The 106,507-nt window shown below is 51.5% G+C and overlaps 30 protein-coding genes across 30 annotated transcripts; 13 read left to right on the top strand and 17 right to left on the bottom strand.

Annotated features, from left to right (window-relative positions):
- Positions 1–2,005: 2,005 nt before the first annotated feature.
- On the bottom strand, positions 2,006–7,733 carry B0H65DRAFT_97580 (pectate lyase superfamily protein-domain-containing protein). Its single transcript, XM_062831638.1, has 13 exons — positions 7,513–7,733; positions 7,329–7,442; positions 6,897–7,246; positions 6,295–6,818; positions 6,160–6,205; positions 6,045–6,095; positions 5,623–5,900; positions 5,082–5,479; positions 4,453–5,023; positions 4,052–4,384; positions 3,860–3,952; positions 3,518–3,791; positions 2,006–3,416 (listed from the first exon to the last, which is right to left on the bottom strand). Exons 1-13 carry the CDS (start codon positions 7,532–7,534, stop codon positions 2,118–2,120), a joined length of 4,353 nt encoding a protein of 1,450 aa, XP_062684029.1. The 5' UTR covers positions 7,535–7,733; the 3' UTR covers positions 2,006–2,117.
- Positions 7,734–8,488: 755 nt separating this feature from the next.
- Positions 8,489–9,415, bottom strand: B0H65DRAFT_97566 (uncharacterized protein). Its single transcript, XM_062831637.1, has 3 exons — positions 9,151–9,415; positions 8,810–9,064; positions 8,489–8,743 (listed from the first exon to the last, which is right to left on the bottom strand). Exons 1-3 carry the CDS (start codon positions 9,200–9,202, stop codon positions 8,625–8,627), a joined length of 426 nt encoding a protein of 141 aa, XP_062684028.1. The 5' UTR covers positions 9,203–9,415; the 3' UTR covers positions 8,489–8,624.
- A 652-nt stretch (positions 9,416–10,067) lies between these two features.
- B0H65DRAFT_420383 (uncharacterized protein) lies at positions 10,068–11,696 on the top strand (the record flags this gene model as incomplete). The annotated part of the gene is made up of 3 exons (XM_062824274.1): positions 10,068–10,533; positions 10,600–10,717; positions 10,790–11,696. 3 exons carry the CDS (start codon positions 10,068–10,070, stop codon positions 11,694–11,696), a joined length of 1,491 nt encoding a protein of 496 aa, XP_062684027.1.
- A 79-nt stretch (positions 11,697–11,775) lies between these two features.
- B0H65DRAFT_455740 (uncharacterized protein) lies at positions 11,776–13,537 on the bottom strand. The gene is made up of 2 exons (XM_062826252.1): positions 12,803–13,537; positions 11,776–12,392 (listed from the first exon to the last, which is right to left on the bottom strand). Exons 1-2 carry the CDS (start codon positions 13,440–13,442, stop codon positions 11,914–11,916), a joined length of 1,119 nt encoding a protein of 372 aa, XP_062684026.1. The 5' UTR covers positions 13,443–13,537; the 3' UTR covers positions 11,776–11,913.
- Positions 13,538–22,314: 8,777 nt separating this feature from the next.
- B0H65DRAFT_455734 (S-adenosyl-L-methionine-dependent methyltransferase) lies at positions 22,315–24,378 on the bottom strand. The gene is made up of 5 exons (XM_062826251.1): positions 23,813–24,378; positions 23,556–23,740; positions 23,375–23,485; positions 22,759–23,276; positions 22,315–22,676 (listed from the first exon to the last, which is right to left on the bottom strand). Exons 1-5 carry the CDS (start codon positions 23,960–23,962, stop codon positions 22,528–22,530), a joined length of 1,113 nt encoding a protein of 370 aa, XP_062684025.1. The 5' UTR covers positions 23,963–24,378; the 3' UTR covers positions 22,315–22,527.
- Positions 24,379–30,213: 5,835 nt separating this feature from the next.
- Positions 30,214–31,144, bottom strand: B0H65DRAFT_455719 (uncharacterized protein). The gene has a single exon (XM_062826250.1). It carries the CDS (start codon positions 31,015–31,017, stop codon positions 30,427–30,429), a length of 591 nt encoding a protein of 196 aa, XP_062684024.1. The 5' UTR covers positions 31,018–31,144; the 3' UTR covers positions 30,214–30,426.
- Positions 31,145–32,156: 1,012 nt separating this feature from the next.
- B0H65DRAFT_555727 (uncharacterized protein) lies at positions 32,157–34,293 on the bottom strand (the record flags this gene model as incomplete). The annotated part of the gene is made up of 6 exons (XM_062830034.1): positions 34,028–34,293; positions 33,322–33,816; positions 33,051–33,219; positions 32,921–32,969; positions 32,611–32,848; positions 32,157–32,586 (listed from the first exon to the last, which is right to left on the bottom strand). Exons 1-6 carry the CDS (start codon positions 34,069–34,071, stop codon positions 32,157–32,159), a joined length of 1,425 nt encoding a protein of 474 aa, XP_062684023.1. The 5' UTR covers positions 34,072–34,293.
- On the top strand, positions 34,261–34,833 carry B0H65DRAFT_455716 (uncharacterized protein). Its single transcript, XM_062826249.1, has 2 exons — positions 34,261–34,684; positions 34,753–34,833. The coding sequence occupies exons 1-2, from the start codon at positions 34,532–34,534 to the stop codon at positions 34,795–34,797; spliced, it is 198 nt and encodes a 65-aa protein (XP_062684022.1). The 5' UTR covers positions 34,261–34,531; the 3' UTR covers positions 34,798–34,833.
- A 964-nt stretch (positions 34,834–35,797) lies between these two features.
- B0H65DRAFT_545828 (pyridoxal phosphate-dependent transferase) lies at positions 35,798–37,274 on the top strand (the record flags this gene model as incomplete). Its single annotated transcript, XM_062829408.1, has 3 exons — positions 35,798–35,933; positions 35,997–36,143; positions 36,199–37,274. 3 exons carry the CDS (start codon positions 35,798–35,800, stop codon positions 37,272–37,274), a joined length of 1,359 nt encoding a protein of 452 aa, XP_062684021.1.
- Positions 37,275–37,338: 64 nt separating this feature from the next.
- B0H65DRAFT_97357 (uncharacterized protein) lies at positions 37,339–38,740 on the bottom strand. The gene is made up of 2 exons (XM_062831635.1): positions 38,397–38,740; positions 37,339–38,320 (listed from the first exon to the last, which is right to left on the bottom strand). Exons 1-2 carry the CDS (start codon positions 38,652–38,654, stop codon positions 37,403–37,405), a joined length of 1,176 nt encoding a protein of 391 aa, XP_062684020.1. The 5' UTR covers positions 38,655–38,740; the 3' UTR covers positions 37,339–37,402.
- A 1,301-nt stretch (positions 38,741–40,041) lies between these two features.
- Positions 40,042–40,559, top strand: B0H65DRAFT_97345 (uncharacterized protein). The gene has a single exon (XM_062831632.1). The coding sequence runs from the start codon at positions 40,187–40,189 to the stop codon at positions 40,463–40,465; it is 279 nt and encodes a 92-aa protein (XP_062684019.1). The 5' UTR covers positions 40,042–40,186; the 3' UTR covers positions 40,466–40,559.
- On the bottom strand, positions 40,560–41,690 carry B0H65DRAFT_97351 (uncharacterized protein). The gene has a single exon (XM_062831634.1). It carries the CDS (start codon positions 41,540–41,542, stop codon positions 40,655–40,657), a length of 888 nt encoding a protein of 295 aa, XP_062684018.1. The 5' UTR covers positions 41,543–41,690; the 3' UTR covers positions 40,560–40,654.
- A 549-nt stretch (positions 41,691–42,239) lies between these two features.
- On the bottom strand, positions 42,240–44,463 carry B0H65DRAFT_97349 (FAD binding domain-containing protein). The gene has a single exon (XM_062831633.1). The coding sequence runs from the start codon at positions 44,273–44,275 to the stop codon at positions 42,368–42,370; it is 1,908 nt and encodes a 635-aa protein (XP_062684017.1). The 5' UTR covers positions 44,276–44,463; the 3' UTR covers positions 42,240–42,367.
- Positions 44,464–45,994: 1,531 nt separating this feature from the next.
- Positions 45,995–47,887, top strand: B0H65DRAFT_97335 (uncharacterized protein). The gene is made up of 2 exons (XM_062831631.1): positions 45,995–46,239; positions 46,455–47,887. The coding sequence occupies exons 1-2, from the start codon at positions 46,152–46,154 to the stop codon at positions 47,669–47,671; spliced, it is 1,305 nt and encodes a 434-aa protein (XP_062684016.1). The 5' UTR covers positions 45,995–46,151; the 3' UTR covers positions 47,672–47,887.
- A 1-nt stretch (position 47,888) lies between these two features.
- On the top strand, positions 47,889–50,531 carry B0H65DRAFT_567520 (heterokaryon incompatibility protein-domain-containing protein). Its single transcript, XM_062830369.1, has 3 exons — positions 47,889–48,524; positions 48,590–49,873; positions 49,899–50,531. Exons 1-3 carry the CDS (start codon positions 48,222–48,224, stop codon positions 50,430–50,432), a joined length of 2,121 nt encoding a protein of 706 aa, XP_062684015.1. The 5' UTR covers positions 47,889–48,221; the 3' UTR covers positions 50,433–50,531.
- A 354-nt stretch (positions 50,532–50,885) lies between these two features.
- Positions 50,886–54,645, bottom strand: B0H65DRAFT_97324 (uncharacterized protein). The gene is made up of 2 exons (XM_062831630.1): positions 54,026–54,645; positions 50,886–53,967 (listed from the first exon to the last, which is right to left on the bottom strand). Exons 1-2 carry the CDS (start codon positions 54,467–54,469, stop codon positions 50,986–50,988), a joined length of 3,426 nt encoding a protein of 1,141 aa, XP_062684014.1. The 5' UTR covers positions 54,470–54,645; the 3' UTR covers positions 50,886–50,985.
- Positions 54,646–55,910: 1,265 nt separating this feature from the next.
- On the bottom strand, positions 55,911–57,811 carry B0H65DRAFT_97122 (Maf1 regulator-domain-containing protein). Its single transcript, XM_062831625.1, has 2 exons — positions 57,408–57,811; positions 55,911–57,314 (listed from the first exon to the last, which is right to left on the bottom strand). The coding sequence occupies exons 1-2, from the start codon at positions 57,411–57,413 to the stop codon at positions 56,151–56,153; spliced, it is 1,170 nt and encodes a 389-aa protein (XP_062684012.1). The 5' UTR covers positions 57,414–57,811; the 3' UTR covers positions 55,911–56,150.
- B0H65DRAFT_419132 (uncharacterized protein) lies at positions 57,548–57,703 on the top strand (the record flags this gene model as incomplete). Its single annotated transcript, XM_062824187.1, has 1 exon — positions 57,548–57,703. A coding segment is annotated over one exon (156 nt), but the record flags the coding sequence as incomplete, so codon positions are not given.
- Positions 57,812–59,249: 1,438 nt separating the features above from the next.
- Positions 59,250–61,098, bottom strand: B0H65DRAFT_97177 (clathrin adaptor complex small chain-domain-containing protein). Its single transcript, XM_062831627.1, has 6 exons — positions 60,616–61,098; positions 60,348–60,546; positions 60,248–60,300; positions 60,045–60,162; positions 59,709–59,983; positions 59,250–59,556 (listed from the first exon to the last, which is right to left on the bottom strand). Exons 1-6 carry the CDS (start codon positions 60,775–60,777, stop codon positions 59,527–59,529), a joined length of 837 nt encoding a protein of 278 aa, XP_062684011.1. The 5' UTR covers positions 60,778–61,098; the 3' UTR covers positions 59,250–59,526.
- On the top strand, positions 60,952–62,662 carry B0H65DRAFT_97051 (uncharacterized protein). Its single transcript, XM_062831624.1, has 3 exons — positions 60,952–61,092; positions 61,165–61,332; positions 61,498–62,662. Exons 2-3 carry the CDS (start codon positions 61,307–61,309, stop codon positions 62,483–62,485), a joined length of 1,014 nt encoding a protein of 337 aa, XP_062684010.1. The 5' UTR covers positions 60,952–61,092; positions 61,165–61,306; the 3' UTR covers positions 62,486–62,662.
- An 83-nt stretch (positions 62,663–62,745) lies between these two features.
- B0H65DRAFT_97202 (kinase-like domain-containing protein) lies at positions 62,746–64,127 on the bottom strand. Its single transcript, XM_062831629.1, has one exon. It carries the CDS (start codon positions 63,934–63,936, stop codon positions 62,839–62,841), a length of 1,098 nt encoding a protein of 365 aa, XP_062684009.1. The 5' UTR covers positions 63,937–64,127; the 3' UTR covers positions 62,746–62,838.
- A 1,025-nt stretch (positions 64,128–65,152) lies between these two features.
- On the top strand, positions 65,153–66,167 carry B0H65DRAFT_506264 (AhpD-like protein; the record flags this gene model as incomplete). Its single annotated transcript, XM_062828054.1, has 3 exons — positions 65,153–65,794; positions 66,023–66,068; positions 66,124–66,167. 3 exons carry the CDS (start codon positions 65,153–65,155, stop codon positions 66,165–66,167), a joined length of 732 nt encoding a protein of 243 aa, XP_062684008.1.
- A 4,185-nt stretch (positions 66,168–70,352) lies between these two features.
- B0H65DRAFT_506262 (PP2C-domain-containing protein) lies at positions 70,353–79,093 on the bottom strand (the record flags this gene model as incomplete). Its single annotated transcript, XM_062828053.1, is given in 16 exon segments — positions 70,353–70,729; positions 70,920–71,180; positions 71,242–71,448; positions 71,527–71,611; positions 71,687–71,760; positions 71,883–72,192; positions 72,642–72,914; positions 74,765–74,789; positions 76,035–76,768; positions 76,784–78,131; positions 78,144–78,370; positions 78,386–78,653; positions 78,666–78,787; positions 78,803–78,952; positions 78,965–79,040; positions 79,065–79,093. 16 exon segments carry the CDS (start codon positions 79,091–79,093, stop codon positions 70,353–70,355), a joined length of 4,566 nt encoding a protein of 1,521 aa, XP_062684007.1.
- Positions 79,094–79,806: 713 nt separating this feature from the next.
- Positions 79,807–81,148, top strand: B0H65DRAFT_96702 (putative methyltransferase-domain-containing protein). Its single transcript, XM_062831622.1, has 3 exons — positions 79,807–80,307; positions 80,369–80,536; positions 80,690–81,148. The coding sequence occupies exons 1-3, from the start codon at positions 80,060–80,062 to the stop codon at positions 80,976–80,978; spliced, it is 705 nt and encodes a 234-aa protein (XP_062684006.1). The 5' UTR covers positions 79,807–80,059; the 3' UTR covers positions 80,979–81,148.
- Positions 81,149–83,137: 1,989 nt separating this feature from the next.
- B0H65DRAFT_96874 (RlpA-like double-psi beta-barrel-protein domain-containing protein-containing protein) lies at positions 83,138–84,392 on the top strand. Its single transcript, XM_062831623.1, has one exon. The coding sequence runs from the start codon at positions 83,315–83,317 to the stop codon at positions 84,122–84,124; it is 810 nt and encodes a 269-aa protein (XP_062684005.1). The 5' UTR covers positions 83,138–83,314; the 3' UTR covers positions 84,125–84,392.
- A 3,008-nt stretch (positions 84,393–87,400) lies between these two features.
- B0H65DRAFT_96675 (uncharacterized protein) lies at positions 87,401–89,251 on the bottom strand. The gene is made up of 2 exons (XM_062831621.1): positions 88,784–89,251; positions 87,401–88,725 (listed from the first exon to the last, which is right to left on the bottom strand). The coding sequence occupies exons 1-2, from the start codon at positions 89,097–89,099 to the stop codon at positions 87,413–87,415; spliced, it is 1,629 nt and encodes a 542-aa protein (XP_062684004.1). The 5' UTR covers positions 89,100–89,251; the 3' UTR covers positions 87,401–87,412.
- Positions 89,252–89,695: 444 nt separating this feature from the next.
- On the top strand, positions 89,696–90,905 carry B0H65DRAFT_455652 (uncharacterized protein). The gene is made up of 3 exons (XM_062826248.1): positions 89,696–90,099; positions 90,167–90,285; positions 90,444–90,905. Exons 1-3 carry the CDS (start codon positions 89,985–89,987, stop codon positions 90,606–90,608), a joined length of 399 nt encoding a protein of 132 aa, XP_062684003.1. The 5' UTR covers positions 89,696–89,984; the 3' UTR covers positions 90,609–90,905.
- Positions 90,906–90,910: 5 nt separating this feature from the next.
- B0H65DRAFT_455650 (uncharacterized protein) lies at positions 90,911–94,039 on the bottom strand. Its single transcript, XM_062826247.1, has one exon. The coding sequence runs from the start codon at positions 93,958–93,960 to the stop codon at positions 91,051–91,053; it is 2,910 nt and encodes a 969-aa protein (XP_062684002.1). The 5' UTR covers positions 93,961–94,039; the 3' UTR covers positions 90,911–91,050.
- Positions 94,040–94,831: 792 nt separating this feature from the next.
- Positions 94,832–97,450, top strand: B0H65DRAFT_96643 (uncharacterized protein). The gene is made up of 6 exons (XM_062831620.1): positions 94,832–95,102; positions 95,179–95,363; positions 95,425–95,518; positions 95,598–95,872; positions 95,970–96,331; positions 96,409–97,450. Exons 1-6 carry the CDS (start codon positions 94,961–94,963, stop codon positions 97,349–97,351), a joined length of 2,001 nt encoding a protein of 666 aa, XP_062684001.1. The 5' UTR covers positions 94,832–94,960; the 3' UTR covers positions 97,352–97,450.
- Positions 97,451–98,760: 1,310 nt separating this feature from the next.
- On the bottom strand, positions 98,761–105,866 carry B0H65DRAFT_439704 (Oxysterol-binding protein-domain-containing protein; the record flags this gene model as incomplete). Its single annotated transcript, XM_062825436.1, has 5 exons — positions 98,761–102,057; positions 102,522–102,561; positions 102,783–105,563; positions 105,666–105,742; positions 105,831–105,866. 5 exons carry the CDS (start codon positions 105,864–105,866, stop codon positions 98,761–98,763), a joined length of 6,231 nt encoding a protein of 2,076 aa, XP_062684000.1.
- Positions 105,867–106,507: the final 641 nt, after the last annotated feature.

The following is a 106,507-nucleotide window of genomic DNA, read 5'->3' as shown; positions in this document are numbered from 1 at the left end:
TAGATAATCCAGAGAGCCATGGCTATGGCTTGGGACAGGATAGGTCTTGGATTACTTGCAACGGCCAGAACGTACTCTGGCTGCCACCGAATTACCGACCGTCTAGTTGTGACCTCCAGGGACGGATGATATCCATCGGCAGCGTATCGGGACTGGTTTGGTTTATTGGCTTCTCGCAAGACATATAATGTATTCCATGTCGTTCTCAATTCCTTTCTCTTTATTTCTTTTTTCTAGCGTGCCACCAGAAGGGTCTGGGAGGACAAGCAAATTTATAGGAATTTTGTAAATTTTGGTACCTTCTACTGTTGTCAAGATGACGTATTCCTATCACGGGGCGAGAGGGCACCGTTGGGGGTAGGGTAAGATATGCGTTGTTGTACGAAGGAGAGGAAAGGAAGTGTGCGTGGAGGACTGGCTATATGGGCGAGAGCCCAGCAGGCCAGTCCGTGCGCGCGCACGTGAGTCTGCACGTGACTGCATAATGTGCAGTCAGTGCAGTGCAACCACATCACAGGCTAGCCCTGTGATAATTCCATTATGAAGAAGCAAGACTATTCCATCCCTTGACTCTCCTTTTAATAGAAATTTAAAAGAGGGGGGGTTATATTAAGCCTTAAAGGTCTTAATACGAATAAAAGCATATAACGGGAGGCGCTAATTACCAATAGTCTTCCGGAAAACGCTGACGAAATATAGTAAAATGCTATAATATAACGTTGGAATATATCGGTCCTATCCTAAATTTAATTACTACTAAATATAAATAAAAATATTATAAATAGCGGTCGGCGAAGGGGCGGAAGATTATTAGGTTTAACTATTAATATATTTCTCGTTTCCCCCCTACGTTTACCTTCTTACTATACCCGCTCTTATTATAATTACTTTAGCCAATTACCTCTACTATCCTAATAATAACTCCATTTCTAAAGTAATTTAATAATTACGAACTTAGGCTATGTTTATTCTCGTACGATTTTACGTAAAAAGGTGTTTTCACGCCATTTTTTTCATGTAAATCGTATAAAAATGCTCGCGTTTAGCACCCTTCCGTATAAAAAGAAAATAACCGACCCCCCGACGGCAGCCTTGCCCGGGTTAGGGTTATATAAGGAATGTAAATCGTATAAATTTAAAAATGGCGTACAAAACGGTCGATTTGTATATATGTTCGATAGCGGCGTATACGCGTATTCCAACCTCCTACGCGCTATAACTTTAGGGAGTTTAGCGTAGTCGTCGGGCGTTCAAAGGCCTATAACCCCCTATAAAAAGAATCGGCTTTCAAATTTTAATAAATAGAACGACAAAACAATCGTAATAGCCCGCCCAAGTAAAAGGGGGTGTAAAAGGCTGTACGCAAGAAATTAGGCTGTGGCCCGTACACTTAAGTAAAGGTTTATACTCCAAATCGTTTTCACGTAAAAGCGTACGAGAACAAACACAGCCTTAACTCTTTATAATTCGTAGTATAATCCTTCTATTTTTACTATCTTTAATTAAATATCTTAATAACTTTTATTAGTAAGTTTATTTTCCTCCCGCTTATAAGGAACAATGGAATAGAAAAAACAAGAGAGAAAAGAAGAAAAAAAAGCAAATAGAAAAGAAGAGAGAAAAAGGAAAGAGAAAAGAAGAAGGAAAAGAAATAATAAAATTATTAAATGAGAACGGCCATACTATTTAATGAAAGAATATAACAAAGGATTAAAATATAACTTGCTTTACCCTACTAATAGTCTATAGCTTAATACGGAATGCAGTATTGTACCAAGGGCCGAAGACTCTCTTTACCAGCCTCCAAGTTTTACTCCGCTTCCAATGTTTACTAGCTTTAACTTTCAACCTCTGGAACTTTCGTAGCCGGGCTCTCGATCAGGACTTAAGTTGATAGCGCTGCTTGTTGATTCTGCCCGCGACTGACGAACGGATGAGCAAGAGAGAGAGGGAGCGAGCAAGAAAGGAAAGAAGACAAAAGTAAACATTGTTGAGAAAAAGTGTAAGGAAGCTTGTTCGTGGAGGACAAGCGGTCAATATATGTACAAGCGGTGGCTAACATAAACCCAATCTGTGAGAGTTATGTAGTGAAATCCTCAACACTACTACCTAACCCTCTACTGGCATACAACACTCTTGTCCCCTTTCCAACAGAACCGACGGTTAGGGTCAACCCTCCACTTATAGCAATTATTCTCCACTGAACCTCCTTGCTTCCCATTAACTCCATTACAATCACAACTATCCGTTGGCACGGACAAGTACCTTTGGCATAGGCTTTTGGAGTAGTTGAAGCTGCACTTGGGCTTTATCTCAAGCGACACGGTGATAGCAACGTAACCAACGCCACCGTTATACTCAAACGGATACTCTTTCTCGTACTCGAATCCCGCTATAAGGTCCATGCGCGCGATATCGTCGCAGAATCTGGTCGTAGCGTTGCGCATCCGAACCCCCTCGGTCTGTTCGCCCTTGAAGCATTTTTTCGTGTTCAACCGCGCGTCGCCTTGCTGGTAGACAGGGGCAGGAATGGGCACGGCTACCGTGGGACTGATCTTGGTTGGTGTTGGCTTTGAAGGAGTGGAAGATGTGGACGTTTCTTCAGGACAGATTGTCCGCAGTTCCGCGGCATTCTCGTCATCATAGAAGTCATCACCGCCTGGATCTCCTACAGTACCCCCGAACCATGGCTTGGGGACACAGCCGAAGTCGTAGAAATCGCATTCATCCACCAATGGGTTCTCGGGCCAACCCCAAACTGCTCGGACAGCTTTTTTGGGCCAGCTTCCGGAAAGTGGCGTTGCCGCAGGCTTGGGAAAGGTACCAGTGGCAGATGTTGTTGATATCTGCCCGTCGTCACCCCTGTAAAGAATAGCAGGCCAGAAAGGTGTTGTTGCCGGAACGGGCCATATCTCCACGCCAGCATCACGTTTGTTCTTGTTCACGGCGGCGGCATCCCGAGTTATCGTTACCGGCTCAAGCACCCATTCTGTAATGGTCAAGGGCGCCTGGGTGATGGTGCTTGTCCAGGTTCCTTGGCTGACGGTAATCAGCGGATACTGGACAGTACTGGTTGCACCTTTCCATGGTGGCAACTTGACATTGCACGGAGGAGAGCAAGTGAATTTCGGCTCATCCATGTCCCAGATCGCGGGGTCGATCCAAATAGCCTCATCAAATCTGGTGGTGCCGTTACTGCCAACGTCGAGAATGCTAACTTGAGACCAACTGGGGTGCGTGTCAACGTTGAGGTTGTCGATGGCCGGAATGCCTTTGCCGTCCATGACAGCCATGTACTTGGCACCGATGGTAACAAGATTCTGGAAGCGAACGTTGGCCAAGTTGTCTTTGAGAAGCATAAGCGCCTTTTGACATAGCTGCAGATCGATGCAGGTCTGCGCATATGTCGAGAACCACTGTTGTTGAGACGGTCGTTAGCAAAAAATGTAGAAGCAAGGAGCAACCGTGCAAACGAAGATGGTTGTCACTGTCCCTGGGTTATGACCACGGCACTTACAGTGTAGATGCCTGCACCAGCAACAAAGATGTTTGCCGAACCTGTCATGACCACGGACCAGGATTGATCACAGCCATTGAACTCATTTCCGGCAGCACATGTATAATCCGGGTCCCCCGGCAAAAGGCCAACAACAGCAGCGAAAGGAGCTGGTGGTGGCGGGGTCGGTTGGAAGTACGGCGATTCGGTCTGCAGCATACCAGCGAATATGTTCGCTGCCGAGTGGAAATTGTACTGGTAGAACACTGCGTGCTCAGACGCAGTACTATAAAGCCTAAAGTCCAGTAATGAGGTCAGTTTTGCTGGCTGTGATGGAAGGAGAAGATGGGAAAGCTTCCATACCAAGTGGGCTTTGTACTCTCAATCAAAAAGCCACGGGCAACATAGATGGACGTTTGCACCATGCTATTGTTTCCGCTGACAAGATCAGGGTCACTAGAAGCAGATAGGCAGTTGTTAGTCCAATCAGTTACAAGAGGTGGTACCAGACCTTTACTCTTCTTCCTGCCCGGGGAACATTGGAGTACAACTTACTCAATCATGTGGTCGGCTCCCCAAAGCCACATGTTTTCGAAGTAACCGGACGCCGAGGACGTAAGGTGCATCATCAGACTAGCAGCAGAGCAGCCTGCATTGACACCGCTAGTGATGGGAGGACACTCTGCGGGTGTCAACTTCGTCCCGGTCGCACCTCCGATGCGGACGTGGCAGTCCCAGAGCCCGGCGGAACCCTGTGTAGCAGCTTGGATGTTCCATTGGATGACAATCAGACCGGCTGTTGCACCGCGTGTCGTAAATAGGAGGTCTTGCATTTCCACGTTGCCAATGTCTCCAACATTTCCAACCTTGATCATGACCTTGGGATTGCTACAGTTGAGACAGACATGGATCAGCGTTGGGATTAACGAAAGATGAGAGAAGGAGCTCTAACGTACCTGGCATCGGAGAAATATGAGCCCGACGCAACTAACTGCGACCATGCTTCACCCATGATCTTGGCTCCAGGAGGGATAGTGACGGTCGAGGTGAGAATGTATGATCCGGCGTCGACGAAGAGGATCTTGCCCAAACTTGCGTAGAGCGCCGCCTGGAACGCCGCTGTGTCGTCGGTAGAGCCATCACCTTTACATCCGAGGTCCTTTGTATGCAGAAACATGGAAGTTGCTTGATCCTCGTACTGAGGCTTGGGGCGTTCAAAGTAGTTGCCTTGGGAATCCAAAAGTGTCGAGTGCCTTCGATAGTTTCCAACTTTCCCACCCATGGAGAAAGAACGAGCAGTCGTCGATCCTTCATAGACAGGTCCAACGACCCATTGGTCAATCACAGGCGAAGGAGCCAGGAGCGTGGCCCCAGTCGTGTCGGCAACAGCAACGGAGACACCTGAGAGGACAATGTTGTCAAGTGCGATCCCAGTGCTTCCCTTGCCCGGAGTTGCTGTTATGGGATTGACGATGACAACAGTCTCGACATTGGTAAACGACGAGTCCATGATTGAGACAGAGCCGACTACAGGCAAAATGGGAATTAGTATGATGGGGCCAGGTAATAAGAGGGGGACACTCACTGTTGCCAACGCCACCATCTCCGACGAGCTTAAATCCCGTCTTCACATTGTTCATGGTAATGGACTTCCATACCCATCCCCAGTCCCAGATGACTTGGATTCCCACTGTGCATCCATTGAACTTGAGGCGTTGCGCCGTGAACTGCTGCTCGCCGCCTTTGAGACCGATTCCACCTCCGGTAAAAGTGACATCGGAAATGCCTCCACCGCTGCCATTCTCCGCGTAAAGCCCTATCTGGGACGAGCCAGGTGCTGCTCTCAACTCGACGTTCTGAAGGCTTGTGGCTTGAGCGACTTGGTAGTGGAGACAGGTAACCAAGGTTCCTGAAGTGACCTTTTGGATGTCTATCACGATGTTTCGAATTTGACGGTAGAAATTGGCGGTGTTGACATAGTATCTGAAAGGTGCAGCTGGAGTCAGTCACGCATGTTCTCGAATAGGAAACATGGAAAACAGATAGGGGGTAGTTATGAGGACTGAGACAGCAGGAAGCATGGACTGTTCTGCAAGTGTAAGAAAGGAAAAAGGGTATCAACATACTCAGGGTCACCGCCATCAATGCCTTTCCCTTCGTCCCCAGTATACTCATCCGTGGACAAGACACCTAGACCAACAAAGCTCGGAGCAGCGACAATGGTCGGCCGGTTGTTAGCATCACCGATAACCTGTGTTCCGAAGGGCAGGGGTATGGTCGAGGATACAAGGTAGGTGCCAGGGGGGAAATATACGATGGCGTTCTTGGTGGTGGACCCATTGCATCCTTTGCCACATCGGGTGCTGTTTGTCCCCATGGCCCTGTTTATGGCTTTTGTGTCATCCTGCGTACCGACGAGGGAGTTATAAGTCAGTATGATCACAGGCACACGAACCAGCGGACAGTCAATACAACAAGGCGGGGTGAGGGGTGGCGGATGTGTGTATGTGGGATGGGTTGGGCTGCTCTTTCAGCGCATCGAACCTACCGTAATACCATCTCCCACAGCTCCATAGTCGAGCACATTTCTGAAGATAGCCTGCGCATTTTGGTTAGCGGATGAACTATCTTGAAAATCCGGACGGGCAATCTGGACAACTCACGTAGTTGGGTTCATCTCCCCAAGGCACTGTGCCTTTGCGATCAAGACTGCGACGTTGCGACGGATGTAAGCAAATCCGTTCTTTGCATTGTTGAATGGAGTTGATAGTAGTGTTCCATCAAACAGGAAGACATACCTTTGCATCCAATATGTCCCGGTGCTTGCCGTAGCCGCACGCTTCGTGACATTCTTCCATCCACCCACCGAATCGGCCTCAGCCACAAGCGCTGCCGCTGCCGCGATCTCATCCGTGATATCCAAAAGCGGCGGTACATCCTGCTTGATGGATGCAATCCTTTGCTTACCTGGACTGTCACCTCCACCCACAACAGTCCCGGGCTTCAAGCCATAGTTGTTGCGGAGGGGCTGAGCCACACGTGCCTTGTTCAGTCTCGCCGAGTCGGCAAGTGCCTTTTTCACGATATTTCGCGCGACTTGAAGCTCTTTGGCTGTCGATCTTTTGAGCAGCGGTGTAACGTGATGCTCAGGAACATTCCGTCGCCGAGGAGCGATTTTCTCTGGTAGCGTCCTGGGAAGCGTCACGTTTTGGTTCCGTCTTGCTTGCTCTTTGGCCACTGCATTCTCCTGGTCCCAGCGTGTGAAGCTTTCCACACTCAACATGCCAGGCATCGTTTGACCTAACAGATCAGACTCGGCGACCTAGAGGTGTTAACAGTCAGTTGACCCGTGCTGCCGGTTGAATGAAGTGGACATGGATCGTGTGGCCGGTCAACTTACCTCTACATGACTCAGATTGGCGTGCACCACATATTCGTACGCTCTGCCCGCCTTGATGTGCGCCTCACGCTCGGCAGGCGTGAAGGATCGGCGAAAAAGAGAGGTATCATTGCCTCCTAGTGAGCGTTTCGCCTGCTTCGTTTCCCTGTCGTTGTCCTTAATCTGAGTAGGCGTGTTATAATCCTTGTAAGTAAAGATGCGAGCAGCTACGCCATCGTTCCCTCTGTTCTCGGGTTGAAATTTGAAAAGGAAAATCGCTCTCTTCTTGTTGTCCTTATAGTCGGCAAGGTCCTCGGCTAAGGCTAAGCGTATGAACTCAGATCGAAGTTGCCCGTGAATCAGTCCTTGCCCTATCAATAAGAGAGGTTAGCAACAGGTTGAACCATTCTAGATCAAAAGTTGAAGAATGGAAAGGATCGTAATGGGTCTCACAATTTTGTTCCGCTTTAATCTTTTGTTTCGGTCCGTTGCTCTTCGAACAAGAAAGCGCGGCACACCGGGTTTTGGGCAGGGTTGTTGTACGAGGCGCCGCTTCCACCCTCAACCCTACAGGCAGGTATCAGAATCGTCATTAGGTGGAACGAATCATCATTTATCGAAACGGGTTTGTACATACCATGAAGCCGGTGGGAACTCATCACAAGTGTATCGGATTTTGCTGTAAGCGATCACCTTTCCGTTTGCATCTTTCTTGTTTGCCAGTTCGTTGATGTCTGTGTTTGGCTCTTTTGCGGTTGTGAACCACTCGCCATCACTTCGCCAAGGCTTCTTTTGATCAGTTTCCGGACAGGGGTGGGTATCTTTCCAAGAGGTGGGACATGATTGGTCGCGACGAGCATCCTGGTGAGATGACGGCTGTCCAGGCCCCTTCTCCCATTCACCTGTATCCAAATCATAGCCGTACACATCGTTTGGAAGACCGCTGACGGGGTGGAGGTTTTGCCCTCGTGGTGTGGCCGCAAAGTTTTCGGCATTCTTGCATATCTCCACCATGTAGTGACAGTTGTAAATCAGGACCACCGTGTAGGGCTGAATGTTAACAACCTTCCAAAATGCGACGGTTGAATAAGGCCGACTTTGTAAGTAACCATGAGATTAGCAATGGTAAACATCCAACACATGGATTGGACGCCAGGGCCGCCAGGGCGTGGAGAGTTCCGGGGAGCCTTGCTTGTTCCAAGTTGGCAACATGGAGAAGTCTGAAGAGAAGAGGGAAATGGGTTAACTGACTAGAGGTAATGTCCAGGTTTGGTGGTATCCGCGGTGTAGTCTTGGAGGTACTGAGCCACTGCCACTTGGGGGGAGAATAGACAGAAAATCTGCGCAAAAAGCGCGAGAAGCTGCAAGACGGCCATCTCATGAGTGTGACCCAGTCTGCAACAACAAGGTAAAAGAACTGGCATACACAAAGCTTGAGTTTCTGGGGGAACAGTACCAAGTCATGGTTTATACTTGAGCAACTCTGCATGTATCAAGACTCCCTGTGTGTGTCTTTACCAATCACCAGATCCACCAATGCTCTTGAGCTTGGCTAGGTAGAAACGGGCAGACCAGACATCTCGTATCGGAGAGAGAACAGCTTGGGCTGTATGAGGAAGGTGTGTTTAGCATCACTCGGTGAGGTATGACTCGGGGAACACTCGCGGAGTTCGCGACCCTTGGAAAGGAGATTGGTTTCCGTCTTCCGCTTCTCATGTTAATCACACCCAAGAACACGGAAAAGCGGCATTAGCCTGAGGACAGACGAGAGTCTGGATCGTTTTTGGTGCACATGACTGAAACATCCGCCGGACTCAACCACATATCAAGCACTGGTCGAGAACAAGACATAGAGGTAGGTAGGTATCCTAGATGCTTGTCAACCATGGGAACTCTGCCAGAGGTAGGTAGCTACTCGCCACCGCTTTACTTACCAGGGGTAAGATTAAACAATACCACGTTTCCCCATCTAAAGCATTTTTTTCCTCCGAGCAGCCGCGGCCTGTCAACGTCCCACATGGGTCGTCTCTGAAAGAGAAGCGCTCGGAAACATATGGGAGTAGGAGTACAGTGTATATTGGCGAAGTTCATCACCACTGTAGCTCTAAGGCTGTTGTTTGTAAAAAAAATCGTGTTGCCGTCTTTGTCTTGGACTCGTGGTTCGCCGTCCATGTTGTTATTCGATTCGCCTACAACGTGTAGGATGGAGAGTGTTACATAGCCTAGAGGTAACTGAAGCTCTAAAGATGAGGGGATGTGGTACTTTGGTACCTACCTTGGGAGATGGCCATGCAAATATTCATGATGGCAAGGATGCAAATGTTCATGTTGGTGGTGACAGGGACTGGATGCAACTTGAAGATTGAGTTTACGCGGAAAGGACCCCTACGTAATTTTTTAGCATTGTGTACTGTGTACACTGCAGAAGAAGAGGGAGGTCCAGGGTGAAAATGTGGTGCAGCGGCGGGTGCTTGTAATGAAAAAAAAATGGAAGCGATGGTGTTGATCGGATTGCTGCCTAGAACGTGAGGTAAAAGAAATGAATCCCTGAAGGTTACAAGCCAAGAAAGAGGAACCGACCGACCTTTTATCCCCCTGCACCTGTCAAGAGCATCCACCATCCTGATAGGTTGCAGTCCATTCAAGTCCCCACTTGCCCCACTACACGATGCCGGCACGGGAATGCGGACCGTCCGGGAAAGATGCATGTGTCAGAAGCTTAACGGCAAAATCCGCCCGACAGGGCTAACGCTTCATAGCTCCTGCCTACTTGAGCTTGTAAGCCGCATGTTTGCCCCTCTGTTGGTTGGAAGTCGCACTCGCGAAGCTAGCGGGGAAGTTTTCGAGTATCACACAAAAATTTGCAGTAGGATGTCACATTGCCCGGAAATGGTGGAAGGGACGGACGGGATGAACGCTCGCTTCCACTTCTGAATGGAATTGCCCGAGAAAACTAAGGTAGGTACGCATTCCGTTCCATTGGGAAAACATCCTCAACATGGAAGGCACGGCACCGGAGAGGAAGTCCTCTCGCTCTATGTCGCCTCAGTTGTTCCATGGATGGCATTGCCAGTGAATATCGTTTCAAACAATAACTGCCTTGTCGTGGCCGCCCATTCTCGGAGTTGGTTGTCGCCCTCGCTCAAACCTTCCCGCATCTCATCCCCCCAAAGACTCTTGCCTACCTCTAACATGCAGCTACCCCACAGAACAGCATGGCCTCAGCGCCTTGCATTCTATGTCGTTGCGCTCTTCTACCTTACAAGCACAGTTTGTGCAAAGGAAAGCGAGTGCCAACCTATATACTGGCAACCGGGTCAATTTGAGAAACGAGACCTGTCCGACACCACTTCTGCTCTCAATTCCACAATCACCGGAAGTGCCAGTGTTTCCAGCTCCCTACCCGCGACGGCTACTTCTACCTCCGCCGTGCTGGTGCCGGTCACCATCAGCCCGCTCATCAACGAAGACCCTCAGCCGGGTGAAATTAACTGTCGGTATACCGCCAGCACGGAGGGTATGGAGATCAACTACTACACATGCACCGCACTTGCTACGAAATATAGGATCAGTGTCGATACATTGTTCGGGTTGAATCCAGGGCTGGATCGTGACTGCGGCAACATTGAAGCCGATACCGAGTATTGCGTTCGAGGCTGTAAGTGAAAGACACAAACTTGGGATTTCCGTCTTATCAACAGACTAATGACCTCCGCTTACATAGTTATCGAACCCCTCAGAGCTTATGACGGTCTCTGCGGTCCTCCTCACAACAATGCTACTTGTCTCGGCACCCAGTTTCAGTGTTGTAATGCACTAACTTGGAGATGCGGCGACTCTGCGTGAGTCCCTGCCCGTTGTAAGCAGTACCTACATGTGATTAAGTATAAACTAACGCTATGTTCCAAATTCAGAGAAGACTGTGCAGAGGGAACATGCTACGAAGGTGCATGTGTAGGAGATTCTGTCTATAGCACAGACGGCACATGTGGCCGAGACCACGGCTATAGGACGTGTACTGGCATATGGGGAGATTGTTGCAATGCAGCCGGAAGATGCGGAACTGGCCCTGACTTTTGCGCATACGGCAAGTGCCAGTTGGGAAACTGTGACCGCCAACCAACCTCTTCCATAACCTCATCTTCCACAACCACCGTTAAAACGAGCAATCCCGTAACCGCCTCTACTTCAAAAGCTTCAACATTAATCGCCACGACTAGTACCACGACCAAGTCAACATCCACAAGCAGCTCCAAGACCACAACCTCGAGTTCCGCTACCAAAACAAGCTCAACCACAACATCCAAATCAAGCACCGCGGCAACTACAACTACCACAAAACCTCCCAGCACTACAATCCCCGGTCTGGCCGCTTTGCCCTCATGTGGCCAGACGTGCTTCAACAACATGCTTGCCCAACATTCCGCGCTGGGATGTGCCGCTCTAGACAGCTACTGTCTCTGCAACAACGTCGACTTCCAGAACGGCATTCGCGATTGCTCAAACGGGGCCTGTGGAACTGCTGTTGGCAGCACAGTAATCTCTTTCGGAAGCGCATATTGCTCTACAGCTTTTGCTACCCACACCGCCACCACCACCGGCTTGGCTGCTCTGCCCTCTTGCGGTCAGACATGCTTCAACAACATGGTGGCTCAGTATTCGGCTCTTGGTTGCGCTAGTCCCGCGCCGTCTTGTTTGTGTAAGAATGCTAACTTTGGATACGGTTTGAGAGATTGTTCAAATGGCGCCTGTGGGACGGCTGTTGCTTCGAGTGTAATTGCTTACGGAAGTTTATATTGTGCGTCTGCAACGGCTGTTTAAAAAGTTACCGTGTTAGTTGGATAGCGGAAATGTAATTGTGTGGAGAATCATGAACTTTTTGGAATATTCTATCTCTGGACATCGTGAATGCATATCTCATGTACTCTGCGAACCAAAGACCAAGCTACTGTGTATTAAGAGATCTCAATACCCGCCCCATGGGTTTTACCTCCCTATCTTGCCACTAGCTGCATCGATATTGCACGCCTCCTCCTACTCACTCCTCAATGCCCTTTTCCTCCTCGGTCGACACCTTTCTCCTTTTTCCTTTTTCCTTCTCCTCATCCTCCACTTCCTCTTGTCCTTCGCGTTTCTTCCCCTTTCCCTCTCCCTCAGTTTCCTGTTCCTCCTGACCCTCGGCTCTTTCCTCCTGTCCCTCAGTTTCTTGTTCCTCCTGTCCCTCCGTTCTCTCCTCCTGTCCCTCGCCTCCAGAGTCAATATGAATAACAGACACGTCCACCACATTACCTCTACCCCCCAATGAACGCATCATCGCGTTAGCCGCGTCAATGCTAGCTTGACTAGGCGGGCAATGGCTGCGAACCCATTCCCTCTTCTCTTCCAACCTATGTTTCGGCTCCCCGTCGTAAAAAGTCACCATCCATTCGAATGCCGATGCGTCGCATCGATCATACTGTCTGACGCCCCTAGCTTTCAAAACCTCATCGCGCATGCTCATAAGCCAAGTATGAACAGCTGAGGTGACGCATCGTTAGCAAAGATCCAGGAAATGAGAGGGAGGTAATTGAACGACCAGACAACAGGGTTGGGAGTTGTTCCTCATTGCAGGCATCCTTGCCCAAACGCTATCTGGCAGATCATTGCGAAGCGGGCCATGATTTCCAGCCCAGTCCCTCTTTTCTTCTATCCCATGTTTCGGCCTCCGACCAGCACCGGTGAACACCACCATCCATTCGAGTGAGCCTTCCACTTGAGAGCCATATGCCTGAGGACGTGCGACCACCCTGGCCTTGAAGATCTCACCGCGCAAGCTCATAAGCCAAGGGTGGACAGCTTCGGTCATTCTCACAATCACAGTTGCCAAAGCCGAAGCCAAACACTTAACAAAAAAAAAAAAAGAAAAAGAAAAAAGAAAAAAAACTCACCACAAACATAATCCCCAACCGTAACAAACCCCTCTCCACCCCTTGGCGTGACCTTCAACCTCCTTCCCGCCGTGCGCAGCGGCCTATCCTCCCCGCAGCACTTAATCAGAAACTCCGTGTCGGAATCCTCCTCCCAGTTTTCAGGATCCTCCTCATTCTGTTCCTTTGCCCACGGCCGGACGTCGTCGTCCAGATCGCCGTAGGTCACAAACTCGCCCTTTTCCTCGCTGTGCCATTCGTGCCACTCCACCCAGTTGGATTCCCATGTGTCGAGGTCCGTGCAGGATACGGAGATAGAGGACGCCGGTGGTTCGGTCATGGGGAGGAGGGCGATGGGGTGGTATGTGCCGGTGCTGGTGGTGGTGCTGGTGCTGGTGGTGGTGTTTTCGGGGTCGTTATTTTCGGGGTTCTGGTCGTCGGCTGCATCTGCCGGTTGGAAGAACGGTTCCAGGTGTCCTTTGGCACCGCGGCGGTTGGCCATGACGGAAATTGCCGAGGGAAAGGCGCCTTTGAACTCCCAAAACAGTCGATCGATTTCTCGAGAGAGGCGGGCACCGCCCGGCAAGCGTTCAAGCTCTTCGTACGAGCGGTAGGGAGGCTCTTCTGACTGGCCTGGTTGGGAAGTTGTGGAAGTTTCCATTGTTGTCCCTGTGTTGGATGTGTTGAGGTCTGGTTGGGAGGAGGTGGATTTGGAACCCGAGGGCCGGGAAGTTGTGAGCTGGGGGAAGATTGGAAATGGGAAACCAGGGAAAGGGAGCAGGTGCATGGGATATAAGTAGGTAGTAATAAGCTCAACAGGGGTGTCTCAAGTAGGCAGGAGCTTAGCGTAGCCCTGTCAGTATGATTTACCGCTAAGCTTCCGCTACTACACAGTACCCGCCTACACATGCATCGTTCCTGGGCGGTCCGAGTCCCCGTGCCGGGTTGCCGGAGATTATGCCGTGTTATCTGTCATGTTTAATCGGGTAGCCGGGGTAGGTCATCAGGATTCGTTATTCTTTTTCCCCTAATGTTAACGTTTGCTCAGTGAGACTCAACTCTCGCAAGGATGGTGGAAACTTACCTTCCTTTGGACAGTACCTACCTAGGTAGAGGTAACTTGTGGATGCTGATATCGAACATCACCACATCAGGCACGTAGCATGCCCCTGCCCCTGGCGACTGACATCAAACACCTCAGAGAACCAACAAAAACATGCACGCAAAACAACAGAACATCAAGCTTGTTCGTTCCTACCAACCTTAGTCATCAACATATCCATAGTCCATACTCATAATCATAACGTGTATCGCGTGTGCAGGCTCCCGCTCCGCACACTTCTCCCATGTCCATGCCGTCTGCGTAACATGGAACCTATCTCAATCTCCCCCAAAGGCTAACCGCTAAACACCAACCCCTTCATTCCCCATATTCATAACCAAAACCTCCCGCTCCAGTCATCAAGAGTAAATCATCGCCCGCAGAGCTCACAACATTCGCCAGCTCACAACATTCCACGCACACCTCTACGCTAGTCCTTCCAGTCCCCCCTCCCCTTCTAGTCCCCCCCCGCCCCAGCACCTACGCTACCCCTCCTCCTCCTCCCTCGCCGCCTTGCACACTACACACCCGCCTACAATCCTATCCCTCAACAACCTTGCATGCGTAACCTTCGCTCCAACCAAATGTGCACTTCTTTCCTCCGCTCCCTCTATACCTCCTAGCAACACGTCGGCGTCTACTGATTTCCCGGGGTTCAAAGCTTCTAGGAGATGAGGTAAGTGAAAGACGTGTCCGCAGGCGAACCCAACTAGGGTATCTGTTTCGTAGGTGGTGAATGGCGAGAGATATGAGGCGTAGTGGCCGGCTTGTGCTTGGTACTTTTTCGCGGCGGCGGGTTTCGGGAAGCGGCGGTGGGTTCCACTTGGTGTTGAGGGGGTTGGTGGTTGTTGTTGCTGTTGCTGCTGTGGTAGCCTAGAAGTAGCGGCAGTTTGCGGGACGGTCTTGGGGGAGGTGAGCCCAGAGGGAGATTTTTCGGTAAGGGGTTGTTGAGTCGGGATATCGGTCGGCTGGACGTCGACGTGCTCGCCGGCTGCTTTGACGCCTACTTGGAATTTGACGCCCTTGCGTTGTCCGTTGCGTATGGTATTTATAGCCTGGGTAATTTCGTTGCGGAGTACTTGACCGATACCCTCCGCGATTGAGTACTAGATTTCGTACTCTTTTATAATATATTTTATTCCTTCTCTTAGACCGGGGATCTGTAAGCCCTCTAGTATCCTCCTTACTAGCGTAATAGGGTTGATAGCCGTCCCGACTTCCTTTAATAAGGCGCGGATGAACTTGGGTTTGTTTATGGAGTACTTGAATAAATCTTTCTAGAGGTCGGGGTTATCCTATTCCTTAGCGAAGGCGATGGCGCGCGAGACGTTACCGAGACGCTCGATAATAAGGTACAGGACGCGTTTCATCTGGCCCGTTTTAGAGTAGAGGTAAACGAGTTCGGGGATATAATTGCGGGTTTCGCATTCTTGGGCAGCCTAGGATACGAGGTGGTTAGTAAATAACGGGTATAAATGATAGAAGACAAGGGGAACTGACCTTCTCAAAAGTATAAGCCGTTAACGTCCTTAAGAACTAGTTCAATAGTAGTTGATCGTAAATGGCAAAGAGGTGGACGGCCAAGTCGGCGAACTGGTCCACTATGGTGCGGCTATCGAGGACCACGTAAAAGGTTAACGGCCACTAAAAAATTATCGCTTTTCACTTACGGAAATTAATTTTAATAAAATACAATTACCCTATTTATAATAAAGAAATATTAATAATTATTAATTATTTTAACGAATAGTAAATTAAATTGTGTAATAACAGATCGTTTATAATTTTAATCGACTATTAGAATTTAGAATATTTTATAATTAGGTAATACCTTTTTAAACGATAAATTTATTAGGTTAAATTCTTTTCCAAATTCAATTTTAATTTATAATACCGACTCAATAAAAAAGTAGTAATACTTAATACTTTATTCCGGCGGGATTAAAACCGGCTTACTAAGGAAGATTAGAATATTCAAAACTTCTAATTTATTTTAGATTCGGCTCTCCGTAATTACGTCCGTATTTCCGTTATAAGTATTCGGCTGGGGTAAAGGAAGGGGAAGGGTATAAAAGTATTCGAAAATCCGGATTTATAATAGTTCTAGAATATTACCGTAGTAAAAAATACCCTCTATTAATAAATTCTCTAAGTAGTAAAAAATAACGATAAGGACCTCTTCTTAATTAAATTCCGACTCTAAATTATAAATTATTCTATAGACGATAAAGGTCAGCTTCGGTATAAAAGTAGGTTCTAAATACTTAGGAGTCCCGTAGCTACCGAATTTAAAATTATAAAATTCTCTAATACTAATTAGGAATTTAATACCCTCCGTATAAAAATTATCCAAATTACTTATAATTGTCAAACTCTCAATTACCCCGGTAGGAAAGGTATTATCGCAACCTTTTCTTATTACTTTTATTAATTATTAATAAACGTTAACGTTCGTTAATTCCTCTATAACTATTATATTTACGGCTCTATAAAGTATTAAAAAAATTAATAGAAGGGTTTCCTATAACCTTTACCAATCCTTAAATAATTTTTCTATAAAATCTAAATAGATTTTATTATTAATTTCTTTAAATTTAGAGGTAACATTTATTTATTAATTATAAAAGACCGCATTAGTAAAAACGTTATCTTCGAATTAATACTTTCTATAAATATTAAAATTTGTATAGAGCGCTTTTTAAATTATTTCGTCTGGTATTACGGCTAATTACAGTCTGTAATTAATAATTAGGGCTCTAATTAGACCGGGAGGTTCTAAAGAAAATTCTATAAATTTTTAAGTATTAAATAATTCTTTAATACGATTTACTACCTGTCACAGCACGTAGATTTCGAGAGATAAGACACGAATAATTTAGCGTTATTAATAAATAATTAAAGATAAAGAAGGGAAGCTAAATCTACATAGGATAAAAGGAGTAACGTCCTTCTTATATAGGATAGTACGACTAAACGTGTATATAATCCAGCATATCTAACAGCGCCATAATATCACCCCCCCCCTCGCAAATAAAACTTAGCCCCAGAGTCTAAAGAGATAAAAAGAAAAATAAAATAGGGTTTTAATATTATTAAAACGTTTGAAACGAAAGCAACGCAATCTAACGCATATAAAAACAATAACAGACCCAATAGTAATAATCTAAATAGGCGAAAGAAAAAATAAAACATAACATAACCCAACAATCTAAATAGGCATTAACATATAAAAAGGTTAATCAACATCTTATTCTACTCCCGTAAACCATCCTCTCAAATTTACACTCGAAATTAGGCTCAAAATCCGTTAAATAATCATATCCAAACTCATAACTAGAATCCTCGTCATCATCATTATTATCTAAATCCTCCTCATCGGACGAAAGACCTTAAATGAAATTGAACTATACTCGTAAATAAAAAGACCCTACATACTTGGCTAAACCTACTTTGGCAATATTAGAACCCGATAACGTTTTTTACACTTCCAAAGTTTGGATGGCAACTTGAATCGCGTTAATATCCATAGCATTGGGGTCCTTAGTACCCTTATAAAAACTAGTAAAGTAGATAGAATTGAGCATTTCTTTAAGCTTGGCAACGAAATCCACGTAAATTATTAGCATCAGCCGGAATCGCAACGCCCTTTTTCTAATCTCCTTATTAAGTGCCTGGCGCAAGATAGATATTTTCGAATCTTCTACCCAAATATTCGCTCTAGACTTATAAAGTAACCGTTCGAATTTAACAATAAAAATAGCGAATAAATCCTCGTACTATTTAAGAGCCAGGAAAGCATTCTAGGCTTACTAAACTTTATTAGGATTATCGAAAATCCAATTCAACTAGTCAATAAGCTCTTCCGGGTCAAAGGAATCTACTTCGGAAGCTTACTAAAGTTATAGTATCACTAAGGCTTAAATCTTATTATCGAACCAGTTATAAACGTAGAAGAATTAAGCTTCTACATTACCAATAACTTCGCTATCAATCCGGAATTTGGCACGAAAACTAAGAAGCCAGGTCTTAAAAGAATAATTTGCTCCGGTAAACTTATCAATATCTAGAAGGGCTAGTTTAGGCCTCAGCTTATCTTTTTCCTTCTTACCAATAGTCTTAAATAGTGCAGCGGCTTAGCCAATCAGATTTGCAACGCTAACTTTGAATTCGTTAATCTCGTTATTCAAATTCGTAATTTACTCTTTCTACTTCTTAACTTAGCTCACAGTCTTAATAAAAACCCCTTGGACTTCCTTCAAGTCTTCCTTAGTAGCTATAGTAACGAAGGAAGCACTAGTAAAAAAAGCCGATAATTAGTAATAAGAACGGAAATATAAAAAATAAGGTTATCTCAATTGAATAGGTTAGTAAGAGGGCTAGATCTGGTAGGATGTTACGGGTCTACTAGGTTTGCATAGTAGTGGAGTGATAACTGGAATTGAGATTGTTTAATAAGGAGGAAAAGGTATGTAGGCTGGGAAAGGCTTGCGTAGCGGAAGATTAAATATAAGGTTTGGATAGGTGGCCTGATTGGGTATGCCTTATAGCGGGGAAAGCCGGGTTGTAAGCGGGTTCGCTCGACTGAGGAATGTTTGGTTGTAGGTTAGGTTTAACTTCTGGGCTTTAACCCCTTATATTACTCTCCTATTCCCCCTTATAACGTTCGGCGCCTATATACATAGTAAAAATGAAAATTAATGTACAAAAATCTTAAACCTTGCAAAGCGATAAGTAAAACTATATTGTAAAGTATACTACGAGTATATCCAAACTAAATATTCGAATAAATAATTAAATAAATAAATGGAAAATGAATTATTTGTAGCCCTATTATAAATATTAAGCCCTTGGGAATTATATTATTTTATTACCTTATATAAATGTGTAACCGGTATTAGAATTGGCCGATTCTATAGTATTTTTAGCTACCTTATAGTTATCGTATTGTAATTAGTTTATTTAGCCGTTTAAATCCCTATTTTATATTATAATCGCGTAAAGCGTTATAAATTTCGAATAAATTTCTATTATCCAGCTAAAAGGTATTTACTACCTTATTATATTCCTTCGTAGGTATGGGAGAGTAATGGAGCTTTAATATATTTCGACGTGGTTATTAATGGTCTAGATATTTAATAGAATAGTCTAATACTACTTCCCCTTATGCTAACCCAACTTAAATAATTATAGCCTATTATAATTTAATATCGTTGTAAATAGAAGTTATTGTATAGATTAAAATTATTAGGGGAGTATAAGACGGTATTAACCCCCTCCGATTCTATACGTAATATTTTTAAGCTAATTTTCCCGTTTCGAGGCTTATAAAAGAAGCTAATTTATTTAATTGTCGTTATCGTATTCGTTATTATCTAAATCCTTAATCGGTTTAATAATAATATTCTATAGCTGTATAGTAAGTTTACCCTTTTTTTATTCTTAGAGTATGCCTTCTATTAATAGGATTTAAATTTATAATTTATATAGCGTTTTTATTTTTCTAACGCTACTGTTATTCTTTAATAATTTTCCTAAAGTATTTAGAGGAACTTAGGGAAGTTATATTAATTAAATGTTTTATCCTTATAATACCGATAATTATAGAGTCCATAGTATTATTCCTACCCCTAAAAAAGTAATTATTATTATTTAAACGATGTAGGTATTTTTGTAGAGCGTTAAAATTCTTTAGAATATCCGTTTTCTCTTTTAACTATGTACGCTATTCTTTATTTAAATTACTTATAAAGAATATTTATTTAGAATTATTTATTTAATTATTCTGGGCTTTATTGAGTACTTTATTAAACTGTAAAAGGTAGGGTTTAATAGATTCGTTCCGGCTCTATAGAGTATTAAGAAGTTTTTAGGCTACGTATTTATTAAAGTTCGCTTTTCCGTAAAATTGTTAAAGTTTCTATAGTAATTTAATAGGTGTATAGTTCGCTTACTATTTAGTAAAAAAGAGGAAGGGTTTTTGGATAGGCGGTAAAAGGTTGGAATAGAAGTAATAAAATTAAACTTCTAGATTACTAATAGCGAGATTATCGGTATGTAGTTTCGCTTCAGCTGTATATAGTTAGGTGTTTAAATTAGCGCCGGTTTCCCCAAAGTATTTAACGAGATGGGGGAGGATTGGTTTGGGCTAGGGAATCGCGGGTATAGGAGTAATAGATTGGGCGGTTTTGAATTTAGTAATTTAGTTAATTAGGGTTTAGATAGAGATTGCGAATTATTATTAGCGTTCTTAGGCGCTCTAAAATTAAGGGACGGATATAGCGAAATAGGTTTTATAGCGATAAAAAAGGGCTTTGTAGCGAAGGGGGAAAAAAGGCGTGCAGAGACGAAAAAAGGCGTATAGAAACGGTCGGTAGGGCTTTCCCGGGCAAATATTAAATTAGCGATCTAAGAAAAAAGGTATTAAAGAAGAGGGTCGAATAATATATTACGGGTTTATTAAGTTTATATAGTAGTAGGGTAATAATTGGGATTAAGATTGTTCGATAAGGAGGAAAAGGTATATAGGCCGGGAAAGGCTTGCGTAGCGGAAGACTAAATATAAGGTCTGGATAGGTGGCCTAATTGGGTATGCCTTGTAGCGGGGAAAGCTGGGCTGCAAGCGGGTTCGCCCGACCGAGGAATGCTTAGCTGTAGGCCAGGTTTGACCTCTGGGCTTCAGCCCCTTACATAGGATAAGATAATCTGGTGGCTAATATTGAAGAGAGAAGATAACACCAATTGAGTGGGATAATCGACCGCTAAGATAGATTTGGAAAAGTATAGTATAGGGAAAGTAGGGTTTAATATAGGAGAATAGAGAAAAGTAGGGTTTGGATACGGGGGAAGGGACCCGAGTTTAAGGCACCGGCGGTCGTACAAATATATAAGCACCCGTATAAACTCCGTCAAAATCCATTAGAACGCGGTACCCGCGCTAGAGTCAATAAAATAAAAGACCCGAAATAGTAATAGAATAACCAAGTGGCTTAATAGGGGCCTCGGCATTCAATTACGACTACGAGCGGTCCCTACGATCGGGTAAGGAGGTAGGATAGTTTAATATTATACGACGTTCACCTATCCAGACGAAACGAATCCCGCCGGATTAAATAAAAGAAGGATCTTTAATTAAGTATCACAGTACGTAGATCTCGAGGGATAAGACACGAATAATCTAACGTTATTAATAAATAACTAAAGATGAAAAAGAAAAACTAAATCTACATGGGATAAAAGAAGTAACGTCCTTCTTATATAGGATAGCACGACTGAACGTGCATGTAATCCAGCATGTCTAACAGCGCCATAACACTACCCCTAAACGGACGGTAGCCTAAAATATATAAATTAAGAGGTTTAAACCTTCTTGAAAGTATATATTAATTAGGTTTAGAATAATTAGTATAAATAATACCCTACAGTATAATTAGCGATTAATAGCCGTATTAATATATTTATTAGTATATTACCTTTTTTTATTACTTACGGATTTAACTCCGAACTAATAATTCCGGTAGTCCCCGAGACCCTAGAGAGTTCTAGCACCCCAACTAGCATTCGGGCCTAATAATTTATTAAAAAATTATCGTAAATTATAAATATTTATTAAATTATTATAGCCGTAGCGGCCTAAGAATAAAAAAAAATATATTAATTATAACCGTCGCCTAATAAAGAGATTCTAAGTCGGTAATAAAATTTAATTCAATTTTAAAAATTACGCCTCTCCCAAACCCAAAAAAAAATTCGATTAATTATATATTAAGTATACGGTTTCGAAGGTCCTCTCCCCTCCAATCGTTGAATTTACTAAATTACCGAATAATATTTACAACGTTTTTTATATAAACCTCCTTTAGTAAATTATAAAAGACTTATTACCGGGATAAAAAATTACCGATTATTAGCCACCCCTTATTTTAATAAATAGAGAAGAAGAATACTTTATAAAGAAGATTCTACGAATAGGAGGCTCCCTTATTAACCGGCTGGTCTTCGTAAAATAGAAGAGTTATAATAAATTATTGTAGTACCTACTAAATAATTTCTTAGAAACCGAAGCGCTAAAAGAATTCGAAAAGTAGTATAAAGATATTCGAAAGAACGACGACCTATTAGAATTTTATTTATATTATGCGGAATAATAAAAAAAGAAAAATAAAAAGAAGAATAATAATCTAATGTTAAAAACGTTAAAAAGGCGTAAAGGTCGGATAAAAGTAATTAATTAAAGGGCTTCCCCTAAAATAAACGAACCGAAAGGTTCGGGTTTGGATTCCGAAGAGCTATTAATACCGAAGTATTCTAATACCCCGGATACCGTAACCGAAGGTTTTTTAAATTTACAACTAATATTCTTCTTTTTTTTAATAGGGCCTTCGGCCCCGGCCACCTCTTCCTCTACTTTAATAAAATAAACCCTTTTTTTAATCTTCTAAGGCCTTCGAGACCAAAGTAGTTTATTAGCAGAATTGGACTATTTATTCCAAGCCCAGAAACCTGCCCTTGTCACACCCAAATAGAAGGCGGCGATCTGTGTACTCCAAACTGCAACGCATCTCGCCAGCCTTGTCCCAAAAATCTCAAACATATCTACTTTACCGGTCAATGTGGCTCCAGCTAGCTGCTGTAACTGTGACGATGTTTATTCAGGCTTCCGGCCCCATGCAACACGCCCCATGAAGTATCCGTGGATTTTGGGGTTATTCAAATCCCTTTTCAGGTGACGGGCAAAGGCCTTCGCTTCATCCGGACTCCAACCAAGGACAGCATTCCACATGTAGTTGATCCATCCTAGAGCGTATTGTTAGGACCAACTGAATGAATGTTCATTAATGCTGGGAATGGAGGGGAGCTCGTTCACGAGCAAGCTTACCTTCAAGGTCCGCCTCAACGGCTAGCTTCCACCAAAGACCCCTTTCTGCCTCTTCCTTTTCGGGGTGCCAGACACCAATCGGGACTTGGATATCCTTGAACTCGATATCAACAAACCCAGCCGCCTCCATACATTTCCGCTGGAGATCCTCTTCATATACTGAAAACGTTCTTCCAAGTTTTTTACCACCCTCCCGAAAGACTCTACCCCATTGGTCTAGAGAACTACCTTCTTTAACTGACCCGTCATCAGACAAGAATCGAGATGATGTAGTATAACACTCCACATAACCACCGGGCTTAGCGACTCGATAGGCGTTACGATAGAGAGCATTCCAATCATCAACAACGCCCATTAGACTACGCAAATTAATGAAATCGAACGTATTAGCGGGCCAGGTCCATTGCTGATTGCAATCCTCAATCTCAAACTGAACGTTCGGGGGGACCCAAGAAGGTTGGATGGGGGTGACATCTGTGCCTATAACTTCCGCATTAGGGAACTCGTCGGCAAAGTCACTGTATACAAGGTTAACAGGTAAGCAATCCGAACACAGCATGAATATACGGTTAGGTGGACCATCCGAGCGGAAGACAACGCAAAGGACAAGACTTACACCGCCCACAGGCCAGCCCCCGTCGCAATGTCAAGTACCTTCTGAACCTTTTTTTGCTCAAGAGGAGAGAAATATAGCTTTCCTCCCATATGTACTAGAATAGCGTGATGCCTTCCCCGATGGTCAGCCTTCTGCCCTCGAAGGTAGGGCTACGTTGCCAGAGGATTGTGCAGACGCTTACACGATTTCCATCGCATCAACGTGGCGTTGATCATTGGGCTCCCATGACTCGGCGTTACCAATTTCGGCGTGGTAGGTTCTCCCGTGGACTTCGCGGTACCGGTAAATGCTCGTGCTTAGGGAAGCTGTGGTGGAATTGAATGAGCCAAGGCTAGACGCCCCATCGTCAACATCCTCTTCGGGAAGCTGCAAACATGGGTGGACGTATCAGCAAGTGCAAGCCAACTTTGTGAATAGGAATGCGCTTGAGGTAGTTACCGGTTGCTCCGTCCAATAGGTTGCAGGAAGAATACCAGCTGCGTCTTGCGCCTCAGCGCTGAGCGGAGTCGGGGCAACTGCGGGTGCTGGCGAGGTCACTTTGCCCTTAGGGCTCTTGGGGCTTTGAGGACTTTGCGTGCTGGAACTCATGGTTGTGACTGCGGCAAGGACAGCCGAGTCGGTTTAGTGTTGGGGGAGCGAGAGTGAAGAAGCCAGAAGCACTGGGGGAAATTGTGTGGCGTCGTGAGTTGAGGACTTGGGACTTGAGAGAGTCGTTCCATGGGCAGGACTTTAAACCAATTTGGTTGAGAGGTATTGTACGGCTAACGGCAAGAGTATACAGTCTCTTTCATGGTCACGCTACTGTGAAGCACGCACGAGACACCACAAATTGCTGGAGTTCCTTCCTGATGCGGTCTTAGGATCATGCACTTGGTGAGACCGTGATCGTACCGTGGAAGACTGGGTTCTGGATTTCCAGGGATGTGTCTGTCCGACCAATTGACAGGTGCCAAACATCGCTTCAGCAAACTGCGGGATTCAAATAGCTCCTGTTTGCTATGCCTGTGGTATGCTGCAGTCCCCTGCCACCGAACGTTGCAACGTCGGTTGGTCGCCGGGCCGACGAGTTCAGTCTACCAAAGAGCGTTACATTGTTCAATGGCCGTCAGGACGTTCGCCCCATTCGACTGTGCAAGCCAAGAGTAACCGCCAAGGCGTGGATAAACCGTCAGTCGAATTGGAATCCGCACTTTTTGACCCCGACGAGTTCTACATCAACTTGTAGGGGCTCTTTTTCCCCTGCAGTGGCCTGCAGCAGTAGAGGGCGGAGGATGCAGTTGCGTCTCAATCTGGTTATGCTGCGTAGTGACAGGTCTCGAAAAGGTAGTGTACATGTCGTTTCCATCGTTGGACTGGCAGTGAACAGCATGTTGAAGGAAAGTTGTGATTCGATAAAGCTGACGGGCGTTCACCCCACCCGGCAAGTTGATATGGAGACATTTGGGCACATGAGAATGTGACAAGTCATGTGGATTGAATGGCGGGCCTCGTACCATTTGAACATCAAGTGGTTCTTACGATCGGAGCGAGGAAGACTCTAATCTGTTTTCGTATTGAACTCAAATCGTCGACGAGCATGAAGCGTTGGGCTGGGCTGGAAGAAGAGCTTTCCCTTGCGCTGAGGTCTCTCCTACAGTGCAAATATGCCAAGGATCAGTATGAGAGAAGTGGGAAAAAAACGAAAGGGAGTGAAAAGGAAAACGACAAGAAGACAAAAATGGGGTTTCTATTCTTCTTTCCCCTTTTTTTCCGTAGATGTAAAAAGGTTGATTTGTTGTTGTTGTTGTTGTTGTTGTTGTTGTTGTTGTTGTTGTTGTTATTTTTAACGTCTACTTCCGCCTCCCGTAGGCCATGAGACGTGCCACATCGGAGAATCTAGCGTACAAACATAGGAGCAGTGCCCTAACAGTCTACCAAGACCATTAACCCGAGGGCAGACCGAGGCCTATTGCCAGTGTAAATCGCGTGTTGCCCATAGCATAAACGCGGCCCAACACTTCCAGTCTAATCGCCCAATGGGCGAGGCGCCAGTCTATGGCGGGACCCGTAGAACAAAAGAAAAGACATAAGAAAGGGCAAAATCACTCCTCTCCGCTCTCGCTCTCACTCTCCTCCTCCCGTAAGGCCTCCTCCCGTCTCCTTACGCAGTGAACTAGCCTGTCCAAGTCCATCGTAACCCTCTCAATGTCGTGGCCGTGGCCAACCTTCACCCCTTCACCCCGTAAAAACCCCGTAAGGTTATCAGCGGTGCCCCCGTCGTCGATGTGCTGTTGCCAGAGTGACCGGCGCCATGCCTTTCTCGTGCAAGTCCACGAAAAGAAGTGCGAGGTCTGGATCCGAGCGATGAAGCGCTGCCAGTAAATCCCAATGGCAAGAGAGAGATTCTTCCGCGTAGCCGCTTCGCCTGTGACCGGGGAAATCGCATATGCCTTCCTGCAGTGGAAGGGGTGGAAAGGGGTCTTCCAGCTGCCACAATAGCATGCTAGTAGCGCGTCCTCGTGCCCGAACCTTTCGTGATAGTTTTTGAAATCGCCGTGGCCAGACCTGGCCGCGAGGAGGTGGTGTAAAGAGCGTCTGTCCAACTCTATTAGTTCGTCATTAGGCTTGATAGAGACCCCCAACCGGTAGTCTGCATAAGACTCTGGCTTGTTCGCGGCCCACCATGCCTTGAAATCCGTACGCGCCTCCCTCTTAGCAAGCCGTCTTGAATGCGCAAGGGTAGCCAAGCCTTTATTGACTATCTCCCCCCTTTCAGCGCCCGCCTTAGCGAGCTCGTGAGCAATCTCGTTGCCCGTGATGCCCTTGTGGCCAGGAACCCAGCGGATGTCCACCAGGCTGGGGCCATAGCCCTTGCAGGTGGCGCGGAAATCAAGGAAAGCCGCTTGTGACGACGCAGCTGGGGTTCCCTGGAGTCCTCTAATGACGGACGTGTTGTCGAGGCATACCGTAATGCGTGGCCGGGCCTGTGCCTCCGGAAAGAGCGCCACAGCGGCCTTAAGACCATGCCGCGCCCCTTCCGCCTCCGCATCGAAAACCTCCGCATATTCTAGTTGACCGCATCCGCGGCCAAGTTCTGTCTGATCTTGGAAGATTACGTAGCCAAAGCCTACGCACTCGCCCTCTGGTCTTTCTTCTTCAGCGTCCGGGTCCTCCGCGTGCGCTGAGAGGCCCATCTGCTTAGCTATCATAGAGCCGTCGGTGTAAACGACGATCTCCGAGGAGTCTAGCTGGAGAAGCCATTCTTTAAAATCCTTGGCAGCCCTGTCCTTAGACGTGGGCGCTGGTTCTTTGTGAGTGTCTCCGTTATAGACGGGCGGCTGTAGAACCGGCCGCGGGAAAGGCAAGGCGAGCTGGGCAGCCGTCTGTAGCGTTGTAGGGCTGCAAGGCAGGCCGTGCGGCGTCGCTCGGGATTCCGAAAGACGCGGGACAAGCGGGTGGGCGGGATCTAAGGTGAGGAGGCGCACAGCGTGCCGCCGACGGGCCGCTTCCAGAAGAAGGGGGACGGGGGGCAGGCTGGCTTCGCGGTAGAGAATGGCAAGGCGCGTCGTTCTCCACACCGGTAAGCTGGCGCGGATGGCCATGTTCACCGCCGTCTGGACTTTATGGACGAGGTCCGCCAGTCCGTTGTTAATAAGCGGAAACTCCCCTTGTTTACGGTGTAGGGCGTGCTTCTTATGGCCTGGCCACCAGATTTCAGAGCCAAATAGGGCCTTTGGCAGGACTTCATAGCTTTCACCATGGAGCCTGGAGGGGCGCCGTGGTAGACTCTATTGAGACCGCGTATGTGGCGGACCACCTGCTTGGCGGAGGCGAGCCTGTGCTCAATGTGATGCTTCCAGTTCAGCTTGCTGTGGAGCCAAATCCCCAGCCAACGCATTGCCGGCTGTGCAGCCACCTCGACTCCTCCGTGCGTAATGGTCGGAAAAGGCGCAGTGAGTCTTTTCCTGGAGAAAAACTGGATTTCGGTCTTGTCCGGGGAGAAATCGACAGCGTTGTCTACTCCCCATCGGACCATGGCATTCAACTCTCGTTGGGCCTTCTCTGCAACCTCTTCGTTCGAAGAGCCAGTGACAAGGACTGCACAGTCGTCTGCATATCCAAAATGCTGCGCTTCACTCTCCCCGAGGCGATGGACTGGCTCTGTGTAGAGCAGGTAGATGATGGGCGAGGCTGGTGAGCCCTGGGGGAGCCCGCATCTAAGACGGCGCATAGGAGTAGTCACCCCCGAGTATCGAACGCAGGCCATACGGTCTGTCATAAAAGACTCAACCCAGCGGACCGCGCAGTCTGGCCACCCTTGCTCTCGCAAACGTAAAACTAGCCTATTCACTAGGACGGCATCAAAGGCACCTTTGACATCCATAGCTACTAGTGCAGCAACGAGTCCCTTGTCGAGTGCAGCTTCGATATCGTGAACCAGAGCTTCCACAATGTCAATAGCCGAACGCCTTGGGAGGGCGCCAGCCTGCTGGGGATTTAAGACCCCGTTAGAAATAGCCGTCCAAGCGATCCGTCTGCCGATTAGACGCTCAATACCTTTTCCAAGGCAGGATAGGAGCGAAATAGGCCGCCATCCCTTGGCCGTCGTCTGGTCTTTCCCAGGTTTCGGTATCATAACCACTTCCGCCTGTCGGAAGACTTGGGGGTGATAGCCGGTAGCGACGCAGCCCTGATAGAGTTGCTGGACAGAGTCTTTGATAGACTCCCAAGACGCTTTCAGCATACGGACTGTAATGCCGTCGGCACCGGGGGACGTATTGCCGGTGCCGCACAGGGTTTTGTAGACTTCGTCCGCGTGGACGAGGGATGACCAGGGAAGGCGACGGCGTGGTACCGTAGGTACCCAGCCAGTTTCAAGATCTTCCTCTTCGCTGTTCCTTTCTAGAAGGGCCGTGCGGAGGGCCTCCGCCTTGGCTTCTGGCTCAATAACCGTCTGCCCATTGATAACTAGCGGTGGAGCCTCCATTTGGTCACGGGGCTTGTGCCACGCCACGATCCGAAAGATGTCCTGGTCATTTCGCGCCTTTGTGATAAAGTCGTCGAAAAACAGCTGCTTTGCTTCTCTGACTACCCTTTTAAACTCCTGCCGAAGAGCTTCTACCCGTTGGGGGATGGGATTCGGGTTGTTGTGCCGATAGTTGCGGAACATTCTAGAGGCCTGCGCACACGTCTTGTTCCACCACTTAGCGTTCTTCTCAGGTCTCGAGGGTCTGCAAGAGATTTGGAGGGCCTCTGTAAGGACGTTGCAGAGGGCCTCGGCGAGCTCGTCGAGCCTTTCCGGGGAGTCTTCGCCTGTAGGGAGGAGCGGGACCAAACCTATGAGAAACGAGACGTTTTCGGCATATAGTCTGATAGCCTCTGGGTCTTCACGAAGAACTAGTCGACGGCGAGGAGGCTCTACCGGTTGGATTGGAATGTCCGTAATGCAAACTTGGTGATCCGAACCGCAGTCCGCCTCTGGGGCAGTCCTTGTTGAGCAAAGCGGAATGTTCGAAAAGGTAAGGTCAATAGTATTGCCGCAGTTGTGGGTAGGAATGCCAGGAGCCGTCAGCAGATCCAGGCTGTGTTCTGTAACGTAGTCTACAATTCGTGTGGCACCTTCTGATGTTTCCGCGCCAGGTTGCCAAGAGTGGTGTTTGGCATTGAAGTCGCCAGCGAGGAGTGTCCTTGTCGTTGGTTGCCAATTTTGTAGTAGCTCGAGGGCCGAGATGTCGTTTGACCGGCGGTAAATATTCACAAAAGTGACACCCTGCGTCTTTACCCATAGTAGATCTCTGGTATGGCCGAGTGTGAACCCTCCTGCTGCCGTTTCCTTACGAACGTACGTAGCGACACGTGGGTGGGTAGCCGTCTCCTTTGTCCATGTGCGGACAGGAGTGTAAAGAGCGTAAAGGGGTGTCCGGGAATACCAAAGCGACCCTCGTAGAACCACACTCGTGGCTCTTGGATCATAATCACGTCCGCTCCAGCCTCACTAGCAGCTTGGAGGGCAATCTCGTGCGTGTCGCGTGCTCGTGCTACATTAGCCTGAAAGACGCGTAGTCTAGAATTGTTCGGGCTATCACGAGAGGGGGTCGAATGTCTACTCATAGGCCAGCGGCCCTCTTGGAAGGCGTTTTGTGGCGGCTAGAGCGGCGGACTGCGTCGTCAGAGGACGTGTGTTCGCTCAATTGGACCACTATCATATCCTCATCAGCTGGAGACTGGCTCCGGTTAGAGCTGTCGGAGTATTCGGGCCCGGAGGGGGCGGAACTATGGCTGGGCAGCTCGTCGGAAGACGTGGTGGTATCTTCCTGGCTGTCGGGGGGGGGCGGCGCGGTCGTATTTTCTAGATAATAGAATACCGCCTTCACGGCGAATCTTCGCCCGTTGTTGGGGGGTCGGGCGGGTGACGGTATCTCCTTGGTGCTTTGGACGCATAGGACACTCGGCATGGGTGGACTCAAAAGGGCCACGGCAGTTGGCACATTGAATGTGACGGTCACACTCACCGTGGGCAGTATGTCCGCATTGTGGGCATTTAGCAGCGCGAGCGCACCCTCTACGGCCATGCCACTCAAAGCATTTTGTACACTGGTTTAGTGGGCGGCGTTTCTGGACGAGGCGGCTGATGTTGCTAAGGTCAAAAAGACGGAAGGGAGGGACAGGCTTATCAAAGGAGATCAGCCAGGTTGCATAGGCCTCGCCAGGATGGAAGTACTGGGAGGGACGGAGGGCGACAGGCTCTTGGCCGGTTTGGACGAGGACCTCGTCCTTGATGGTAGTGGTAGTGTCGACAGGGACCATGCCAATCCGCATCGTCATGGGCACATTCTGGACGGCGTAAGTGACCCATTTCTTGGGCACTTCGACTTGGACGCAGCCGAAGCGGGCACCAATCTCGTCTTTATGGGCCAGGAGGGTCTGGCGGACAGTGTCATTCTTGGGCACGAGGGCAAAACCAGAGGGGACCTTGTGGCAACCAGGGATGTCGGTGGGGGCGAGGCGGAGAAGAGACTGAACCTCTTTGCGAATAGCAAAGGCGTCGGTATTGGCAAAAGGGGAGTCTTTATCTAGTCGAAGAAAGACACGGCCGTCACTTTGGGGTAGGGCAGCCTTATGGGTGAGGCTGGAGTGGGACGTGGAAGCAGAGCGGGAGGCGGGGGTGGAATCCGCACCGCGGGCGGCAGCTTCGGCGAAGGAAATGGGCCCCTTTCCCTTTCTGGTAGGGGAAGTGGAGACCTTTTTGCTTGTTGGGGCAGTAGAATCCGGAGGAGGCGAGGGAGGTGAAGCAGAACTTTTCTGCAGGGCGGCGGTGATGGTCCGTGCGAGGCTGTCAGCTTCACGTGCGTGAGCGGGCGAGACGGCGGAGAAACGGGGGAGTTCGGTGTCGAGGAAGGCGGCGAAGGAGCGGTAGACCTCCGCTTTGGCGAGGGCTTCAGAGATGAGGGTCCAGCGAAGGACTTAATGGGGCCGGAAGCAGCAGGGATGGCGGTGGTTGCGTGGGCGGGACGGACTTCCTCGTCCGCAGTCCGGGCTCTCTTGGCCGACTGCGCCGTCGTGGAGGGCGGGGGCGGGACGCAAAGGGTGTCCGGCAGGGGAATAACCGGTATCATGGCCGGCGGCGGTGGTTTGGGGGCCCCAGAGGGCGAAGGCGTAGTCATTTCGTCGCTGCGGTTGTTGGGATATCGACCGTGAAAACGGCGATTTTGGTAGTGTTAAGGGTTTTGCAGGCAGCCTAGCGTCAACACTAACACTTGGCGCCAAGACTTTTTGATGTAGGAGGAAGATGGTCTCATGCCCTACGGGAGGCGGAAGTAGACGTTAAAAACAAACAACAACAACAACAACAACAACAACAACAACAACAACAACAACAACAACAACAACAACAACAACAACAACAACAACAACAACAACAACAACAACAACAACAACAACAACAAGATGGCCAGATCATCTCGCCTATTTCAGCTACTTTTGTTTTCAGAGACGAGGAAGGGAAAGCCGGCCAGACCACCCATGCTCAGCTGTGTCTCCGTTCCAACGCTCACGCCGAATCCGCTCCCATACCATTCAGCAGGATCGAGGTCAGATTAGGGGAAGGTTATCTATGGGGGGAGTTTTTAACATAGGTTTGGATGACAGCCAAAAACGCCGCCGCCGTTTCTGGAACCGTTTTTATTGCCTTCGCCATCGAGTGCACCGTTCCACCTACACCAAGCCCAGCTGAGTGGACTTGCTCTTCCTCTAATTTGCTTTTTCCTCTCTCTATCTTCCCTCATATCACCCGACTCTATACAGCGAAGGACCACCCTCCAGGAGCCACAGAACGCAGCACAGCAAAGGTGCACATCGACTCCGCTCCCAGGGGTCCCATTGCTTATTTGGCAGGAGATGCAGCAGCAGGCACGAGAAGAGCAAGAACAACAACAGGAGCAAAATGAGCAACGGCAAGGACAGGTGCAACAACAACGACAACAAGACCAAAAACAGACGCCTATCCCCAGGCGCAGGCTAATGTGTGAGGAACTTGGGAGGAGCCTTGGTCCAGCAGCAGCGGTCGGTAAAGGACTGAAATCCCTCACCCCCCCCCCCCCCCCCCCCCGGCTCCAGACGCCGCTTGGATTACGTAAACGGAGTGACGGGACATTGCACCATACAACACGACAGGGTCAGGTCATCAATCTTGAGGAGAAGAGGGAAAGGTCGTTATTTATGAGGTGTGTAGAGGGTCGTTCAGTCGTTCAGTCATTATTGGCTGGCGCTTGGCACCTTGCCAGGCTCCCCGGTTTCCAGGCTACTACCTCGGCCCTCCCCTCCATCCCCTTGCTCTCGTATCAGCTTTCCACTGCCTAACAAAATACCTCCTCATCGTCTCTTCACAGGCGTTGTACGTGACCGCGCTCAAGGGGTTTTCTTCTAAGTGACCCATTACCCTAGCCATCTCCTCCTCACTCATCTCCGCAGCGTGGGTCTTTTGTACATCTGCGACGGCGGCGTAGAGGGCCGATTCGCTTGGGTGGTTGGAGGTAGAGATAGCACGTCCAACAGCGCCAGCGCTTCCAGGGCCAAGCCACCCGCTCCTCTCTATAGCCTCCACTACAACCCCCGCCACCCTCCTCAATACGTCCTTCGTTGTCTCTTCCTCGACTTCTTCCTTGAGTTCCTCCAGCTTTGAACAGGCCGTGGCCAATCCGGTGTCAATGCCGTCATCGATTTGTTTCCGGATACTGGAGGCTTCCGAGGTGTTGTACCGGCAGTTTTGATGGCATGTTTGGCTGTTGTGGTCAGGATTGAGACGGGCGACTTCGAGATGTTCGACGCGCTTTGCAAGGGAGGCTAGGTTGCTGGTGAGAAGCTGTTGGAAAAGAAATAATAATTTTCGTGTGTCGGTTGAGGCTTCTTTGACGTCGAGGGCAGGGAGGGGTGGGAGGGATGGCGGCGATGCGAGGTCAGAGGGGGTTGCGAGTCGTGGGCGCTTTCCTTTTCGATCTGTGGAAAAGGAAGTTTGTTAGCGGGTAACTAAATATTATAAAGGCGGTACTTTAGGTTAGGGGGACGTACCCGATGGAGGGAAGAATTGCGTTGGTTCTTGACCCTGGGGGGCGTTTTGCTTTGTCGATTCGAATAATCGGTGGTTGGTTGGACTTGTGATAACGCATTTATCTTCGTAGGGAGGTTAAAGCCCGCTTACGCTTGCCGATCGTTTATGCGTTTGAGTTAATATTCGCGTAGTATTTTGAAGTACGCTAGAGGTAGCATGGGCGAGATTGCTTGGTTGCGCCTCTTGGACCTCGTAGTGTACTGATTCGTATATTGCAGTCCTCGGGTTAACAACTTGCCCGCCAGCACCACCGTACAATCTTAGAAGAGATTCATAATCTATGTAAGTTTTTGGTCGATTGCGAGAAATAATTGATAGTAGCAAGGCCAATTATGCTCGAGTTTCGATCGGGAGGTAGAACAGATCTTGGTAGAAGGAAATATCTTTAACTGTAGCGAGGGAATGTAGGGCATCCAACAGGGCTTCGGAGCCGTGTTTTGGTTGTAGAGGCCGATGCTTGGGCGCTACCAACCTGGGCGGCTGTGTCATGATGAAGCGCAGACGGATGAACCTATCCATATGAGATACTGCTTCCTGCTCCTCTGTATGAGGAAGCACGCTTGAAGTGTATGATATCTCAAGAGACTGAATATTCTCCGGGTAGATGAACAGAAACAATGAAACACTTGCGGGAGTGCCGGTCTTGAGGATGCATTGGCCGCGAAGTAAAAAGAAAGCAGTCCGGTCGGTCGTGTCAACGTAAAAATCCATCTTCAAGTCAGGCGTGTATCGAGCGAGACCTTTATCCTCCCAAACAGCTTGACCCGGGCGCGCAACCAAGTCTATCATGCAACCTTCGTCATGGTCTTGTGCCTCGGACGCAGTCGATATATTGTCGCCGTGGAACTCATGGGCACTATCAAGCAAGTCGTCAGTAAGAAGTATCAGGCAAGCTTGGGCACTGCACGTTGAAAACGAGCGACCTGCCGCTCTCACGTGTCAATCTATAACTCTCGGCAGGAATTCTATGAACGGGAGGCAAGACAGTAGACAGGCCACTGCCCCTGGAAGCAGCCTCTCTACCCGCGGCCCTGCCAAAGAAGCCCCAATCCATTCAACAGGCGTACCTGGTGAGTAGGAGCTGGCATATTTTTACGGCTTCCCGGCCCATAGAACGCGTGTTTCAAGCCACAGTCGTCAGTGAAGAGACTGGATCGGCCATGCATTCGGGGAAATGCACAGCACCCAGGACCGCACCAATCGGGGAGGGCAAGAGGGTAAGAGGCAAAGGGGAGGGAGGGAGAATGGGGTTGATATGAACAAAACCTTGGATGGGCTATTGCCTCCGTCCGAACGATATGGATATGGGAGCTGGTGGTTCAGTTTTTTGACCCTACCACGTGATTAAAAGACCCGTTTCATGTCCTTCCCGCTCCCATAGATAAGCCGACATATCGAAATCGCACCGGGTTGAGGCTCTCCATGATCCCCCGGCTCTACTGAAACTGAGGCATGAAAAGCACGAGAACAAGGGATGGCTTAACCCTCTAATCCTGACAAAGATAGGAAGAGTCGAGCATTCCGAATTCAACTGGTGTCTGCAACTTGTGAGGGACTACTGTTCTCGGAACATGAGCTTCAAGGAAGATACCCTGAATGCCTTCTCGGGGGTGTTGCAACATCTACAATCTTTGAAGCCGCCGATACTCAGCCTGTGGGGCATCTTGATCATTCCAAACTCTACCACGTCTTGGGAACCGATCAGCTATAATATTGTACGCGAACTAGCCTGGTCAAATAGGCGTGAGAAGCTGTTCTTTCAGAACGGTTTTGGGAAGCTGGAACAACCAACCATACTACCAAGAAAAGGGATGTTTCCAAGCTGGACATGGGCTGATTGGAGGCCAAGGACAGCGACAGTGGTGATGTTTTGTTACGTTACGACGACGACGACGACGAATTGTACCGAGGTAAGTTTCGTTGTTACCTCAACAACCGCGGCTTGGCGATGACGCTGTTACCCGCTGTAACATTGCTTAGTCAGATACCGTGGCCGCTGTAACTTGCACTGTTCTGGGAAGCCCGGTCGCTGGACATTGTCGCAGAACAATTCGAGAACAAACGAACATTTCTGGAACACCAATTTGCGAAAAACACCAAACTTTGTGCGACATCATCGCCATGTCAACAAACCCTACAAGGAGTCACCAAAACAACCACAAGACTCACGGCGGCCCTTGATCCGCTTCAAACCGCATGCGTCACACCCGCTGCATTCCGTCATTTTCCGACTCACATTTGACACATTCCCCGCGTTCAACGACAGTCCACAGTCCGATAGCATGCATTTTCCTACCTTATCTTGCGTCAAAGGTCCAGACTCTCTTCAGCCGCTCATGGTACAACGGATCAAAATCCTTCGCGCCCTTTGAATGACAAGATGCCACACCCGATCACACATCAAATCTCAAGAACAGGAGCGGTCAAAGACGGTTTATCACGGTTCTGGAAGGTCCTCATGATCCTATCAAACCAAGACTCGATAGCGTACCACAGCAAAATAAACACGAGCCCGCCAGTGATTCACCGGTGATTCTAGGGCTGACAGTTGAAAAAGAAAGAAGCAATAGAATGTCAATGTGGGGTTCTATGCCGCATCTGGACGCAACATGCCCCTGTCCTTGTCTGATGCGCCGACAGACAGGACCCCGCAAATGACAACATCCGACGATCCGGTTCGGCAAAGAATCCGATGCGGAACGGCTGAGAGCGGGCCTGCTGGAGTCACGACGTCTCATTTTGATATTTGAAGTCGAGATATCTCACTCACTCACTTACGAATCGCAAACACCATCATCAACTGTCTTTGCTCATCCTCAGCAGCAGCAACAGTCACAATGGTAGCCACAGCCGTCGAGCTGCCTTTGCAGCAAAAGACCGATGCCAACGCTCAACAAACCGGGCCCGTGCCATTCGGCAACTCCCTCCTCAAAGAATTCCTCCACGACCCTGCCTACCGGAACCTCAACCACGGTCCGCACCCCCTCTCTCCCTCCCTTTTATTTCCATAACCACAGTGTACTAACAAATTCGAAGGCTCCTTCGGCTCCATCCCCCGCTCCATCCAATCCCGGCTCCGGCACTACCAAGACCAAGCCGAGTCCCGCCCGGACTCATTCATCCGCTACCAAACCCCTCTCCTCCTCGATGAATCGCGCGCCGCGCGTCTCTTCCCTTTTGGGAGTACCCATCGAAACCGTCGTTTTTGTTTCGAATGCGACACTAGGCGTCAACACAGTCCTGCGCAACATCGTCTGGAACACCGATGGCCTCGATGAGATTTTGTATTTCGACACCATCTACGGCGCGTGCGGGAAGACGATCGATTATGTGATTGAAGACAAGCTTGGCGTCGTTAGCAGTCGTTGCGTGCAACTCACATACCCGGCCGAAGACGAGGATGTCATCTCCGCATTCCGCGCCGCTATCCAAGCCAGTCGCGCCGAAGGAAAACGACCACGGTTAGCAGTTATCGACGCAGTGAGCAGCATGCCAGGCGTGCGCTTCCCCTTCGAGTCTATCGTCCAAGTCTGCAAGACCGAGTCCATAATCTCCTGCGTGGACGCAGCGCAGGGTATCGGAATGGCTGATTTGAAGATCAGCGAAACCGACCCCGATTTTCTGGTGACAAACTGCCACAAATGGTTGTTTACCCCACGCGGATGCGCCGTTTTCTACGTACCGCTACGAAACCAACATCTTATTCGGTCTACCCTCCCTACATCGCACGGGTTTGTCCCTAAACAGGGGGATAGATTCAACCCGTTGCCACCGACAGAAAAATCAGAGTTTGTTAATAACTTTGAGTTTGTCGGTACCGTCGATAACTCACCATTTTTCTGCGTCAAGGATGCGATTAAGTGGAGGCATGAAGTGTTGGGGGGGGAGGAGAGGATCATGGCTTACACCACCTCCTTAGCCAGAAAGGGGGGAGAAAAAGTGGCCGAGATATTGGGCACCAGGGTCCTCGAAAATCGGAGCAAAACCTTGGTCAGGTGCGCGATGGTTAATGTTGCGCTGCCACTTGTTACTGGGCAGAACCCGAAGAATGAGGTGAAGCTCACGGAGGCGGAAGAGGAGGAAACAAAGGGGATGTATGAGATCCCGCAGGAGGAGGCGGCAAAAGCGTTCAATTGGATGTATAAAGTCCTGCAGGAGGATTATCATACGTTTGTGCCGATGACGTTTTATAGGCGCAGGTTTTGGGCGAGGTTGAGCGCGCAGGTGTATTTGGAGGAGGGAGACTTTGAGTGGGCGGGCAAGACGCTGAAGGAGGTTTGTGAGAGGGTGGCGAGGGGGGAGTATAAGCTGTGATTGGCATTTGGATTGGGATTGGACTTTGGAAAGGCTTTTTGGATACCAGAGCGGTTCGTTCAATCTACCTTAATACCCTAACTTGGTCCTCGACGCGATGATATTACACAGACAGATGAAAGACAGCTCTAGTTCGGCAACGTCTTATCCGCCGGCGCACGATGTCCAGCAATCACCGGATACTTCTCCCCGACGATTCCCATCTTCCTTAAGCTCAGAACTGTATCAGCCACGCTCTGATTGATGTCTCTATACTCCATTCCCAGCACTCTCTTGCTTCTCCAGTTGTCAAACCGCCAATGCCTGTTCGGGTAATCATCCAACGTCAAACAACGCTTACAGTACCCCGAATACTTGTAGGGCCTGCCTTGTAACTCCGGGCTTAAAGACGCCGAATGCACGATGGCCGCAATAAGCGGGTTACTAAAGGTCCCTCCAACGACATAGAACCGCTTCCCTCCTGCCTCCGGCCTGACCATCGCTCGCACATGCGCAACCGCCACGTCGCGAACGTCCACGAACGTGAACACCGGTGCTGTTGGCGGGATTTTCTCGGCCCATTTACCCTGCAAGCAATCCAAGATTCGCTTGTTAGACGTATTGACCTTTTGTCCATTGCTAACATCAAGACTCCTCGGCAACGGCCCGAATGTGTACGTATTACAAATCGTCGCCAGATCCCAGGATAGCTCATTTTCCTCCATGAACTCCCACGCCGCCATCTCCGCATACTTTTTCGAGGCGCGGTAGGTGGTGTCGCCTGGCGCGTTAGGGTCCGTGGCCATTTCCCAGTTCAGCGTCTCATCGTCGGGCCAGGAGGATTCGTCGTATGACTCGCGGTGGTTGGGCGGGTTCAAGATGGCGGCGCTGCTGGAGGTGTAAATGACGCGGAGCAGGGAAGAGGAGGCGTATTTCTGGAGAGAAAAGAGAAGTTCGATGGTGCCGTTGATGGCGGGGAGGAGACAGTCGTTGAGAGGGTCGGAGAAGGAGAGTTGGTAGGGCGAAGCGGTGTGGATGCAGTAGGTGAAAGAGTTGGATTTGATGACCTGCGAAAGATGGTTAGTACTGACGGTACTTTGGAATTGGAAATTGGGGTGGGAGGGAAGGAGGAAAAGGACAGACCTCGTCAAAGGCACCCGGCTCAGCAACGTTGGCGACCACGGCGTAGGTGACTTTGCAGCCGACAGCATTGACGATATTGGGGGCGTTGGCGATGGAGGCGAGGATGCGTTCGCCTTTGGCTTGCGAGCGGGCAGTCACAACGACGTCGAAGCCGCATTCGAGCAGGTGGTCGAGGATGTGTGAGGCGATGAAGCCGGTGCCGCCTGTCAAGAGCACTTTGCTCTTGGGGTGGCCGGGGATTCCTCCTAGCATCGGCATGTCGACAGTGTCCCGGGAGGTTGCGTGTTGTGGTGACGTCTCTTTTTTTCAGAGGGAAGAAGACGACTCGTTTAAATTCAGTTGCTTGGGGGAGGTTGCGGGAGTCGGGTTGGGCCGATGGCATAGATGATTGAGAGGCCCAGGGCGCCAAGCCCGGAAAGGAAAGGCGTTGGTCAGCCTTTACTGTAATGGAGAGCTGCTCTGAGTGGGATGGGTAAAGAGGAGAAGGCAATGCATTGGGAAGATGGTCTTGATTGGATGCTTGCTCGCTCTGATGCCCTCCACATCACGTGGTTGAAAGTCACGGTGAGCTTCAGGGAAGAAGGTACATTCAGGAACGGTGAGGTGAGGAAAGAAAGGTGTGAGCGTAGACGAACTTTCCGAATGTGAAGCCTCAAAACAAAATCCCAAGATTACCACAGCGGGTTAGGGTTACCGCCGAGCACCGAGAGGAAGTTTTGCCCAGGAACGTAGAACGGCCGGGCGGCGCGTCATTCCGTTGAGATAGTATCGATTATAGCCGTGGCTAGAATTCCCGAAAGAGGCTCTCCATAGCATTTGGTCCTCGCCATCCATTGCTAAAAGATTGAGCGTCCCCAAGTATCTCGGAGACCGACTGGAACAACAGAGGAAGGCCAACACCATGGAACTTGTACTTAGTATTCGGAGGGGAGGTTGGCCATGGCTTCAGACTAGGCAGTCTATGGGTGTGTTGCAAGCCAACCGCATGGTTATGACGTGCCAGGATGGAAGGGAAGAGGTAGGCTGATGCAGGCAGATGAAGGTAGGTTAAGGTAGGTACATGAAGGAGGTCCATCGTGATCCAACAAGACAACAGCGAGAGACTCCCTTGCCACGCTCTCATCTGCATACACGTAACTGGGCCGAGGAGTACAAAGAACCAATCAGGGATGGTCTTCTGACCGAGTGCAATCTTGGTGTTACCCGTGTAAAAGATCTAGCCGCAGTGTCAGGACGGTCAACTTTTCTTGTAATCCACCCAATTATAGTCATCTTTTTAGCGCCGGCTCCCCACTTACCGTAATGCCTCCGTAACGAACGATTTAATACGGGAGGTGATTGTTCAGTTTTTTGACCCTGCCACGTGATTGAAAGACCCGTTTCATGTCCTTCCCACTCCTATAGATAATCTTAGTGAGGGCCAGACTAGTAGTTGGGTCGGTGACGACCAGCGAATCCCTGGTGTTGTATGTTCTTTTGGTTGTTTTTACACCTTATTAATCTACCTTTTTGTTCCTGGAACTTTCTGTTTATCTTTCTCCACTTTTCTTCTCTTTCCTTTTTTTTTCTTGTTTCTTTCTTTCCGGCTTCCCCTTCTTTGCCTTCCCGCGTGGAACCTCCACCTACACGAGACAGATCAGTAAACGTTCAATGATAATATCGTACATACATACCCCTTCACAGCTTTTCAAGAAAGGTTGTGTGATGCAAGTTTAAAGGGCAACCATTAACCGTTGAAACCCCAATTCCGTCGTCTCGGGTTGGTTACTTACTACCAGCATATCAACAAGATGGCACATCTCCCAATCAAAGTTTTGATATTGACGGTCTTGAACAGTGCCCATGGACTTCAACCAAGCCTCGAGATATACGCCTTCCCGTTCCTAAGTAAGAGCGTAAAAAGTAGTGACACAATAAATGAACCGCTCGCCTATCGTACAGTAGCGGCATCTCGTTGTGCTTACTTCATGTGTTTCGTCACCATCATCGTCTTAATTCCCCCCTTCCGCTTACGTTATGCCCCTCCTCGAAGATCCGTGAGCTGCCAGCAGCGAACAACACCCATCTGAATCCCCCTTTATCTACCATCACCACCACCAGACGTCCTCTAAGCCGTATAAGCCCCATTTGAAAAGATTCTAAGGTATTAATCATTCATTACAATCATTATTACCCTAACCCAATGATTTTCCTTCATCCCCCCAATCCCCATCCCCATCCCCCATTCACTCAGAAAAACCTCTCAGAGTCTCCCCCCTTTACTCAGTGAAATCCGTGCCCGTGCACTCCTCCCTCCACTCCTCCATCTGCTTCCTCTGCTTCTCCTGCACCAGCGCCCAAAGCCCATACGCGTCCTTTCCAATGATCAACCTCGCGGGCAACTCTCTATCCGCATACTTGCCGTTCCCACTGAGCGCATCCACCACCACGTCCGCCAACTTGGCCGGGTCACCAGGCTGCTTGTTATTCTTCTCCTCCCACTGTGCCAGCGTGCCCATCATCTCCTGGCTTCCGTTCTCGCCCCTAAGCTCGTCGATCGTCTTGGCCGGGTTCAGCAGATGGCCCTGGTCGAGGACCGGCGTGCGGAAATAGCCCGGCTCGATAACGGTAACCTTGACGCCGAGGTGCTTGACCTCGCCGGTCAAGGCCTCGGAAAGAATCGAGCACGCGGCCTTGGTCGCCGAGTAGAGACCGGCGCCCGCGGGGCCCAGATACGAAAGAATAGACCCGACGTTGGCAAGAACACCGCCACGCTGACGGCGCAAGACGGGAAGCACGGCGCGGCCGACAGCCAGCTGGCCCAACACGTTGGTGTTGAAGGTCGCGAGAGCCTCCTCGGCGGAAGCCTCCTCGCAGCCGCCGGCCAGGACGTAGCCGGCCGAGTTGACGACGATGTCGATGCGGCCGGAAACGTTCTTGGGGTGGGAGACGATGCGCGCGACGGTCTCGGCGAGGACGGCGTCAGGGGAGGTGACGTCGAAAGTCTCGGCGATGCAGGATTCTTGCGAGGTCAAGGAGGAGGGGATCTTGGCCGGGTTGCGGGCGGTGGCGAAGACGATGTCGCCTTGGGCGAGGGCGCGGAGGGCGATCTCGCGGCCGAGGCCGGAGGAGGCGCCGGTGATGAGCCAGACTTTGGGGGCGGACATTTTTGTTTTGTTTGAGTGGGTGAGAGTGGTGAAGGGTTTGGGTTGTGATTATTTGATGGAGAAGAGAGTGAAACACAGGTTCGGGGAGGTGGCTTTTTATAATCTGGGTATCAAGCAAAGTCTTGAATCCATGAGTTGCTTATAAAATCTACCCGCAATTCGGCCGCTGTCGTTCCGGGTCGGGGATCCGAAAGGGCCCTGTGGGACTTCTTCGGGAACCAATTGGTGGGCAAGAGCCCCTATTCGCTATAAGGGCTGTCAACACCTCAACGCCCCCACGGCGATCTAGGGACTAGCTAGGAGGCTCCTTGTTGTGAGGTGTTTAATGATTTCCACTCACCGTCATCCACGTGGTGGAGCGGCGACCGTTTGATCATGATTGATGTGCTGGATTTCGGACAATTCAGATGTGATGATGCAGTTTCCTGTGATGCCAATGTCTTTACTGCTTTTGCTGCATGTAGGCTGTCGGAAATATGAGGTGGACACGGCTGATGGGAACAGATGGGGCTTTTCGCTTCTTCCGGTAAAAATTGCGAGTCTTTTTTTCCCAATCTCCAAAAGTTCATGATCGATTCGATTTCGGGCTTCTCTGGTCTAAACACGTCAAGGGACTGGTGGAGAAAGATGGGGTAATCAGGGGGATGGTCCCAAACACTAAACCTGGGCGTCCCTCTTTTGCATTGTAGGCGGTATAGAAGTTTAGTAGGTTGAGCGGAAAGGATGGGAGAGTGGGAGAGTATACAAACAAGAAAAAAGAAGAAAAGAAAAAGAGCAATGAAAAAGAGCAATAAAAATGCAAGTCAGAGAACACCTACAACCTTTTCAAATACCAACTTTCGTCTCCCACTCCTTCACAAACTCCTGCAGTGACGACAGATATCCAATGTGAGAAACATAACCGTCAGGCCTCACCATTACAAATCCAGCGCTCCCATTGTCCAATCCAAGCAGACCATGGACCCGACCACCCGGGTCCGCATATGAAGCAACGGCGTTCTCCCCTGTAGCCGGCTGCTGTACCTGCTGCAGCTCACCATCGCCCGCGCTACCAATCCGATCCTCTGCAACGTGGTAGAAAATGCAGTGAAGTGAGCACTCACTTTTGACGACCGCCAATACCCTCTCGCCCGCCAGTGTTAATCCCTCAACCGTCACCGCATCACGATCTCTTGTTCCTGTTCCGGAGAACAGCAACAAATGCCAAGACGCACCTCGACACAGTCGGTGCAAGCTCGTTTCTTTCCTCTCATCCTCCTCCAACAGGTCCGGAGCTCTTGTCCCGCCACCTCGCCCACCTGTTCGTCCTAAACGGGGTACTAGCTCGATCACCTTCCCATCCGGCAATCGATCACCACCCCTCACCTTCTTCAGCAGCGATGACGATGACGAAGACGTGTTCGTCCCAACCACGACGCTTGCCCCCCTGTTCCCCGAATATGTCGTCCCAAACCCCGAAATAAACGCATAAAACCTCTTCCTAATCCATTTCACCCCAACCAACCACGGCACCACCCACGGCAGCACTGCATTCCGCACCTTCAACACCCACGGACTCGCCGCAGCCATGAAGCTGAACATCCTATCCGTCCCCTGAAGGAGCGCCTTCCCCACGGGGTAGCGCTCGGCATGATAGCTGTCTAGCAACGCCTCTTTTGCTTCATCCGTCAATCTGTCCCGGTACTTGAGCACCGTACCCAGCTTCCAGCCCAGATTGACGGCGTCCTGGATCCCGACGTTCATCCCCTGTCCGCCCGCGGGACTGTGGATGTGCGCGGCGTCGCCGGCGACGAAGAGCCGGCCGGAGCGGTACGCGTTGACGCCCCGGTGGTGTAAGCGGAAGCGGGCGAGCCAGACGGGGGAGTGCACGGTGCCGGAGCCGGGAGGGGCGAAGGAGTCGAGGAGGGATTGGAAGTGGGCGAGGGTGGGGGGTTCGTGGCTTTGTTCGCCGTGCTGTTGCTGTTGCTGAGGTAGGGAATCGGAATCAGCGGGTCGAGATGGTTGCTGAGTGGCCGAATGTCCTCCTGATGCGATGAGGCGGATCAGACCGTCGTCGTTGTCGTCGGCGTGGGGTGAGATGGGGAAGAATGCGAGGAGGCCGGTGTCGCCGAGGCAAATGGTGAATCGGTCCCGCGCAATATTGGAGTTGCGTAGGCGGGCGTCGCAGAGGATGAAGTCCTGTGGGTAGGCGTCTCCGTCAAAGGTAAGGTTTTCGGCAGAATGTCGAACCACGCTGTGGGCGCCGTCACACCCGACGACGTATTTGGATCGGATCGTTATCTGGGTGCCGTCGGGCTTCTCCAAAGTGGTAGTGACACCATTGGCGTCCTGAACGATGCTGGTGGCAGTATAACCCCGCTCAACGGCTTTGCCATACTTGGCCAGGGTCTCTTCCATGAACTTCTCGGTCTCGGCCTGAGAAACCATCAGAGGCAGGGGATATTTGGTGTCGGTGATGTCAAGGTCATCCAGATCTACTCTGGCTACCAGTTTGCGGTTGATGTTCATCACCGCGCCACGAGCGATAGAACCTCTAGGGATGAGCTTGTCAACAGCTCCATGGCGGTCTAGCAGTTCCTGAGTACGAGGGTGGACGACTAATGCTCTGCTATTCTCTGAACGGGCTGGGCTTTTGTCGATGATGCGGAAGGATACGCCTTGTAGAGCCAGTTCGAGGGCTAGAGTAGTCCCTACTGGGCCAGCTCCGACTATTAGGACGTTGCAGTGGTCCATTGCGGAGGTAAGGTGTTGCAGTGCAATGATGTGTAAATGCGGGTGACACCAAACAGGAATGATGATATGATGCTTTCAATGCTTGGAGTTGAGGAGCTCCCTATACCGCTTGCTGGTAATAAATAAGTACGATACGCTTGGACCTTTTTATAGGAGGTTCGAGTTCGTGATATCAAGGGTTGTGGAGTCATCGCCATATGGCAGCTGACTCCTACGGACATGTTCGGAAAGAGACTCTCTTCATCGCTAGTGGTAGTTAGCTCATGACAATCAGCCGGACAGATCTCCCTCCGAGTAATATTCTCAGCAAGAAAATGTCGCATCTGACGACGTCGCTACTGGTGATCACAGAAGAGCATTGTCGTGGAGAGTAGTCATCATGGTCTTGGCGATGGCTGAGCGCGGGAAACACAGGAGGTGACCATGTCGCCGACATTTTCCGCAATGAATTTAATACAGGTAGTCCAGCAGTTAAATCCTCGTATAGATGTTACTATTCCCGGTATTTCCAACCAGTCGCCGGAAATGGCAAGTGACCAGTTGGGAGACTGGTAAAAAACGAAGCAATGGTGTGTTGATATTTCCAGCATTGGCGAAAGCAAAAATTCTCGTGGAGAAATTGATCAGTTCCTCAAGGAAGCACAACATCGAAGATTGAAAGTCGATGACAAGACAACAACAGGTGAAGGTGCTCGAGGTGTGCAAAATGCCTGCCGGGATTGAGCCGCGTTGCTGAGTTGCCGCCGGCAATCTGACTGACTGCGGCCCTTGCTCCTGCGCTTGCAGCTGACAGCGGACAGCAAGCAAAAAGATGACACTTGACGGCTGTCCCACAGCTGCAAGGGACTCCACCTTAAATTTCGCAGCTTGCACTCGTGCACAGACCATAGCCAACAAGGCACAGACCAGGACCCAATCCCTATTTAAGACCGTCCCCCCGGCCCAATTTTTACCTGGTTTTTTCCTTTTTTTTTCTTTAGCTCTCTTTGCCTTTTGGCTTAGATCAAGTGTAGTATCTGTTCTTTTCAGTTTAATCTCTGAAAGTGCTCTACGGAGTACAATCGTGATTATTCTAATTTTTGCAAATCGGTCGGTGTTCCTCTAGGCTTGCCTATGAACACCTTCCACTGTGTCCCTGGTATTACACTGCCTCCAGGCGACGCGAACTACTACTTGTTTGTGCTCACGACTTTTTCGTTGCAATCCTGGGCCATGCGCTTGGGGTGTGAGGAAGAAGGTTGTTTTTTGCTTGTCGTGAACATGTGAGGTGAAGATGTTGATTGTTTTTGAGGTTCATGCGCGCGGGACGGCCGCAGTGCTCCGCAGTTGACATTCATGTTTTGATGACAGCTGAACATGCCGTTGGTCGCGACGGGCCGCAATGTGACGCACCCTCCACGATGATTTCGGAACCAACTCAGGTCGTAGTCTCGAACCGATGTTGGCGATGCGACAAGTGTTCCTTTGTGTGTACAACGCATCTAGCATCCTTTCCCCCCTCCAGCCGCAATGGCCGAGGTATGTTTTGCGATGGAGACCTCAAATTGATGGCCCTACGCTAGGCAACTGAAGTGTGCAGGGAACAGCGGTCCATGATGCAAGTTTCATCCAAACCTCAGCTCTCACTCTCAGAAAGCGGACGGAGCAATCAAATCATTGTCAAAGTGTCCAACTTGCGTGTGGAACCATCTCACCTCCTTGAACCTCAACACCACCATCCATCATAACCTTGCGATCCACGACCATACCTCTGTTATTTCTACTGTTGAATATCTTGTACATCATTGCTGTCGTTCAGCCGCAATTCGCTTTCATTCGCCTGACCGCACCCGACCAACCAACAACGTGCGAGCATCATATCGCCACACATTTCATCATGGCAGGAGGGTTAATGAACTCGATACATGCCCCAAAGGCCCATCAACCACCGCCAGCCTCATCGCCGCCACCGTCTCATTCTCACCGTGAGTCGCCCAGCAGCTACCCCATGCATGTCCTCAGGGGTCGCAAATATGGACTGGGTGCACGGCATTGATGGCATATGTGGTATTTTGGAGCTCATATACCGCCTTAACGGGCTTGTCTCTTGAGCGTCAGGTTCCCTCAAACCACATGCCAAATGACATCCTGCATTCCCAACCATGACCTAATGACCAGTGACTGACATTGGATTCTATAGACTCCCATGACGAGGGCGGCTCTTTCCACGATGGACCAGGTCCAAAGTCCAAGAGGCACAGACCACCACGCGGCAAAAAGCAGCTTATGAAATACATCCCAAAGCCAGACCCCGAGCCTCAGCAACAGTCACCACCACCTCCTTCACCACCAGCGGCGGCAGCAGCAGCAGCAGCGCCCGTTAAGCCTCCTTCTCCGCCAAGGGCCCGGGTCTCCCCTAAACTACAGCCGCAGGCTCAACCGAAACCATCCGTCGCCATTGCCCCCAATCCTCCACCTCCCATCACCACTACTTCCATCCTCATCAGGACCACCACCACCACAACCACCAGCAACACCTCCCCCATCGCCAAATCACCCGTCCGCGTCAGCCCCTCCGCCAAACACGAACTAATCCGCTACACCAAGATCGTCCGCCGCCTCAAATGGAAGCTCCCCTTCCTCGCCTCCGGCTACGCCCTCGCGCTTAAGGGGCGCGACCCTAAGCATGGAGACGCCGTGATTAGCGGTGGCGTGCTCAACGAGGGGGAGATCATGTTCAAGCTCGATTTCTTTGAGTACTACATGCTCATTGAGCGCGCGCTGGTTCACTTGCTGGGGGTGTTTGGCATTACGGTTAGTGGGAATGGGATCCAGGGGAAGGGGTTGGCGGGGAGTCGGTTTAGTGGTCAGGGTGGAGGGAGCCGTGGGGGCAGTGGCAGCCGTGGGGGAAGTCCTAAGGAGGGTTCACCTAATCGTGCTGGGCCTGTGGCTGGGGGGGAGGGTGCTGCTGGGAATGGGGGTGGGAACAAGTTTCAGCATCGGTATCATGCCCATGTGCTGGAAGCGTTCGATTCCCCTGTTCACCCGCTACATGATATCTTGGGCAAAGGGGAGGTGCGCAAGCAACTGCAGCGGGCGAAGGACCTCCGGAACCGATGGAAGACGGCCGATTCAGAGGCGGAGGAGAAGGAGCGGGTGAAGTTGACGGCGCCGTTGGAGAGTTATGACGTGGAGAAGATGCTGGAGACGATCTTCCAGGGGTTCGATGCGGCGTTCTTGATTGCTGAGTGGCATGTCAGGGACAAGGAGGGTGGCCTGGATAAGGGCGCGCAGTCGTCGCTCAATTGGGCGGATGATGATGATGAGGATGGTGATGCGACCATGATGGATTGGGCGGCGCAGGAGGCGGATCAGTGGGAGTTTATGGTGGATGCTATGGATTGGGAAGCTGTCTGAAAAAACCTTGCCCTTGATGGCCCTTCGTGGTTGTTTTGTGATGTGGTGTTGGGAGCTAACTGGTAATATAGGACTAAGCTTTTTTAATGTATTATTATGTATGGTATCGTTATCATATGACATTTTGGGTATGGCCAGATCTCGGCCATGATGAGCTGATGATCCCACCAAGTAAGATAGGCTTTTGAAGAAAAGGAAGAGAACACCAGCTAAGCTTAAAGATTCGTTCATGGACGGAAAAAACGGACTAACCCTTCCCATCGTCCAAAGAGTGAGTGAAAGACACCTTGGCGCTTGGAATCTTCCAACAATTTCTGTCACGATAAGTCGTTTGTTCGGATGTTCCCCGCACCCAAATTGAGTCTTAAATCTGACGACGGTGGGCGACGAATGGGATGCCTCAATTGCGCGCTTATTGACGAGACTGTCTTCTTCCCGTCAACTTCACTCCAGCATCAACACCTGCTCTTCATATCTCCTGCCATTGGCATTTGGGTATCTGATCGGATGTACTTGCCCATAGCATCATCAGTGATATCCAGGAAATAAGATGGCCACAACCAACGAACGCCAATTCACCTATGACTCGATCCTTCTTCCAGATGCCACTACTCACATCCGCCTACTGGAGCTTTGCCCGGTTCCTGATAACGATGACGAGCTCTACTGCAAATTATACACTGCGCCCATCACAGACTTGCCAAGGTACAGCGCGGTGTCATACGCATGGGGCAGTAACACCAAAACCCACAGCATCCGGGTCGTTGACCACGACCGTGCACAAACCTCGACGGAAAAAGGCTTGGAATACAAACTGGAATACGTCTCTTCCCTTCCTATCACGTCGTCCTGGGTACCTGTCTGCGTCAATTTCGTACATACAAAGAACTCCGCTTGACGCCTCTCTGGATCGACCAGATCTGTATAAATCAAGACGACGACGAAGAAAAGTCATGTCAGATTCAACTCATGAAGCAGATCTACTCGTCAGCAAAGGAGGTTTATGCTTGGCTCGGCCTCGACGCCGATGGCTCCGACGAGGTTATCCAAGCCTTCTGCCAGGTTGCCGAGTGCATGTGGGACTCTGGGCTTTTCGGCAAGCACCGGGCCACGAAATGGTTTCCTGCTCCTCGCGCCATCTTTTACAACAGGATAGACACTCCCGAGGTCCAAGCCTTGCTGCGGAAGGTCATACCGATAGTTGTCCCGCTGTTGCGGGAGAAGAAGATCTTGGCTTGGTACAAGAGAAGCTGGTTTTCGCGGATATGGACCATACAGGAGTTTTGTCTCAACCAGTATACCTTCTTCGTCTGCGGCGACAGGGCGGTCCTGGATGAAATAGTGCTACTGGTCTGGGAGCTCTTTCTCATTCTCCCCGATTTTCATCACGACAGAAGATTCCGGAACGCCTTTTCAGAAAACCATTCCGAGATCCTTTCTTTGATAGATTCACTGCCAGCAAGCCTGATCCCACCTCCAATGCAACACCTGTTTGGAACAAAAGGGTCGTGGAAACGTGGGAAACTTACCTCCCTACGAGAATTACTCGAAGAGGTATCCACGCGGCTTGATCTCGGCGACAACCGCGTCGATATTCATTCAACAAAATACCGGGACAGAATCTATGGCCTGCTGGGTCTAGCGGCCGATGCCGAAGAGCTAGTAGATATTCGGCCAGATTACAGCAAGACCACCACGACGGCCGAGGTGCTCACACAGGCAGCGCGGAGTATCATCAAAAAGGAAGATAGCGTTTACATCCTTCGCTTCGCACAGTTCCCCAAATACAATGTCGAAGACCCAGACCCAGAAGATGAATCCGGCCACCGGCGGCACCCGGAACAACAACTCCCCTCATGGATCCCGGACTGGGGAAACGGAACAAAATACAGCTACCAATTCCTCGACGGCGTATTCTCAGCCTGCGGCAAGTTTTCAGACAAAGTTGACCTAATCCCCACTTCCTCCCCGTCCACTCTCGGCCTTCGGGGCCTGGTGGTCGACAAAATCGAGGCCGTGGGACGGTTGCCCTGGCGAGCAGATTGGGGGTTCAAAGAAGAAGGGTACCATCACTACATCCTCCAGTATTTCGCCATCATCAAAGACATGAGGCGTCGTTCGGCAGAGAAGAACGGTGACATATACCCCAACGCCTCAAGACGCAACCAAGCATTATGGCGCCTGCCCCTCGGCGACTGTTACGTGAATGGCGGCCCCGGCCAAAAAGAGAGGAAGGGCTAGCGCGGATGACGTTCTCCCGGTCTTTGTGGAGTTGATTGATCATTGCAACTTTTGCTGTGCAAAGGACGAGGAACTACAGCAACGACGGCAGCAACAACAGCAACAACAGCAAAGCGACAACGATAGCGGCAACGACAACGGCAGCAAGCCAGAACCAGAGCCAGTACCCGGGCTCGACCAGGAAACCTTCGATTTCATGGCCGACCGGTGGGAAGAACTTCAAGCCACAGGCTCCTATCTCCACAACATGATGCACATGGACAGGAAACGTCCGTATCTCACTGCCAAAAAGGGGTATCTGGGCATGGCGCCCGAGCATGCGCAACCTGGTGACGTGGTGGTCCTTTTGTGTGGGGATAGCATACCTTATGTGCTCAGGCCTGTCGTCGGAGATGGAGAAAGGGATGATGATAATAGGTATACATTTGTTGGCGAAGCCTATTGTGATGGGATCATGGATGGGGAGCTGGAAGAAAAGTTGGCGACAGAAACAAAAAGGGAGGATTTCTTCCTTGTGTAGGTAGTTAGTGTAGAGGTAGTAGAGTATATAAGGGTACTCTTGCTCAGTCAGTGTCAGTCTTGTAAATACGGTGGGTGGGAGACTGGGAGGGAAGTAAATAGTAACCGTAATTTATATAAAGCATGGCAGGATAAAAGAATAAAAAGAGTGGCTGGCTGTTGGTCACTTACATACCATACCGTGACTTACTCCTTCAGGTAAAAGAGGGTTTATTAGGTTCCATTCACGAGGAAGGAGGAGGAGGAATATTGGGAGTTGAACAGAAACAGTGCCGGCGGGCGGCCGGGCCAGACTTCTCAAAAAAGATACGATACGATACGATACCCATTACCCTTTTCATTGCCGTTTTGTAAAAAAAAAGAAAACCCTAAAAACATATTTACTGTAGTATGTAGTGTAGTAGTGTGTTCATCCCTTGCTCCCACCCCCCCCATCTCTGCCTTCTTGTCATTACCACCGCCAGTCCACTTACCTTGGTATCCATCCATACATCCTCCTACCCCCTCAACATGCCCTGGTTGGGTATTTCCTCCCCTGGGTTTCCCTGTCCTATCTAGCGATTCAAAGTCAACAACCCTTCAATATATCTCCTAGTATCCACACCAATCCCCTGAGCCAACTTGGTCGCTCCGTCTGTCCATCCTCCTCCTCCTCCTCCTCCTGTCCCTTCTCCTGGTGCAGCAGTAGTAGCTCCGGTCCCAGCCGCACCACTAACACCACTGCTTTCCGAACCCTTTTCATTACCAGCGCCACTTCCTCCAGCACCCGCTGCAGCAGCAGCCGCATTCACAATACTCCCAACACTGCTCACACCCCTCGTGTGCCCGAGATGTCTATCACCACCAACAGCCCCAACAGACAATCCAGTCCCGCTCTCCCCCGCTGTAGCTTTGCGGATGAGGAAAATCTCTTTGGAAACTTCAACCATGTCATTCCCCCTTCTCCTCGCTGATGAAGAAGATGAGCCGGTAGCGCTAGCGGAGGCGGGCATAGCTGTTTCACTTGATGTGTGCTCTTCTTGGTCGTATTCTTCCTCATCCCCATCTTCGCCTTGTCCTTCGTTGTCGGCGTCATCACCAGGTAGTTCATGTTGTAGTGGTAGTTGGTCTGCGGGAATGCAAGCTGTGCTTGGGAGGGAGTCGTCGGGTGCGGACGCAGCAGTGCCGGAGGGATTAGAAGAGGCAGCGGCGGGATCAGCAGCGGGGTCAGAGGAAGAAGCATCAGGATTAGGCGACGAAGAACCAGACACCCTCCGCCTCCGAAGAGTTTTATCACTTGCCGCCCTCGCACGTCGGGGTTTATTGACGTTGGCGAAAAGAACCTGGTTAGCGTCGGTGAAGGAGGCGACTGTGGGAGAGGAAGCAGCGGCCGGGGAGTGCGTTCTTGTAGTAGCAGAGGATGGAGAGGAGACGGATAGAATATGCTGGTGTTGGGACTCGGCGGCGGCGGCGGCAGTCCGTTCGAGAATGCGGTTCCAAACGATCCACCATCCTCTACTTGTCTTGCATGTTCGCTCATACCCGGTGAGGTTATCGTCGCGCGTGTTGATGAACATGTTGAGGATCTGGTTGTGGGTGTTCAGGGCTTCGATGCGGCTCCAGGGTGCTTTGGCCGCCTTGGCCGATGCTGTCTCTGAACCACCAAAAACTCCCGCCGCCACAGGAATGGGAGGCTCAGGGATGTTAGGAATCGTTGAATGAACGGTGAGTTCCTTTGGGTCCCAGACTAGATCGTAGATCTGCCCACTTCCTCCCGCTACAGAGTCAAAGGGACGCTCAGGCCTGTAAGCCGTAGCCCGCAACAGCGACTTTCGGAGAGGGGCCATTTGCTGGTGCAAGTTCCGGTAGAAACCTTCCCAAGCGAGCGAATCGGTGCGCAGCTGAAAGAGGAAGACAAAGATGAAGGGACGCATGACGTAGACCACCACCCGCAGCTTCTTGGTCTTGTTGCGGTCTTGGGAGTCAAAGCTGGTGGCGGCGGAGGTGATACCCGTAGTACCGGCGCTTCCTTTGCTACCCAACGACGACGTGTGTCCTGAGCCTGAAGGGTTCACGGAACGAGAGGCTGCCGAGCCGGTTTCGAGAGTCGGCGTGGGGCTGTTGGCTGTGGTAACGGTGGTGACGCGGCGATGGCCATCATCGTCAGTGACGGTTACTGTGCCGGTGCTGGTACCCTGGGGATCTGTCTCAGCGAGCTCGGTGTCATGGCTACCGAAATCTTGTTGGAACTGTGAAGCGTGACGGTTTTCGCCTTCGCTTTCGATTTCGACAGTGAGGGTGCGCAACAGCAGACGCGAGTTGGAGTCTTCAGCCTCGAAGGGGTCGATGGGCTCACCGTCGGGGCTGGTGGCCGGCGTACCCTCCAGATCGCCCATGAGACCGATCAAGAACTGGGAGTCCTTGGGCGGCTTCTTTGGCTTCTGATCCTCAACCTTCTCCTTTTGTTTTTCGGCGGGTTGAGAGCTGCCTCCCATACCCAAACTCCAGTGGGTTCCATAGCCCATTTTCAGGTAGCTAAACAGATGGCCCACGCCTCCTTGCTCATCCGTCGTCAGGCTAGCCGGCGTCCCCGTCCCCGTACCCGTGGGGCTCGCAGGACTTTTGCCCTTGGTCGGAGGATGGAGAGAAGTAACCGGTCTTGGTGGTCCCGACGGTCTACCATCCGAATCCGAAGTCGTCTTGCTCTGCTCCGGCTCCGACTGCGGCGTCGATGTCGGCTTCGGTTTCGGCGGCGGCAATCTCAAATCCGACACCTTCAGTCCAGGCGACATCACCTCCCCAAGCGAGGCAATCTTGGCCCTACTGCCCGTCTGTCTATGCTGCCTCCTCGGCGGTACTCTCGTGGCCGTCGGACTCTCAATAACCCCATACGCGTTCTCTCCCCACGTATACATATCCTCCATCCACCAGACGACCGAGCGTAACGACTGCCTCGACAGCGCACCTGTGCCCAAGAAAATCGCACCGTCGTCTGCGCCCGGTTCCGCTCCGGTACCAAGCCACTCCGTCGACTCCTTTCCTTCCTCCCCAGGCTCTCCAAATCTGCCCACCACCAAATCTACAAGCCCCTCGACTCTGTCCACCATCCCCTCCAACACCTCCCTCTCTCCTGAACCTCTATCCTCTTCTCCCACTCCAACGCCCAGCTCTCCACTGGCAGCGATCTTGATCCCGCCATAGATGTTGCAAGCCGGGTTACCGTGCAGCAACACGTTCCAAGTGGACAGGAACAGGTCCCAGTAGCGGCTGAGCAAGGAAACGAACTTGGGCCGCTGGGCGCGCACGAAGAGTGATGACAGGGAACTGTCGTGGTGCAGGAGGAAGCAGGCGTGGGCGCGGAGGAGGTCTCGCAGCAGGAGAGCGGCGGGCTTGAGTTCGCGGGAGGAGTATTCGGCTTTTTGGTCTTGTTCAGTTGTCGATGATGCGCCGCCTTTGCGAGGGCTGCCGGGGATGGGAGACTGGGGACGGGAGGCGGGGGTTTTGCTGTTGCTGGCACCGCCTTGGTTGGGGAGGGGAAGGCGGGTGAGGTCTATGGACTGGTTTGTGGTGTTGATTAGTTATCGTTCATGATGGGATGAAAAAATAAAGACTTACAGCCAAAATCCACCAGCCCGGCTCCAACTCATGAAGCACCACCCTGCTCTTCTCCGTATCAATCGTATTAACCGACCTCCCGCCCGAGAAACTCTTGCCGAACTCGACCATGCCCTGGGCCAGTCCTATCTGCCTGAGGCGCTCATTCTTCTCCTCTTGAGAGACAGCTTCCGTGCCGGGGGCAGCTGCTCCAGTCACAGAATTGGTTGGCGCATGACGGCGGCGTGATGATCTATCCGACCGATGTCTTCTACGCTGCTGGTCCTTCAGCGTCGTGACCGAGGCGTAGTAGACGATCTGGTCCTCGAGCGTGTCGTCGGTCGTGCCAAGACTGGGATTGTAGATGGCTAGGAAGCCAAGCTGAGCGGGGACGATGCTGTTGTTGTTGATGTTTTTTCCTCCAGCGCCTGCGCCGGATGGCCCCGTGGGTGCGCCCGACGCCATGATGCCGGCGACCTATGTTAATGTTAGGTACTGCTAATCTACCGGGCTCGGAACGGAAATAAGAATGTGGATATCGATCGGTATGCCCTGTCCGGGGCGGGGAATGTCGGCCGAAGTGCGGGCGTGCGGCGGCGGCGGAGGCGGGGGTACGGGGTACGGTAGTCGGTATGGGTATCGATGACTCGGTGGTATGGTATGGGTACCGTAACGGAGCGGAGCGGAGAGGACCCTTCGGGCAGGTGTTGTGGGTTTTGACCGGGAAGCGGTGAGTTCCTGTGTGCCGCTGATGGGTGATGCTCCACAAAGCGACACTCTTGTCGTGGTCGGTTAGAGAATGGAAAGAGTGAATGTTTCAACCCGTTGGTGTTCCGGGGCCGTACTCGTCACTACCAGATGACGAAGGGAAAGGCACCATCGAAGTGTGTTGCTTTGTCTCGACTTTGGTTTTGTGATGTCTCTTGATCGAAACCCTCTCGGGGACTTTTTTCACAATCGATAGCGATCGAGATGACCTGACTTGGACACTTTGGTGGATAAGGTCCCAGGTCCCGGCCTCGTTAGCGACGGAGCCTGGGGAGCTGAGCAATGGAGTCGAGTCTGTTGTGGTTGGAAAAGGGCGGAAAGACTGCCGGAATACCGGTACGAGTCCGATGGAGGCACTGTCGTCATCGCTCCTCTCTCTGACTGGGACAAGGGCTGTTTCTCGCTGCAGTGTGCGATAGTGGGGTAAACACAGCCATATACACAACGGGTACCTCACAAACAGGCGTCACCAGATGTCTTGATGTTTCACCACAAGCATGTTCGAAACATTTACCAGGGAAGCTTTTCATGCTTGTGTTTCCGCTGCCATGTGTTGAGAATACTTTTACAGTAATTCAATTTGTGAATAAACAATTAAAACTAATACAGTAGAGTAGTCATTCCTTCGTATACTGCCATGCCATGTTAAGGACTTTTTCCTTTTTTAGGCTTGTCCTCATCCATTCTCGTAGATGCTCCCCGTCTGTAGCAATCTGAAAGGCGAAAAACCCCAAATCAGTAGCCATTATACAGACTGATGGTGACCATTTCCGAAACAAACCTCAAAAAGCAAGACATGTTATTGCGCAATTCCCATAGTGAACCCCAAAAGAGCACACGAATCGCCGTCGAGAACTCTCTCCAATGCATTGCTGGCCAACTTTCTGCGGATATTTTGAGTCAATCCATGCCTCCCACCCATGTCTTAACCCAAAACCCATTTGAGAGAACATCTACCGTTTCCCGTGTTTGTATAAGCTAGCCAGCCAGCAAATACCCATTGTGATGTGATGTTATGCGTTGAAGCAGTGATGCAGCACCGACAGGTGCTGTTAGAAAAACAAAATCAAGCAGAAGACAGACTAAGGAGAAAAGAACCATGTACACACAAACAAAGAGACGAAAAAAAAAAGAACAGATGAAAACACCAACAGGAAAGAAATGCGAGCGCGAACCAACACCATGGTATCTCGAAAATCAGGAGCCTCTCACGCTCCCGTAGGCCCGCGCGCAATGAGGTTTGTCGTCAAAACAAAAAGAGCAAAAAACGTAGCAAGAAAGCAATAATAACATGACAGCCCCCTCGAGAACTGTCATCAGCGTCGTAGTTCTTTGAAGGACCTAACGGAATCGGATTGATATCACAAGCACAAGAGGCTTAGACATCAATCTCCATCCTCGACGCAATATCCTCACTGACCCCCCGGTACGGAACATTCTCAGAACGCCAACCCCCCTTGGCGGCCGAAGGTTGACTCCGACCACCATTAGTGTTATTGTCATTGCCATCTTCTTCCTCTTCGAGGTCTTCGTCCTCTTCGTAATCCCCCAGGATCTCAACGTCATCATAGTCGTAATCGTCATCGTGATACTGATAGTTGACATCACCATCAGCATCGCGATTCCATATTAGACCATCATCGGCCTCCAACTCGTCGTCATCTGCCATGACACGCTCGGCAAACTGGTCTCCGAGCCAGTACCTCGCGCGCTTGTTGGCTCCGCCGTCGTCGAGCTCCTCGTCGATCCCGTAGAGGGCGCGGCGTGGGCGCACGAGTCCGCCTTTTGCTGAGATGATGGCGTGGTGACCCGGTATTCTCGGACTATGGGACATAACCGGCATCCCGCGCACGTAGAGGTAGCAGACGCGCTTGAGAGTTTTGTTGAAGAAGAAGTAGTGGAGGGCCCAGATGGCGCCCTCTTCCTCGTCGAACGGGGCGTCGACGGGTTGGTAGGAGAAGATGGAGCAGTCCTTGAGGTCCATTTCTTTGTCGATGGACGCCCACATGGCGGGGCCCCAGACGGGTGACATGGCGAGGCCTGAGGAGCCAAAGCTGGAGGCGGCGGCGGGCGAGGAGCCCATGCGAGGTATTGTGACGTCCAGGAAGGAGGAGTTGGGCCGCACGCTTTGCAAGGTACTATCAATGTGGGCCATGACACGCCTCAACTCTTTCTCGCGCTTGAAGTCGTCGGGTCGCAGGACATTGGAGAAGTCGTAGTCGGGATGCGACGCATTGAGAGTGGCTATTAGGTATGCGTAGGTATTGCGGTTGGCCTTTTCGTTGAGCGAGCCGAATGGTGAAGACCGTTCGAAGTTGATGGTCTCGGCGATTGATTCGCGCTGTGGTGGTGACAGTGACTTGCCAAACTTGATGAGGTTGTCATGCTGAGTTTGGAGAGACTGTTGGATGTTCTTGTAAAGGCGCTTGTCGGAACCCGCAGCCTTGGTGGTGTAGAGATCGCAGCTGCCGGTGATGTGACAGTCTGGTGTGTCGAAGTTCAGAGCGCTCGTCACAACATCTATCGCAGGAAGAGATAGAAACTGTGAAAGGGTCAATATTGCTTTCGACGATCAACCGCTCCTGGTATTTGGAGGGTAGCGGTGCCCGGTCTGACCGGTACGACGTATACTTGCCTTCATTTTGCCGGTGGTTGCGCTGGCATGCGACTTGTGAAGGTGATGTGAGGGTTAGGTAATGGTAGAAACTGGAGGGGTTTGGCGGTTGCCGTAGTTGTTTGTATTATATTCGCGATGCTGTGCGACGAATTAAAAGAGACGGTGAGAGTGGTAACAAGGGCGATGAACAAGTGGCAGGCTCAGCTCCGCAATTGTTGTGGTCGTTGGTTGGAAGTGGGAGGGGTCGAGCGATGGCAAGATGGGAATTGTTTGAATGTGAAGTGAGTTACCGCAAGGATTATTCTTGTTTGTAGGAATTGTCAACCAGTGATTCTTGATCCCGGGTCGATCCGTGATGGCGCAACAGATTGATGCGAAACGTTGATATTGTTGTTGTTGTTGTCGTCGGAAAAGGCGGTGCGGAGGAAGTGGGAACAGGGTGGTGAACGGGGGATGATGTGACCAATCTAGGTCCGACGAGTCCGTGAGTTCGGGGGAAAGCGGTTAACGTGAGATAATGGAAATCCTGCCTAGAAGTATCGTTTCCCAGACTAAGTCCAGATGTGAAGAAAGGCAGACACGGGATGTATGATGTCTAGCGCGATGTCGAGTCCAGATAATGAAAGGGTAGAAGTAGGTAGTTAGAAGTGGGGTTGTTGTAAGTTGGTATGGGGAGGAATAGGGGTGACGCTATCGTCAGATATCTGAGGAGTCTCTTGGTGATGTCCTGCTGCTTGGTTGAAGTGAGGTTGAGATCAGTTTGGCAAACAAGAAGTGGGAAAAGTGGGAGGAGGGACAACTTGAAGAAGATGAATCCCATATGATGTTCTTTCCAATCCGAATGGGTGAAACCAAAGGGACCGCCGGCTATCGGGTCGGCATGATTGCACCGCTTCCGTGTTCAGCTTGGCTCCTCTTGTTGGTCATTGAAATCAGGGCCTCATGCTGGTGCCCGGTTGCGGTCTCGCTCCTTCCACTTCCTCCCGTCAGTCCTTCGTTATCTGACGTTCCAAGCCGTGCCATCAGGGCCAGAGCCGGTTCGCTGACGCTGACGGTAACAGGTGGGTGACCTTTCGGGTGAGTGGCCTGCTTGCGCCAGCCCACGTTGGCCTTGGCTCGCTGGGGATTGCTGGGGTGACGTTGGGGTCGACCCGCCTAAACCCCGGTCATGCGGGCGCTGCTGGCTCCTCGAGTCGGGTGGAGTCGCACCCCCTAAATGATCGGCGTTCCCTTGTCACCACAACGTCTCCATTCCCACTCCGCCGTTCCGCCTGGAAGCCTCCAGTCATCGCAACCATTTCCTGTGTGTCAATGTGTGTCAATGAAAGAGTGTGTGTCCCGGCCTGAACGCTGCTCATGTTAATCATCAACCACAAACACCTGACGAATAGAGTTTTCCTACCCCTCCACGAGCGTTGCTTCCAGCGTCGATGTGGACAAACCTTTCTTTGGTGGGCATCGAGGTAACGCCAACCCAACCTCTCCCGAACGAGTCGACCTGGTTCTGCGCATATACCCGATTGTGCGAGATTATGAACGGATGGATCGGTATTGGCAACGCGCCGTTGAACCGTTGTTGTCATTTAGCACATTGCCGAGCCCATGCCCAGTGTACCGGATACTCATCCACTTGATTTCCTCCCATCATCGTCCATGACCGGGACATCAGTGGTGTATCCGGCCTCCGAGTGGCTCAGATTTGGCAGCTCATTAATCTACAATGCCCATATCTATATGAATAAGGAAAGGGAGTTTGCTCCCTCCTAATGGGTAGCTGTAGCCCCGACTTCCTGCCACCACACCACACCCTTCTTCCCTTCTCTCGGCGCGATTAGTATTGTCCTCCCTGGTTGCATATGTTGTGCTCTCGTGCTTTGGGTCGCCCCTCTCGTCTATCCATCCGGTGCCGTCACCTAGTCGAGGGACTATGGTTGCTGCCACTGCTTCAGAGAATTCCGACCTTCTTGAGTGCGTTCTGAATCTCTTCCGCATCCTGCATCAGGGGTCAAAGTATTGCATTAGCGTATGCTGCCAGGGTAAGTAGATGTCGACCAGTGGCAATCGCGAGTGTTTGAGAGAACCTGGTCCGGTCGGTGATGATTATGGAGAAAAAGACACCACAAGGCTTGTTCAGCCTTTACATGATCTTTGTGACTTCATCCTCGACCTGAGGAAATGCAATAAACGTGTCAGTGAGCTCGGTGGTTTACGGATAGGGGTTGTAACAGGGTGGGGGAGCGTGTAGGCGTAGCAACGCGGGAAGAAGGCGAATTCTGTCCGGGCAAGCGGTCACGGCTCCAAGTAAATGGTTGTACGCACCTCCATGTCCTCTAGCGAGTCTTGTTGCGATATGCATCGTAGGACGTTCTTCTTGCTGCTTTCCTGCAACTCTCCCGCCAGCAGGAGCTCGTCGAGAATGTAGTAGGCCTTGGTAAAGGAGAAAATGATGTCGAGCTCGCAGACGTTGCCGTAGTACTTGTCCATCTGTTCGACGTAGCGATGGATGATCTCGAGGGTGATCAACTCGTTGTCCTCGGAGGAACATCCGGCGATGAAGAAAAGCGAGGCATATCGGCGGTAGACAATCTTGGTATCTGCAGACGAGCGAAGACAGTTAGCCACATGCTGCGATCCAGGAGAATTGGCGGAGCTTGCCTTTGTATTCGAGAAAGTTGCACATGCGAGTCCGCCTAGCCAGGACCAGCTGGGAGACGTCCTTGACGATCTTGGCCTTGTCCTTGGGAGACAGAGTGGTGAACCATTTGGCCAGGCGCTGGATATTTGAGGAGGTGCGGTTAGTCGGGAGAAGGACACCGTGGTTGGGGACGAGAGCAACGCCCGCGGCGGGTAAGACGCACCACTTTGCCCTGGCGCGAGAGGAGGATTAGATAGCTGCAGAGCTCCAGGTCAGCTTGGGTTGCATGTCAATAGCAAAATCGAGACTAACGGGGCGCATACTTAATAGCCATGATGACGATGATTCCATCAGGTACCCAGGATCTCGTTGAGCGGGAGTCGACAATGTGATCATGGAGGTGTTGTCACGGGCGGGAAATTTGACAAGGACACCACACGGCCGCCGCCGACAGCCTGGACTCCTGGAGCTGTCCAAAGGGGCGGGACGACGGCCGTCCAATGTGAGAAGGCAAGTGGGGCTCTGTGGTACTAGAGAACTGTTAGTGCATCTGGCACTGCTCGGTTTCAGAGGGCCCTTCAGCAGTATTACAGCGCATGATATGCTCCTGAGTCGATCCAAGCTTAACATTGGTGTTTGTTGATTGTGGAAGACATTGTCAAACCATCTGGTTGGCTGTCGCCTTCTTTTCCTTCTACGGCATCCCGCGTCTATATACACCAAAGTGTGGTTGAGGACGCAACGGACAGTCATCAGATGCCGAAGCTGGTTTAGCTGCCGGTATTCCAGCAATGTCCGCGATGTGCATCTCTGGCTTTGAATACCCGAACTTGTTTCTCCTGGCGCCTTCCCCGTGTAGCTCTGTGCGTAGAGGTTAAGGTCCGAGAGTCGGATGAAGATCCCCGATTTATATACTATGCGATATCCCACCTTACAGAAACTCTACCTTGTCTCCTGGCTTACCTTCTTAGTTGGCGGTGGTTATTCTTATCTCTCCAACATTTAGATACTCCTCCCTATCTCCGGTGATACTATACTACCATCGGCGTTTGTCACAAGCTTACAAAGGTATGTTGAACTCCCAAATCGGAGCACCAAACCCCGGACCCATGCCCATGAATCATTAATAATCGGTTCTAGGCTCCATTGAACCAAACAAGTCGAACCCCACTAGTCAAAGTTCAAGAGGTAGAGATTCGTCCTGCGCCTGGTGAATCTTGACTTTTCCTCCCCATCCCTCAAAAAAAAAAAAAAGGCTTCTTCAAAAGAACTTCCAGCAGTCATGGCCAAGTTAATACTTTCTACCGGGTATGTCCCTCTCTCACATCGTGTGGTTCCGGTCTCAAAGCAAAGACGGCGCAGCGCAGGGCATGTGTTTGTCTCTTGTCTCTACGTGTGCGACCTCGAAGAGAAACTAGGGAAAGATAATCTCTTAGACCCAAATCACTAATTGCGTGCTCAACTTTTTTTCAGAAACATCGTTTCCGGCGGCCCCTCCATCGTCCGCAAGCCCGGCGCATCCAACCTCGAACTCATAAACTCTCTGAAAGTCAGCTTCCAAGATGCGCAACTAGACTACGCCGACGAGATCGAAAACGTGAACGTGAACGGGACGACGACGACGACGACGACGACCAATGGCACCAGCAATGGCGTCCACGAAGCCACGAATGGCGACAGCAGCAGCAGTAGCAGCAGCCTTGTGACAGGCCCCCTCTACTGGACAGCGCGAGACCAGCAGAAGAAGGAAAACGACACAATCTTGGTGCCCCGCATCGACTGGGCAACCGCCGGCCTCTCGGAAGAGCGTTCCCAGTACGACATCACCGTCAAAATCTTCTTCCTGCCCACGACGACGCCCGACGTTTCCAGGCGGGCGGCCTACACACAAGAAGCGATGGAGCTGGTGCTAAAAGAGCTTGGAGGGATCTCGGACGTCGACCTGCTGGTCGTTTCCTTCCCCGGCATGTCCTTCGACGGCGACTGCGAGTGGGAAGCCGACAAGCTGAACGCCGCGCAAGGCGACGACGAGTCAGAGATCGCGACTTGGCAGGCGGCCGTCGAGGAGCTGCACCGCCAGGGCCGGGTCAAGAGGCTGGGCATCTCCGAGTTCGGCACCGAGAAGCTGGCGCGGTTTATCAAGCGCTTGGCAATCCCGCCGGCGGTGGACCAGATCAACATCAAGAACTGCTGCAACGTGCCGCCGCCGCTGGCGAAGCTGGCTAAGGAACAGAACGTGGAGTTGTTGGTGCATAGCGATTGCACGGATATCTTGCCTGAGGGGACGTTGAGGGAGCTCTTGGGCCCACAGGGGGCTGGCCTTTTGGCTGATCCAGCGACGGGTAGCGGTGGGTTGAGCGGAAACCTCACGCCACAATGGGTGATTAAGTATACGGCTGTGGTTAAGAATAGGGGCGTGATTGAGAATAAGGGATACTTTGCTGGTGCCGAGTTGAACTAAGGCACTTTATCAGGGGTAATAGAACATACAAGACCGACCTACATAGCTTGCTGCATTAGCTGGGTCGAAGGGAGTTTTTGGATGGGGCGCGCAAGGCAGGCAGGCAGGCAGGCAGGCATTCTGATTCTCTTGATATTGATACCAATTGCGTTTGTCATCGTTGTTCATGGGAATGGGATTCTGATTTGCATGTTTTCTTGCAAAGTTCACTTTCAAGCAGCTTCAGTGCGCCAGGACCTCCGGTCAGGCTTTGCGGAAGGATCATCAAGGCAAATTGTCCGTTTATATATGTGTAGAAAATCCCTGGGTATCTTTTTCTCGCCCTCCTGTGCAAAGAAGTGTATACACCATTTTTACCCAATCATGCTCCTCTTCCTACCACGCATCCTCACATCCTCCAACTTATGTAACACCGACGCCCCCTTCTTGAAGCTCTGCTTGTACGACTCCAGCAAGTGCTCAAACAGGTTCTCCGCCCTCGGATGTGTGCTCGCGAACGCCCTCTCGAGGACATACAGATCCGTCGCCCGGTCTTCGTCCGACTGGCTCTGGTTCGCCAAGCCAAAGTCGATGATGACCACATCTCCCTCCAGCAGCTTGGCCTTTTCCTGTGCTTCTTCACTGCTCACCCCATTCGTCTCCCCCTCCTCTGTCGTCGTCGTCGTCTTGACGGGGGGTGGCCTCAACATCATATTACTAGTCGTCAAATCCCCATGCACCACCCCCGTCCTATGCAACCCCGCTATCGCGCTGCCAATCCTCTTCATCAGTTCCACCAACGGTCCCTGATCCTTCTCCAGCGCCGCCTTTTCTTCTTCTTCATTCTTCGGCCTCTGACCAAGCCACTCGTTAATCTTCACCCTCACCGGCGCGCCCTCAATCCACTCCACCGCGATCCACCCGGCGGCAGCGTTCTGCGCGTACACAGCGGGGACGGGAACGCCCTCGCGCCGGCACCGCTCGAGGACTTTGGCCTCGAAGGCTAAGCGGGCTTTGGTCAAGCGGGCGTCGAGAATCGGGTGTCGGTAGGGCTTCGGGGGCCGGTACTTGAGCGCGCAGGGGATGTCGGGAGAGAAGAAGGTCGTTTTGTATAGCCGACCCTCGGCGCCTTGTGTGATGAGGGTGGGAGGGGCGGCGGAGGGGTGGGTGAGGATCGGGGGGAGAGGGAATTGGTGCTCTTGCTCTTGCTCGGAGGAGGCGGCGGCCGCGGTCGAGGTCGAGGTCGCCATTTTGCGCTTTTTGGTGGGGGGTGATTGGGGGGAGGTGTCCATCAATCTGGTAGAGTAATTCTCGAGAGGGTCGCGGGGATTGAATGTGCGATTGGTATCTGGTGAGAGGTTTGTTGCGCTTGGGTTAGGTTGTGCCGTGGTTTTGTTGATTATCGCGAACTTTTGTTTTGGACTGGCCGGGGCTTGTCTGCCATTGCGCTCTGGAGGGGCAGAGGGGCACATTCGCTGGGATAGGGAAAGCGCCAAGCTCGGTGTACAGGGGCCCCACACAGGGTGAGCACAGGGCAATATTGTTAACACTGTCCTCTGAAGTCAACACCAAGAGCGGCCGTTTGGTGAGTGATCTCGACCCTGAACAACACCTCAATATCAACTGGGCTTTGATAACCTCACAGCCTCCCAAGTCTTGGTCATCCTGCGAGTTTATTTGCCTGTCGGCCATAAATGGACGACCTTGTTGGAGCTTTCGACTACAGTTTTGTCTGTCATTGGATCAAGTCTTTCATTCCAGAGCATTGGACAACACTTCGGTCTCAAGCGACAACACGTTGTAGTCTTCCCCCGTCATATGGCTTCGGGGTGGTATTATCCATGGTGAGTTCGGATGGTGTACCTCGATGCTCGCACATCAAAGCGCATATTTCCCATCTTGCCCCGAGTATACCCAAGGCCTCGACTCCGCCCTCGACATCCTCAAACGTCCCATAAACCACCAAAAAAAAAAGGAAGGAACATACAACACCAGGTTATTCGCCGGTCGTCACCGATCCGACTACTGGCCTGGCGGTCACTGGCTTATCTGTGGGAGATCAGACGGGATCCCGAGTTTCCCGAGTGCCTATGGTCGTATGTGATTTTTGATGAGTTTGAGTTGCCGGGTTGTAATGTCTGTCAGCGAGGAAGGTCTATATATATGGCGAAGATCAAGCCGAGTATCATCGGTGTTGACTCGTTGAGTACATCGAGCAGGTTGGCTGTCTTTGCGGGATGTCACACCTCTCTCTGCCTTTCAGGATTAGGTTTACCAGGTATCTCTTGACACCAAGATATATCGACAAACGGTTTCTCATTCTCTGGAGATGAATACGTATTGAATCTCCAGGTCGGTACCTTGCACGAGTTGGCCGTTGACGTTGAAGCCCCGGGCCCACGTCCACTTGCCGACCCCTCCTTCCGGGCGGCGGACAAGCGGGCAAGAGATTCCCCGCAACCCCCGCTGCCGACCGCCGGCCCTCAGATGTGGGGAGTTGGCGGAGATCATTGTGGAGGAAAGGCGGGGTGGGATGCCGGCTATGGCCCGGATCTGTGGATGTAACGGACCTGCGTCACCGGCTTCAAGCCGATGATACGTCCTCGTGCATGCAGCTGTCAAGTCGTCAAGCTATTTCTTGTTATCCGCTGTCTTCTATCTATTCTTCCCTCTTTCATCTCACACCCAATGTCCCTTTCCCCAAGACATCACCTCCGCAGCTCACTACAACACCGGCTATCCCTGTATTTACGACTTACACGACCACAACCCTCACCACCACTACTCATCACCACCAGATCACTCACCACAACCCCAACCACCAAAATGCGTCTCCCCTACGTCCCCAACCCCCCACCCACCTCTTCGGAAGCCGAACAAGCCATCGTCGACCGCATCACCGCCCGCCGCGCACCTCGTCCCCTCCAACCTTTGGACCTGGCCCTGCTACACTCCCCTCCCGTCGCCGACGGGTGGAACTCCTTCCTGGGCGCCATCCGCACGCAAACCATCTTGCCCGCCGACGAGCGCGAGCTGGCCATTTCCCGCGTAGCCGTCTGCAACGGCGCCTGGTATGAGTGGCACCACCATGCGCCCCTTGCCGTTCAGGCGGGTGTCAGCGAGGGCGAGGATGGATTGGGTGTGGTGAAGAGGCAGGAACCGTTGCTGATCGAGGAGGGGGAGACCAAGAGGGGAGGGTTGAATGAGAGGCAGTGGGCGGCGGTGTGCTTTACGGATGAGATGACGAGGAATGTGAAGGTTAGGGATGGGACGTTTGAGAAGGTTAGGGGGCTGTTTAGCGAGAGGGAGGTGGTGGAGTTGACTGCTATTGTGAGTTTAATCCCGTCAAGTCTTTTTGGTGTTTGGGGTGGGTTGATGTGGTGGGGAGGGTTGAGAGGAAGAGGAAGAGAGGGGAAAGGGGGAGGAAGGAGAGGATGAGAGTGAAGAAAGAGAAGAGGACCGGAAGATTTGGTCCAACTCGGAGGGCCGAAAGACCTCGGGCGGGTGGCGAGCAAAAGGTCATGAACTGAGTGCTCGGGGCTAACGTTCACTCACTAGATTGCTTGCTATAACTGCGTGAGCCGTTTCCTTGTTGCGCTGGACGGTAAGTCTTATCTCGTGGCTAATTTGGAGATCCCGATACTGATAATGTCGTGCAGTTGGAGAGAGGAACGGCACTGGTCCGGACGATGCGGCTCACTGATAGGGCCCTGATCGGCTCAAACTTTTTCTGTAAAAAGTTTGGGTTTTTAGGTACTTGGTTGACAGGGGTGGTTGTTGATTCCCCAAATGTCTCTGAACTTTTCTGCCAGAAGTAGGGTGCACCCTACTTCTGGCCTCGAAAGTTTGACAACCAAAAAGTTTGGAATAAATTGATTTCATTGGTACTTGGCAATGACTTGGCGGGAGCTTGGCAGTGGTGGTTCGAGCTCATGGGAGCTCCTTGAATCGGTACATGCTCAGAAAAGTTTGAGAGCTTGAAAAGGAGGCTAGCCAAGACGCTATCGCCATGAAAGGGAAAGTCGACGCCCATCAGCGCCCGTGCCCACTCGAAGAAGGAAAGCGCCTGTGGTAAAGAAATAGTCACGGACTTTTTCGTGCATAACATCCCTGTGGCTCTCAAACTTTTTACAGAAAAGTTTGAGCCGATCAGGGCCTAGTTAGAGGCGATTTATCCTGGTGATAATGGTACTTTTAGAACAGTACGAATCGAACATTGTGTTGAACATCAACCTCAATTAGGTCCTGATCGGCTCAAACTGTTCATGGAGCAGTATGGGGGTGTTTGGTACTTGGGTGACATGGGGTGGTTTTGGCTTTCTCCAAAAGTATTCAAAAGTCCCAAACTGGAGGTCATACTGGAGGTCATACTGGAGGTCATACTGGAGGTCGGACCTCCAGTATGAAATTGTGAGTTTTTGAGCCAGAAAGTTCGGAATCAATTGATTTCATTGGCTCAGCACGGTACTTGGCAATCGCTTGGCAGTAGTGGTCTGAGCTCAGAAAATCGGTACATGAGTAGAACAGTTTGAAAAGTTGCAAATGACACCCGCCAAGACGCTATCGCTACGAAAGGGAAAGTCGGAGCCCGTGCCCGCTCAAAGAAGAAAAGCGCCTTTAGTAAAGAACTAGTCACAGCCCTGCTAGTGTAGAATATCCTTGAACAACCTCCATACTGTTCCATGAACAGTTTGAGCCGATCAGGGCCTTAACGTTACATACGGTTTTCCTTTTGCAAATAGGTGCTTAGTGCATCTGGGCCTTCTATTCTTCTTAGTCACTGCTCTTTCTGTGGCTGAAGCTATCGACTTCGAACATCTTATGTTGACGAATCGGTTAAAGAATAGGTGAGCCTCATGGCGTGCTCGTGGCTAGCCCGTTCTTCGCCGCCGTTGCACGACAAAAAGCTATGGTCGTTGACGTGCTGTGGACATAGTGAGTATATATCGACATCGGAGACATTGTCTCGAGATGGCATCTGACCCCCAAGACCACTCAAGACCACAATGAAGAAAAGATTGTGTATACACCACGCCAAAGAGGATACCGAATCCTCACTCACCTGCTAACCGGAAGCAACGATAGCTGCAAAAGTCACAAAAGATGGTGTCCAGTTGTGGACAACGCACACACGATAGTCGCGACTATGGGAGAGGGGACGACTCAAAGACAAAGCATCCATTCTGCACCAGAACGGTGTCACACTTGATATCTCGGCCCGGGTCTCCAGTCATCGACCGAGATGAACGCCCGAACCGATCACAAGAGACAGCCACTTCCACGTTTCTTCTTCCCTTCAAGCCTCTTGCCATATTGGGAAGGCGAGATATCTCTGCGGCGGAGTGTCTTCCTTCTCTGATTTTATCAAGCGCTGAGAGGAATAGCGACGCCACGAAGAGGGGTGAAGAGGAGAGATGGATCACCGACTTAGTGCTGGCAACACCATCAAGGTGAATTTCACTCCGAAATGGTGCAGCGTCAAGTGGACAAGAGGTGATAACGGCAGGGTGACAAGAGAGGGGAAGTTGTTCTTCGCGAATGAGAAGCATATCCATACTTGTGATGGTGGGAGTTGGCGGATTTCCAAGACAGTGAGCGGGCGGCACAGGTACTCGCTTACTTCTCTTAAACGAACATTAAAGGAGGCATCATGGCCAGCTTCGATGTTGATGTCTGGTCTTCAGCCCTTCAGGCTATCCCTTCTTCAAACCAGAAGCTGAAGCCTTTCCCTAGGTATCTCTCAATCCCACATCACATCAAGAACATCTCCACAACCTCACTCATATCACAAGAACATCACAGCTGGCCCTAGGTCCAGCACCCCAAGACACCATGGACTCCCTCCGTCTCCTCGCTGGCAAAACTCGAAATTGCTATCCATGTCGCAAACTTGGTCGGGCATGTTTGACTTTTCTCCCTTTGTGACAGGAAGGACAGGCACATGTCAGAAGCTCCAGAGACGACATAACAGGAGCAACCATACGTCTGTCTAGTGGACCGGATACCCCGGTCAGCAGGTTGAAGTATACGTTGAGTTGAGGGAGCAGTGGGCTTAGACTAGGGGATTGGCAACGGGATGAATATGGTAAGAGAAACATCATGGTGGTGTGTAAATGTCTGTCTGGTCTGTGCTATGGTTGGCAATGAAAGACAGATAGGTATGATTAAATCCACCATTGTCCTATACGTACATGTGGTTCTAGGAGTCATATGCAGTCATGTAGTCGAGAAGAAGTATTGCCTATCCAAAATGACAAGCAGTGAGGTAGGGGTGAGTCGGGTGAGTGACGCTGACCAAAGACCGACCGACCACCTTACCTTACTTAACTGACACTTGTAACCGCGAGAATAAATACCTTGCCGGACGGACCAGCTCCAGTCCAACTCGACCTTTAATGAGAGCACGGCAAGCAAGCAAGCAAGCATCACGTAATGAGGAGGCCAGGTAAGAAGAAGAAAACGTACAATACCCAGTAGGTAGGTAGGTATATGTAGCTTTAGCAAAGCCTGGTCTGGTCGGACACATCGTTATCTCGAATAATGATGACGCCGTACATACCCAAAGTGAGTCTACCTACGCCAGATGGTACCTACAGAGGACGTATAAGTGGCGGGATGACGTACGTACGTACCTAGCGTAGCATCTCGCCAAAAACGCATCTATATCTTCACGCCTTACCCGGGTCGGGTCCAGTAGGTTTCTGGCCCAGCAGCAAGTTTCTGACGGGGGCTGGCTGGCGTAGGTGCACATGGGTTAGGCATCAAAAGGGCTCACTCAAAGAGTCATCAGTCAAATCAAAGTAATCTTGGTGTGTAGTATTGGGTTCGGGTTCCCTTGGGCACGGGCTGACTGTGTGGCAGACGGATAGATGACGAGAGAGAATCGAAGAAAACAATGGCATCGACGACGGAATGGGCACAAGAGTCAGTCCACTTCGATATTGAGGTAGTTCAAAGTGAACTGAGTAGAGTGAAGTGAAGTGAAGAGACAGTGACGGCAAGGTCTGTTAAAAATTGAGGAAAGAGCAAACAGTAACTCAAGTGATGTATATGATCTTACACTGAGAGTCAAGAGCCCATCTCTTCACCTCGTCTGTTTTGCGTTGACCTTGCTTCACCTTGGCCTATCCTCTTCTCAATCTCTTCCCGGTTTCTTCTCACTTCTACTTCAAGGTGAGACCGATAGTCGGGATAACCAAGATCAAACAGAGTGTATAGTAACTATAATCACATTCAGTTCTTCTGGCTCTTCAATTGGGAAAGCCTGGTCTCGACAACAATGTTCATTACCCATACAAGCGTACAGTGCCTGAAATTACCCATGACATGACATGCTTTGCTCCGCGTAGACTCGCGTAGACGATACAGCCAATACAGACGGTACAGACAATACACAAGGTACAAAGCTTACAGAGAGGTAACGTAATTGTCATAAAAAGAACCATCATCTTCATCTTTGCTTAACGTGACGTGACTTGACTTGACTTGCTTGAGTTTGGTATCTCCATCATCCCCTTTGTGAAGCAACAACAACCAACCGACCCATCTTTCTTTCCCCTCTGGTACACCCCCCCTCTTGGCCGACCCCATTCACCACCACCCTTTCTGCGCGCAAAACCCATACTTCCACAAACAGTATACTACTAGCTTTCATTCATGAGAATCTCTTGACAACAAAACCTCGACAACAGCAACAGCAACATCATAAACACGTTCGTTCATCCCAAGTCCCCGATCCGATCCCGTCCCGTGCAGCGCAGTGGAGTGCGCCTGCTATATCAAACTTCATCAAAGATGCCATCAATCAACTGGGAATACACCCCCGAGCGAACGACTCCTGCAGCTGATTGATCACCCCCTCACTGCTACTGCTCGCTGTTGATCCTAACTAAGCCTTAGCCGGCGAGCTGACCTCCTCCTTCTTGGCGTTTTGTTGTGTGCTGTTATCCGCCGCCGCCGCGGCAACAGCAGCCTGCTCCTTCTGGTCCTGGTCGGCAGCCGACGTCTGGGCGACCTGGTCGTTCTGTGTTGTGCTCGAGGGGGACTTGGAGACTTGGCTGGCGAGATCCTTGTCCTCCTCCGCGTTGTCAAACATCTCGGTGTCGTCGGCGTCGGTCAGGACCTCGGTTCCGTCGCCGAGGAAGATGATGCGACCCTTGTAGCCGCCCATGCCAAAGGGCTTGCCCTTGTTTCCGTTGTCCTCGAGATCATACCCGCTGTCACTATCATCAAAGTTGTGATGCACACCGGGACCGCGGAACTCAGCTATAATGTGCGGGAAAAACAGATATGGTATTAGTGTCAAGCTCATAAGAATATGTGCCAACGAAAACGAGCTGGGTTATTTGAAGTACACGTGTGTTTTAAGAGGGATATATAGGGAAATACGGGGAAGTTATGATATGGTGAAGTTTGTGTTATGATGAAAGCGGTCAGGGGGATGGTGTTTCCCTACCATATTCGGGAGGAGCGCAAGGGCCGTCGCCGTTGGCAACGCGCTTGGCAATCTCCTCATACCACTCCTCCTTAGTCCGTCCCCTGAGGAAACCAACAATGGTCATGGTCATGTTGTCACAGCCAACGCCGCCCGTCTCCGAGTTGGAGGCCAGGCAGTTGTCCATCATGTTTTCACAGATCTTGTCCAAATCCTGCTTGGCGGCAATGCCTCGCCTGACGAACTCGACAACCGCTTGGGAAGACTGGCAGTCCCAGATACCTAGCAGAAAACATATGTTAGCTAAATGCGCGGTTATACGCAGGGTTTGGCCTTCTCTTACCGTCGCAAGCAAGTACGAGGAACTCGTCATCATCGGCCAGGTCGTGGACCATAACATCGGGGTATGCGGTAACGATCTGCTGCTCGGGCGCCAGCTCGGCGCTCTTCTTGAACTCAAAATCGCCAATAGCTCTCGAGAGAGCCAAGTTTCCGTTCACGCGACCAAAGTCGACGAAACCGCCAGCGGCAGTGATACGAGCCTTCTCGCCTAGAGAACCACAAACAAGCACCGGTTAGCACGGACCCTTTTCATCCAAAGAACCAGCAAGCGCGCGCAACTGCATACCTTCATTCTGGGGCTTGTGGTCGAAAGACAAAGGTTTCGCGCGGCCCTTTACGCCCAATACGGCTCTCGAATCGCCAGCGTTGGCCTAAGATAGACAAATAGGGTTAGGGAGAGCCGTTCGCGAGCGGGGGTTGGTTCCTTCCGAGGGAGTATAACTCACCACATAGATTTTATCATCGGTGATAAGACCGACGCATGCGGTGCACCCAGAAACCTCCTCCTCGTATTTGGGATCTGCAACATAAGGGGGGCGAATATTAGTTTCCTCGTTTCTCGTTTCGCACCGTACGCAGCACGCAGCACACAGCCCACAGCTGCCAAGGTGAAAAAAAAATCTGGGTTTTTCATAATCGTACCGTTCAAAATTGCCCGGTCAGTCGCCAAAAAGCCGTCCTTGAGAGCCTGCTCGTAGTTGCCGGTCTTAAATGTGTCCTGCTTCGCAATGATGTCGTGGATGTTGGCGCCCGCAAATAATGCCACCTTGTCGCCGCCGTGGCCGTCAAAGACGCCGAAGAAGGAGAGCTTTTGGCTGTGTTCCTTGGCCTCCTTGGGGTTGTTGGCTAGTAGGTCGAGGACTGTCGTGTGCGCGTCCTCCATGCTGATACGCCAGCCCTGCATGGCCGACACGCCGTAGATGAGCCGCTCATCCCCGCCAGTTGCCGACGCCTATAATGAGAGAACCACATCAAGTTAGCCAACTGGTTCTTGTAGGGAAGTCGTTTGTGCTTCACATGGTTGATTCCGGCTTGGTCAGCCCAGCGCGCGGGGCAAAGGCGGGGTGCGGCGTAGGTATGATTTCAGGGCAGCCGATGGCAGCCAGCGGCGCGCGAGGAGCCAGCATGGGTGCGTGAGGAGGGGGAAGAGAGCAGGACAAGGCCACGGCGTCTTTTCGCGAGGACCCGACGGTTGGGCGATCCGAGGGCGGCAATGAGCAGGACAAACAGGGAGATAGCTCAGTAGCGCGATTGCGATGTGGTAGAAGGTGGTTCGACGTGTGTTTGTGCTTTGCCAGCAGGGAGAGAGGTGATGGAGGCAGTACTCGTTAAGAGTAGGTAGACCAGGAGCGGGGACGGCGTTCACACAATGAACGAGTGGTCAGGATGATTGCCACGCACCTTTTCGACGACGGGCTCAGAAAGCGTCTGGCCCATGATGAGATCTGAGAGTGGTGGTTTGGGAGTGGGTGTGGTAATGTGGTATAGTCGGCGACGAGGCTCGTGACAAAGTGAACTGTAATCGTACTTTTGCGGAGGAGAAGCTCGAGTCGAGAAAGGGGTGGAGGTGCAAGTGGTGGTTTGCTGTTCGGGAGTGGATTGCAGCAGATTGTTGGCAAGATTGGGTTCTTTGGCTGGAGGGACGGGAAGATGGATGTGCAGCCAGGTCGGTCTCTCTCAGGCAGAGGCAGCTGGTCGTCTGGTAGTATGGCAAGGCCCTGCCCATCCGGGTTGACAGGTGTGGATTGGAGTGCTACGGGTCCAGAACAGCTCCAGATAGCAATCGATAACGGAAACTAACTGCTTTGTAGTACCTGCCGGGTTGCGAGCTGTTACTGCACGCTAGCAACGATAGCTCTTTCTGTATGATCTTGGGTCGGGTATCCGCGTAGGTGCGTAGGGTTCATGGGCAGGTCTGGATGTCTGCTTGCTGGATGGCCACACTACGTATGTAGGTAGTTCAAGTTGGCGACGACTGTTGGAAGTGGAAGGTTATGTAATCCCTTGTTCTGATGATGCCCTGCCGCTGTGGTGGTGACTCTTGACTCTTTTGGTTGGATCCGGTTTTTCCTTGGCCCGTCTTGGTGCTAGGAGTCAACAGAGTCTAGTCACTCCACAAAGTAACCAAAAATACCTTTTGACGTGACCGTCGAATCAGGGTAGTTACCTACTATAAGTTTCCGGTATGGGGTTTGGGGATGTGTCGTCAATTCAAGCAAGATGTTCAGGTCTAGAAGCGCAAGAGCTTTAGGATGAGAGAATGATAAGTTGGGTTTAGGTAGATCTTGCGCGGTTCACGGTTCGGGTTTGAACTGAAAAGGTTCAATCTCATCTGTCTTGAGGTACCGCCTGCCGACAGGACCCGCTGGTCAGCCTTGCGCCCGCGCCCCGGTGAGGCCGACCGGTGGGCAGCTAAAGACGAAACCTACCTTAAGTCGTCATCACCTGAGCCCTACAGATAAATCACCTCCGTCACCACAAGAGGGAAGAAACTGCTGCTGGTCGTGAAGCGGGGTTCCCTGGCTGTTTCATCCCGCAAAAGCTCAGGGCAGCTGCTGAGCTTGAGCTTTTAGGCGCCGCGCTTTTGATGCTCCCCTCCCTGGGGCTTCTGACAGCGAGACCCCTAACCCCGAGTCCTGCACAAAACTCACCAACCCCGAGCCGCCGACACTCGACAGACCCAATGTGGGGTAATGAACTACAGGCTGGGGATGGGTGGATTCCAGGTTGCCTCCGCGCGGGTCGGGTATTTCTTGTACAAGACCTGGAGACATTTGCAGACCTCAGCTGAAAGAGGAAAGGAAAAAAGCCATTTCACCTCAACCTCGGATGACATTTGAGGATCAACAACGAGGCAGACTTTTCACTTTGGTCACGCGATGAGTTAACCAATCTGTACTGAGCTCTTCGCCGTTGAGTTTGTTGAAAAATGCGCGCGGGTAGCTGAGGGATTGTGAGGGATTGTGTGACTGCGTCTGAGTCGAACGAGAACCTCATCGAGACTCGAAGAGGATAATACTGCTCAAGGCAGCCGGCGCTTCGTTGCCCGTCGTCGTCGTCGTCAGGTCAGAGAGTTCAGTTTCACTGCACTTTCTACCAGGGCCCTGGAGTCGAGTCGGCGGTGTCTGTCTGATCCGCGGGGTAAACATGCCATCTTAAGGCGGGGTCACAGTGCGCTTTTATATGGCTCGACAGGCTCGACTCTCAATCAACATGGGAACTTTGCCGTATTTCCATGTACTGTTCTCCGTGCAGAGAGCCAATAGATGGGCACTGTCCTGGGTGCTTGTTTCTCCAAAGAGGAAACAACATCGCCTTTCAGGAGCTGGAGCCCTTGCTAGGTACACACACTCCTTGCTACCTACAAAAGCAGAAGGAGAGCGTCACTGAGGATATGTAGCGGTGTCCTCCACTCTTTTTGTTCTTCTCAGAAAATGAAGGCGAGTAGTAGGACGAGAATAGGTGTACAGAAGGCCAGAAGGGATGAGCGAACAGGGAGGGCGACAATGCCCCTGGGGTAAAACCCCCGACTGGAGCGTCATCGAACAACTTAAAAATCAATAGTATCCGTCCAAATCCACTATCCACACTTCCGGTTTGGGATGGAATTGAAGGCCAATTTCGTCATCAATCCATTTCCCTCCAAAAAGTCACATTCTACAGTCGAACCCCCTAAAAGTGCATCCTCCAGGTACTGCATATACGCTAGTTAGTGCATAGGATTTGGCTGGCAGAATTGTTTCCCAGCTACAACTGCATAACAGCATACTGCATGTACGGTCCTAGGACAATTTTTGGTGTGTATACGCTTATTTTTCCAGTCCTAGACAGTGAGATTCTTAGCAAAGGGTCGGAATTTAGTGTCTCGGCCTCTGGATGGCTTCCTTTTCGGGCCTGGCTCAGGTCTAGGGACTGCATATATGCCATTTAGTGCATAGAATTTCCCAGTATGAATTACATGCAGTTTCAGGGGACTCTACTGTACTACAAAAAAACTTGAGTCCCGCATTCCATTCCATTCGGTTGGGAAGAATGAAACGAAACGAAACAGAACGAACCACGACTCGAACGAGTCCATAGACAAAAAGGAGGCGCGAGCGCTCTTGCGAACGGGAATACTAGACTAGGGATGAAAAATTGAAGCGAGCCCAGACAGCACCAGATAGCCGGGAATACCTACTTGAGACCGTAACGACTGTGCGGTCGAACGATGACGACACACACACACACACACACACACACCCACCCGGCATTTGGGTTCAGGCTTTTTCTTTCAGCCCTCATTTTCTTCCCCTTCCGCGGCGTGTGCGCCCCCTTTTGGTTTTTGGGTTGCAACATCGCGACGAGACATTGGCAAGCAAGATCCAATCTCTCTCGTGACCTGTCTGCTGAGGCTTGTGCTACTCTGTAAAAATATTATCAGTTTGGGTTTCGAACTGAAACTGAGGGGAAGGGAACACAGCATGAGATTGGACCTGCGGACCGCTGATATCATCATTTTTTTTTTCTGCCGCCACTGGTTCGTGATGACGGCACAATTCATTGGAACTACCCTAAAATTTGGACTATGGTATTGTAAAAAGGTAAACTAAGGTATCACATGTGGCTTGTACAATTCGAACTGAGAAGCGCCAGTGACACTTGATATCCATACCCGCACACAAAAATCAAATGTTCAGGAGGACTATTAAAAAATAAAACAGAACAAAAGGGGCTATTAAAGCTCAAATGTAAACCGCAAAATCCGAACTCGTCTTGCTTTGGGAAGTCACCAACGATATCGGCTGCGGTGACCGAAACCTTCCATTAAGAAAACCACTCGTCCCGCCTGCCCATTTGTTCTCCTTTTCCGCGTCCTCATTATGCGTATTCCCATCGCCATCAAGCCAAAACGACGAAGGCGCCTTTGGAAACCCGACAGAACCAAGAGTAGGAGCGCGGGCATGCCCGCTCGCCGAGTTTGACAAACCCTGTGAGGCGATAGAAGATGCATCACCAAGAGGTTTAGGCCGTGGGATAGGGGCAAAGGACCATTGACTCTGCGGGTACTTGGAGCTTGCGGCATCATTGATGTTGGAGAGCGAGTCTTTGTACGGTGCCCAGTTTGGCTGTGATGCCGACCTTGAGCGTCTGAGACTGGAGCTCGGTAGCATGCTGTCGGCATTCTCAAGGCTCTGTATTGTCTCGTCGTGCCACTCGTGACTGGAGGGTATTGTTGACCATGTGCTTGACTGGTGGAAGGGTGAGTTGGATACCATGTCTGCGTAGGAGATCCCAAGTGAGTTCCTGGAAGGGCGGTCGAAGCTAGACGTGGGTGAAGCTTGCTTCTCGTTCAGTGGTGGTTTGTGACTGTCTTCAGTCGGACCTCCCACTACTTCGACCTTTGTCGACACTAGCCTCTGTCGTGGGATGATGACTCGCCCTGTGCCAACTGCTCTTCGCGTCACTGGCCTTGGATGTTTGGCCATTATGGGCCGCTTCGCCCCTTGCGGCGGCGTTGGGAAGTCGGGGATGCCCGAGCTATCAGACTGCTTATTTGATACCAGCGATGTGTCTGGTGTCTTGTCGTGTAAGGACGCTTGGACACTGGACAGACTGGGCAGACCGGCCTGTGCTGCTTTCCCAAACTTCTCAGCAACACCCTTAATACTGATGACACGACCTTTGAACCAAGGCCATACGAGCTTTCTCGCAAGCATGGCTGGGTGGATCCGGGCAGTGCTTGAAGGGTCATCATGAACCGAGCCTATCGCAGGAGATCTGTTGTGGACAGATGGGCCGGAACCTAGTTTGCTCCAGTATGACTCGCCCGTGTATGCAGAGTTAGGGGTGGGTTGGATGCTAGAGACATCACCAAGGCACGGAATGTCGACTTCAACACCGTCCCGAAACGAGCCTCTTGTGTTGCTGTTGCCGAGGAACTCCAGAGTATTGTCAATGGTGATTCCTGCGGAGTGCTCCTCATAGTAGCTAGTCTCCGATATGTGACTGAGGAGTGTCTGAGTTCTCTCGTGCCGCCGATTTCGTGGAGTTCCGGTAACAGCACCGGACATGAGAGGCGAACCTGTGACATCCAGAAGGCTACTGCTCGCCGGCAGCAGTTCTTCGTTGGTAGGCAGCATGCGAATTGTGCTGAGCGGGCGTGGCACGTCACCATCGAAGCTTGGGTGGCGGCTGATACCCGATTCAAGGTCACTCTTCCGGTCCTGTTCAGCCATTGACATCTGACCTATCGTGCTTTGCGTGTTGTGTGGTCCTGTTATGTGCTCCATGGAACTCTGCCCATCTGGACCTGTGACATTGATGGTGAAAGTTCCCGGAAGAGGGCCCGATATATCACGGGTGCTGAGCTTTGGCCGTTTGACTTCTCTTCGTCGCCTGAGGCAACAGACGAGCATACTCATAAGGGCGCCGAGGAGCAAGAGTCCAGGAAGGATAGTAACCAGCACAATGAGTCCGACGGGAGTAGGTGCATGCTTTCGACTAGGCTTAGTTCCGCCCGAATCCCCAGTTGATGTCGAGCCCGGACCCGAAGCGGCGTCTGTCGTGTCTGCCGTGTCCCCGGATTCCGCCAGCATGTGCACGCTCAGCAAGATTGACTCTGATGCTCCCGAAGCTTTCGAAGTCAACCTTATCGTAGCGCTCACGATGGAGTCTTTTGACGAGTTTGGTACGTCGCCGAAAATGGTTCCTTCGCGGACATGGATCCACGAGGGCGAGGCACCGTCATCGATAACTATCTCTGTGCCATCGGGGTCCTCTAGATAGGGGGCAAGATCGAAAGATATGTGCTCGCCCGCCTGTGCCTGGATAACAGGCAGCTCTTCCTTCAACATGCCAGAGGCTTGCGCTTGATTGCCGCTGACCTGAACCATGACAGTCAGATTGAATCTGTCCGCGAACCTGTCCTCGAGTGCAATGGTGAAGTTGGTTGATTTTGCTACCATGGGAGGGGTGCCTGCGATGCGCAAACTGTCCATCTCCAGCGTGAGCCAAGACGGGATATTGAAGGTAGAGGCCACAATCAAACCATCGCCAGAAGTCATGGGTTGGCCATCGACCTCGATGCTCTCCCGCAGTCCACCATATGAGAAGGGCTCCCCGGCCGTTGTATTGATGACAACTGTCGTCTGATCGGCCGTAACTCTGTGGTTCCCGACCACAATGTTGAACCTCAGAGAGGCACCGGCGAACCCAGGTGTGTCAGTGGCCAGGAGTTGGAACTCGAACGTCTGGGGTGGGTCTATGAGAGCCTCGAAAGATGGAGTTTGTCCCGAGAAAGCAAGCCGGCCAGCGTCAAACGATATCCAGGCCGGAAGAGGAGTGTTGTCCGACATGACTGCATAGTATGCCAAGGGCTTGTCAGAGGATGTTGAGAAAGTCTTTGGGTCCAGCACGAAAGAGAACTGGTTCCTTGGCGGTGACAGGATGGTGTAGGGGTTAGAGAAAAAGCCAAATCCCGGTATCTGTTGGTTGAGAGGAATATCGAGCTTAGGACCGGCCTTCCTTGAAACGATCAGAGTGATGTCGAGTGTTGTCGAGCCTGTCTCGTCGGTTGCCACCAATCCAACTGGAACATTCACTACATCGCCCGAGCTAACATCAGTCTCCTTTGGTGTCCCGTAGAGTTTCCGTGCATCGCTGTCGATCGAAAGCCATCTTGGCGAGTTGGTGAGGGAGTATGTAATAGCTGATGTCGAGGTAAATGTTGACTTGGAGAACACAAATGAGAAGGGTTCTCCGATTCTGGCAATAGGGGGAATTTGGGAGCTGATGGGGAAGTAGACTCCAGGGGCAGCACTAGATACTGCAACGAAGAGGAACAAGGTGAGGAGACGCATAAAAGACGCCATGGTGATGATAGTAACGGCGAGCAAAGCGCTGCCTAGGGTATCAAGTCGTAGGTAACAGAGGTGACAACAATATTCACAAAGACTGGAAGGAAGAAGAGACTCATCGTGGACACCAGAGCGAACAGCTCTGAGGGCATCAAGCTAGACATAAGAGACAGTAAAACGCGAATCTTCAAAGAGGGAGGCTGACCCCGAATTTCTTCACGGGGCATGTTCCCTTGCGTCACGCTCTCCATGAATTGCTAAGGGGGGCAAGTCGCGACTTACCAGCCGCCCCTTGGGCTTTAAACGCGAAATAGAATCTGAAGGAGGCTCGTAATGAACCTCTATAGTGGTGTCGCGAGCCCACCTGAGCAATGTGGGATTGGCATTGAAACCTCCGAAATGGGGTTGGTGAAGTGGTTGAAGCATTCCAGTCGAGCCTCAAGGTGAACACCAGCCCACCAGATGAAGTGTCCATGCTTCAGGGAGGCGTTCCATCGTGACACATTTCGGAGGGGGGGGATTAGGTAAAGACGGAAATGTCATGATCGATTTGAATTCGAGCATCAATGTTGATGGAAGATATCGCCGATCAAATGACAATCGCCTGCAGCGGAGGCCTTGAGCAACCCGAAGCGAGAAACTCTGCTTTCACGCAGTCGGCTCGACAATATTCCGGCCAAGAAATTTTTCAAGCCTCGACTCTTGACTTTGATGGCAAGAGCGATTACGGCAATCTCGACGGTCAAGGTGTTCAGGTTGTTGCTCAATGATCGTCCCTTCCCGTTGTGTCATGTCGGAAGGTTGTTGGTGGTGTCTCTACAACCCCGCAAAATGGAAGGGAGGGGAATTTTTGGTGGAGACTTTTTGTGCGCTTGCCCGAGCGTCTAGACCACCACAGGGCAACGACGACGGTGATGCCGGATAGCAATTTCTGCCCAACAGTCAGCGTTATCCCGAGAGAAAAGGTCAAAACCACCAACCATGAGCGCCCGATCCCGATCATCGTCACCCGAGTTTGATCCGTTGGCCTTCGACCAGGATTTCACCCCCCTACCGGAGTACAAGGCACCTACCGACACGGCTCTCGACTTTGGTGGTCTTCTGCCCGAGCCTTTGAAGCTCCACGAAGATTTAAAGACGGGATGCGGAGGCCAGCTTTGGCCGGCCGGAATGACCCTCGCCAAGCATATGCTGCGCTACCATGGCGATAAGCTGCAAAAGGCTCGGATGTAGGTGCCTTTTATGCCGGCTCTTCATCCACACCACATGGCACTGACATGTTTCCCCCAGACTCGAGATTGGCGCCGGCGGTGGCCTTGTCGGGCTTGCAGTTGCCAAAGGCTGCAGCTATGAAACTCCCATGTATATCACAGACCAACTGGAGATGGAAGAGCTCATGGCACACAACATCACCCTGAATGGCCTCAATGACAAGGTCAAATCCATGATCCTCAACTGGTAAGTGATTCAGTCCTGTGTGACGGCTTTCCCCGCTCTCCTCCTGCTGTGAGCATCGGACTGTTGTTCTTCCACGGTCCCGACCAGGATCGGCTCACTCGGGCTCGGGTTCTACGCTCATGCTATTCTGACAACCTCTTGTGATGCAAATAGGGGCGAGCCACTACCAGAGGAAATCGTTGCTCTCAAGCCTGATACTATCCTGGCTGCTGATTGCGTCTACTTCGAACCCGCCTTCCCGCTCCTCCTTCAGACCCTGAAGGATCTATTGGCCCTTGAACCCAACGCCACCGTTTACTTCTGTTTCAAGAAGAGACGCCGCGCAGACATGCAGTTTCTCAAGGCTGCCAGAAAGACTTTCAAGATCACCGAGCTTGAGGACGAAGACCGGCCCGTGTTCACCAGAGAAGGCTTGTTCCTCTACGCGTTTACCCGCAAATAAGAAATGAAAAAGGTTTCAGCACCTCAAAGTTCAGCCAGCATCACCAAAGGATCTTCAAAGAGGTCGTCTCCGCACCCAAAGGATTCAAGCGAGGCATTTTGTCAAGAAGCCTCCAATCAACCGACGATGGCAACCAACGTGGGACGCGGAGTTGACGTTTTCGCCAGAGTCTGGCCATGACAGGCAACATCACATACATATCCAAAGACACCATACATATTGCAAGGCGAATGTGCATCTTGCCGGCCTCTGGAGACGCCCACGTAAGACGAGCCTGCCGAGCCCGCATATATCGACTGCGACAACGACGTGCCCCACATCTTATCACTTATTCGCAGGCATGACAAACAACTGTGGGAATCGAATAACGGATACCGGTCAGTCTTAGTTGCTCAACCTTCATCACATCATTCTGGTCGTCCAGTCGTATTGACTTGTCGAGAGGTTGCGGAACCAGGCCTGACGTCCGAGGCCGGCCAAAAGGAGGGGGGAAAAAGGACGCATCGGGATTCAGAACCGCAGGTCTGCGGCATCATATTGGTGAGTGACCATTGCTTTTACGAAAAAGCTTTTGACCTGTCAAAGAGGCCCTCTTTTTTTCCTTCACTCACGTCCACTGTGGCAAGTCGCAAATGGGCCATTTCTCTACCGGTATGCAATACATCGACGATGCTTTGGGGGTAGGTATACTTGCAACTTTTAATCACATCAGCACATCCATGCCCTGGACCTTCTCTTCCGTCTCTATCCGTGCCGCCGTTCGCGGTTTTCCGGACGAACAGGTCGTTCATCCTTAATCCAACATGTTCATTTTTACACTTTTCCTCTCAATTAGCAGTGAAACACCAAAAGGCATATTGTCCCACCACACGTCGGTTCTCAGCCGACTCCTCGCAGGGCGCCACGGTGTTTGGCATTGTAAATGCCTTTGAAGTTCCCCTCATCCAGCGATGCGCTGTGGAACAACGTACGGGACGGACGGCCCCAGTCTGACAAGCTGTCGGGCCTGTGGGCGACAAGGACATCCAGGCACGCGGAGACACGGCAGAATAAAGAATTTTCGAAGAGCGGGGCAGATCGCCGGAGGAGTTCAGCGGCGCGCAGGAGCCCAGCCAGGCCTCGGGATCGCCAGCGACCATGATTGGTTGGAACCATCCCGTTCAGTTGGTTCCTGGCCGTTCCTGACCCAAGAAAAACAGGGGCCCGGCTTTTGTTCCGCGTCAGTGCCTTGCAGGTCAGCTGCAAGGGCCAGCCAGGTCTCCCGCGTCGCTTCTGGTTATGTAAGTTTTTCAATTTCAGCGTCATTGAACTTCTTTGGTACAATGCTACGCCGCCACATTGCGAGATTTGTTAGGTCGCTACATGTCCTGGATCGAAGGACCTGGGCTTGGATGCGGTTCCCCCTCCTCAGCGGTAATCTCGGCGGTAACTCTTCGCGGCCCTACGAAACCACGGCACGTCAAAGAAGCTTTGTGGGACGAATGCAGGACACCTGCAAACATCGGGTGAAAGCAAGGGTCAAGGTCTCTGGTTGGGCTTGAGGGCATGTCGAAAGCAACCGCCAATTCCTTTGTCCAAGGCGCGGCCCACGATGATTTGCTTGATTGCCCGCACTGTCACAATGCTGTTTGGCACTGGACAAGCCAGCGGTCTGCTCCTCGTCGCCAAAACAGGAACCGCACTAACAACTGATCGAGCTTTGGATGGTATCAAACACGTGGTAAATGGGGATGTTTGACAACTCGGTTGGGACGATCGAGTCGGGCCTGGCTAAAGCATCTTCGGTAGGATGGGGCCCAACAGGTGTGAACGGCCCACTCGCATGGGGGCATTCACACGTCCAAGCAGGGGCAGGGGTGAGAAAAAAACAAGGGACGCTTGCCTCCAGCCGGATCATCAGCCTTTTTGGGCCATCCCAGGCGTTGTCATGCTCGCCCGGCGGACCACCCGTCCCCCCTTCATTTTGTTTCCCCCAGCCCTAAGATCGGACTTGTCCTTTCTTTTATAAAGGTTCATACCCGTTCCGTCTCTCCTCGATCCCATCTTTTCACTTCTCACAAGCTCCCCTGCTCTTTGCTGATCGAACCATTTGGGAACATCAGCTGTACATTCCTTCCTCGAGCCGGCTACGAGAATCACCTTCCTTGAATATCAATCTCGACATTGACGATCCTTCACATTCCAACAGCTTACACAGCACGGACAAATACCAAGGATCCTTCTGCCTACCTACACCCTCCCTTTACGGTAGCCAAGACCACCAAGAATCAACCATCAGTTTCTCGTTGACGAGAGACATATCACAATCCTTTTTTGAAACTTCAACCACCATCAACATGAAGTCGACCACTGTTATCATCAGCCTTTTGGCTTCAGTTGCTCTTGCCCAGCCTCGCCACGGCCATTACCACCAAAAGAAGGACCATGGTCACTACAACAAGCGTGCTCTTGTCACGGAGTGGGTGACTGAAACCGTCTATGAGACCGTCACCAAGGTCATTGACGCGACCACCACCCAGGTGATCGTTCCTCCAAAGGCCACTTCAACCCTCATCACCTCCGTCTCGCAGGCCCACTCCAGCGCTGCGCCCGTGGTTCCCGTGGTTCCCGCCTCTTCTCCCAAGGTTGAGGCTCCTCCTCCTGCTCCTGAGACCACCAGCTCTAGCCAGGCCGCTCCTCCGGTTCAGACAGTCGCTCCTGCCCCTCCTCCTCCTCCTCCTCCCGTGGAGAGCTCGTCTGCCCCGGCCCCTGTTGTTCAGCCCGCCGCCGCCACCGTTGCCTCTCCGCCGGCCGTTGAGACTGCCAAGACGGAGTCTATTTCCAGCACTAGCAGCTCTCACAGTGGCGACCTCACCTACTACGATGTCGGCTTGGGTGCCTGCGGTTTCGACGATAACGGCTTGGACATGTCCGACAACATTGTGGCCCTTTCCCACGAGATGATGGGTACCCAGTCCAACGGCAACCCCTACTGCAACAGGAAGGTTATCATCAAGGCCAACGGCAAGACCGTTACCGCTACTGTCCGCGACAAGTGCATGGGATGCGCCTTCAACGACATTGATGTTTCCAAGAAGGCCTTCCTCGACGTCTTTGGCGCCCTTACCGACGGTCGCAAGAATGTCGAGTGGGCTTTCTCCGACTAAAGAATTGGTCACACCATTCAATGCCTTCACAGCAAGGCATTCTCATTTTCGCTTCTCACACAGGCGCGTAAACTCGTTTACCGCGCATTGAAAAAATTGGTTCACGCGGATCTTCTCCAGCGTCTCTTTTGGACAAAGGACGGACCGACTCGCAGGGCGATGATGACTTTTATGACCCTTTCTTCCCAACCCCTTTGTCATGCTTTCTTCTCTTCAATGTCAATTCTTTCTTTGGCAACGGAACATAAGAACAACACACAAAGGGGGAGCGGGACAACCACTTAGAAAGATACCACACACAAAGAAAGGTACAGGACGGAACGGCGACTGGCGCGCGCGGGAACGGATCGGAAAAGAAAAACTTTTGAGGGGCGCGCAACGACAAAAAAGATTGGCGCCGGAACTTTCTTCTGCGATGAAAATGTGGTTTTTTCTCTTTCTTTCTCGAACGATTTGATGACAAAACTTCAAAACTTCTTCAGGTTTATGCCAAAACTTTTTGCCAGGTACATGGTCCTATCTCAAACACACTTATGTCAATCACCATCCATGGTGGTGGAACTGGACAATAAGTGGGCTGAGAGCAGGGAAGCTATCTGTTTCACCTTCTTCTTATTCTGATGTAGATGCTTGCTTAGAAAAACATTGGCGGAGGATTTTTTGGGGATTGAATGAAAATGAGACACATTCACTCTCTTGACAAGACAAGCAAACCTGGTGTTCAATTGCTGCTTCTGTGACATTGGTTTGTGCACTTCATTCCGCTACTAGTCGGCGCCGATTTTGTAGGCCTGACGAGTAATGCCTTCAATTGACGGAGTCGTCGATTGCCCCAGCTTCAGCTCTTCGTATTTGGTGAATATGCTTACCAACGATCTCAAAACCAATACCCCATAAAATCCATCGTCGGAGTTCGTATTTACATCGTCGCGACGTCAAATGGCTATTCTACGTACGTATCATAGCGGAGTGGCTGAGCAGTGATGGCTCCCCAATAACGCCGGCAACGCCAAGAAAAAAAGTAAAATGAGGTCCCGCGGAAATATGGTGATCTAAGCCACCACCGCTCCGAAGCCATCATCACCAACGGCTGAACTAGTAGTGGGCCTGGCCCTGACAATAACGCTTCCAATAACACGGGTAACGGAGATTAATGCGTTTCGAAACTTTTGGTCTGGGGTTGTGAGGAGGCCGCCGAGTTACTGGGTTACCGCTCAGGTTCGATCAATATCGATGATATTTACATTCCAGTGGTTGTTTCCATGGTTTCAACGCTTCGTGCAGCGAACCATCTATCTGCTGGGAACAGCAAAGTTGCTATTTTTGACTTTTTTTCCACAGAAAAAACAATCAAAAATTAAGTCAATATGGCGGTGAAACTTTAGAGAGGTCTTGACATACATCCTTTAACATCATGTCGGTCAATGTTTCTCTGTTCCTATAATTCATCATTTTTGAGTTTCGTCTAAAATGGATGTGACTGACTACAAGCTTGCTTACATTCAGTCATCATGGAGGAATGGATGAAGTTTTTCTCCATCTTTTGCTCGACTCGACTTGCTTTATTGGTGTGCTCCTCACTCATTGTGTCTGTCGGGTTATTATCAACTGTTTGTTGGTTCGCAAGGTGTCTGTCCCTAGAAATATATCTATCTATGTGTTTGCCCTCGTGTATTGTATTGTGATCATGCCGAGTCGAGTGTTGAAATGTGAATGCATTTTCGTGTAGTTGAGTCATTCCAATCCATTGTGATTATGTTGGAGGTGTCCCGTGTCACGTGCGGCCAGCCATGGCTCCCTTCTCCCTTCACTGGCCATGGCCCCACCGCACAGGGACCTCCCTTGCCCTACTTTTAGACCTCCAGACTTTACACACAGTCTGACCTCTACTCTACTCAATACATCACCATCATCATTGATTCGTTCGTTGTCGTTCAGCCTATTCACAGATTACCTCCAAAGTTCGAGGGAAAGAAACATATGAAGTATATATATATATATACGGCATGTCTACCTAAGAAATAGGTCACCACACACACTTTGTCGAGGTTGCTTTTGGTTTTTCTCCAGGTAGAAACATGGAGTGATGTATGCGGTGAATAGGTACGAAGTGATCTCGACAAATAAATAAAAAAAATGTTGACGTGAATGGGAAAATAAGTGGCTTCAACTACCTAGCGAAAGCGAAACATGTTCTGCAATTTGAATACACATCGTTCGGAACAACACTCTGGAGACATTTGCGAATTACACAACAAAATCTAGAAGTTATGACTTTGGCAACTTATTAGGAACGGCACTACACCCGTGCTCGTCAATCTACCTATCCTACCTATCCTTCACCCTCCCGATGAGTAGTGAGTGTCTGATCTTGTTCCGTCTCTGGAATATTGGGCTACGCTCCTTCCTTCTGTTTCAACTGAGCTTCCATAGTACACCGTCGGTCGGGTCTTATTGCGCCTGACACTGCGCCGCGTTTGAGTTAAGTAGACACTACTTACTAGGCCACTTGGAGGATGGAGTAACCCAGTAAATAGACGAAAGGAGCGTCATAGCCGTGGCCGTCTTGGCGTTCTCGGTCTTTTTTTTTTTTTTTTTTCCATGAGTAGAAACTCGGTCACGAACCTGAAGATGAATCACGATACTCTCTGTCTGGTAAACTATCCTTCGTTCCCTCTTATCTGCACCCCATACACCTTTTCTCCAAAATTCTCAATCCCCCATCACCAACGTCACTAGCAAGGTTCTCACCTCAAAGACACATCCGCATCACCACTCAGCAACCCACACAACGATCAGCTGATGCAAATAAACACTTTCATAACCTATATAAAGGATATAATATGCACTTAAGACTACCCACTACTAACCTCCTAGCAAGACACCACTGCAAACTTTGCAAGCTTTCTCAGGCATAAACCTGAATGCGAATGATAATGATAATGATGGATGAATGCCAAAGAAAACCTGTAGGAGAATGAGAATCGAAAACAGCCCATCCTATCCCAGCCAGCCAAACTATCCAACAACCCAAACCTGAACGTATATAAAGATAATGCTTATCGACGACAAACGCATGCATGCTTTTTGTTTTGAAAACAGCCAACCGCGCAAAACCCAAGAAATGAAGTATAAGGAATACTGTCCCCGTTTCTGTCCCTGCCCATGTCGTGTCCATATCGTGTGCAGTCCAAACTTTGTCTCCCCCTCTTATTATCATGACCGAGGGTACTGTTACTGTGTCCCCCCTCGTCGAGCCTCATGAGCCAGTAAGCAAACCTAACCAGCCTACTTTGTCTGAGCATCACCATGATTCGGCGCCGGCGGCTGTGCCGGTCCCGAACTGTCCACTCCCTGCCAGCTAGGATCCCAGCCCTTATCGGTATCCACGCCGTACTTGGTCTCTCCCTCAACGACCATTTCCTTGACATCGCTCCAATACTCAAGGCGCCTGACTTCCTCGTCGGCTCTCTTGACAGCCTGGTGGAGGTTTTCTTCTCGGCGAGATTGTTTCTCCTTGAGCTCTTCGGGGCTGAGGGGTGGTGATCCAGGCGAGGACATGGCTCCGTCTGTTGGAGGAGTGGCATTGTCCTCGGTGGACTTGCCCTTGTCCTTCTTCTCCTTATCTTGCTTCTCTTCCAGTTCCTTCTCTTTCCGCTCCCGCTCCTCAACAGCCTTGTCATAGACCTCCGTAAGTCTCGCCAACAGCGCCCGTCTCGAAGCCTGGAAAATGAACATGGACATGATATCGTGCATAACGCCCGCCAGTCCTTCCAGGTTATCACCGGCGTGCTCCAAGTAATTATTCACCGCCTCGATCTTCTCGCGATCGATCCTGCACTCCCTCAACACACAAAGCAGCTGCTCGACATCCTCAATATCCTCCACCATCTCATCCTCCTCCTCATCAAGCGCCTCCGAAATACTCCGCATGCTCGCCCGACTGCGCCTTGAGTTCATCTGCGTGCTAGCCCTACTGGGACTGCGGCTCTTGCTGCGTGTCCTGCTCCTGCTCCGGCTCCGGCTCCTCTCCCTGTTCATCTCCGCGGAGGCCCGGACGGTGAAGTACTCCGGGTTCAGCATGGACGGGTCCTGTCCCTCATGCAGAACGTCATGCCCAGCTGCTTTTTTCACACGTTTCCGTATCCATGCCTTCCTTCTTACAAAGGAATTCCACCCTTTGGGCCGGTGCCATGAGAATTTCTTCCAGAACGCAAAGCTGTACTCCCACCCTTCTTCATCGGCGTAGTCCTTCTCGTGGTTGACGCGCCATTCAGCCCACGCCCACTCCCATGACGGATCGGGAACCTGCGCGTTGGTGATGTCCATTGGGGAGGCTGAATGATGCTTGTTGGTCCATGGTGGCGTGTCGAGGGGGCCGAGGGCTTTGGAGGAGAAGAGGGGGATGCCGCAGAGGAAACAGCCGCGTTGGTTTTCGTAGAGGATGTCGATGGCGGATTCGGGGGTGGTTAGGGATTTTCGGCGGGTGCTGCCATTGGTCTCGCGGGAGGCTTTGGAGGCCTTCGAAGCCTTGGAGGGCTTGGACTTGAGAGATGGAAATGATAGTTTGCGTTCGACTTGGTCGGGGTCGGGGGTGGGTTCTGGTTCGGTGGTGTTAGTATCGTCATGGGACCCGACGGTGGATAGAGTTGGACTTACGTTGGACATAGACGGACGGACCATCCGGCGGTGCTGTAGCCTTCACGTCACCGTCTGCGATTTCGACGCGATGTGGAGTAGCATCTCCGTCCTCTATTCCGGATCGGGAGTCGGTAGAGACGGAGAGCCGTTTCTGTCGGCGGGAACCGGAAGGCTCTGCTTCTCCATTTGTGTTTGTGTGCGCAAGAGATTCTCTGGAACTAGCTGGCGAAACGTCTTCCTTGTTTACCAAGGTGATTTCATGGTCGAAGTCGCTGTCCTTTGGCGGAGCTACGCGACGAGATGAACGACGGTGACAACGACGGATTTTGGGCATGGCTACTCGGTCACAACAGCCGAGCTGTATGTAACAATATGGATGAGGACAAAGACATCAAAGTACTATGGCGTAGGGGTCGGAGCCAACGCCGTGGAGACGCGCTCTCTGGGGTCAAACGTCGTGTGTTTCTTCTTCTACCTACTGCTCATAGACACGGACATCCGGATTGGAGGGTTCGAGAGTGGACGGCAGCAGGCAAGCAGGCAGGCAGGGCGTTTGGCTTGCAGACGGGAGTGATGCAGGTTTGGATGCTCGACTGGGACGCCGACTGGAACTGTGAGGAACGATACATGTTCCAAGGTCAGCGCTGGGCTGGACTCCCGTCTGGAGGCTGGTACCAAGAGTCTCTATAGCAGGCGCAACTGTAGGGCCCTGTAACTTTTGGGTTCATGTGCTCAATCAGGCGCGTCCACCCAATGATGTAATTCGTCTAGGCAGGTGTCCACACTGGCTCCAGTTGAGCTTCAGGGCTTACCTTAACCAAACAAGTGGGTCCAGATCTAGTCTTGGCATCCACGCGTTTCCCCACTCTATCAAAGGCCCCGCTCAGGGCCAGAGCGACCTACGTCATGAATTCATGATTGAATGGCAGATGGACGGAAGGCACACAGCAGCGTTGACAAGCACGCAGGCAAGAAGCAGCTCCAACCTGGAATTGGAGAATTACGGGACGGGAAGTGGAAAGATGAAGGGATGACATATGCATTCTGCGCATTAGAAGGAGTATATAATATCGTCCGTCGTCTACCTTAGCCAGACCACTTACATCAACAACACAATAACCAACAATAACACAAACAACCACTCTCGCGATAATCGCAACCACGCAATAACAACACCAACAAACACTTCACCTTTAACAACACCACCACAACATCCAAAATGCCTCCTAAGTCTCGCGTTCTCCCCATGCTCGGCGCCGGCGTTGTCGGTATCGGCGGTTACTACATCTATAAGGCCGGCGGGAAACCTTCTGCTGCTGAGAAGAAGTTTGAGGGTATGTACACCATCTTTAAATTATGATCCTTTTCTTCGGCACGCGATACTAACAAACCCCCCAACAGCCGACATGCACCGCGGCGCCGCCAAGATCAAGTCCGAGATGCCTCGCTCTTCGCAGACCGACGCCCGCCAGGAAGGCGCCCAGTACGGCAAGGAGATTGGCAGCAAGATTGATGAGGCTGTAAGTTTACATTCTCTCCCCTCTTCCTCTCCCTTCCATTTCTAGATCTAAAGATTTTCCCATTTTGCTCCCCTTCCCGCCGGCCACCATCACTACCAACCACATCATCGCAAAGTTGGATACTGGCTGGATACTAACAGAAACGCGCAAAACAACAGGTCTCCCAAGCAGACAAGACCTACTCATCAACCAAGTCCCAAGCCGAGGCGCTCGCCAAGGACACCAAGGCCGAAGCGCTCAAGAAGATCGACCAGTTCGATCGCACCGTGGAGCAGAAGGCTGCCGAGGCCAAGTCTTGGTTTGGTAGCGGTAACTCCAAGTAAACAACCAACTATGAGAAAAGATGGAAAGCAACAACATGACAACACAATCCAGCATTGTCGGCGGAACAAAAGGCGTTTTGATCATAATGATGAAGGGTTAATGATATCATGAATGAGTTGGGGGTTAAGGTTTACTTACTACGCTATGCATCAATGGATGCAATGCATTGACAACACCATGGATATGGTGTGTTTTTCCTCTGGGTTTTCTAGGACTTATTAGGACATTTGGAGGGCTTTATGACAAGAAGTTAATTCGAATAATGCGAACCATCAAACAAAGACACCGATGCTGATCATGATTGACCGTGGCTGTGACTGATTCAATTCAACTTTTGCGCTGCTCTATTCATCCATACCTGATGACCCAGCGTTGATCAACCCTCAACCCTCAACACCATATTACCATCACAAAGTAAACAACCCCCTATCTCCCTCCACCTCAAGACAAAGTCTCCGCCACCAACTTCAACACCTCCTCCGTCTTCCTCCCCGCATTCCTCGGATCCTTCGCCACCCTCGTCCACTCCTCACCATGCCTCGGATCATTGAGAACACACTTGGCCACCAAATCCGCCCTCTTCTCCTCGGTCCCATGCTGCACCAAAAACTTGTAATACCACGCCCACGTATCGCCCACATCTCTGTCCAACAACAGCGCCTTCTCGAACCAGTTCTGCGCCCGATCCAGTTTTCTCTCCGCCCACAAGATCCTCGCCGCCGTAACCAACAAGATCGGGTCGTCTTCCACTTTCTTGACGGCTTCTGCGAGCAAGGATTTCCGCTGCGTGCGCGGCTCTAGATTCAAAATCCTTTCCGCCCACAGCAGTCCTGACTTGGGCATCTGCTGGAGTGCTTGCGCCATGAGCGACTTGGCTTGGTTGAGGTTGCCCGCGCGCCGCTCGACGCGGATGAGTTCCGTCCAGAGCTCGGGGGACTTGGGGACGGCTTGGCGGGCGCGGTCGAGGACCGAGCGCGCCTTGACCACGTTGCCGGCCTTTTCTTCTAGACGCGAGTACAGCAGCCAGAGCGGGATGGACGAGGGGACGGCGCGGACGCCGGTGCTGTAGGCTTCCCGCGCAGGGCCAAGTTGGGCGAGGTCCTCGTAGATTTGGCCCTTCATCATCCAGAGTTTGGGCTTGGAAGGGAAGAGTTGTAAGGCCTGTTGGACCAGGTCCAAAGCAGCCTCGTTGTCGCCTTGTTGGCGCTCAAACGCCACGGAGCGCATCCACACGCGGTCGGTGGGCGCGTTCTGGCGCGCGGTTTTGAGGAGTTCCCTCGCCTTGTCGATGAACCCGTTGTCGGCTTCCAGCTTGACGGCCGCCAGCCAGATGTCCTCGCTGTCCGGGTTCTGCTTGAAGGCGCGGGCCAGGACGAGGCGGGCCTCGTCGACGCCCGCCTCGGCGGCTTTCTCGCGCGCGAGCATGAGCCAGAAGACTTCGTAGTGCGGGCAGGCCTCGACGGCTTTCTCCAGGGCGTGCCAGAGATCTTCCTTGCTGCCATGGTTGCGCTCCAGATCGATGGCGGCCGTGTAGAGGGATTTCGAGTTGGGGAAGACGCGGATGGCGTAGGCGTAGATGGCGCGCGCCGTGGCGAACTTGTCCCGGTTGATGGAGGCGCGTGCGTCTTCCATCCAGAGCTCCTTGCGGTCGTCGTCCTCGTCCAGACCCCAGCCGAGCGTTTCTTCGATGATGTTGCTGCAGGTGATGACGGCGCCTTCTTCTTCGCACTTTTCCGCTTCGGCGATCCATTCCTCGCGCTTGGGCATGGCGTTTTGCTTGGCGAGGAACTTGACGGCGTTCTTCATCACTGGACGTCTCTTGCCTTCGCCTAGTTGTTCCTCCAAGCGGGCGGCGGCGATCCAGAGTTCGTGCGAGTTGGGAACCTTCTTGACGGCCTTGTTGAGAACCTTGCGGGCGTTTTCGGGGGTCTCGAGACGGGCCAGTGCCAGCCAGAGGTCGAGGGACTCAGGGATGAGCTCCGTCGCCTTGGCCAGTAGAATCCGGGCGTCTTCAACGTCCTCCTCCAGGTTGACAGCCTCCTTCCATAGTGCTTCGGACTCTTGGTTGTGATCGAGAGCTCTCCGAATAACCTTCTTCTTCGACCTTGGATCGTTTTCGAGCTTCATCGCTTCCACCCAAAGTTTGACCGAGTGTGGGTTGGCTTGAATAGCCTGTGCCGCAATGACCTTGGCGTTCCGGTTGTCGTTCAAATGAATGTTTTCGAGCCAGATATCCTCGCTCTTGGGGCAGTGTTCGCAGCCCTTTGCGATCAAGCTGCGGGCAGCACCAGGCTTTCCAGCCGCAATCTCCAATCTAGCCGCGGCAATCCAACTGGCTGCCTGTTTCGGGTTCGAGTCGACGGCCGACTTGAGCATTTTCCTGAACTGCTCGATGTCGCCAATACTCTGTTCCGCACCCTGCATACTCGACAAGGATGTCAAGTAGCCCTTGGGGTCAATACTCGTCGCGCTTCCCGCCGTTGCCACGGTACTCGACTGTGATTGCTGTTCCAAACGCGCCCTCAACACCTTGTCGCGGGCCGCGCCGATCTTGGCAAAATCTGTGACTGTGCCATCCTTGTTGACCCCCTCGGTAGCGGTGCCGTCTTCTGCAACGGTGGTTCCGAACTGGCCGGAATCTCTCGCGGCAGCGAGGACACTGTCAGGAACGGCATAGAAGCGCTCCATGCGCGCCTGGCGTGCCCTCTTGGTCCTGCCGGTAAGGTCCTTGGGATCTGGTAGGTTTGCCCATTCTTCGTCGGTGACCGTCTCGAGCGCTCGTTTAAGGCCGGCGAATTGCTGTTGGATCTTTGGGTTCTTTCGTTCGTATTCTAATCGTTCGGCTTCTTCTCGTGCTTCCCTGTGAAAATGCGATTTCTGGTCGGTACTTTGCTTTTCATCTATCTTGACCGATAAACCACATGCTTGTTTGACTGGGAGGGTGTGTTGGGGGAGGGGAGGGGCGGCTTGTGAATGGATGTAGATGTCAAGTGATGTATAGGAAGTGATAACTAACCTTTGCTTCTGTCGCCGCTTTGCCATCCTGTCGTCTACCTCTTTCCATATCTGATCTGCCTCCTCATCGTCCTTTTCGTATATGCCACCGGCAAACAAACCGACCTCGTTGTCGGGATCCTGATACCGGCCATCGTCGTCGTTGTCGTCGTCCTTGGCCTCGGTCAGGCCTAGCTGTGCAGATCTCTTCGCAACGGCCGCCTTGATCTGGTCTTCGCTAGGACCCTCGCGCGCGGGACCAAGATCGGATCGTGTCGTGAAACCCGTGGCACCACGACCGAGACCGGCGACGTAGTTCTCAGGCGCAGGCTGGCTAAGGAAATCCCGTCTAGACATGGCGACGGTTATTCAAGAGAATGTGGTTGTAAATGTATTGTAGACACGCGGTGCCTGGGGTTGTGACCGTGGTGGCCGTAGAGGTAGCTCCAAACATTTAAGTTGGCGGCAAAATACCGGCAGGCTGCAAGTACGAATGGCCCCCGGTCCAGGCACTCTTGGCGCTTGAAGGCACAGTGCTAATTAGCGAGTCTATGACTCGGTCCACTTTTTGTCGCTTACTAGTACACTGTCAGTTTATTTACTTCCTCCTTTCAATCAACTCCTTCCCTTCCTCTGACCATCACCAGCCAGCGGAGTCATGCCCCTGGTGATTATCGAAGACTGTTAACAACCATGATATGTCAATGCTCCTGCCGTCTTTAACTGAAATGGCCTTGCTTGAGGCGTAAAATGGGACGAGTTCGTGGTACAAGTTTTCTCGCAGTCCCCGCCCGGTTGCTCATCTGTTCTTCGTGTTGCGACATCACCCTCCCATTTTCATTCTTCTTGTACATCTACAACTGTTATGTCTTGCCCTGTTCTAACCTCCACGCTCAGGTTAACGGCAGCGACCGCATCATGCGAGGCGGATAGTCTTTATCAGCCAGAGTCCCACAACACAGATCTTCATGTTCACAAAAGCATGTTGTACAACGACTCACGATGGCTGAGCCTAGACCTTTCCGGCCTTGCAATGAATTCAGGCTGGGGTTTTGTCAGTTGCCGTCCGTCTAGCTTCGGTCTGATAGGACGTTCCTGATCAAATACATAGCGGGATCCGAGTTCGCACAACCGTTCGTAAACAAAGCACTTTCCGATATGCATACAATGTCTCGTGGTGGCTCAAGAAAAGCTACTCGAGCACCGCCCACTTGAATCACGTTCAATGTTCAGAGTCAACGCCCTCCCATTGATTGTTCCAAACCCATAAGTATGGGCATCAAGCTTGCTTCTTCGCTCTTCACAACCACTCACATGTTCGTTCCATACCTCGCTGTTCATCGAATAGAGTTTAGTCATGGAGTCACTGATCAAGAACCCCATGTTTCCTTACAACAAACACTCATCGAAGGACTCTGCGGGCAAAATCCCTTGGAAACCAGGCGGCCTCAGACGTTTCCCCTGGTTTGGGATTATCCCACTGGTCTTTTGTATATGTTGTGAGTACTCGTTCTTACGTCTCTTTTGACACTGCGACTGTAGCCAGATGATGACATTGCTAATTGCAAGAACTAGGCACAGGAATTGCTATAGGAGTCGTTCTCGAGAGTGATGGTGGTCTGGAAAAGGACTGGTCCGGGCTCAAACAACCCGGTGTTCTTTTGGCCTACACGTCAACTCTTGCAAATGCGTTGATGGGGCTTGCCTTTGCCCAAGCAGCCGTGATATTCTTCTGGGTACAAGCAACAACGCCGGTACCAGTTGAGTTCCACCATTTCTCGGTCATCGGTATGATATCAACTGACACAACATGCCTGGCAGATTAGCAGCCTCCATCATAACTGGGCTGGGTCTTCAAGCACCATGGGCGCAATCAAGTCTATTTTCCAGGGAAAGGCGATTCGCGTCAGTTCAGGTTAGCATTCCATTACTTCCCTGCCCCGGTCATGACCACATCCACAATATCTATGGCATCATGACTGACATTTATATAGTGTCTATCCTCGTCACAATCACGGCTCTACTTCGCGGCCCTCTGATACAACGATCATCATCCGTCCAGGTCATCAACGTATCGCAGAACGGCACGATTGATCTTCCGATTACTGTCAACATCAGCAACTTTTGGGCCGGAAAGATGAGCACTTTAGATGACTCTGATGATGGGCAGTTCTCGCCCGGATTTTCAGATGTGATTCGGGACTTCTTAGACAAAGCACCCCTGCGAATTCCAGGAGCACGGTGCGAGAATTGCACCTTGACCATTAAGGTGAGATGTACTTTCTGGATGATATTTTTTTTCAACGGGCTTTCCGTCTTGAGTTCATCTTTTCCTTGCCCATAACTAACTGAGCTCGACGTTTTAGGCTTTCGGCTTCGATGTTATTAACTGCACTGAAATCAGTCCCAACACGGATAAGTATGACCTTGATCCTAAACATCTTCCCAAAAAGCACCAAGAAGGGACGCCTTATGGTAAAATACCGATGTTCCAGTCATCGGTGACTCCAACCATCAACTACAACCTCTCGGAAGACGATTTATGGTCGGTTAGGTGGATGTTCCAGGTTACCACAAGGCGGAAAGCTAATACTGGGTGCACCGGTGCTTACCTCAACCATACATGTTTTCTTAACCCTTCAGCAATGCTGTATGACTTAAGTCTCCAGGGAGAAATTGCGACCTTGCAGTCAAAAAGTTGGAAAAATGACTCTTTTGTAGAGCCCCTGTAAGTCACTACCACTAGCTTTGAGCCCTCCTTCCCCAATCCAAATTCTCAGGCTAACCAAAATTGACATTTCGAAGTGTTATGATAAATCAGGTTTTTATTAATTATCAGGATGTAAAGGCGGGAAATAACTGGCTGCCACTTTCGCAAGTCGGAACTTCACTGTTCAACTCAACTTCATGGCTGAAGTATTACGATCGCGAGTCGTACAGAACATACAATGAAGGACTTATCGCCAACCTATACGCAGCGAACTGGAGTAGCACTGACTACAACGAACCTTGTTATCAATACTTCAACGATCCGATGGATTATATCATCAACAGTTACCGTGAAATAGCCTTTCGAATGTCTATTCGTTCCGCTGCCGATCCTATCTACGATCTGACGGGCGAAATAACCGGCGAACTTGGCAAACAGCTACCCCCCATTATGCAGAAAGGAGTTCCCTACACTCGCCATGCCACCCAAGTACATTACGTTGCAAACATACCAGCCCTCATCCTCGCAGTCATAGTCAGTCTTGCCGGACCACTCGCCACGCTTCTGCTTTTTGGGGGTTGGTGGCGGCTGGGCCGAGACTTTACGATGAGTCCTTTGGAGATCGCAAACGCCGTTCTCCAAAGCGGGAGGTCCAAATCCGAATCATCGGGGGACGACCGCCCAACGAGCATTGATGGATCAGCCGGCGACGATACAAGTATCCAGGATGAAGCACCCGCCGCAAGGACACAGATGAGTTACAACAGCATCAGAAACGGCGATGAACCTCAGCTACAAGGACAATCACTGGCCCATGTCTTCGCCGGTTGCAGCGGCAACGCTTCAGCTGACGAACTAGCCAAGCATTTCCGCCACCGCGGCCGAACGAAGAACCCCAATGATGGGGATGAGGAAGAGGAGCCGAAGGTTCAGTACGGCGTGGTAGAAAGCCAAACGGGGGATTGTCTTGCTTTTACTGTGGTAACTGGCTCACAGGGGGCTGCTGTTCGTCGGCCTTGGAAAGGCGAGACGTTGTAGCACACACATCAGCACCCCAAAACATCACATCCTATTTCAACTTGTCCTTGGATTATAAACAGAGCTTGGAAAGATAGTAAGCACGTACGACCATACCCACTGGAAAACTCGGGATCCCGTCCGCTCTCCCATAGATAAGCCAGTGAGGGCCAGACTAGTAGTTGGGTCGGTGACGACCAGCGAATCCCTGGTGTTGTATGTTCTTTTTTTCTCTTCCTCCATTTCTTTTTGGCTCTGCTTTCCTTCTTATCCAGATCACCACATCTTGGAACTGGCTGGAGCGAAAGGATATGATGGGTGTCACTCAGTGTTATTTATTGTTGTTATCAACGCACAGTGTCTACCTACCTATCCCTCCCCCGGTCCCCCAGACCACTTATTTTCAAGCTTAACAACGGTATACCCATCCATTCCCGCACCCAGCGGGCATTCTCAATACCACCCGTCGTGTCTCCCTCCCAAGTGCAATAATCCATTATCTGGCCTCCGGTTTGTGCGAGCGACGTGTTCACTATATTTTTCAGAGATCAATCACAATTAGCAAAGCTCTTGCGAAAAAGCCACCAGACGAAGACAGATAAAGAAATAACAGAAAAAAACAAAAAAAAAAACTCACGCCCAAAATCCTCTCCGCCTCCGCCGCGCCGTATCAGCCAACGTCCCACTCAACCTCGCCGCCCGAGCCGCTCATCCACAGCGTCGTCGTCCCCCCCCACTAGGTAGTAATCGTGTAGTACTTCTCGCCTTGAGCCTTGAGCAGCCATCTCGTTGATCACGTTGATGGCGTCGCCCATTGCACGTTGACGCGCGAGACTGCGCTGCTCCATGGGTCACCGGCGCGTTTGGAGATCTTTTCTTCTTCGGTGGAAGAAGTTTCGGTGGAAGAAGTAGAGGTAGAGTTGATGGAAGCGTAATAGGTATGCTTCTAGGACCTCTTCGGGGGTTAGGGAGGGCTATGGCGGAGGGGTTGAGGAGGTCTTCTACCCACGGCATTCGGAGAAGGTGAAGGGTTTGGTTTCGGAGGAGGAAGAGGGGGAGGAGGAGGGGAAGGAGGAGGAGGAAGGGGAGTCGGTTGAGGGGGTTGAAGTGGTCGAGACGGTGGTGGGAGCGGCGAGGGAAAGGGCGGTGAGGGCGAGGGCGAGGGACTTTGTGGTGACCATTTTGAAGGATGTTGTTCTTTTTGAATGTCGAGGGAGTTTGGAAGAGGAGGATGGAGGATGGAGGATGGAGGATAGGGGATGGATGAGTGACAGACAGACAAATGATGGAAACTGAGAGCGTAAGAAACTATGGTTTATAGATCCCTTCCGAATATACTTGTACAAGAACTAGTTTACACTACCTACTACGCTTTCCTCATCACACACACATACACAAATCTCATCCCTCAGCTCAGCTAGACCAGCTCTCTACAGATCTGCTAGATCCTCCCACTTCACCCTCTTCTCCGACGACGACGGTAATGGTGGTTCAACACCGGCTTCTTTTGTCTTTCTCTCTTTCGATGATTTTGTGGGTGTCTTCGTTGACGGTGGTGATGATGTCGTTGGTGGTGTGGAAAGTGTTGGCGGTATCGTTGGTGAGGTCTTCTGCGCTTCTGCCACTGGTGCTGGTGCTGGTGGTGTCTTGGGCTTGCTTGGTGTCGCTTTCCTTTCACCCCTCTTATGAGCTTCTTCTTGTGGTGACCCCCCAGCCTCGACCTCAACCTCAACCTCAGCCTCAGCCTCAACCGTGGCAGCCGCAGCCGCGGTCGCGGCCGCGGGTTGTTGCTTTTGTTCCCTTGTAACAACAACCTTCTTCGACTTTGGAGGAGAACTAGGCTTGGGCTTAGCCGCCGCCGCCGCCGAGGCCGCCTCGTCAACACTGGCGTTCTTAGCAGCAGCAGCAGCCTCACCATCACCACCACCACCGCCAGACCACTGATCCACAGCCTGCCTCCTCATCGCCGTGCCAAACGCCATCGCCTCTTGCACCTCTCCATCTCCATCCCGATCACCTTCTTTAACTCCAACCTTCTCAACCCCCCTCTTCATCGCCTCCCTCTCCCTCATAAACAACCTGCGCACCTCGGCAAACGCCGGTTTGGTTCTTGACTGTGTCGGGATTTCGATCGGCTTCATTAGCTCTTCAACGTCAAGCCTGTCGAGCCCGTCTTCCCTGAGGGCCAAGTGAAGCTCGCGATCGCGCTCGAGGGCTTGCTGGAGGAGGGAACCGATGGGTGCGGAGGGTTCGAGGTGGAGGAATTGGGAGGTGAAGGACCAGGATTGGAAGGAGCCGTAGATGTTGCCCCATGTTATTGGTTCTGTTTGTTCGGAGGAGTGGGACTGGAGGATGTTGTGATTGGGGTTGGGTTGGGATGGGTTGGAAGAAGTGGGTGATGATGATGATGATGGGGGTGTTGTTGGGCTGGAGGAGTCCACGAGGGATTGAGATTGGAACCAATCCCCCAACGCGGTCGGTATTCCTTCATTATCCTCCTCTTCCTGTTCGGCCATCTCTTCCACCCCCCGCTGGTGTTCCTGCTCTCCCTTAGCAATACCAGCAATAACCTTCCCAAACACCTCCTCACCACCATTCGCCTGAATAAACTCGCCTATCAAGAGCTGTCTCAAAAACTGCACCCTCTCCTCATCCCCTAGTTTGAGTCTCCTCACCAACTTCTCCTTCTTTAGTTCCGTCTCGTCCATCGCCAACAGGTTAGTCCCCCTCCGCCGCATCTCGGAGGTTGTAGCGTTCACCAGGTGGGCATACCGCCAGATCGTGCTGAGCACATGCGGCTTCTTTTGCCAATTAGCCAGGTCGAAGAGGATGTCGCAGGCCATCTTATCCAGCTTCAGCGGCGTTTTCGTGTTGTTGTCGGCATTGTGACCCTCAAACAGCTGGATGAACTCGACTGCCAAATCCAGTTTCCTCTGCGCCTTGCAGTGCGTGAGAATGGTATTGACAGTGACTTGATCCGGGTACGCAACCAGCTCGCCGGTGAAGATTAGATCGAGCAACTGCCGGATCTCGGCGAACTTGGAGTAGGAACCAAACACGTGGATGATCTTGTTGATTGCGTCGATGGAGACCCATTTCCTTTCGCGGCCGTAGAGTTCGTCCTGCTTTGCCAAGAAGGTCGGCACGTCCCAGCGCAACTGAACGGCGCGGTACGCATCGTGGGGCGCCATCTCGTTGGCGATCATGCGCAGCGCTCCGTGGGCGTTGAACAGGCCCCTGTCGTTCATGGCTTGCAAGACGTAGCGCTTGACTTCTTCTGCTTCGAACATGCGCAGGAACAGAATCCAGGTGCGCAGGTTAGGCTGGTACCCGCGCGTGACCATCAGGTACAGGACCTGGCTAAACCGATACAGCGAGCGGGTCTTGACGGCCGCTTCGGCGAGGATGTTGAACACTTCGACGTCCAATTGCATGCGCCGCCCGCTTTGTGCGTAGTTGAAGAGGGAAAGCAGCTCGGGCCGCCAGGTCTCGCCGCCGCGGGTCATGTAGTGCAGGGCCATCTTGAAGGCGGCGTTGGAGACGAACTGGGCGGCGACTTCGTCGTTGAAGACGGCGACAAGCTGTTCGATGACGGCCAGTTCGTGCCGGCCGTGTTCGGGGTAGAGCTTGGAGGCCAGGCTGGGGGGCATGCGGGATTTGATCAGGACGTCGACGTATTCCTCAAAGGTCTTGCGGGTCCATTCTTCCGGCTTGGGAAACTCGTCGGCGCGGATGTTCACGTTGTAAGGCGCTAGCGGAGAGGGTGTGCGGCGGGCGTAAACGTATACGCTGGGCGCGGGGAGGGAGAGGTCTTGGCCGGCTACTTTGCCGTCCCATAGCACCTCTTCCGTGTCCTGGGTCCTGGAAATGACGGTGACCCTCCTCGTCACACTCAGAATCTCGTCGATGGCGGTGTTCACCGAGCGGTGGTAACCCTTGAGAATCAAATACGGGTCGTGGTCCTCAGTCCCTTCCTCGTAACCGGCGTCCCCATACCTGTATAGTACCATCCTGCAGCCGGTTCGAGACTTGATATCCCACACACTCCACTCGCTGTCGGACAAGAGCCGGGGCGCGGTCTCGCGGGGCATGATCACCTTGACGGTGTCGGCAAACTGCTCGGGGAGGCACATGGGCGTCCATTGATAGAGCTTTCGGAGAGTGGCGCGCCAATCTGACAGGTCGGTAGGTACCCTAGTTCCCAACACCTTCTTTTGACGGGCGTTGTCCTTCCTGTGACTCCTCACGCTCCCTCGTGTCTCGTACTGGTCGGGATATTCGGTGACGGGTCTGACGAAGACGGATTCGAGCGCAGGATGGGCGCGGACCGGAACTTTAGCTAGACGGTTGACCAGACCGGGGCCTTTATCTCGGACGTTCCGGGCTCGTGTTTGAGCTTGTTCTTGAGCTTCTCGGGGTGGTGGTGGTGGTGGTGGTGGTGATGCTCGTGATGGGTCTGTTGGTGTTTTGTATTCGCCAGAGTCGTGTACCTCAGTAGTAGTATGCTGCACATCGTTGGCCTCGAGCTCGTCGTGACTGTGTATGTCCTCAGACTGAGACTGGTCGGAAAGCGGCAGCCGGCTGTGGAGGGCGCGAAGAGTAGATCTGCTGGTGGGAGCTGCTCTAGTTAGTGCTGGGGCACACTCCCTGGGAATCAGGGAGAGCCCGCGAGCGCCATTGGAATTCGACAAGGCTCTCCATAGCTGTTTGACTCCCAGGGACATTGGCTATAACACGGGCATTTCCGTACGGCGCTTTCCTCGCAGCCGCCGTGTTGAATCGTGGTCGGAGTCGTTGTCGCGTTGCGCTGGTTCGGGTACTTCTTCGCCTGGCTTCTGCTGCTGTGTGCTTGTCGCGGAATTTCGGTGATCGTCGTCAGGTGTTATGGCCGTATTATCGATAGTTGTCTCGATTGCCCTAAAGCTCTGTATACTCGAAAAAGGACTGTGGACAAGATGCGCGCCAAACTAGAGTCACTGGAAATCCCAAAGTGTTGAGAGGTATCGGCGGGCACGGGCCACTCTGATGTTTCTCAAGCGGGGATGCTGTTCAAAAATTTGGCTCAATTCCGTCCATCCATCGGGCCCGGTCCCGTTTCCCCACTTTCTCCCGCGGACTTGCAACGGCATGGGCTCGGCCTTCGGTGGATTCGTCCGGACGTCACGGCGGGTGCGACTACAGTACCACTTACTGTGCACCTCCCTCCATCACTGCACCAGTCAACAAACCCCCTTTTTCATTGAATATTCATAGTGATACTTAATATAGGTATAGTAACCAAAAAAAAAAAAAAACATAACATGCTTCGCTCTCGCACGCTGGCTGGCTTTTCAGTACCTACTAAATTAGATATTGCCTCCTCACGGACCCCATCGCATCACCAGATTATCCCGAAAAGATATCCAGCACCCCAGTCCACTGCCCACCACCCTTCGCCCTCTCCTCCCAATACCCCTCCTTTCCGCCCTTCAACTTCCACACCTCCTCACCGTCCTGGCCCGTAGCCACCTTGACGAACCACTTCGGCTTATATTCCTCTCCTCCCTCCTCCATCTCCTTCCTCCGCACTCTCTGCGCCTCCTCCAACTTGACTTTCCACTCTTCCGCGGAATCCAAATCTCCTTGCTCGTGGAACCGCTGGTCGGGACGCAACCTGCTGTCCGTAGGCGGCAGTTTGCCCTTCTCCAAAGGAGTGATCTCGTTGAGCGACGCAGCGAAGGTCGTAAGACCGTAGGTATTCGCCGCGTTGGGAACTAGACTGCCTGCCTTCCAGATCTCCTTGCCTCCGGGAACCGTCTTCAAGCTGCTCGTCCAAGTGCCTGTGAGCGCCTGGCCGGTGTTGGACCCATCTGGACCGAACGTCTCAACGTGAACTTCCTCGCCTCTGCCACCGAACATGCCCTTAGCCGAGCGGAACTCGACGACAGCCTTGGCGCCCGAAGTCTCGTTGTTGACGTTCATGCTGCCGACGGGCTCGACGTACTTCTCACCGTAGACGACGTTGCGGAGGAAGACGGTGGCGATGTGCCAGCTGTAGAGCTCGTCGGTGCCGTCGGGGAGGTGCAGGCTGACACGCACGCGGCCTTCAGTGGTGATTTCGGCACTCTTACCCCAAAACTTCTGCGAAGGAGCTGGGGATTGGGAGAAAGACCACAGAGCACTGTCGGCTTGCACCGCGAGGCGTACGGGGCGGTGCGATACCTTTTCAACGAGCACTCTAAACCCACCGGGCACTTCGTTCTCGGAGCGCACCAATTCGTAGGTCTCACCCAACAGAGGGTTGAAGGGCTTGCGCGTAGCACGCTCCTTGGCACGACTGTTGCTGAACTGGGAGACAGCAAAGGCCGTAACATACAGAAGACGCTCTTTCGCGTCAGTCTTCTTGGCAGCCTCCGTGAGAAGCTGGCCGTACTCAAGCTGTTCCGCCATACGCTGGCACAGTGACAAAGGCTCGTTTGAAGAAACAGGCATACTGATCGTACTAAGATCTTTACCCACGTTCTTGCGGACGAACGCGATGAGACTGGGAGGGGGCACCGTTGCAGCAGGAATCGTTGTGCGTCTGGTAACCGTGTCTGTGATAGGCAGTGGCGCCAGAGACTTCGGCTTGACGGGAAACAGACTGTCATGGTTCTCCGTTCCGACGCCTTCAAACTCCTCCTCTTCCTCGACAGAAGAAACTGATGAAGAGTCGTGGATATCGACCTCCTCCGCATCTGAGCCGGGTGTGTCCTCTTCGCTCTGACGAATAATCATAACCTGGTTCTGTCCCGCGCCGCCCGTCTCACCAGCCTCAGCATCAAAGAACTCATCGATAGTAGACGTCGTAGACTCGTAACTCTTTCTAGAAGCCGCAGGTATCATGTTAGGGGGCAGCATCTGCGAAGGGAGCCTTCGGCGCTTATTCTTAGACAGCAACTGCGAAAACTCGACCACAACAGAATCCAAATCGCTCAAGAGAGCCGCACAGTTATCGTAGGTGTTCCGCTCCTCATTAACGGCCGTCGCACTGGTTGGCGATGGCACCGCCAGAGCAGCTCCAGTCGTTGCCTGAACGCCTGGTTGCGCGCCCGGCGAAGCATTGCTGGTCTTGCGCTTCCAGAACGGCCTGCGCGTGTCTGTCGAAGGGGTGAAGTAGGTCTCAGAGTCCTCCGCGATCGCTGGCGTATTAGGTGAGAGCAACGAGGCCTGACTAACACCAGGCGCCTGCTTCTCGGCAGCCATATCCTTAACTAGCCGTCTGAGAGCATCTCTTGTTCCTGCAATCCTGCTAACCAAGGACTCGACTTGCGCCCATTCTCTTTCATCCTCTTGCTGTGCGCTGGGTACGCTCGTGGAGGGTCGCGAAGCCGGTCTGTCAACACCGAGGGATGCGCCGTTGTTAAGTGTCTCCAGACCGCGAGCAATGCGACTGGCCTTTTCCAAAGCCTTGGCCCAGTCGTTGAAGTCCTTCGGACCAGACGCCTTCAAGTGCCAAATCTCGGCGCCAGAATCGATAGTAATCTCGCGCCGTCTCTCATCAGCGGCAATGGCGGCCAAGCTCAAGGGAATAGCTCCTCTCAGGGCAGACGAGTTGCGGTTGTGATAGTAGGATAGTGTGCAAGTCGTAAAGTCGAGAGAGAAGAAGCGGCGGGCAAAACCTTGGCCCTTCTTGCGACGTCTCTTGAGAAGCACACCGACGTGGTAAGTTGCGCCCGGTACAAATCCGCCCTCGCTCCTCGCGTTTGAGACAGCACGGCTACGACCACCGGCGACATGACTGGTCAGACTATCGACCGAGTCGGAGTTGGTGGCGCCAAGTCGGGGGGTAGCACCTGTTCCCAAGCTCGTTCTGCTGGCGTTTGAGCCGGACCCAGCTTGTACGGTAGGCAGATGGTGGGCAGTCTGAGGCGGGGCTCCGGTAGGGTATGTAAGGAGGACGAAGGTGGCCGTCTTGGACGTCTGCTTGGAGAAGGTGTTGTCGAGGACGAGGCCGTACATGCCAGCACTGGTGACGTCGTATGTGCCCACTGTAACCTTGTCGGCCTCGCATTTGCCGTGCCACTTGATGGGTATAAAGCCTTTTTTGGCAAGCTGATCTTGCGCTGTGCTGGCATCTCTCCTGAACAGGCCTGATTTCGCATCGGAGACGGCGGTCTCGGTGGGTGGCTGTTCGGGCGTGGCAGTGGCCTCGAAGGTCTGGGAGCCGGCAGTTGTACCGCCAGTTCCTGGGTGCTTAACGATGGCGAAGTTTCTGTAGTCGAGTTGGTTGCAAGGTCAGCGAATGTTTGAAGCTGGGGCGAGTCGGTGAGGAGAGACGAGGCGGGGAGGTTATGGGATTTGTAGGTATTCGTACATGGACTTCTTGTGTGGTTGAACACTCCATGATATCGTGTGGCCTTCCTCAACCTTGACCCATCGCACAATGTAGGACTAAAGGGGTGAAGAGCGGTTCGTCGGTCAGCAACTGCCGTTCGTGAAGTTTATGGAAGCTTAGCTCGGACATGGTTAGGGAGCGTACCTTGCTGTGAATCTCGAGCTGCTCGATGCCCGCCATGGTTGTAGACTATGATCAGGAGCTTAAGTGTCGTACTATATATGACGGATGCAGGGAAGGATATAGCTCGGACGAATCGACAATGCGACAGTGAGGGTGAATATGGATGGATGCGGGAATCGAGGTCTGATCGTGGTGCCTGTAGAGTGTAGGTAGTCGGAGGTGGGCTGCTTGTAGCCTCCCTGTCCGCCTCTTCAGCAGCTACTCTGAGAGTCGGAGACGAAGGTTCCTTGATCAATGGATGGGTTGGTGATGGAAGCTACCCATTAGCCAAAGCTCCAATGCTGTGGTATGAGACTAGGTTTAGGGGTCTTGTCGATGTTGTGGAATCGAAAGGAGGGAAAAGGTGGTGAACGCGGGAGGTTGGGAAACACAGCACGTCCACGCTCCAGCTGTTCGGGGATGTCAGTGGCAGTCAGTGGCACCCTCCACAGATGGAACCCGTGGACGCTTCTTCGGGCACTTGGAAAGACGGGACGGTACCTTGGAGCGGAGCCTTGGAATTACCGCATGGAGAACCACTAATTAATTCCCGGTTAGCACAGCAGGCACCGTCAACCCACCGTAGCACTCAGTGGCCAGCCGACGGGACAGGGGCGTTCCCGTCTATTGTGTTCAGACCGCCTTCGTCAGGGGGAAAC

This window comes from Neurospora tetraspora (genome assembly GCF_033439725.1).
Source record: "Neurospora tetraspora strain CBS 560.94 chromosome Unknown B0H65scaffold_2, whole genome shotgun sequence".
Classification (NCBI taxonomy): domain Eukaryota; kingdom Fungi; phylum Ascomycota; class Sordariomycetes; order Sordariales; family Sordariaceae; genus Neurospora; species Neurospora tetraspora.
This window is presented reverse-complemented; position numbering and strand designations above follow the sequence as displayed.

Excerpts from the sequence above, each read along its gene's own strand:
- B0H65DRAFT_96675 (XM_062831621.1), bottom strand. The coding sequence starts at position 89,099 with ATGCCCAAAATCCGTCGTTGTCACCGTCGTTCATCTCGTCGCGTAGCT. Across the intron at positions 88,726-88,783 it reads TCCGTCCGTCTATGTCCAAC|AACCCACCCCCGACCCCGAC; the intron begins GTAAGTCCAACT and ends CCACCGAACCAG.
- B0H65DRAFT_455719 (XM_062826250.1), bottom strand. The coding sequence starts at position 31,017 with ATGACTACGCCTTCGCCCTCTGGGGCCCCCAAACCACCGCCGCCGGCC.
- B0H65DRAFT_96702 (XM_062831622.1), top strand. The coding sequence starts at position 80,060 with ATGAGCGCCCGATCCCGATCATCGTCACCCGAGTTTGATCCGTTGGCC. Across the intron at positions 80,308-80,368 it reads AAGCTGCAAAAGGCTCGGAT|ACTCGAGATTGGCGCCGGCG; the intron begins GTAGGTGCCTTT and ends TGTTTCCCCCAG. Across the intron at positions 80,537-80,689 it reads AAATCCATGATCCTCAACTG|GGGCGAGCCACTACCAGAGG; the intron begins GTAAGTGATTCA and ends TGATGCAAATAG.
- B0H65DRAFT_97335 (XM_062831631.1), top strand. The coding sequence starts at position 46,152 with ATGGCAGGAGGGTTAATGAACTCGATACATGCCCCAAAGGCCCATCAA. Across the intron at positions 46,240-46,454 it reads GCCACCGTCTCATTCTCACC|ACTCCCATGACGAGGGCGGC; the intron begins GTGAGTCGCCCA and ends TGGATTCTATAG.
- B0H65DRAFT_455650 (XM_062826247.1), bottom strand. The coding sequence starts at position 93,960 with ATGTCTAGACGGGATTTCCTTAGCCAGCCTGCGCCTGAGAACTACGTC.
- B0H65DRAFT_97177 (XM_062831627.1), bottom strand. The coding sequence starts at position 60,777 with ATGACTGTCCGTTGCGTCCTCAACCACACTTTGGTGTATATAGACGCG. Across the intron at positions 59,984-60,044 it reads CAACTTTCTCGAATACAAAG|ATACCAAGATTGTCTACCGC; the intron begins GCAAGCTCCGCC and ends GCTCGTCTGCAG. Across the intron at positions 59,557-59,708 it reads ACTCGCTAGAGGACATGGAG|GTCGAGGATGAAGTCACAAA; the intron begins GTGCGTACAACC and ends GCATTTCCTCAG.
- B0H65DRAFT_97051 (XM_062831624.1), top strand. The coding sequence starts at position 61,307 with ATGGCCAAGTTAATACTTTCTACCGG. Across the intron at positions 61,333-61,497 it reads AAGTTAATACTTTCTACCGG|AAACATCGTTTCCGGCGGCC; the intron begins GTATGTCCCTCT and ends ACTTTTTTTCAG.
- B0H65DRAFT_97349 (XM_062831633.1), bottom strand. The coding sequence starts at position 44,275 with ATGGACCACTGCAACGTCCTAATAGTCGGAGCTGGCCCAGTAGGGACT.
- B0H65DRAFT_455734 (XM_062826251.1), bottom strand. The coding sequence starts at position 23,962 with ATGAGTTCCAGCACGCAAAGTCCTCAAAGCCCCAAGAGCCCTAAGGGC. Across the intron at positions 23,277-23,374 it reads GGGGCTGGCCTGTGGGCGGT|TGACTTTGCCGACGAGTTCC; the intron begins GTAAGTCTTGTC and ends CCTTGTATACAG. Across the intron at positions 22,677-22,758 it reads CGTTGAGGCGGACCTTGAAG|GATGGATCAACTACATGTGG; the intron begins GTAAGCTTGCTC and ends AATACGCTCTAG.
- B0H65DRAFT_97345 (XM_062831632.1), top strand. The coding sequence starts at position 40,187 with ATGGCACATCTCCCAATCAAAGTTTTGATATTGACGGTCTTGAACAGT.
- B0H65DRAFT_97580 (XM_062831638.1), bottom strand. The coding sequence starts at position 7,534 with ATGAGTTCCCACCGGCTTCATG. Across the intron at positions 4,385-4,452 it reads TCATATTTCTCCGATGCCAG|CAATCCCAAGGTCATGATCA; the intron begins GTACGTTAGAGC and ends TCTCAACTGTAG. Across the intron at positions 3,417-3,517 it reads CTGGTGCAGGCATCTACACT|TGGTTCTCGACATATGCGCA; the intron begins GTAAGTGCCGTG and ends TCTCAACAACAG.
- B0H65DRAFT_97324 (XM_062831630.1), bottom strand. The coding sequence starts at position 54,469 with ATGGCGTCGGGCGCACCCACGGGGCCATCCGGCGCAGGCGCTGGAGGA. Across the intron at positions 53,968-54,025 it reads CGGGCTGGTGGATTTTGGCT|TCCATAGACCTCACCCGCCT; the intron begins GTAAGTCTTTAT and ends ACCACAAACCAG.
- B0H65DRAFT_97566 (XM_062831637.1), bottom strand. The coding sequence starts at position 9,202 with ATGAACATTTGCATCCTTGCCATCATGAATATTTGCATGGCCATCTCC. Across the intron at positions 9,065-9,150 it reads TTGCATGGCCATCTCCCAAG|GCGAATCGAATAACAACATG; the intron begins GTAGGTACCAAA and ends TACACGTTGTAG. Across the intron at positions 8,744-8,809 it reads ATTGTTTAATCTTACCCCTG|GATACCTACCTACCTCTATG; the intron begins GTAAGTAAAGCG and ends ACAAGCATCTAG.
- B0H65DRAFT_96874 (XM_062831623.1), top strand. The coding sequence starts at position 83,315 with ATGAAGTCGACCACTGTTATCATCAGCCTTTTGGCTTCAGTTGCTCTT.
- B0H65DRAFT_455716 (XM_062826249.1), top strand. The coding sequence starts at position 34,532 with ATGAGCTTCAAGGAAGATACCCTGAATGCCTTCTCGGGGGTGTTGCAA. Across the intron at positions 34,685-34,752 it reads GCTATAATATTGTACGCGAA|CATACTACCAAGAAAAGGGA; the intron begins CTAGCCTGGTCA and ends GGAACAACCAAC.
- B0H65DRAFT_455652 (XM_062826248.1), top strand. The coding sequence starts at position 89,985 with ATGCCTCCTAAGTCTCGCGTTCTCCCCATGCTCGGCGCCGGCGTTGTC. Across the intron at positions 90,100-90,166 it reads TGCTGAGAAGAAGTTTGAGG|CCGACATGCACCGCGGCGCC; the intron begins GTATGTACACCA and ends ACCCCCCAACAG. Across the intron at positions 90,286-90,443 it reads GCAGCAAGATTGATGAGGCT|GTCTCCCAAGCAGACAAGAC; the intron begins GTAAGTTTACAT and ends GCAAAACAACAG.
- B0H65DRAFT_96643 (XM_062831620.1), top strand. The coding sequence starts at position 94,961 with ATGGAGTCACTGATCAAGAACCCCATGTTTCCTTACAACAAACACTCA. Across the intron at positions 95,519-95,597 it reads GGCGATTCGCGTCAGTTCAG|TGTCTATCCTCGTCACAATC; the intron begins GTTAGCATTCCA and ends ACATTTATATAG. Across the intron at positions 95,873-95,969 it reads ATTGCACCTTGACCATTAAG|GCTTTCGGCTTCGATGTTAT; the intron begins GTGAGATGTACT and ends TCGACGTTTTAG.
- B0H65DRAFT_97202 (XM_062831629.1), bottom strand. The coding sequence starts at position 63,936 with ATGTGCCCCTCTGCCCCTCCAGAGCGCAATGGCAGACAAGCCCCGGCC.
- B0H65DRAFT_97357 (XM_062831635.1), bottom strand. The coding sequence starts at position 38,654 with ATGCCGATGCTAGGAGGAATCCCCGGCCACCCCAAGAGCAAAGTGCTC. Across the intron at positions 38,321-38,396 it reads AGCCGGGTGCCTTTGACGAG|GTCATCAAATCCAACTCTTT; the intron begins GTCTGTCCTTTT and ends CATCTTTCGCAG.
- B0H65DRAFT_567520 (XM_062830369.1), top strand. The coding sequence starts at position 48,222 with ATGGCCACAACCAACGAACGCCAATTCACCTATGACTCGATCCTTCTT. Across the intron at positions 48,525-48,589 it reads TTCCTATCACGTCGTCCTGG|ATCTGTATAAATCAAGACGA; the intron begins GTACCTGTCTGC and ends TGGATCGACCAG. Across the intron at positions 49,874-49,898 it reads TGCCCCTCGGCGACTGTTAC|AGAGGAAGGGCTAGCGCGGA; the intron begins GTGAATGGCGGC and ends CCGGCCAAAAAG.
- B0H65DRAFT_97351 (XM_062831634.1), bottom strand. The coding sequence starts at position 41,542 with ATGTCCGCCCCCAAAGTCTGGCTCATCACCGGCGCCTCCTCCGGCCTC.
- B0H65DRAFT_455740 (XM_062826252.1), bottom strand. The coding sequence starts at position 13,442 with ATGGAAACTTCCACAACTTCCCAACCAGGCCAGTCAGAAGAGCCTCCC. Across the intron at positions 12,393-12,802 it reads GGTTGGGGATTATGTTTGTG|CTGTTCATACTTGGCTTATG; the intron begins GTGAGTTTTTTT and ends GCGTCACCTCAG.